The sequence below is a fragment of the Cetorhinus maximus genome, chromosome 13, assembly GCF_964194155.1.
Source record: "Cetorhinus maximus chromosome 13, sCetMax3.hap1.1, whole genome shotgun sequence".
NCBI classification, from domain to species: Eukaryota; Metazoa; Chordata; class Chondrichthyes; order Lamniformes; family Cetorhinidae; genus Cetorhinus; species Cetorhinus maximus.
This window is the reverse complement of record NC_135891.1, coordinates 10,242,408-10,386,586: the sequence shown is the minus strand read 5'-3', so window position 1 is coordinate 10,386,586 and position 144,179 is coordinate 10,242,408. Positions and strand designations below refer to the sequence as shown.

General features: G+C 42.9%; 2 protein-coding genes and 1 long non-coding RNA gene across 4 annotated transcripts; 1 reads left to right on the top strand and 2 right to left on the bottom strand.

Moving 5' to 3' along the window:
- Nucleotides 1–26,188: 26,188 nt before the first annotated feature.
- On the bottom strand, nt 26,189–35,641 carry LOC144688409 (dynein light chain roadblock-type 2-like). Of its 2 annotated transcripts, XM_078554901.1 has the most exons (5): nt 35,563–35,615; nt 34,851–34,997; nt 33,085–33,160; nt 30,747–30,914; nt 26,189–27,068 (listed from the first exon to the last, which is right to left on the bottom strand). In XM_078554901.1, exons 2-5 carry the CDS (start codon nt 34,899–34,901, stop codon nt 27,016–27,018), a joined length of 348 nt encoding a protein of 115 aa, XP_078411027.1. In that variant the 5' UTR covers nt 34,902–34,997; nt 35,563–35,615; the 3' UTR covers nt 26,189–27,015. The 2 variants fall into 2 exon arrangements, with proteins under 2 accessions (XP_078411027.1, XP_078411028.1); XM_078554902.1 differs by lacking the exon at nt 34,851–34,997 and having other exon boundaries at nt 35,563–35,641.
- Nucleotides 35,642–39,848: 4,207 nt separating this feature from the next.
- Nucleotides 39,849–129,566, bottom strand: LOC144688416 (E3 ubiquitin-protein ligase Itchy-like). Its single transcript, XM_078554916.1, has 25 exons — nt 129,362–129,566; nt 102,414–102,504; nt 100,544–100,634; nt 99,062–99,203; nt 97,447–97,571; nt 91,344–91,481; nt 88,747–88,807; nt 86,830–87,005; nt 83,628–83,826; nt 75,821–75,916; nt 73,550–73,724; nt 72,076–72,136; nt 71,812–71,896; nt 67,916–68,044; nt 65,932–66,004; nt 65,633–65,704; nt 64,924–65,012; nt 62,342–62,501; nt 59,650–59,783; nt 57,274–57,414; nt 56,138–56,258; nt 54,954–55,058; nt 53,541–53,637; nt 49,374–49,446; nt 39,849–47,180 (listed from the first exon to the last, which is right to left on the bottom strand). Exons 3-25 carry the CDS (start codon nt 100,611–100,613, stop codon nt 47,081–47,083), a joined length of 2,622 nt encoding a protein of 873 aa, XP_078411042.1. The 5' UTR covers nt 100,614–100,634; nt 102,414–102,504; nt 129,362–129,566; the 3' UTR covers nt 39,849–47,080.
- LOC144688417 (uncharacterized) lies at nt 122,714–125,799 on the top strand. Its single transcript, XR_013578408.1, has 3 exons — nt 122,714–122,826; nt 123,147–123,259; nt 125,694–125,799. It is a non-coding gene; the product is annotated as an uncharacterized LOC144688417 (long non-coding RNA).
- Nucleotides 129,567–144,179: the final 14,613 nt, after the last annotated feature.

Genomic DNA, 144,179 nt, shown 5'->3' with positions numbered 1-144,179 from the left:
CAGGGTCTGCATGGCCTCTGACTTGCTCAAGTGTGCGAGTTTAGACAGTCTGGGTAGGCGATGAGACTGGAGCGCACCATAGCTGATGACGGTTCTGCACTTGCCCAGGACGGTGTGCAGAAAGTCATCAGCAGCAGAACTGTAGCTTTTTTTTCATTCGTCCCTGGGATGGCGGAGTCGCTGGCTGGGCCAGCATTTGTTGTCCATCTCTAGTTGCCCTTGAGAAGGTGGTGGTGAGCCGCCTTCTTGAACCACTGCAGTCCATGTGGTGTAGGCCAAGCCACAGGTCTGGCTTTCCTGTCCCAGTTTGATACAACTGAGTGTCTTGCTGGGCCATTTTAGAGAGCAGTTAAGAGTCAGCCAAGTTGCTGTGGGTCTGGTGTCACATGTAGGCCAGACTGGATGAGGATGGCAGATTTCCTTCCCTAAAAGGCATTAGTGAACTAGATACCACAATCTATTACATTTCAAACCTACAGAGATGAGGTTTTTTTTTAATATTCCAACTTTATTCATTAATTGCCTTTAAATTCCATCACCTGTAATGACGGGATTATGAATTCTTGTCTTCAGGATGTTAGTCCAGGCCTCTGGATTACTGGTCCAGTCACATTATCACTACACTATCCCTCCCACATGGTGTTCTCCTCTACAGACCCACAGTAGTGCTGTATCAGTTATGTGGGCAAAGTCATCACAGATTGAGATTCAAACCTGAAACTTTCTGGCCTGCAGATCTCAGTTACATGTTGTTTTCAGCAAAAGACGTTAGGATCAGGGTGGGATTGAGAGACAGAGGGGGAGGAATGGAGAAAGCTCCAAAGATCCTAGTTTGAAGAAGAGAAACCATAAATGGACCAGTTTCTCTGGATCCAACACCTCCACCAGTCAATCAGCCTGGCCAGAGGATCATGGGGAGGTGGTGCTGTAGTGGTATTGTCACTGGACTAGTCATCTGGGGTAATGCTCTGGGGACCAGGGTTTGAATCCCACCACAGCTGGTGGTGAAATTTGAATTCAATAAAAATCTGGGAATTAAAAGTCTAATGATAACCATGAATCCATTGCTGTAAAAGCCCCTCTGGTTCACTAATGCCATTTAGGGAAGGAAATCTGCTGGTCTGGACTACATGGTTGACTCTTAACTGCCCTCTGAATGTGGGCAATAAATGTTGGCCTAGCCAGTGACAACCACATCCAATAAATGAATTTTTAAAAAAATACTCAAAACCCTGGTCTTCTTGACTTGGCTGCAGTGGTTAAAGGGAGGCTGTAATTCACCTCAGGAGCCAGGGCTAAGAAGGAGTGAAAGTAAACGAGGAAGGATTTTCTTTGCGCAAACCATCAGGCTAACTGATGTAAAACCTGTAGGTGAATTTGAAAACCTGGGAGAAGTGAAAGCAGCTATTTACCACAGGTTCATCCCCCTCCTCCCAAAATAAGGAGAGGGCAGAAACCCACAGTCCAAACTTGCTCCAACTGAATAACTCTTCCAGAAGGGGGACAAGTGTGAAGGGCAGATCAGGACATGATCCAGCTCCACTGTAACGCTGCCCCCACAACTGAACAGGGTTCAAGTTACTGGCTCGGAGCGTGAGGAGTGAGTACATTGCCTGTGCACCAGGTGCCTGGGGAACTGCAATTCAGTATTGAGTCAGCACGTGTGAGTGAGGACATAAGAAAACCTTTTTAAAGTTTTAAGGTGCCTTTTCAAGGTAGCTGGCAAGCAAAGGCTTCGGTAGCATAATGGTTAGGGCTAGCGATCCAAAGACCAGCACTAATGATGCAATGACAAGTTCAAATTCACGCACAGCAACTAGGGAATTTAAATTCAGCCTATTCATTAAATAAAATCTGGAATTAAAATGATCCTATCAGTAATGGTAACCATCAAACTACTGGATTGTCACAAAAACCCACTTGGTTCAATAAAAAGTGAAAGGAAATCTGTACTTGGTCTGTCCTGCATGTGACCCACAGCAATGTGGTTGATCCTTAGTAGAAGTAGCCTCACAAGCCACTCAGTTGTATCAAGACAACTGCAACCTACACCACACAATGGGTCAAGAGGGTGGTTTAGCACCACCTTCTCCAAGGCAATAGATGCTGGCTTTGCCAGTGATATCCACATCCACTGAATAAAAATGTTGGGAGGGGAGAAGATTTGTTTTTAAAAGCAGTGAGTTCTTATGACCTGGAATGTGCTACCTGAAAGGGTGTTGGAAGAAAATTTAATAATAATGTTCAAAGGGCAATTGGTTATATACTTCAAAAGGAAAACAAATTGCAGTGTTCTGGCTATAGAGCTGGGACTGGTGCTAATTGGATAGCTCTTTCAAAGAGCTGGCACAGGCATGAAGGGCTGAATGGCCTCCTTCCATCTATGATTCCGTGAACTGTAAGAAGGCACAAGAGATCAGAATGTCTGAAGCTACTGTTGGATGTTTGCCAGACTAACCTCATATTTCCAATCCAGCTCCCTTTGGGTTCATGACTTTCCCCTGGAACTCAAGAGAGTTTAGCCAGTGATTAGCTCAGTGAGGTTCAAGGTTCATTCTCAATCTGTGCTGCATTGGTTTGAGATCCCCTGCCCCAAAATACAGTAAGAATTGCGACGACAACAACTTTTACCACAATGTCATAGAATCATAGAGACTTAACGGCACAGAAAGAGGCCATTCAGCCCCTCGTGTCTGCGTCGGTCTAAAAAGAGCCATCCAGCCTAATTCCACTTTCCAGCTCTTGGTGCTTGTGGGTTACAGCACCTAAAGTGCCTAACCAAGCTTTTTTTTATAAATGTGAAGACAGTTTCTGCTTCTACCATCTTTTCAGGCAGTGAGTTCCGGATCGCAACCACCCTCTGTCTAAAACAAGTTCCTCCTCAATGCCCTTCTAATCCTTCCAGCAATTACTCAAAACCTGGTTATTGACCTCACTAAATAAGGGAAATAGGTCCTTCCTATCCACTGTATCTAGGTTCCTCATAATGTTATTCACCTCAATTAAATCTCCCCCTCTCCCAGAGAAAACAAACCCATTCTATTCAATCTTTCTTCATGACTAAAATTTTCCAGTCCTGGCAACATTCTCGCAAATTTTAATATAGTGCCTTTAATATATTAAAACATCCAAAGGTGCTTCACAGGGGAGCGAAAGTCAAGCAAGATTGGACACCAGTCTACTCAGTGAGATATCAACGCGAGTGACCAAATGCTTGGTCAGAAAGAAAGGTTGTAAGTTCTGTTGAAGAGTCACACGGACTCGAAACGTTAACTATTCCTCTCCGCAGATGCTGCCAGACCTGCTGAGTTTTTCCAGGTATTTTTTTATTTTTGTTTTGGATTTCCAGCATCCGCAGTTTTTTTTGCTTTTATCTTAAGGTTGTAAGGAGCCTCTTAAAGGAGGACAGAGGCAGAGAGCTTATGGCCTCGGCAGCTGAAGGCACGGCTGCCAACGCCTGGTGGTTTCTTCCATGAAGTAAAAGACAAATCTGCATTTCTAAAGCGTCTTTTCGTGACAAGAAGACGTCCCAAAGGGCTTTTCAGCCAATAAAGCACTTATGAAGTGTAATATTGTGTAAAGTATTGTAACATAGGCAAACGCAGCAGCTAATTTGCAAGTTGTTATTTTACATAACCCGTGATCAGTAAAGATCCGCAAAAACAGCCTCGTCATGTTTCACACCTTCTTGTGGAACCGGTGGCTGGAAATACAAGTCTGTCGGTGTGAGACGGACTGAGTTAGCATTTTGGAGAGAAACTCTTTGTTAGAATTGGGTGCAGTCCCAGTGAACGAGATCCACCCTAAACATTAACCTATTTATTCTGACGTCAGGCACTGATGGGAATGTTCAGATCCTAGCAGCCCTTCCTGTGCATTTTCTTCAAACACCAACCTCTGCAACTGATCCCTCAAGGAGGTGTGAAACGTGATGAGGCTACTCAGAGTAAAGGGGGTCACCCATTTAAGACAGAGATGAGGAGGAATTTCTTCTCTCAGAGGGTAGTGAATCTGTGGAATTCTTTACCGCAGAGGGCTGTGGACGTTGGGTCGTTAAGTATATTCAAAGCTGAGATAGACAGATTTTTAATCAGTAATGGAATCAAGAGCTATGGGGAAAAGGCAGGAAAGTGGAGCTGAGGATTATTAGATCAGCCATGATCTCATTGAATGGCGGAGCAGACTTGATGGGCCAAATGGCCTACTTCTGGCCCTACGTCTTATGGTCTTACACTTTTGCTGATTGAGCTCATTCCTTCCCCAGGTTGTGCACAACAACAACAACAATTTACATTCATATAGCCCCTTCAACGTGGTAAAACTGCTGCCAGGTGCTTTGCAGAAAAAATTTGACACTGGGCCACGTTAGGTATTAGGTAAAAGGCTTGGTAGAAGAGGTAGGCTTTAAGGAGCTTCTTAAAGAGGGAGAGAGAGGCAGAGAGGTTTAGTGGGGGAGCTTCAGAGTTTAGGGCCCAGACAGCTGAAGACATGGCCACCAATGGTGAAGGAATGAAAATCCAAGATGCGTAAGAGGCCAGAATTGGAGGATAGCAGAGGCCTCAGATGGCTGAATGAGCTCGGAAAGGGGTTGTATAGGAATGTAGATTGTAGGGAGAGACAGGCATTCCAGAGGTTTGTGTGATTTACCTTTGCAAGGAGAGGAGGGGAATGGGAGAAAGTGCTGGTTGTACTCCACACTATAGTTGTTATGATCTGGAATGTGCTGCCTGGAAGGATAATGGAAGCAGATTCAATGGCAGCTTCCCAAAGAGAATTGGACATACCCTTCAAAAAAAGGAAAAGTTTGCAGCTGGGGAAGAGCAGGCAGTGGGATTTGTTGGATAACTCTTTTTTTAAAGAGACAGCACAGACACAATTAGCTGAATGGCCTCCTTCAGTAACTGTATGATGTGCAGATTCTAAAAGAGATAAAAGACAAAAAAACCTTGAGTGCTATTCCCTGCGGAAGATACGCAAACACATTGCAAGTGTGCTGGAGGTTTTAAAATGTTCTCTTGCGTGAATCTTTTACCTGCTTCGTGTCTGGGGATTTAACACGATCTGCTTTTATCAGTGGCGCGTTTGGGAAGAAAACGTTGGGGATTCTATTGACACACACTATGGAAAACCTGTCAGAAAGCAGCGGCAGGAGACACTGGCAGATGGATGTTTTAACACTTCGACTTGCCAGAACAGAGGCCCCTTTTGGCGAAGATCGCACTTGTTCCCTCTGCATGAAACCCCGAGCTACAGTCTTTATTGAGAATTCCAATTCCTTGAGAAATACGTTCATGGATGAAAAGAATGCAGGAGGAGGCCATTCAGCCCATTGTGGCTGTGCTGTCTCTTTGAAAGAGCTATCTAATTAATGCTACTCCCCTGCTCTATTCCCATAGCCCTGTAATGACTTTTTTTTAACTTTTATCCAATTCCCTTCTTTAAGGTCACTAATGATCTGCTTGTGCCACCCATTCAGTCAGTCCAGGTCATTACAACTGGCTGCATAAAAAATTCTCCTCATTTCCCTTAACTTTTTGCTCACTCACTTTTCCAGAACTGCTTCATCCAATTGAGGACCATGGGGGATCCAGAGCCTATCCTGGCAGGTAATGGACTGGGCACACACAGGACAGGATGCCAGTCTGTCACAGAGAAAAATTTATCATGGCCAACCCATCTTTAGTCAGTGGGGAGAAACCAGAGCACTCAGCAGAAACCCACATAGACAATGTGCAAACTCCACACAGATAGACACCCAAGGTCAGGATTGAACCCAGGCCCCTGGAGCTGTGAGGCAGCAGTGCTGACCACTACACCACTACACCACCTTTCTCAAGTAATTGGAATTCTCAGTAAAGACTCCAGTTCAAGGTTTCATGCGGAGCAAATGAGTGTGATCTTCTCCACAAGGGGCCTCTGTTCTGGGCATGTTGAAATGTTAAAGCCTCCATCCAGCGTTTTTTGCTAATTATGGTAAATCTGTGTCCTCTGGCTGCCACCCAGCAAAACGAATTTCCCCCTATTTATTTTTATCAAAGTCCTTGATTATTTTGAACACCTCTATTAACTAACCCCTTGAATCTCCTCTGTCCCAAGCTTCCCTAGTCTCAGAACATAACTGAATTCCTTCACCTCGCCTACCATCAGAGGGCCATGCTTAGATGAAAGTACCAGAGTTGGGCAACTAAGAATGAAAGAAATTGTATTTATATAGCGCACTTAATGATGTCAGGATGTCCCAAAGCGTTTTACAGTCAGTGAAGCTCTTTTGAATTGTTGTCACTGTTGTAGGAAATGCAGCAGCCAATTTGCGCACAGCAAGCTCCCACAAACAACAAGGTGATAATGACATGATCATCTGTTTAGCTAATATTGCTCAAGGAATAAATATTCACCAAGAAACCAATTGGAACTCCCTCTGCATTCAAAATAGTGCACTGGGACCTTTCACATTCACCTGATGGAAGGAGCAGAGTCTTCAGTCTGCCATCTCACCCCAAAGGCGGTACCTTCAGCTATGCAGCACTACCTCAGTCATTTCTTTGCTCAAGTCTCTGAGCTGGGAATTGAACCCATGACCCTCTGACTCAGAGATGAGAATGCCAACTGCGCCACAGCTGATGTCTGATTGAATGCCATCTGTGTGCCATCTCAGGTTAGTATGCTGCTCAGAGGCACTTACGCCTCCATTCAGGACAATGCCTCAGCATTCTCCAGCCTCAATGTGTTTGAAGGACGATGGGCTGAATTTTATGTGCCTCCGGCGGAGGTGTGTTTCCTGCGGTGGGTGGTGGGCATGTAAAATAGTGGGGGGGGGGGGGGGGGGGGGGGCATGTAAACTGGGGTGGGTGCCCGTCTCACCACCTTCCCGCCCAACCCCGAGCTCTCCCCCATAATATTGGGGGTTTGGGAGGGGGTGGTTGGCGTTGAAATCAACAGCCTGTCCACCATATTTAAATGAATAATTAAAGGTCCCTTAGGCTTGTTGCCAAGACTGAAGCTGCTGCTCACGCCATAAAGTGTTTGGTGCCGGCAGCAGGGGGGTAGTGGGAAACTTGATTTTTTACCTTAAGTGGTTAAAGGGCGGGAAGGAAGTGGGGGTTTGCTCTTCTTGGGGTGCCCTTTGCCAATTATGGTGCGCCCCCCACCCCCTTAGGTTGAACCCCTCCCTTCCTTCCTACCCCCCACCCTCACTGCCCCTCTCCCTAACCTACCCAAACCCCGGACTTACCTGCTTCAGGGATCCAAGGCCTTGGGGTCCTTTCTTCTCCGGTGGTCCTGGCATTGCCTGGACTGATGGAGCCAACTGCTGGCAATCTGATTGGCCGGCAGCTCCAGAGGGTGGGACTTCCACCTCAGTGAGAGGCAGAGAGGTCCCATTTGGCCCTCATTAGTCCGCCTCGCAGCGCTTACTGGCCACGGGGTGGGTTGGTGTGGAGCGTATCGGATCCATGGCAACGTGGTTTCCTGGGGGGGTGGTGTGGTGGGGGTGAGGTGGGGGTGCTTGCCATCTGCCCGCCCTGGCCCCCACCGGCTATTATTATTCAGCCCAATGTGTGGAGTGTCTGATACGATAAGGCTCTCTCTAGTACAGAAGCAAGGGCTTCCAACATGGAGTAGAATGTCCTCCTCCTGTCCCTGTTGCTGATTTGCGCTGGGGGAGAGCAGGCTCAGTCTCTTCCGCACTCAGTCCCTAGGCTGGCGGATGAGCGTTTCTGGTGAGGTTGTCAAATCGGGATTATTGAATTGAATGTGCCAGGGAACAGGGGACCAGGGGGCAGGGGGTGATGGGTGAAATGGGTTTAATGTGGCACAGGATCTGTGTAGGATCAGATACTTGTTGCACAGGAGAGTGGGGGATGGGAGGACAGCAAGCAGACCTATCGAGCAGTCTCCCCTCGCGAGGATGAAGGGTTTCAGCAGTGACGTGGTTGTGGTAGAGTTGGTGGCGAAAGCGGGCAGAATGTGGGGTTTAAAGCTCACCTAAGGGTCACACAGGAGGACAAGATAATAGCCAGCCTAGTTCATCCGGAGGGAGTGATGTGAGAGGAATAAATGAGTCGTCCACAGGGCAGATAAACACTTTAATCTTCCTGGTGTTGAAGAAAGTTGTAGCTCGTCCAGTATGGAAGTCGTTGTAGTCTGTGAGATGTGGGAGAGAGGTACAGGTCAGATTCTTCAGTGCTCAGGTGGATCTGAGCCCCCTGCCTGCAGATGATCTCACCAAGGGGGTCGCATACAGTTCAAGAAGAGAAGGACAAAGCAGCCGCTTGCTTGGCACCCCATCCACCACCTTCAACATTCTCTCCCTCCACCATCAACATACAGTGGCAGCAGTGTGTGTACCATCCACAAGATGCGCTGCAGCAACTCACCAAGGCTCCTTTGACAGCGCCGCCCAAACTCTCAGCCTCTACCACCTAGAAGGACAAGGGCAGCAGGCACATGGGAACACCAACATGTGCAAGTTCCCCTCCAAGTCACTCACCATCCTGACTTGGAAATATATCGCCGTTCCTTCACTGTCGCTGGGTCAAAATCCTGGAGCTCCCTCCCTAACAGCACGGTGGGTGTACCTACACCACATGGACTGCAGCAGTGGCAGCTTCTTAAGGGCAATGAGGGATGGGCAATAAATTCTGGCCTAGGCAGAGACTCCCGCATCCCATGAATGAATATATTAAAAAAAGAGGCCCGAAGGCAGATCTTTGATGGACCTCAGAGGTGACAGTGCCAAGGAGGCAACAGACACAATTGCTGTAAATGTGCTTTGGGACAAAGGAGGAGACTTAAGCGTGGGCAGGAGTGAAGAATGTTAGAGGAGGGACATTGGAGGAACCTGGCGCGACCAGCTGTGTTGAATACGGCCGCTGTGTTGAGAAGGACACAGGAGATTGTGCAGCACAGTCGCAGTCATTGAGGATCCAAATGTCTTCAGCTAGGATTGTTTCAGTTTTGTGGGAAAATTGGCGGCTCAGCTGAACAGGGAGTACTGGGGCTGGAGCTGATGAGGCCTTAGAGAAGAAATGGAATTTGGTGGGTGGGGGTGCTCAGAAGGGAAGAGGCAAAAACTGGAGAGAATTAAGATAAAGCACCAACTGTAGTTTGAATAACAATATTATCTCTTTAACGATTGACAGCAAGAGAAAGGTTGACACACTAATTGGTGGTCAGATTCCTTTAGGTCTGGAAAAACCTGCCTTTTCAGTAAATGCTGCTAAAGGAGTGACGCCTTCTAATCAAGCGTGTCACAAAACATTTTATTGTCTTCGCAAACAGAGGAGCCAGATGGGCTGACAGTATGACAATGTTTGTTCTGTTCGAGCTAAAGAGGCAAGACAGACAAAACATTATTAAGAGAAAGGTCCAGTGACGCAACATGACTAGGGTTACCAACCCTTCGGGATTTTCCTGGAATCTTCTGGGCCAGAATTTTACACTCCGCCCACCCCCCCCTCCCCCTCCCCCTCCCCCTCTCCCCCCCCCCCCCCCCCCCACCCTGTGGGTTCTGGAGTGGGGTGTGTGGGGGTGACAGTGAAATTGCATGGATAGGTTTCTCTCCGGTCTCCCGCCCACCCCGACCTGGTTTGTGATTTATGCTGGGGCAGACAGGGCCTCAGACGGGGCCTCCCTGCCCCAGTTAAGGCCCTTAAATGGCCACCTAAGGGTCTTTTCCTGCCCAACCTCAATTTTTAGGCTAGTTGGCAGATAACAGCTCGGGGTGCGGGGCGGTGGGGATTGCAAAAATAAAGTAAGTTCGATCTCGGGTGGGAAGGGGGTGGGCGTCTCCATCAGAAGCCCCCTTCTGACCTGGGGCACTCTCCCTTTAAGGCCCGGTGACCTCTGGACCTCCCTCCAGCCTATTCCCCGAGACCACAATCACCTCTCTCGCGACCCCCCCAGGTTTTTGCTGCCCTCCCCGCCCTGGGACTCCTGCCCCTGCAACACTGTGCCCGGAGAGACCGGGAGCTGCCGGCCAATCTGATTGGCCAGCAGCTCTCCAAGGCGGGACTCCCCCCCCCACCCCCCCCTCCCACGAGTGAGGGGCAGAGGTCCTGCCTGATGCCAATCAATGCTTGTTAGAGCATCGGGGATGTGTTTGCCGTTGAATCTTCAGGTGTCGGGGGCCAAGACCCCACCATCCTGAAAATTCAGGCCCCGGAATCGAAGGTTAGGCTCCAGGACACTGCTGTGATCTTTTTCTCATTTTCATTCTGAGTATTTATGTTTATTATTTATAAATGTATTGGAGGTGGGAAAACAGGCCATTTGACCAACAGTCAGGAGTCATTCAATTGGATAATGAAGAGTGTGTGTTGTTTTCCAGTTGGTGTAGGTAGGAGAGGCACCGCAGCGAGGGACATGTCAGGTGACCAGTGATGGGAGCATGGGGGCCGGGCAATTGGAGGCCGGAGGTCATGTGATGAAACCTCCAGGGATATATTCAACCAGAGTTGTCAACCTGACAAGCCTTCCTTCAGGTTCAATGTCCCGGAATTGCATGTACCTGCTCTGGGAATGATAGATACTTCTGCAATAATGCACCGTCAGTGAGACAGCCATGTTACTCTTCCACCCTCTGTGCCGCTCGTAAATGCCACGTCACTAATTGTGCCCAACGTCGCACAAGAGAGCAGAGGAACAGGAGAAGTGGCCACTTCAAGGGAACCCGGAGGGATAGTAAAAGGTGGAGATCAGAATTTGGGACCACAGGTCTCATGTGGAGAGCACTGTAAAAAGTGCCCGTGGTCTACCTCAGTACTCCTTTAATTATTATTACTCCTGATCCACGATGGCTTAATTTAACCTCAGTTACAGGTCTATGGGGGGAGGTCTTGTGGTGCAGTGGGTAGAGTCCCTGCCTCTGAGCCAGAAGCTCTGGGTACGACTTGATGGCCAAGGAAAGTTTTTTTTTAATTCATTCATGGGATGTGGGCTTCGCTGGCTGGGCCAGCATTTATTGCCCATCCCTAGTTTCCCCTGAGAAGGTGGGCAGCTCGGGTGGGGGGGACTTGCAAAATTAAAGTAAGTTCGATCTCGGGTGGGGAGCTGCCTTCTTGAACTGCTGCAGCCCATATGGTGTAGGTACACCCGCAGTACTGTTAGGGAGGGAGTTCCAGGATTTTGACCCAGCGACAGTGAAGGAACAGTGATATATAACAGTGAGTGGCTTGAATGGGAAATTCCAGGTGGTGGTGTTCCCATCTATCTGCTGCCCTTGTCCTTCTAGATGGTAATGGTCATGGCTTTGGAAGGTGCTGTCTAAGGAGCCTTGGTAAATTCCTGCAGTGCATCTTGTAGATGGTACACACTGCTGCCACTGTGCATCAGTGGTGGAGGGAGTGAATGTTTGTAGTTGGGGTATCAATCATGCGGGCTTCTTTGTACTGGATAGTGTCAAGCTTCTTGAGTGTTGTGGGAGTTGCACTCATCCAGGCAAGTGGGGAGTATTCCATCACACTCCTGACTTGTGCCTTGTAGATGGTGGACAGGCTTTGGGGAGTCAGGAGGTGAGTTACTCGTCGCAAGATTCCTAGCCTCTGACCTGCTCTTGTAGCCATAGTATGTATATGGCTAGTCCAGTTCAGTTTCTGGTCAATGGTAACTTTCAAGATGTTGATTGTGGGGGATTCAGCGATGGTGATGCCATTGAATGTCAAGGGGCGATGGTTAGATTCTCTCTTGTTGGAGATGGTCATTGCCTGGCACTTGCGTGGCATAAATGTCACTTGCCGCTTATCAGCCCAAGCCTGGGTATTGTCCAGGTCTTGCTGCATTTGACTGCTTCAGTATCTGAGGAGTCACGAATGGTGCTGAACATTGTGCAATCACCAGCGAACATCCCTTCTGACCTTATGATGAAAGGAAGGTCATTGATGAAGCAGCTGAAGATGGTTGGGCCTAGGACACTACCCTGAGGAACTCTTGCAGTGATGTCCTGGAGCTGAGATGACTGACCTCCAACAACCACAATCATCTTCCTTTGTGTTAGGTATGACTCCAACCAGTGCAGATTTGTCCCCCTGATTCCCATTGACTCCAGTTTTGCTAGGGTTCCTTGATGCCACACTCGGTCAAATGTGGCCTTGATGTCAAGGGCAGTCACTCTTACCTCACCTCTGGAGTTCAGCTCTTTTGTCCATGTTTGAAACAAGGCTGTAATGAGGTCAGGAGCTGAGTGGCCCTGGCGATACCCAAACTGGGCGTCAGTGAGCAGGTTAGTGCCGCTTGATAGCACTGTTGATGATCCCTTCCATTACTTTACTGATGATTGAGAGTAGGCTGATGGGGTGGTAATTGGCCAGATTGGATTTGTCCTGCTTTATGTGTACAGGACATCCCTGGGCAATTTTCCACATAGCTTGGTAAATGCAAGAATTGTAGCTGTACCGGAACAGTTTGGCTAGCGGTGTGGCAAGTTCTGGAGCACAAGCCTTCAGTACTATTGTCTTTGCAGTATCCAGTGCCTTCAGCCGTTTCTTGGTATCACGTGGAGTGAATTGAATTGGCTGAAGACTGGTATCTGTGATGCTGGGGACCTCCGGAGGTGGCCGAGATGGATCATCCGCTCGGCACTTCTGGCTGCAGATTGTTGCAAATGATTCAACCTTATCTGTTGCACTGATGTGCTGGGCTCCTCCATCATTGAGGATGGGGATATTTGTGGAGCCCCCTCCTCCAGTGAGTTGTTTAATTGTCCACCACCATTCACGACTGGATGAGGCAGAACTGCAGGGCTTAGGTCTGATCTGTTGGTTATGGGATCGCTTAGGTCATAGTCTGTTCACAGGGCGGCCAGACAGGTTGAGTATCAACCTGCAAATCCTTCCAACACACGCTAATGGCAGGTAGTAAGAGTGGGAGAGATTCCTGGTCAGGCATGTTATGGAAAGAAATGGGACCCTCTACCATCACCATCTATAGCTCCAGACTACAACATGCATGGAAAAGTGGATGTTGTCACAGCAACTTGGACTCCCTGAGTGAATTGTAACACTCCACCAACACCACAGGCCCTGGGCTACCTCAGGGAGAGGCAACATGAAGAATTCTAGGTATTAATACAGATTTTATTTATTCCCATTGTAACCAGATTGAGCTCGGTGCTGGTCAAGTTCGAGGGGTGAGAGTGTCAACAAATTCAAGCTTTCGAAACTTCCCAATCTGGTACTGGTACTAGCACCAGGGGTAGCATTTCCCTTCCCATCATGCAGATCCTTGATAGGGAAATTCCACCCCCCACCACCCCCCACCCCTGTGGCTGGTGAAAAACTTGGTGGGAGTAACAGGATGGAGGTTGCAGAATTTACCCAGTAAGTGAATTTTATCTCCCTTTGTGTGAGGCTGACAAATTAGTGACAGTTTTGCTGATTTATTGTTTTAATGTTGATTTTGGTGCATGTCAAAACTGGGCACCCTACCAAATGCCGGTATTAACCATTCCCAGCTCAGTGACCAAGAAGCCATAAGGTCATTGCAGCACAGGAGGAGGCCATTCGGCCCATCATGTCCATGCTGGCCCTCTGTCGAGCAATCCAGGCACTCCTATTTCCCCAGCTCTGTATCCGAAACTCTGCTAGTTTATTTTCCCCAATTTCCCATTGAAATCATTCATCATCTCCATTTCCACCACCCTCTTAAGCAACAAATTCCTGGTCATTACCAGTCGCTATGTAAAAAAGTTCCTCCTCACATCCCCTCACATCTCTAGCCCGAAACCTCAAATCTGTGTCCCCTAGGCCTGGTACCACCAGCTAATGGGAACAACTTTCCTTTATCTATCTTATCTAGGCCTGCCTTATAGTCTTGTGCACCTCTATCAAATCTCTCCTCAATCTCCTTTGCTCCAAGGAGAACAACTCCAGCTTCTCCAACCTAACCTTGTAGCTAAAAGCCTCACCCTTGGAACCATTCTGGTAAATCTCCTCTATACACTCTCAAGGATCCTCACGTCCTTCCTAAAAGGTGGTGATCAGAACTGAATGCAACGCTCCATTATTGACAATGTACGCCTGACACAGAGGCATACATACAAAGCCACCTACCTGCTCTGCTCCAACAACACATCTAAACTCCAGTCTCACCAAAGCACTTGCAGCCTTGTCTGATCAAGACTACTGATTTAATGGCAGCATGTGGGCAGTTTATGCAAAGCACTAAGAACTAGTGATTGACAGTGAAGGCATTTATTTCAAGTGCTGTAGGACATTAACAGCCTGATGGAGAGACAAAGCGTTTGACCCTTATTATGGGTTAGGATTTGAAATCAGGCCTCTTAAGTGAAGGGTCAATTTGTTGGTCCAAATTTATTCAAGGACACTTCACTGTATAAATATAGGTGAGGAGGGCCTTAAGTGCATCAACGCCATCTGCTTCAAACACTTCACATTCTCACCACTCTCTGTGTAAAGAAACTCCTCCTAAACTCCTGATTCATTATGCTGGGAGTTATCTTTTACTCCTGTCCCCTTGTTCTGGTCTCGCCTACAAGTGGAAACAATTTTTCCAAGTCAACCCTATCTAACCCCTTTATCATTTAGCAGGAAGTCATAGAGTTATTATGGCTCAGAAGGAGGCCACTCAGCCCATCGATTCCATGCCAGCTCTCTGTGCAGCAATCCAGTCAGTCCCACTACCCTGCTCTATCCCCATAGCCCTGCAAGTTCATTTCCCTCAAGTTTCAATATGTCCTATTGAAATCCTTCATCGTCTCTGCTTCCACCACCCTCATAGGCAACAAATTCCAGGTCATTCCCATTAGCTGCGTAAAGATGTTCTTCTTCACATTCCCCTGTATCTCTAGCCCAAAACCTTCAATCTGTGTCCCCTAGTCTTTGCATCATTAGCTAATGGGAACAGCTTATGTTTATTTATGTTTGTTTATCTTATCTAAGCCTATCTTATAATCTTGTACACCTCTATCAAATATCCCCTCAATCTCTTATGCTCCAAGGAGAACAACCCCCACTTCTCCAAGCTAACTCTGTCACTAAGATCCCTCATCCCTTGAACCATTCTGGTAAATATCCTTTGCACCGTCTCAAGGACCCTCACATCCTCCCTAAAAGTGTGGTGACCGGAACTGAACACAATACACTATTGCAACTCATTCAGGAGGCTGTGGGTTCAAGTCCCACTTCAGCACCTAATCCAGTCTGAGACACCCAGTGCGGGACTCAGGAAGTGTTTGCATTCACTGTCTGAGGTGCTGTATTTCAGATGAGATGTGAAACGAAGACCCTCTCCGCTCTCACAGGTTTAAAACATTCCACTGTCCCTATTTCAAAGAAGAGCAGGGGAGCTTTCCTCAGTGTCCAAGCCAATAATTACTCCTCAACCAACGTCACTAAAATAAAAGATTATATGGTCATCCTGCTGTTTGTGGGATCTCATTGTGATTAAATTGGCTGCCGTGTTTCCTACATTTTTAGAGTGAGTGCCCTTCCAAAGTCTTTCATTGGCTGTAAAGCACTTTGAGATGACCTGATGTTACGAAAAGACCTATAGAAACGCAGGCCCATCCTTTCTCAAACCGATTATCACAGCAGTCGAAGAAGGCAGCCTTCTGTCCCGTAAGATGATGGCTTGTGCTGAGTTGGCCAACTCGGTTTAAGCAATGCCCAGTGTCACAACAGAAGCAGAAAGTGGTGCCAGGCTGCGTTTGTTCCTTGAGGGTAAACACACACCTTACCTGCTCTGTTAATGTATCCGTTCATCCAGAAAATGTCAGCCCTGGAAAAATGTTAGTGTTTTCAAGGCAGAAATGCTCAAATGACCCCATGCCCAACAAGTGCACAAACCTTCCAGGCTTCTATCAAGCAGTTTAAAAACTCGTGTTCAGAAACTGTAATGACTTGACGGAGCGGACAGGTTTCAACAAGAAACAAGTAAACTTTATTGCAGAGAGCTTTTCAGGCGCTACACACGCGATCAGAACATCATGTGACCCCCTGATAACCAGCAGGAGAGGCTATACCCAAAGTTACTACAGAAACATTTACCTTCAGCAGAGGATTACCAGAAGCTAATTTGAATTTTTGCTAGTTTAGTCCTCTAAAATGGCTTCACCTTGTTCACAATCCTTCTCCTCCTTCTTAGGCAGCCCCCTCAGGATCGAGGATGACTTGCTTCCACTCCAGTTTGACAGGTTCTGGAATGGCTGATGTCCAACGCCTGATCTGCAGACTCTGTCACATGCTGGGCAGGTGGTGTTTGAAGGGTTGGGTTTTTGGGAAGGTTCGTGCGCTCTCTCTCCGATGCCTTGACTTAGCCTCAGCGTGCTCTTGACTAAGTCTCTCATGGTGTTGGCGACTTTCGGAATGTACCTTTTCCATTTTGGTCAGTAACAAGCCAGGGTCTCCCATGAGGTGACAGGGATATTTGACCTCTTCATGGATGCTTTGAGGACATCCCTAAAGCTTTTCTGCTGTCCACCTGGGACTTCGGCTGAGGTACAAGTCGAGCAGTTGCTCCGGGAGTCAGACATATGAAAGACATTTCATGCCCAGTGGATCTGATTTTGAGTAATTAGCACCTCGATGCTAGATTTGTAATCCAATGTATTATTCTCCAACTGCTTTGCATGGTTTGCATATACAGCCATCTCTGTAGCCTCACAGCAGCAACGGACTTACTTGTCATCTTACGGGACAGAAGGCTGCCTTCTTCGGCTGCTGTGATAATCGGTTTGAGAAAGGATGGGCCTGCATTTCTACAGGTCTTTTCGTAACATCAGGTCATCTCAAAGTGCTTTACAGCCAATGGAAGACTTTGGAAGGGCACTCACTCCAAAAATGTAGGAAACACGGCAGCCAATTTAATCACAATGAGATCCCACAAACAGCAGAATGACCATATAATCTTTTATTTTAGTGACGTTGGTTGAGGAATAATTATTGGCTTGGACACTGAGGAAAGCTCCCCTGCTCTTCTTTGGAATAGGGACAGTGGAATGTTTTAAACCTGTGAGAGCGGAGAGGGTCTTCGTTTCACATCTCATCTGAAATACAGCACCTCAGACAGGGAATGCAAACACTTCCCGAGTCCCGCACTGGGTGTCTCAGACTGGATTAGGTGCTGAAGTGGGACTTGAACCCACAGCCTCCTGAATGAGTTGCAATAGTGTATTGTGTTCAGTTCCCGTCACTACACTTTTAGGGAGGATGTGAGGGTCCTTGTTTAGAGTCGACGTCTGCTACTAGAGTGGCTGCCAAGGGGGCAAAGTTAAAGCTGATATCATTCAAAATGTGAAGACTGTCATGTCTGTGTAATGCTCTGCACAAGTACCTAGAGATCACCTGCTCCCTCTGCTGGCAGTGCCCTGAATGCAGAATTAAGCAACCAAGGAACTAATACGGAGATTAAGTGGAAAAGTTAATTCAGATCCAACTGATTTTTAAATTGGAGAGAATTTCTTTTAATCTTCTTGATTTTTGCAAGATTGGCACAATTTTTCAGTGCGTGTTGAATTCTGGGCTGAATTCAATTCCAACAAGATTGAAAGAACTTGCATTTATATAGCACCTGTCGTGACTTCAGGATGTCCCAAAGTGCTTTACGGCCAACAAAGTACTTTTGAAGTATAGTGATTACTGTAATGGAGGGAAATACAGGAGCCAATTTGCACACAGCAAGCTCCCACAAACAGCAATGAGATAAATTACCAGTTCATCTGGTTTCTTCGGTGATGTTGGTTAAACGATAAACATTGGCCAGGCCAACAGGGGTAACTACCCTGCTGTTCTTTGAAACAGGCTAGAGGGGTCTTTTACATCCACCTGAGAGGGCAGACAAGGTCTCATTTTAATATCTCATCCAAAAGATAGTGCAGCACTCCCTCAGCATCAAGAGAAGACCCTTGCATATACATATGGGCCTGAATTTTTGGGTTGTTGGGCGCGTGCGATCACCGGGCCCCAGGAGTGGATGGGAAATGGGCCACTGGCCCTCGACCGCGATTTCGTGCTGACCGGCCAATCAACGGCCAGCCAGTGTGACACGCGCGCTGAAATGCTCAGCGCTGTCTGGGCGGGGGGCAGGAAGAGGGGTGGGCGTCAATGTAACCGAGGAAAGTGGGTGAGCGCTTCGAGTGAGCTCCCTGAAGGCAGACAGCTGCCCCTGGGGGAGCTGCAGACCCCCCACAGGATAAAGGACACGACAACAATGCTGCAAAATGTGTCCATGCAGCACAACCAAGCACCTGAAAGCATAACCTCATAAAAAACAGTCCCCAGGTAGATCTTTTTATTTTATTTCCCCCACGGGAGATTTCATCCCGCCCTGGATCGAGGTTTGAGCAAAAGTGGGAAGGCCGCCTGGGAGAATAGCCCGTCCGCCAACCGTCAATGTGGACGGGCCACGTCAAATCGCTGTTCGTTGCATCGTTAACGGGCGCGACTGCCCGCTTGATTGAGTTAAGTGCGCCCGCTGGGTGAAATATCGCACGAGTGCGCGGCAATGTCAGGACGCGCGCCCGGCGTCATCTCGCGCTATTTCACGTCCGGTTCGGGTCAGACACGCACCCGCCCACGGGATGTTAAATTCTGGCCGCGGTGTCTTTCACGACCACCAGACACCTCAAAGTGCTTCACAGCCAATGACGTGCTTCTGAAGTTTAGTCACTGTTGCAATGCAGGAAACACCAGTTTGCGCACAGCAAGCTCCCGCAAGCAGTAAGGTGACAACAACAAGATAATCTGCTTTTGTGACGTTGGTTGAGGGATAAATATGGGCTGGGACACCAGAGGTAACTCCCTTCCTTCGAAATTCTGCCATGGGCTCTTTTGCATCTACCTAAGAGGGCAGATGGCACCTTGGTTTTAACACCTCATCTGAAGACAGCAACTGCCAGCAATGCAGCACTCCCTCAGTACAGCACTAGAGTGCCTGCCTTGATTTTTGTGCCCAAGCCCTCGAGTGTGACTTGAACCCACAACCTTCAGACTCTGAGGAGTCTAACCAGTGAGTCATGGCTGACTTCCCCAGTCTCAGCCTGTTCTAACTCACTGATCCAAATAATCCTTTAAAAAAAAAATGAACCAGCCAGTACCAACTGTGGATTGAATCTAAGCCGATTCTCTCACTCTTAATGTGCAAGAGTGTATGGAATTAACGCTGGAGTCTGAGGCTGTACTTCTGTTCACTGTGAAAGTCACCCATTTAAGCATGTTTTTTGGAGCCAGCAGATCTAATGAAAATACTCCTCTCACCCAAATGTTCTTAGCTGCCAGTAGCCCAAATGCAGACGCTGGTTTAAGAAATCCTGAGTTTACGGAGATAGTAGAGGCATTGGTTATAATCTTCCAAAATTCAACATGGTTTTATGAAAGGGAAATCACATTTAACTAATTTATTAGAATCTTTTGAGGATGTAACAAGCAAGATGGATAAAGGGGAATCTGTGGATGTGGTGTAATTGGATTTACAGAAGGCATTTGATAAAGTGGTACATCAAAGGTTACAACACAAGCCAAGAGCTCATGGTGTAGGGGGCAAAATATTAGCATGGATAAAGGATTGGTTAGCTAACAGGAAACAGAGAGCGGGGATGAATGGATTGTTTCAGGATGACAAACTGTAACTAGTGCAGTGTCGCAGGGATCAGTGCTGGGGCCTCAACTATTTGCAACCTATATCTAGTTCATGGTTCATTGTAATATTTTAGAGGTAATTTTTAGTTCTGGGAAGATTAAGGTTTAACTGTAGAAAATGGGATAAATGCAACTGAAGCAGCTTGAAGACTATTACACTTAAAATGCCGGGGCCATGTTGAATTAAGCGGTTAACATAAAACAACAAGTGGGCTAATGTAGCGGGAGAATTGGAGACGAGGTGCCCACACTGTTTGCAAAGAGATGCAGCTCAGAGAGTTGCTTTGTTTTGGGAGTTAAGAGCTACAATTAGTTTAAAAGCATTCAGTGAGCCCAGGAAGGCTACGTTGTCATGGCGATGGGCGGAGCTTAAGAGAGTTCCAGGGTTTCAATTTATCTGTGTTTTTTCTGGGGTAGAGAGTGTTCTGAAGCTTGGGAAAAGACCACACTGAAAAGGTGCTGCTGTTAGCAAGCTCCAGGCCGCAAAAGTGTTGCTGTTAGCTGGCTCTGTGTAGTTGGGGCTCAGGAGAAGTCCCAGGAGCTGTTAGCTGGCTCTGTGTAGTTGGGGCCCAGGAGCTGTTTGATAGCTCTGTGGAGTTAAGGCTCAGGAGAAGACCTGAGACGCTGAGTAGGTGAAAGAAGGCCACAGGCTCCATGCTGGAAAGGGTTAGGGGCTCCGAAGAAGCCCTGGGAGCTATTTACAACTTGGTGTAGCTGGGGAGATGAGATTGAAAACCTGGGAGGTGACAGTCATTGAGGCAATCCACGTTGGTGTGGCTTTGAGGGAATTCAGAGGCTTGTTACGCGAAAGTGAAAAGTTTGGAGTCCCTCATGTGGGAGACAGAGTTTCAATGAGATTGGTTGACTCAGTGTTTACTGATGTCTGGGTGGGTATCTGAGAAATCCAGGGGATGTGTCTTGGTAGCATTTGCCATTATTGTGTTGCGTCCGACCACAGATTGCCTGTTAATTCACATGTACCTCATAGTAACCCTGAGTGTTGGAGCGTAAGATAGACATTGTAAATTGTTTAATCTTTCTGACTTTGTAAAGTTTATTTATGTTTGTTCAAAACCCGTGGAATCTGGTGGCCTTATTCTCTTAGCAAGTGTCTTGAATATTAAACTTTGTCTATTTTAAACAAAACGTTATTGGTCCCTAACCAGGTCTTACCAAACACCTGGGCATCTGGTCTAGGACCATAGTGCTTAGATGAAGGGTCGGAATGCATGGTAGCTAAATTTGCTGATGACACCAAGATAGGGTAGGAAAGTAATTTGTTAAGAGGTGGTGGAGAGACTGCAAAATGATAGAGATAGGCTAAATGAATGGGCAAAAACTTGGTGTGGGAAAATGTGAACTTGTCCACTTTGGCAGGAAGAATAGAAAGGCAGTATATTATTTACATGGAGAGAGACTGGAGAGAACTCAGAGGTACATAGGGATCTGGGTGTCCTGGTACATGAATGACAAAGTTAGTATGTAAGGTATAGCAAGTGATTTGGAGGGCAAATGGAGTGTTGGTGTTTGTTACAAAGGGAATGGAATATAAAAGTAGGGGAGTTTTACTGCAACTGTACAGAACTTTGGTGAGACCACATCTGGAGTACTGTGTATGGTTTTGGTCTCCTTATTTGAAAAAGTATATAACTATGTTGGAAGCAGTTCAGAGAAGGTTCACTTGACTCATTCCTGGGATGAATGTCTCATCTTACAAAGAAAGATTGAACAAGTTGGGCCTATACCCACTGGAGTTCAGATGAATGTGACCTTACTGAAACACACAAGGTCCTGAGGGGACTTGATAGGGTGGATATTGGGAGGATGTTTCCTCTTGTGGGGGAGACTGGAATTAGGGGGACACTGTATAAGAATAAACAGTCTTCCTTTTTAGACTGAGATGAGGAGAATTATTTTCTCTGATGGTTATTGGGCTGCGGAAGTCACTTCTCCAAAAAGCAGTGGAGGCTGGGGCTTTGAATTTATTCAAAGCAGAGTTAGACAGAATTTTGATAGACAAGGGGGTCAAGGGTTATGGGGGGCAGACAGGAAAGTGGAGTTGAGACCATAACCAGATCAGTCATGGTCTTATTGAATAGCGGAGCAAGCTAGAAGGGCCCCTAAGTCCTATGTTCCTATGCTCCTAGTTAGTCAGTGTTCCCATTCACAATCTCTGTCTAGCAGAATCGGACTTTGCTCTGATGCACCTTAGGGTAAGTTCACACATGGGAAAGGGTCTCTTAGCTGAGGCAGTGGAGGGCTGTGACTGCCTGTGAAGTGGTGGCAGGAGAAGCAAAAAAGGTGGGTATGAGGGAAAGAGAAGGAAGAAACTTTCAGTTAAAGTCCTGCTTGCTTGGTGGAACCTGCACCAAGTCCATTTGACCACTGGTTTTGAAGTGTTTGTGCGAACACATTGAGGTGATTCTTGCTGATTTGAAATCAGAACCGCCTCACCTTCCGCACTCTGGGACAGCAATGTGCATTGCTTTAATGTCCCTCACCTGCACAGAGGCCCCTCAAAGTGCGACTGATCATGAAGTGAGGAGAAATCGGAGAGAGAAAAGGCACAGAAAAGTTGCAGGGAGGCCAGCTCAGCGACGTGTATGTAAGACTGAGATAGATAGGTTCTTGATTGGTAAGGGGATCAAAGGTTACGGGGAGAAGGCGGGAGAATGGGGTTGAGAAACTTATCAGCCATGATTGAATGGCGGAGCAGACTCGATGGGCCGAATGGCCTAATTTCTGCTCCTATGTCTTATGGTCTTATGATGCCTCAAATTTAACATTCTTATGTGGCAAATCCTTCCGTGGCCTCGCACCACCGCACCCGCTCCCCATCTCCGTAACCCCCTCCAGCTCTACAACCCACCCCCAACCCCCCACCGAGATCTCTGTGCTTCTCTAACTTTGGCCTCTTAGAACCATAGAAAAGTTACAGCACAGAAAGAAGCCATTCGGCCCATCTTATCCATGCCAGCCCGAGGACACCCAGGTGCCCTTTCTAATCCCACCCTCCTGCACCCGGCCCATAGCCCTGCAGCTTACAGCACTTTAAGTGTAGATCCAGGTACTTTTTAAAAGAGTTTAGAGTTTCTGCCTAAACCACCAACTTGGGCAGCGAATTCCAGACACCCACTACCCTCTGCGTAAAAAAAGTTCTTCCTCATGTCCCCCCTACACCTTCTGCCACTTATCTTGAATCGATGTTCCCTGGTTCTAGAATTCTCCATCAAGGGAAACAATTTTATCCTGTCCACTCTATCTATTCCCCTCATAATTTTGTACACCTCAATCAAGTCACCTCTCAGCCTTCTTTCTTCTAAGGAAAATAATCCCAACCTATCCAATCTCTCTTCGTAGCTACACTTTTCTAACCCTGGCAACATTCTTGTAAACCTCCTCTGCACTCTCTCCAGAGCTATTACGTCCTTCCTGTAATGTGGTGACCAGAACTGCACACAATACTCCAGTTGTGGCCTCACCAGTGTTTTATACAATTCCAACATTATATCCTTACTTTTATATTCTACCCCAATTTCCTTTGCCCTTCTATTGACAGCTATGCCTTCAGCTGCTTAGACCTGCATCCTGGAATTCCCTCACCAAGTATCTCTACCTCTCTCTGCTCCTTGAAGACACTCCTTAAAATCTACCTCTTTGACCAAGCTTTTGGTCAGCTGTCCACATCTGACATGGCTTAATGTCAAACTTAGTCCAATTCTGCTCCTGTGAAGTGCTGTGGGTTGTTTTTCTATGTTAAAGGTGCTATATAAATGCAAGTTGCTATTGTTTTGAAAGCAGGGAGGGAGGGAGGTGACAAGTCAGAGATGCTGGAAGAACGTATCCCAGCAGGTAAATACAAGGCAGCTGAACGAGTGGCTCTGAAGGAAGTGGAAAGCAAAGAGTAACGGGGATATCAGCTGTAATAAGACCATAAGATGTAGGAGCAAAAGTAGGCCATTCGGCCCATCGAGTCTGCTCCACCAGAGGACATAGGTTGCAGTGTCTTGCACAGTTCCGATTAATGGAGGCAGGAGATTAACACAGAATTGTTACGGTGTAGAGAGGCGGCCATTCGGCCCATCGAGTCTGCACCGGCTCTCTTGAGCATTTTAACATAGTGCCAATCTCCTGCCTTTTCTCCATAACCCTGCACATTGTTTCTATTTAGATAATCAACCAATGCCCTCGATCTAAGCAGTAAAACTTTTCCAGCTGCAAAGGGAGAAATAGGGGCAGAGATAGACGATGTTTTGGAGGTAAGAGGGACAACTCTTGGTCATGATTGGGCTGTGGGGGGTGGGGGTGAAGGGAAGGAGGGGGTGGGAGAAACTGGAATTTTCAACCCCAGGGTACACCTAGGCTCTGCACCTTTAAATTTAGCTGAAGAGGTCGATGAGAGTGGAGGCCAGTGGTACGGAAGCATTTTACAGAAGGGCAGGTTCCAGTTTTGCCAACGCTTCAACTGAAGTTCTGCTTTCTCCAAGTCTTAAGACCTTGGGTTCAAGGGAGAAGCAGACAGGAGATTGTGCACAGTGTGGCCTGAGTGCTGTGAGCTGGGTATTGGCCAGCATGGATGGTCTTGAACATGGAGTGGTGAGGGAGGTTACAAATAAAAAAAAAAGGATTTGCATTTATATGGCACCTTTCATGAGCTCAGGATGCCCGAAAGTGCTTCAACAGCTAATGAAATACTTTTTGAAACGTAGTCACTGTTATGATGTGGGAAGCATGGCGGCCAACTGGTGCACAGCAAGATCCCACAAACAGCAGTGTGACAATGGCCAGATGATCCGTTTTAGTGGTGCTGGTTGAGGGACAAATATTGGTCGGGACGCCGGGGATAACTGCCCAGAACTTTTACATCAGTGCTTCCAAAACTGTTTCCTGCAGTGACCCTATTTTAATGCTACACGCTTGCTGTGACTCCAGCGAAAACTGGGAGGTGCTGGACGAGGGTGGTGCAAAAGAGTTGTTGAGTGCGGTAAACGGTCAAACAACAGCGATATAGGCACAAAAAAACAACGAAGACGCCTACCACTTTGCAGGCTCTGTTGGTGTCAGCGATCAGGCCTCCGAGCTCATTGGATTAGGCCACGTTTGGAAAGGAAATACAAGTGTTAAAAAATACTGGAATATATTGATTTAAGTTATGTTGTTCCTGTGGGATGACAATGTTCATGGAATAAAATAACTTCACAACCATGGCAACTTTAAGCTGCACACCCATTCCTTTCATCAGCGTTTCCACGGTTACGCAAAATCCTTGCAGGCTAAAAAAAAACCTCCTAAATTGTTTAAAAGGACCTTGCAGCCGACCCCAGGACTGGCACATCCGAGTCTCCGCTCCACAGCTGCCAACGGACTCGCAACCCCAAATGCTCCTCCGATGACCCCATTGGGGGTCATGACCCACAGTTTGAAGACCCTCGTTTTACATCCACTCAAGAAGGAAAGACGGGGATGAGGTTTACCGTCACGTTTGAAAAACAGCACTTCCAACAGTGCGGCACTCGCTCAGTGCTGCTCTGGAATGTCAATCTAGGTCTTTGGGAGTAACTGAGGCAACAATACACACAGGGCTCGAGAGAAAAGCCAAAGGGTGGAGATAGGGGTGGAAGTTAGTGACAATGGCGGGTGTGAATGTGGCAGATATTTTGAAGGACACACGGACTGTGCCAGAGGAAGGAGATAGGGTGATTATTTTAGCAAGTAGGAAATGGCGATTAGGGAATTAAACACCATCACTCCAATGCATGGCATGATAGCGTTACATCCCTACATATCCTCCATTTCAAAACCAACCTGGTAGGTGTTGCACTGTCAGTGCAATAAGGAAGCCATGCATTCTCACCTAAGAGCCATCCTCCAGTTAATACGCATTCCAAACTCCAGCCCTCCTCTTGCAAAAAAAAACGTACTTAACTTGTGCACTTTGCAACTTAAGAACACCAAAAGAAAAAGCAGGCCATTCAGCTCATCGAGCCCGCTCTGTCATTCAATACAATCATGGCTGATCTGATCGTGGCCTCAACCCCACTTCCCTGTCTGCCCCCGATAACCACTTACTCCCTTGTCGATCAAAAATCCATCTAAGTCAGCCTTGAACGTATTTAGCGACCCCAGCCTCCACTGCTGTCTGGGTAAGTGCATTCCAAAGATTCACGATTCTCAGAAGAAATTCCTCCTCGTATCCGTCTCAAATGGGAGGTGGCTTATTCTGAAACCGTGCCCCCAGTTCTAAATTCCTGAAGGGGAAACATCCTCTCAGCATCTGACCCTGTCAAGCTCCCTCGGAATCTCATATGTTTCAATAAGACCACCTCCTGTCCTTCGGAACTCCAATGAATATAGGCTCAACTTGCTCAGCCTTTCCTTATAAGACGATCCCTTTGTGTCAGGAATCGACCTAGTGGATCTTCTCTGAACGGCCTCCAATACAAGTGCATCCTTCCTTAAATAAGGAGCCCAAAACTGTATGCGGGACTCTACGCGTGGTCTCATCAACAGTTTGTTTTAAAGACATGCCTGTCAATATGGCGCTATAAGAAGACACACTGTTGAAATGGATGCTCTGTTAGGTAAGCAAAGAACAAGTGTTTATGGAAGCAAGTCACTTTACTTTCAATAAAACAATTTTTCACACTGTCTCCATTTCCTCCTCCACCCAACCCTCCATCCAAAACATATAGTAACCTGTCAAGCACAGTTCCAGCAGCCAATATATATTACAGCCTGTGTCATGCACCTTTTCAACAAATATTTATTTTTGGGGAAGATTTAAAAATTTGAAAGAGGAAGATTGAGCCTCAGAGTGCCAGGGAGTCGATCATTTCAATGATCATGTTTTGCCGATCTAAAGACATTTTACTTTGTTTTATGAGTTTAATGACATTTCTCCAACCTCTACTTTAGCCATTATTATAAACCGGGCCTCATATGAAAATAAAAGCGTCGGCTGTTCAAGACTCAAAGCACTACAATTTTTAAACGAGGGGACCATTAGGTATTAAAATGCTGTAAATTAGTTTGGGAATTAGTTCCAATTTTCCAGAAGAAAAGCTCTGCAAGTGTTTCAATATTGTTTAAAATTTAACTGGAGCAGCAGGCCAATAAAAGAGGAGACAGGTTCTGCTGAAGACTCGATTAATAAAAGGCATCAAATGCAAATGAGCAGGCACATGACAAGTTACTAGCAGCAAAGCACTGGGCAGTGAGCAGTGGACGCATTAAACTACTCGCGGAAGAGACAGGCTGCAGCCACTTGTTTCAAGAAAAGCATCACAGGAGCATGGGAGCTACGATACAGCGAGTTCAGTCGTGGTCTCAGGCAGGTCGCACTGAGAATTCAACGGCGTAAAGCACTGTCATGTAAACGAGTGTTTCTACAGCCTTGAAACTGTTCCAAAGTTTGTCAATGGTGACATCACAAAGATGACTCGTTTGTGTTCTGTATGACAATCAGTAAATATTCCTTATCTGTCAGGGGAGAAAAAAATATAAATAGCAAAATTAGTAAAATGTTCAGCTTCACAAGCAATCAAATGAAAACATGAGATCTCCTTTTCGAGTTAGGAAAAATTGAAGTTAGGTTACTTCCTCCCTTTTACTTAATGCTTTACGAGTGAGGGTTGCTATTAGCTTGCAATCTGAACAAAGGTTTGCACCAACAGCCTCTGATGGTTATCACATCCCAAATCTGTGCCCACCTTTCCTGCAACCACATGCCTAAATCTTTCCAATCTGATGCTCACCCCACGCAGTATAAGTGGCCCCAGCCAAAGTCACGAATGACACAATGACAGTGGTGAACTGTCCTTCCTCAGGCTCCTCAACTACTCCACAGCCTTTGACACAGTCGAACAGCCATTCTCCTCCAACACCTCTCCTCTGGTGGTGTCCAGCTAGGTGGGACTGCCTTCACTTCACTATCTGATTGCAGCCATTGTTAGATGGATCCTCTTAAAGCCTCATTTATCTACTGCTATTTGCTGACAACGTCCGTAGACTAGGGGTCAACTCTACATCTAAGCCACAGACAACCAGTTCTACCTCTCTTTGGTCCCCTTATCTAAGGAAAGATATACTGGCATTGGAGGCAGTCCAGAGAAAGTTCACTAGGATGATCCCGGGTATGGAGGGATTTTCTTATGAGGAGAGGTTGAGTAGGTTGGGCCTGTACTCACTGGAGTTTAGAAGAATGAGAGGTGACCTTATTGAAACATATAAGATTCTTAGGGGGCTTGACAGGGTAGATGCTGAGAGGTTGTTTCCCCTTGTGGGAGAGTCTAGGACCAGAGGGCGTAATCTCAGAGTAAGGGGGCACCCATTTAAAACCGAGATGAGGAGGAATTTCTTCTCTCAGAGGGTAGTCAATCTGTGGAATTCTTTACCGCAGAGGGCTGTAGAGGCTGGGTTGTTAAGTATATTCATGGCTGAGATAGACAGATTTTTAATCAGTAAGGGAATCAAGGGTTATGGGGACAAGGCAGGAAAGTGGAGTTGTGGATTAACAGATCAGCCATGATCTCATTGAATGGTGGTGCAGACTCAATGGGCTGAATGGCCTACTGCTGCTCCTACATCTTATAGTCTTATGGTCTCAACCCTTCCACAGCTCTTGCTTTCAGTCTGCAATTTATTCTAGTTAAAGATTGCTAAGAACCATGTATTCATTCCCCACAACTAAGTCCATCCTATTGCCCCCGATTCCATTCCTTGCCCTGACCATTGTTTCAGGCTGACTCTTTGTAATATGGTATCCTATTCAACTCCAAACTGATGCTATATAATTGCGCTATATCCTCTCTGTTACAAAGACTATTTTCACCTGCCTAACATAGACCATTCCATCTCTGCCTCAGCTTATTATGCTGCTGAAATCTCCAGCACTCTGTTGTCACCCACCGAGTCAATTATTCCAGCGCTGTCCTGACTGGCCTCACATCCTCAACCCTCCATAAACGATAGTGAACTCTACTTCCCTATTATCCCTGTTCTCACCAGTTGCCACCCACCCTCATCAGCCAACCTGCACAGCCCCAGAATTTTACTACCACAAATTTAAAATCCCCTTCCTCATACTTAAGTCCCTTCATCACTTTGCCCCTTCTTTATGTCTGCAGTCCCGAGACATCCCTTGAACTCAGCATTCCTCGTGACTCTGGCATTTTGTGTACCCCACCACCCACCACCACAACATCCCTCCACCCCCGATGGCCATAATTTCTACTGTTAGGCCCCACCTCATGAAGCTCTCTCCATAAGGCCCACCCCCACTTCTCTACCTCCCCCTTCCTCTGCTCCTTCAATATCTTCCTTAAAACCTTCCTTCTTTGACTGAGCTTAAGTCTTCTCTCCTAATCTCTTCTCCTTTGGCTCAGTATCCATTTTTTGATCATGCCTTGGTCAAAAGCTTTGGAATGTTTTTCTATATTAAATGCACTATATAAATGCATGTCTCTGTTGTTATATTCAGCACACGTTGCCACCATTACAATGCAATTTTTTTCCCCTCAATGTTTCCTTCTCTCCTTGGTCAAAGACGGTAGATTTTAATGGGAGATGTTAAGGATGATGTAGAGGCGAAGGGGTTCATGAAAAGTGCAGTCTCATCTTAGTAACCCTCGAGATGCCTCACTTCAAATTTTAGACTTAATGGGAGCCTGGGCAGTCAACATTAGCTTTCTAATTGCCCTAGATTGGCACCACACCCACAAACATTCACTCCCTCTATCACTGACACACAGCAGCAGCAGTGTGTACCATCTACAAGATGCACTGCAGGAACTCACCAAGGCTCCAACAACAGCACCTTTCAAACTCACAACCACTACCATCTAGAAGGACAAGGGCAGCAGACACATGGGAACACTACCTAGGGCAAGTTCCCCTCCAAGTCACTCACCATCCTGATTTAGATATATATCACCGTTCCTTCACTGTCGCTGGGTCAAAATCCTGGAACTTCCTTCCTAACAGCACTGTGGGTGTGCCTATACCACATGGACTGCAACAGTTCAAGAAGGCAGCTCACTGCCACCTTCTCAAGGGCAATTAGGGATGGGCAATAAATGCTGGCCCAGCCAGCGAAGCCCACATCCCATGAATGCATAAATAGAAAAATTACAGGTGACCCAATCCTGTTCACCCACGCATAAACATCTCAGTGAATGGAGAGTAGGCGTGAGGGACTCAGGATGATGTCTAAATCTCCAAATTGTTCTAGTGGTTGACTGTGGCTCTCCTACTGCTGTTCTGGTGGAGATCAGACAACATGTTCAATGGCATTACCATTGCTGAATCCCCACCGTCAACATCCTGGGGGTTATCATTAACAAGAAACTTAATTGGACCAACCATATACATACTGTGTCTAGAAGAGCAGGTCAGAGGCTGGAAATTGTGCAGTGAGTACCCACCTCCTGACTCTCCAAAGCCTGTCCACCATGTACAAGGCACAAGTCAGGAGTGTGATGGAATACACTCCACTTGCCTGGATGAGTGTAGCTCCAACAACACTCAAGAAGTTCGACACCGTCCAGGACAATGCAGCCTGCTTGATTTGCAACCCATCCATCACAATAAACATTCACTCCCTCCACCACCGATGCAGCGGCAGCACTGAGTACCATCTACAAGATGCACTGCAACAACTCGCCAAGCCTCCTTCAACAGCATCGCCCAAGCCTGTGATCTCTACTACCTGGAAAGCAAAGGGCAGCTGATGCTCCAAATCACACAGCATCGCGACTTAGAAATATATCGCCGCTCCTTCGCTGTCGCTGGGTTAAAAACCTGGAACTCCATCCCTAACAGCGCTGCGGGTGTACCTACACCACATGGACTTCAGCGGTTCAAGGCAGCGGCTCACCACCACCACCTTCTCAAGGGCAAGGGTAACCAATGCTGGCCTTGCCAGCGAACCCCATGTCCCATGAAAGAATCAAAAAAAAAAAAAATGGCACAGACCAGGAATCAAACCTGGGAGTTTCTGATCCACACTGGGTCAGCACCATGGCAGCGGGTGCTCTCACCTGCCAGGTCACTGGGGAGCTAATAACACGGCTTTTAAAGGGATAGACAACCGAGCTTTTATCCTGGAGGAGGGTAACACAAAATGTGCCTAATGCACAGGTTAAAATAAACCACATTTACCAGGAGCAACCATGATTTCATTTTTCTTGCAGCGGATTCTTAGGAACGTGAGGTCGTTCTGTGGATCAATATCCCGGATGGTGCTCCTGGCTTTCATGGACAGCTGGTGGATAAGCCCAGCATACTGGACTGTGGTCGCATTATCCATGGTCGTCCTGATGGGAATACCTTAGAGAGGAGAAGAATATCGTTCAACCATGTGACAATAACAGGCAGGAACAGACTAAATGACCAGTGTCCGCTGTGGTTCAAAGGACAGCACACTCTTGCCTCTAAGGTCAGGAGGTTCCAGGTTCGAATCACACTCCAGGACTCGAGCAGGAAAATCTAGACTGACACTCCTGCGCAGTACTTAGGCAGTGCTGCACTGTCGGAGGTGCCATCTTTCCAACGAGATGTTAGACCAAGGCCCTGCCTGCCCTCTCAGGTGGACGTAAAAGATCCTGTAGCACCATTTTGAAGGAGAGCAGAGGAGTCATTCTGAGTGTCCTGGCTAAAGTTTATCCCTCATTAAAATAATCTGGAAAATTCCTTTCCGACCCCTTCTGAGATCACACATGATGTCGACTTTGCCAGTGTCAGAAATGCTGCGTATTTGGAATAAAGTCGAGTTCCTGCTTGCGCAGTTCGAACCATCAATCTGATTGCTTTAAGATGGTTTTTGTTTTACCCAATCATATCCATGTACATCCTTTTGATCTCCTCCCCACCTGATTTCCATCCTTCTTATTCCCTTGTCTCATCCTGTGATATATGTCAAAACGCACCAACATTGACCAGTTGAGTGAGGCAACAATCTCCATATATGAGCCCAGTAGGCAATTTAAGTCAGGGTATGGAAGGGAGAATAGTGCAACCTCGTCTTCACCTGGCATCCATGCATTTGCCAGTAAAGGGATAGGGGGAGGTCACTGAAGCCAGCTTTAACCAAACTGCTCCAACGTATTGCTGCTTTAAAAAAGATCCCAACCAATCAACATTTTAATCCAGAGGGCATAAAGCAGAAACCACGCTTTGGAACATGAACCATCCAGTGTCTCTGTACCAGTTCAACACCATAATGAACATATGAAAGGGCTCTCAACTGATGATGAAAAAAATCCAGATTCATAGCACAAGAAAATAGGAGCAGGAGCGGGTCATACTGCTCCTTAAGCCTGCTTTGCCATTCAATAAGATCTTGGCTGGATCCTACATTAACTGCCTGTTTTTACCCAACCCTCTTGTATCTAGAGTGTCCAGAAACCTTCTGATCTCAGTCTTGAATATACTCAACACCCACATTCCCTCAGAAGGAGAGAATTCCAAAGATTCACAACCCTCTGAGTGAAGTGATTTCTCCTCACCCGAGTCTTAAATCATTGACCCCTTATCCTGGGACTATTCCCCCTCCAGCCCAGGGAAACAGCCTCTCAATCTATACCCTGTCAAATGTTCTAAGAATTTTATAGGTTTTAATGAGATCAATTCTCATTCCTATAACCTCCAGAGAACATAGGCCCTTTCTATCCAATATCTCCTCACAGGATGACCCTGTCATCCCACGGATCAATGTAGTCAACATCGATTACACCCCTAGAAGTATGTCCTTTCTTGCATGAGGAAACCAAATACCTGCCCAAATTACACTCTGTCTACATTTGTTTTATAAAACAAACAAGAGGAAAAATACATTTAACAATGCAAAGTCTGATCTTCCAATCTCAGTTATCACCTCCATGCTGTTCCTGAGTCCTATGATAGATGCAGATATGAAAGCAATCTGGTCCATCATTCATCCAGAAAAAGCTATAGATTTCAACTATAGTAAAGGATCCCAAGGTCTTTGGTTTTAACCTCTTCGACAAACCCTTGGGGTCAAATATGACTTGCTTCCGCTCTGGTTCGATGGGTTCTGAGATGGTTGATAAGTCCAATGTGCGGTCTGCAGACTCTGTCACATAAACACCAAAGCTCCACTCACTGATCACTGCCATCATTTCTAAATTTGCACTTCTAAATTTTCAGCCACTAAAGCATGGCTGTAGAGTTCAGCGCTAACTCCCATTATCAATACCTCAATTCTTCATTCAAATGGCTAACGTATGCTCCATCAGCTTGTTAACGTCTAACCTAAAACTCAATAAGATCACATGTTATTTCAGATCCCAAAGTCATCCGGTCCTGATGATGTCACATTACCACATTTTGACAAATTATCTTAAAATAACATCATTCCAAGGGGGGAAAAAAACAGCAAAGTTAAGTTCAGCCCGTTTGACTAAAAGAAACTGGTGCGACGATGAACCAGGAAGATTCAATCATTTGTTATAGACCGAAAAAAAAAGGTTTTAAATACCTTCTGCATTGACGACTATAATCCCTACAACACCCGTCTGGCTCTGAATTCTCTTCAACGTTTCTTCAACTTCAGCCTGAAAGAGAAGGAAAGTTAACATTGCCAGGTAGCGATGCCGAGAGACTCTTAATGTTCTCCCTCATCTTCCCATTGCTCAACGATGGCTCCAGATAAGAAATTGAAAGGCTTTGGGTCACCTACCCTCTCAGTTGGAGATGGAAGAGAGGACGGAGAGCGAGGGGGGAGAAAAGCCATGAAGAAACAATTAGAATTTTACATTTGAATTATTGGGGTCAGGGCATCACTGTGAGGACAGGGATTACAGGCGAGTGGGACGACTTCCAGGCAGCGGTGTTTACGAATGAGCTTAGGGTGGGGAGTGGGAAGCCAGCCAGGGGTTTGCGGGATAGCCAAATCTGGAGGTGACAATAACGTAAATGATAGTTTCAGCAGCAAGTGGGCTGAGGACAGGACAGAGGTGGCAACGTTACAGAGCTGGAATCTTATGATGGTAAGAATACACGGTTGTAACCTCAAGGAGGAGGCTGAGATTGCAAGCAGTCTGGTTCAGCCTGAGGCAGTTACTGGGGAAGAGGGGTGGAGTTCTGAGGTGGTGAGGTGTATGCTTTCAGGCTGTCTCTGCCAACATCTCCTACAGCAAGTTCCTTGGAGGTAACAAGCTCACCTGCCTCTCCTTGTGAACATTTGCTCTCCAACACACTGGAACACCACACACCCTGTTCTCGTTGCTGCGGCACATCCTCACTCCTGTCAGTAACTGGATCATGTGACCCATGTTTATTCCCTTCCCCCAACCCATCCAACAAAAGTCCTAAAGTACTGATGCATGATGGGCTATAGATCCAAGAGTGCTGGCATCATTCCAATATCTCACCCCAGTACCATTATACGTGACGCTAATCCTATCTCTCTCTCTAACCCGTACACTCTCTCTCTTAAACACATATACACACATAAACACTAACACTGCGATGAACCATCAGAGGAGCTGATTTTCCCTTTCCAAGTGTGCTCAGGGCAATTGCAAAACTGAGATAAACTGAACTGACACAGACAGAAAGATCAAATCCAGGTCTGGCTGGCCTGGGTTGATGTGTTTTGACATTAAGGAGGGCAGTAGAAAGCACAGCCACTGTTCTCCCCAGACTTCTAAGCAGAAACAATCCTATCTGTAGACTAGCATTATAGACTCAAGGAATCGAGAACCGATGAAAAGCTGCTGCATCGAGCGCTGTTCTTTGCACAGATTGTAGCCTACAATCAGACTGATGGAGAACAACTTCTCATAGAAATCATAGGAAGTTTACAGCACAGAGAGCGGCCACATAGCCCACTGTGTCTGCGCTGGCTGAAATCGAGCCACCCAGCCTAATCCCACTTTCCAGCATTTGTTCTGTGCCCTGCAGGTTATGGCACTTGAGCAGCCTATCCAGACACCTTTTAAATGAATCGATGGTTTCTGCCTCTATTACCCTTTCAGGCAGCGAGTTCCAGGCCCCTAACACCGTCTGGGTGAAAAGTCTGTTCCTCATCTCCCCTCTAATCTTTCCACCAATCACTTTAAATCTATGCCCTCTAGTCACTGACCTCTCTGCCAAGGTAAAAAGGCCCTTCCCATCCACTCTATCCAGGCCCCTCACAATTTTGTGCATCTCAACCACATCTCCCCCTCAGCCTCCTCTGTTCCAAGGAGAACAACCCCGAGCTGTGCAATCTCTCCTCACCGCGGTGCAGTTTTCCCACACCTGGCAACATCCTCGCCAACCTCCTCTGAACCCTCTCCGATGCAATTCCATCCTTTCTGTGACGAGGTGACCAGGATTGCACCCAGTCCCTCCGCTTCTGATGAAAACTTTAAATCAAAAAGTACCTTGCAATGGGAAGCACTTTCTCTGAAAACAGAGCAAAAAAATAAAATAAAATAAAATAAAGCAGCCAAAATCTAAAATGAACTACTCAGCATCACAAGTGACAGGCAGGTTTACCCAGCAAGTCATTGGCACAGTAGCTTGCTAACACTGCTTCACTTTCAGAGGTTAATAAGGAATATGTGTAGCTGATGCCACAACCCATTGTGGGTGTGTTCAGCATCACTGTTGATGTTAGGCAGGCTTTTAATATCCTGACATCCAAGATACGCAAATGGCTTCAGCCAGCTTTAATCGAGTCAGTAGCCAGAGGTGCTTTTAACCTAAAGCCTCGGATCAATATTAAAATACGAGCATCCCTGCTGATTCGATCCTATTAATAATAGGGCGTGTCTAATACCTTCTGACAGTCTCTGCGTGACATTTCATTGCAAAGCCACCGCCCAAGCCATAGCTGTGCTGCAATAAAAAGGAATAAGAGGGGGCTCGGCTCCTTGCAAAGCAAATGCATTCCTCCCTCCCTCCCTATCTCCCTATCCTTGCAGACGAGCTGCCCCCCGCCCCGCCACCAGGTGTGCACAGGACTCACCATTTCCCAGGTTACTCGCAGCTGTTTCAGCCAGAGCCGGCTGCCGTCCACCGCGCCTGCGCGCTACGCTTCAGCAGGCGATGACATCATCCCCGCCGTCCCCTACGCTAATTGGGTGCCATTGGAGTGCCAATCAACGGCGAGGCCCCACCCCCCGCACCGCTACAATTCTTTTCATCAATGGGCGGGCACCTGGTCCAGGACTCGCCCTGTCAATCACCTTTGATTGACATCCAGGGATGCTCCAGTTTCTGGGGATCAGTTTTAATGGATTGCATCCCAATCCTTCAATATGGCAGAACTCGATAAAAGGGAACAAAAAAACATTCTGGTGAGGAGTTAATCTCCACCTATCACTGGCCCTCTATCCAACTCTACCTGTCCCACCACCCCCCTTAAACCAGCTTATATTTCATATATTACATTTCACCTCTTTTCCATTTTTCCTTAGTTCTGATGAAGAGTCATTCGGACGCGAAACGTTAACCATGTTCCTCTCCGCAGGTGCTGTCAGACCTGCTGAGTTTTTCCAGGTATTCTTGTTTTTGTTTTGGATTTCCAGCATCCGCAGTTTTTTGCTTTTATTCTGGTGAGGAGTCATGCAGACTCGAAACGTTAACTGTCTTACTCTCGGCAGATGCGGTCGGCTCTGCTGAGTTTGTCCAGCATTTTCTGTTTTTATTTCAGATTTCCAGCATCCGCAGTGTTTTGCTTGTTCTATTTATAAAAAAGCATTAGTGCTATTTTTTAATAGTTTACTTGTTAAATACACATTACTGCTAATTTTACACGAGAGTTCACCTATAGGCCACTTCCAAAATAGCTGTGGCCCAAGTTGCTTGAAAGGGATAGCAGACACTAAGCAAGAATTAGGGCATACTGTACCTGGTTGAACAGCAACTTGTTCCGAAGAGTCACATCGGACTCGAAATGTTAACTCTGTTTCTCTCACCACAGATGCCACCAGACCTGCTGAGTTTTTCCAGCATTTTGTTTTTATAACTTATTATAAATGTATATTTACATAGCACCTTTAATGTAATAAAACATCAAGGCACTTTGCAGGAGCAATAAAAAACAAAAATATGACATCAAGCCACATAAGGAGGTTTGGATGACCTCAAGTTTGTGGGGGGTAGAGTGTGGGAGCCAGCCAGGAGTGAATCTAGAAGTAACAAAGGCGTGAATGAGTTTCAGCAGCCAATGAGCTGAGAAAATGGTGGAGCAATGTTACAGATGTGGAAATGGGTGCTCTTACTGATGGGATGAGCTTCCAACCTCATCTGTGCCAAGAGTCAAATGTGGCACCAAGACTGCGTTACAGACTGGCTTAACATCAGAGAGGAGTGTAGTCAATAGCTAGTGAGCAGAATTTGGAGCAGGTACCAAAAACAATGGCTTCTGTCTTCCCAATATTTACAAAATGAAAAGTTTTGAGGAGGCTTTTGAAGATGGAGGAACTACCAAAGCAAAGAGGTTTAGAACGAGAATTCAGTTTTAACACATTATGCCTGGTGGGAGAAGGCTTGTATAGCAGGATAGAGGTGGATCAAAACAGATCACTGAGATAGAGTGCAACAAAGCTATATAAAGATTTGTAAACAATGTTTTAAAAACTGCTCCTGGAGGTAGCCAGGTAAAGGTGGGGAGTAGGAAGAAGCTGGGACTTTCAAAAGGTTAAGACGCTAGTAAGAGAGTTTTGGATGAGTTAGAGTTTGTGCTGGCTGGAGAGTGCTGGAGAAGTCATACCTGAGCGTGACAAAGGCCTGGATGAGATTTTTTTTTAAGCAACGGCAAGGTTTAGATAGGAATGGAAGGAAAGTTATGTTGGAAGTCAAGCAGGTGGTCTCAAGTAACAAGAACAAAAATTGCTGGAAAAACTCAGCAGGTCTGACAGCATCTGTGGAGAGAAACACAGAGTTAACGTTTTGAGTCCGTATGACTTCTTCAGAACTGGTGGTCTCAAGTAACAGATTGGATGTGGGGTTTGAAGCTCGGGTCAAGGTCAAACAGCCCAGCAAAACTGTAGGCTTTTGGGTTCACTGAGTGAATGAAACAGGAGGCTAAAGTGTAGATTCCTTGACGACCGGGCAGGGTTACTTCAAGATTTTAGTTGCTGTTAAGCACCAATAGTGATGCATTAGTGTGGCGGAGTAATTATGCCCCATTATCAAGTAAACCAGTCACCTAGAAAGTATGAGGATGTTCAACCAGACTTTTTGGTTCACTGATTTGGAGAGCATTTTCCACACACTGTCCCTGTTTCTTTTTGTTCAGTGATAACTATCTGGTCATATTCAGTACACCAGATATAATCAGAGTATCCCCATATTGTTTAGTTATGATTCCCACAGAACAAACTCTTGAAAGGTATAAAAGATCATCTTCTCCACTTGCACTCTTTCTTGGAATTGACTGACTTGCCTCTTTCAGATTCCTTTTCAGGAAGTAACAATTCAAGAATCCCTCTGGTATAGATTAGATGAATCTAGTGCAAGATGACACCAAACTCGAGTCTAAATTTTGGCAAATAGTCACTGGAAAAAATCAGTGTCTGTTTAATGAGCAAATTAGCTGCCATGTTTCCTACAACAGTGACTACATATTAAAAGTACTTAATTGGCTGTAAAGTGGTTTGGCACCTCCTCTGGTCCTGAAATGTGCAGTGTAAATGTAAGTCTTAACTTTTTCACGAAGTCCATACCCTTGCTAATGATTCCATCACCACTCTGGCCACTGAAATAAGCTGCAAACCAATTTTGAGTTTTATTTGGCCCCATAGCCTCACCATCACAAAGATCATCTACTTCCACCTCCTTAATATTGCCCGCCTCCTCCCTGCCTCAGCCCTTCTGCTGTTGAAACATCCTGGCTTTTATCACCTCTAGGCTTGACCAATACTCTCCAGGTCAGCCTCCCATACACCACGTTCAGTAGCTTTGCCACCTGTATCGTAGCCACAGAGTCCTGCTCATCCATCACTCCTTCCCTTCCTGGTATCCCCCAACATGACTCCAATTTACAATTCTCACCCTCATGTTTAAACCCCTTTCGGACCTTGCCCCTTCCTATTTCTACCCTTTTCCAGTTCTACAACCCTTCCCGGAGAACTCCGTTCCTCTGTTTCCGGCCTTTTGCACATCTTCCTTCCCTTGACCATCAACTGGTGGATGTGCCTTTAGCTAACCAGGCACTTATGGTCTGGAGGTCCCTAAATCTCTCCACCTCTTTCAAGGCCTGCCTTAAAGGGCCAAGCTTTTGATTGTCGTTCGTAATATCTCCTCCTTCTGCTTGATTTTCAGTTTTTGTCTAAATACACCTCTGTGAAGGGCCTTAGGGCATTATTTCATATTGAAGGCGCTATATAAATGCAAGTAGTTAATTTGTCAATAAGAGCAGGTGGTCTTATGTTTTCTGATCTGATCTATGCTTGGTATGCATGGAAATAGGGCTAAATAATAGGGACTATGCAAAAATATTTAAAATGTTTTGATAGTTAAGTTCCTACTTAGTTGCATGTGAAGAGTCAGCCAGTTCTCAACAGGGAGCAAGGACAATTTTTTATTCATTCATGAGATGGAGGCTTTGCTGGCTGGGCCAGCGTTTATTGCCCTTGAGGAGGTGGTGGTGAGCTGCCTTCTTGAACCGCTGCAGTCCATGTGGTGTGGGTACACCCACAGTGCTGTTAAGAAGGGAGTTCCAGGATTTTGATCCACTGACAGTGAAAGAACGGTGATATATTTCCAAGTCAGGATGGTGAGTGGCTTAGAGGGGAACTTCCAGGTGGTGGTGTTCCCATGTATCTGCTGCCCTTGTCCTTCTAGGTGATAGTGGTCGTGGGTTTGGAAGGTGCTGTCTAAGGAGCCTTGGTGAATTCGTGCAGTGCATCTTGTAGACTGCAGCTACTGTGCGTCGGTGGTGGAGAGAGTGAATGTTTGTGGATGTGGTGCCCATCAAGCAGGTTGCTTTGTCATGGATGTTGAACAGCTTCTTCAGTGTTGTAGGAGCTGCACTCATCCAGGCAAGTGGGGAGTAGTCCATCACATTCCTGACTGACTGATGAACCAGGCAAATCTCTGTTCAAGTCTCACTTGTAAATTCACCCACCTCTCTGCTCAAAACAGGGGATGAAATAGTATCAATCATTCAATGAAGTTCAATTCTACTGCAGTTATGGAACTGGAATGAAGATCCGTGCCTCACCAGAATCAGGCATTACAGCATTTGACCTCAGAGAACCAATGAAAGAATACCCGGGCCTCAAAACTGTCACACAAAGCAGCATGTTGTCTGTTTTAAAGATAAGCTTTTATTTTTTTACAATGTTAACTATTTTTACATAGATAAACAGGATAAGAAGCTTATGCCAAGAGGCGAGAATTACCTTAGTAGCCTAGCCTAACCCATTTCTGGAACAATCAAATTCAGCTTTACAAAAGGATTAAACACAGAAATATTAACATGATTTACAATCTTTAGGTATCATACAGTGGAAATTCGACACGATAAAGAAAGCTCAAAAGTTCTGACGAGAAATTACCTGGATTTCTTTAAATTATGTTGCAGCTTCAGAAATTACATCCATCAAACTTCCTAAGGAATTTACTTGGAAATATTTCTAACGCTATTTACTTAAAATACCAAATTCATTTTATTTTAAATCAAATTAATATCAGTGCCTTTTATATAACATTGGGTAACTTGCTTTCAGGGCATATGAGTGAAAGAGTGCAACACAGCTATTATCCAATGGATCTCCAGATGCTGGACGTGACATTACAGCAGACTTTGTAGATATAATATCGCAATGGAATTCATTTGTCTGTAACAAGGTCGGACACACAGATTTCAACACTATGCTGGGGACAATCATAATGGCACTCAAACCAAGAGAGCTGGGTTGCTGATTTGTTTGGTCCTTGTTTGATTTTTTTTTTGGCTGATATGCCTCCTAACTTTAAGCTGCCTCTCCGAAAGATGCAGAGCAGTGGGTAAGTAATTGCTAGGGATGGTTGGCAAAGTGAAACGAGGTTATTTGCCTGCATTAGCAGGAGGCGATTTAAAGAGTGGGGCTTGGAGGAAGCTGTGAATATCCTCCAAACCATAAAAACCAAGGTAAATTCAAGACTGGAGTAAGGGATAATAGTTTTTATGGGGTTAGAAAAAAAAGCACAGATCTAAAAAGAAAGTTATCCTGTTATTTTGTATTGATACAAAATGTTTGGTTACAACATAACCATGGGTTAATGTCAATAACTTAAACATCAATGCATTCACTGATAAATTAACAGATGCTGAATTTTACTTACGACACCAACAAAAAGGATGGAAGGAGAAAAAAAAACAGAACAGTACCAGCAACTCATACATATGTGGATGGACTATGGGTGGCCCATCAACACATGATCAGAAACTTTCACTAATGCTTGATGACTAGAACAAGGACTATACAAATTGATGCATGATGTGTGCTAGAGAGAAACAGATTTCCAAATTCTTTTGGATGAGGCTTTGCCTAACTTCTGGTTTTAGTGCAGTAGTAATTATACTGAAGGAGCTGAGGAAGAGACGAGGAATCACATCAGCTGCCTCCTTCCTATTCACCCATTTTCTGGAAAAGGGAAAAATTAGCAAGCCTCAAAAGTGAAAATCAATATTTTTAAAAAATGCAAGTTATTACCATTGGATAATAAGCTAGGTTCCATCTTTCTCTTGCCCACAAATCACTTCAAATCATCATCAGATGTCAAAGTATCATGCAAATAAGATGAGAATACAGTTTCCTCTTAATATCACAGTGGATAAGTTAATTATACATAACTCTAAACAAAGTGCAGCACCCATGGCTTCAGATTCCAGTTATTTCCTGAACAAAGTAGTGGACATTCAGTAGTTTCCCTTCATCTCTCCCCTCATGAATTGATACAAACACTTACTGTAAACTCCAGATCTAATACATTGCTGTGGTTTCACCCTTACTCCTCATGAGGATTTTGAGGCCCAACAAGGTGCAGTTCCATAGCTCTCCAATACACCACCCAATAGGGCATTCTTAGGCACCCAATCCCCATCAATTTCTACACAAATGCATTTTCAGCAGGGCTCACTGGATACACATCCAAGTTCTAGCATCTTGGGGCAATTTTCCTTTTCCCTCGGCCAGGATACAGGGGCCAATTGTAGCAGCACCTACTGCCACCCAGTTAAGGTCAGCAAACTCGGCACATACCAGGAGTCAGACAGACAACACTCTGGTGTCTAATGATTTAGTTACGTGCAACCTTTACCAGCTGAGTAATTGAGAGCTGTATCATCTATCTCTTTACAGACTGCCAGCAAGTTTATAGGGGAAAAAACTGCAATCACATGCATTGACAAGTCATTACCCGATTAGTGAGAAGGTGGTCAAATGCATGAGCATACACCTTAAACACAATATTATATGCCCATATAGACCAACTCATTAAAATGGGAAAATATATTATGCTTCAGGTCTGCCAGTTGAAAACTGAATTACAATTTAATTAATTCTGATGGAATGCTCAAAGTTTTTGCTGTGTTTGACTCTAAGTCTATAAAGCTGACAGAAACTTGCTTCCCCTCGCTAACAAAACTGAAGAATGGCTCCACTTATAACCCCCATATTCTAAATGCATCAGATACAGGTTATACAAATTAACCAACATGGAGTGGTAATATTGTAGGAAAACAATTTTACAGGATAAATGCAGTCATAGGCAATTTGTTTCTTGCATTATATCAGTCTTAGTTCTATTCATTAAACAACATTTGTGGGGACTGGTTAGAAGAATTAAAATGATGCAAATGGGTCTGAACCCCCTAGTGACAATCAAGATCAATAAAACTACTGCCTCCCACTAATCCGGCATAAAGTTTAAACCAATACATAGCCTTTTTCATGATCAGCATTTCAGAAGCAACATCAGCACACCCTACTCCACAATTCAAAGTATGCAGACAAGCATCAACATTTTCAAGTAAATTGGTTGTTGAGTCCAACAGGGTTAACACACATCAATAAACTATCCTATAAAATGAAAGCCTTTTTTTTGCAGTTTACTGGTTAGGCTAAAAGTGGGAACACTTAGTTCTGATAACTGAAACATAAGCATTAAATCTCTTACTTCTGAATGAAAAGTTAGGGGTTCAAGTACCCCAGGGCATGAGCCATTTGATTGTACCTACCTGTGTACTACATCATTGAGAGTTCACATTCAGTTTGTGGCTGAATAATAGAAAGAAAGCATCATAGAAAAGCATGGATGTTACATCATTTTTTTCAAAAGGAAGCAGAGAAAAATAGGAGGGAGGGTGGGAAACAGGGACTGGAACAAAAGCCCTTTACCATCTTGCTTTTGTTTGCTGGTCAGAAGGGGGCCAAAGAAACCTGCTGCCTACTTTTAAGTGAAGGAAAATGTATTTTTAACAAGCAGGTGGCAAGGGACAGAAGAAAAATAAAGCGAGAAGTGTTGTGTAGTACAGCCCTTGCATTCCAAAAACTTCCTGCGATTGTTCACATTTAATGGGAGTTGTTTTTTTTTTGGTATTAAAATTGCACATGTTCAATTGTGTTACCAGTACCCTGGCCATTGTGATGCATATTACACAAAATTACAGAGATTATTATATGTTAGTTAGGTCTAAACTGCAAGAAAACTGGCCTTAAAAAGGATGCAACACTTCTGGTTAAACCAAAGAATTCCATTTCCTAACCTTAAAAATATTCTCTTTGCTAAAGGACTCACATTGAAGCAAGCTGACTAGCATCTCATAAAAACAGTTCACTAAAGGTGGAGTGCAAAACAGAACACTCAAGAAACACTGCCACTAGAAACTGGCTTCTTTCTGGTCAGTCAGGTGGCAGTCATGCACTGAAATCCATGCTCAACAGTCATCAAACTGAGCCTGAGAAATTAATGAGGAACGACCCTGTTTGCTTGATACGAGAGTTCCCCGGAGTGAGACACAACCAAACCAAGATAACTTAGATGCAGGTTAGCAAGAGCCAAGGCTTGGAGACTCTTGTTGCAAGCCAGTCGGTCTATTCTGGCCAGCTACAGAACAGTGATAAGCAATTTAATTTTTAGTTTGTTTAGGCAGGCTCACACAATTTGTACAGCTTTAAAAATAAAAAAGCAAAACCTAGGGGCTAACTCATGCTGGGGTATAGTTTCACAGGCCTCTTTACAAAATGGCCATCTTTCTATATAGGTGAAAACTGTAAATATTTGCAGGTGGAGGAGATTCAGATCTTGCTCCTATCCGAAGGCCAACTGTGCACTATCAAGTACAGGATTTTAATGGATTAACAATCCGGGACCCGGGTTAATTTTCCCTCCTCAGCACAGAGTTGAGGCCAACTACTTGACTCCAACATGGGTTAACTAAGTTGGGACTTTCCAATTCCAGTAGTTCCAACAGGAACTGGGATGATCTAACACGAAACTTAAAACTGGAAACTCAGTGATTACTTACAATGCAAACTGAAGTCAAAACTTAATACAATTGGCAGGTTTTAACTGAAAAAAAAAACCTATCTACCCTTGATCCCTATATACATAATTTATAACTATTGATAAATCGTGAAAATATATTACAAATATATCCTAGCTTAAGAACAGGTTTTGTTAAAAATAAGACAACTGATTTTCCTGACTGCCCTCACCCTGTCCTGAAAGTACTGACTCTTGCTGGAGTAGTTCCACTAGCTTCAGTCCTTACCTAAGCAGTTGCATTTCATATGAGCTTAGACAGCGGGTGTTCAGGGACAATTCAAGTATGGAGTGCATCACAACAGGACTGTGTTTGGTCCTCAACAGATCTCAACACACACACACCACCCCCAACCCCCCCTACACACACCCTCCCACACACAACACACACTTTCCAGCATAATTCACAGGATACTGATGAAGAGCAGGATCCTGACTGAATTGCCCCTTCCTACCCAGGAGCACTTAAATAATTGCTAAATGTAACCAATTCCCCTCGCTGAGATTAACAAAGTCAGTAGAAACCAATTATTGCAGCCAGCAACTTCCAGTTTGTCTGATTCAGTACTATTACTTTTATATACAGCCTTTTGGAAGGTAGGGAAGAGAGGGTTGAACCCACTGAATTGTCGAAAGGGTATACACTATTTTATAGAGTAGATGCTGATGGAGTAATTTAAACCCTGCACTGAAAGCAGGTGCTGGTCCTAAATCTCAGGCCAGAGAGATTATAAATAGCTGGGAAATAAACTGCGCCCAGAGCTTTCTTATTTTTGTTTTCAACTGGAAAAGGCCAGATCTTCCCAACTATAAGAGTAGACAAACTTAAAAAAATCATTGGAAGTTGCAAACAACTTTTCAAACTAATTTGTACCAAAGCCCTCTCAATAATCTGAGAGGTCCATTCAGTTAACACTGCAGAAACTGATCATCGCTTGCTGTAATCCTTGACACCACTGCCACATGCAATTCTTTTTTCCTCCTTTCCTCAAACCATCAATTTATTCTGGGGTATAGTCCCATGGGTGTCAACTGTCCTAAGTGGCAATGCATCCGTGAGCCTACACAAGTGTTTGTAGAAATTTCGCCAAGCTCAATTTTGTCCTCACCAAAATGCACATACACACACTTTTCAGCAGGATCACTCTAGACGGTAATCCGAACAAAATAACCTTGGCCGAGGCTTTTTCTCACACTCTTGCAGATCCAAGCTGAAATTATCTAATGTAGGTTAGATTATAAACAGAACCTTGGAACACAAATATAATCTGGAGGTGATTTTGGAGACATGCTTTACCAGCTAAAAAAGTTATAAACTTGCCCTCTTATACAAAAACCCCTCTCAATGAAATTCAATTAAATCTTTTGTTTGGGTGGATTGTAATGGATACACTAGGCGTTCTAAATTAGGAATTGGGATGAGACTGAAAGCGACTCTCCCCAATTATATAGTGCCATCTTAAAGCTCATCATCCAGGGATTGTTAGGAAGGTTCTTAGAAAGTAGAAACTTTTTCACAAATGGATATATAAAGTGAACGTTTATGGGCAAAAGAGAATTATATAAAGATGCTGTACAGTTAGTCCTGGTCATACAGAGTGCTTAGTCACTGAAAGGTTACTTCTGTATGTTACTATTGTTTTAAACAATGTTCTTTCCCCGCCCTCTCCTCATTCCAGAAACTTATAACTATCTCACTTGCAAAGTGTTCTACACTGCTGATAATTTTCAGATGCATAAACTAACAGTAAATGAAGTAGAAACAGAGGAAATGCTAATGTGGCCTGGAGTGCTACTTGCCCAAATTGAATGTGGGGGTTGGATATAGGGGGAGTGTCACTTGTGTCCTCAGAGGTTATTTGAAAAGTTGTACTGGCAAAAATGATAGAAAATGGGAAAAGCTCAACCTCTAGCTAAAGGTGACATTATTATACAGCAGCCCTTCCTGAATCAGAGGTGACAGCACACACACCATAAAAATATTTCCCAATCAAGCTCTATAAAACTAGAGCTATGATTGATCTACATATCTCATTCCTTTAAAAATATAGGGCAAAAGCCTCTGTTTTCTAGGTACTCTTTATACAGAGGAGGAAGAATATATCTGGGATTATGAGCGCTACTGGTACAGGGTGTTTTAAGAGGCTGTTTTTAAAAAAAAATCAATAAAAGGTGCAATGGTAGAGTAGACATCTGTTCACCAAACAGTAGCCTGCACCTATCTTTCAAGTATCAACAGTGCTGGAAAAAACATTTCAATAAGAATTTGTCACATGGTAAGGGCTCCCTGAATTTCACTCCACTTGCTTAAATTAAAATGGAAAACATTGACGTGAACTTAAATTAATCTCAAAATGAAGTATGAATACATCTTTTGGCAAAGACTGAACTGGGGGTGGAGAGAGAGGAGACTGCTGTAATGGGCCATGAGGACACAAAGAATGTGGTACAAGCAGAAAGCAAAAAGGAGGAAAAAAAGGATAGGAGGAGGAATATACACAATCTAGTTTGTTACTTAGCTCATCAATGGAACATGCGTCTGGTTAGTTGACAAATTTTCCAGCTCTGCTTCAGGGCCAATTATAAGATGCTATTAATTCCAGGAAGCCCTCTCCCGATCATCTCTAAATTATCAACAGCAGCCAACTGTATCCCTATGTGTAAGTGAGGAATCAGCTTGGCTGCTCCTTCACATACAACACAAATGAACACACTACGTTTTTAAACTATTTATCACAGCACATTAATTCTATTTAAGCATGTACAATTTCCTCATTATATTAGGTTCTTCAGCTTGTAAATACAGAGTGACAAAGCCAAGACAAAAGCTTTTCAGCCATGCCCCACAGGGTTTCCAACACAAATAGACAGTCTTGACATGTCTGGATAAACAGATGTCTACTGGAAAGTAAAGCACAAGAAATGAAATGCATTCCTCCTTTACAGAATCCCTTAAATGACAGCACAGTTCTCTTTCCTGACAAGATTATTATACATATTAGTAGTTACTCTTGTCCGAAACCTTCTGTTTCTTCGATTGCAAATAACAGCTTTTCCTTCAGTTGCTCAAAGCTCTTGTATGGCGGTAGATCCAGACGATTAAAACTATAGGGAAGATGTTTAAACAAACAAAATCAGAACCATGATAGTATTACCTGAAATTAAGTTCAATTACTCATTATGATACTTACCCGCCAGACTCCAGCCACAACTCATAGGTCATGGTATAAAACAGCTAGCTTTGTTTTCTGTGTAAGAATCCTCTTCCTTTTTCCCCCAGAAGTTATTTTATTCTTGGATCCAACTGCTCTCTGCCATAAGTGCCAGTCCCTGACTTGTATTCAGGTTTTTCTCCCAGGGAGAGAAGTACCTTACTGCTGTCCCACTCAGTCTGACTTACAGAAGAGAGCACACGCGAGAGATCACGAGTTTGTGCGCACAAGTAGGGTTCTCAAGCTCACTATAGGTGCTCTCAAGCAGCATTGCATCATTGATTGTGTTCTGGGGTAGCAAGTGACAGACACAGCTCTTGGTATCAAATATTGCTCTTCATGGGCATGTTGAACTCTGCTGTACAATACAAACCCACATTCCAAATGATTTACTTAAGCTGCTGGCATTAACCAATTCATAGACTGACATTTCTCAGGTGGTTTACAATATGGGTTGCAGGAAATGTAGGAAGAACTGTGCGCCTACCATCAACTACTCTCCTATAGTCTAAAAGCACCTGATCATTGAAGGGCACTTGATAGTCCTGGTATTTGCTTCACTGGAAAAAAACTATAAAAAGCTAGTGGAGGCAAAATGGAGGGAAAAAACAAAGTAGGTATTATAATAAATTTCTTCATCCAAGGCATGAACCACACACCCTCACTAAAGAGGGATAATCTAGTTAAGTTTGACATAAATAGAGATGGAAGACTAGGAGACAAATTGCTCCATCTTCACTGGACAAAATATTGTAAAAAGTTACGTATCTGAATTTGGGAGAAGTCCTTTATGTCCGGGTGTTAACAAAGAAAATATGTTCCATGGGTTTTACCTCAGGACTTAGGAGCAGGAGAAAGCCATTTGGCTCTTCGAGCCTGTTCTTCCATTCAATAAGATCATGGCTGAACTGGTTGAAGTCTCAACTGTACTTTCCTGTCTGCCCCCATAACCCTTGGCTCCCTTGTCTATCAAAAATCTGTTTAACTCTGTCTTGAATAAATTCAATGACTCAGCCTCCGCTGCTTCCTGGGGAAGAGAATTCCACAGGCTAACAACCATCTGAGAGAAAAGAAATTCTCCACATTTCCATCTTAAATGGTAGACTTCTTATTCTTAAACTGTGTCCCCTAGTTCTAATCTCTTCCACAAGTGGAAACATCCTCCCGATATCCACCCTATCAAATCTCCTCGGGATCTTATATGTTTCAGTAAGATCATCCCTCATTCTTCTAAACTCCAATGTGTATAGGCCTGACTTGTTCAACCTTTCTTCAAAAGATAAGCCTCTCACCCCAGGGATGAGCCGAGTGAATTTTCTCTAAACTGCTTCTAACGCAATTATATCTTTTTTCAAATAAGGAGGCCAAAACTATGCACAGTATTCCAGATGTGGTCACACCAAAGACCTGCACAGCTGCAATAAAATTTCTTTACTTTTATATTCCATTTCCCTTGCAATAAACAGCAACATTCCATTTATCTTCCTAAGACTGAGAAGCGGCCACATAGAGCTTCACAGTAAAGTTAAACAGTATAGAAGGAGTAAATTCAGACAAGTGCTTCCAAATAAACTGTGAAAGTAATATTTAGACTAGCAAGTGACAAATTTAGGACAAATGGCAAGAAGTTCTTCTCATACAGAGTGGTGAGCACATGGAATGGAGCTCCAGGAAGAGGAATAGAGGCAAAACCCCCTGGAATCACGTAAGAAACAATTGGGTGCAGTGATCAAGCAGTATCTTTAGGAATGAGGTCTCTAAACAATTAATCAATCTGTGAAGCTGTTTTGGGCTGGAATCATTTGGTATTATCACTCAGAGGCTGTAAAGCCACTGGTGTAGGAAGTGAAACCTTCACTGCCTCCGAGTGAAACAGTGATTTTAAGTGGGTCAGAGTAAAGAAAGTTATATTTCACATTCACGAATGCTTTACCTTACCTGGGAAACAAATATGGAAAAAAGCGTTTCATTTGCCAATACTGAGCATAAATATTTAAAGTTCAGTGATTGAGGAATGTAAAGAACAGAAATTGTATTTGCACCATCAAAACAACTGAAAGGTATTTTCTCAAAATGCTCAACTCACCAGGTATGGCTTCTTGGCAGCCAGTTTTCCTTCCCTACTTTTTCAACACAGAATTTCTGAGGACCATTGCTCCCTGTATCGAAATACAATAAGGAATTACCAGTTAGCACTTTTCATTTCGGTGATTAACAAGAACAACATTCATTTACATAGCACCTTTAACACAACAAAACGTCCCAAGATGCTTTACAAGTATTATAAAACAAAAGGCTGACACCGAATTGCATAAGGAGACATTAGCCAGGTGACCAAAAGCTTCGTCGGGGTAGGCTTCAAGAAGTATCTTAACAGAAGAAAGGGGCAAAGAAATTTAGGGACAGAATTCCAGAGTTTATGGTCGTGGCAGTTGAAGGGTGCCAATGGCGGAGCAATTAAAATTGGGAATGCTTAAGAGGCTAGAATTGGCAGAGGACAGACATCTGGTGGGGCTGCAAGGCTGGAGGAGATAGGGAGGCACGAGGCTATTATAGGATACGAAAACAAATCAAAGAGTTTTAAAATTGCTCAGCCTGATGCCAATGTAGGTCAGTTGGCAGAAGAGAGATGGGTGAGTTGGATGTTATCACTAAGGACACGGGTAGCAAAGTTTTGAATGACCTTAAATTTGCACAGGGTAAAACTAGGGAAGCCAGCCAGGAGTGCATTAGAACCGTCAAGCCTAGAGGTAACAAAGGCATGGATTAAAGCAGTGATTGGAGAGAATATTTATAGATAGCAGAATGCTAGATTATAAAGAGAAAAGAAAGCATAAAAACAATTTGTGCTCCCAAAACTGGCAGAAAGACCATCCTCACTTGAGAGAGGAATGTCAGTCTCTCCTAGTGACCCAGCTGGTTAAGACAGTACCAAAGCCAATTCTCAGGTTTGATCTCAATCTATGCAACGGCAACCAGTTTAAACTGGAGCAGAAATTCGATGCTCCAACTGCTTTCAGCTTACATACAGTGTGAGCATACATTAAAAAAAAGCGTTTTTGATTACTATCCAACAACCTCTAGTTAAAATGGGTATCGGGTAAGGTACTTGGGTTAACTGTGATGATCCTGTTGAGACTCAGATGAGAAAAAACCACTCAGGTGACTGACTGGAGGATACTTGCCACCCAAGGAACTGCCCAATGGCAACTGAAATCAATGCCTCGAGGGTTTCAGCAGGGAAAGGTGATAACATGAGTTAGAAAAGGATGAAAAAAGGAAAACCGTAGGTGGCCTACTTTGCCACCAGCTAAAAATCCACATGCTCCATTTGTCTGAAACCGTTAATGTAAGCGAAACTGCCAAAGCTTCTCATCCTCCATTTTCCCCAGTGAAAGGAATTGATAGACAAGCTTGTGGAAATTAATCCAGAAGCAGTTACAATGTAATAAACAGGCATGCAAATGAGGAAGGGCATGAAGCCAAAAGTTTAATGTTTGTGACTGCTTTGGCACAACTTAAGAATAATTCATGCTATTGAAGAACTAGCACACTGTGAATGCACATTTTACACCACTGCTAGGGCACGCACTTGACTGCTTTTCACATTTGACAAATTTAATAGTTGTTTTTGAATAAGGGGTTCAACACTGATAGTCACTCCTGAAGGAAACGCTAATCTTAAAAACAAAATCTCTTCACACAGCGGTTACAATCTGAATAAGTCCTGGAAATTAGTTTTACAAGTCAGTACTTATGTGCACAAGCACTTTTTAAAACAATCATATATGGGACATGGCTGTCGTTGGCAAGGTCAGCATTTATTACCCATCCCTAATTGCCCTCAAGAAAGTGGTGGTGAGTCACATTCATGAACTGCTGCAGTATGTGTGGTAAAAGTTGTCCCACGGTGCTGTTACGTAGAGATAGCCAGGATTTTGACCCATCTTTCAGACCATCTTTCCCAATTTGATTGGTCCAGTCTATATGAAGATTGAAGTCCCCCACAACTATTACATCACCTTTGTTACAAGCTCCAATAATTTCTTACTTAATGCTCTATCCATTAAAAAAAAAATTATTGGAGCTTGTAACAAAGGCAATTAAATATTGGGAAGGCTGAAAGCTTTGTTTTTGGGCCCTGCTCCAAACTCCGTTCCCTAGCTACAGACTCCATCCCTCCCCCTGGCAACAGCCTGAGATTAAACTGGTCTGTTCGCAACACTGATGTCACATTTGATCCAGAGGTGAATTTCTCGTTTGACCACATATTTGTGCCATCTCTAAGACCACCTATTCTCATCTTCATAACATTTTTAAAAAATTTATTCATGGGATGTGGGCAATGCTGACTAGGCCAGCATTTATTGCCCATCCCTAATTGCCCTTGAGAAGGTGGTGGTGAGCTGCCTTCTTGAACCGCTGCAGTCCATGTGGTGTAGGTACACTCACAGTGTTGATAGGGAGGGAGTTCCAGGATTTTGATCCAGTGACAGTGAAGGGACAGCGATATTTCTGAGTCAGGATGGTGAGTGGCTCGGAGGGGAACTTCCAGGCGGTGGTGTTCCCATGTGTCTGCTGCCCTTGTCCTTTTAGATGATAGTGGTTGTGGATTTAGAACGTGCTGTCTAAGGAGCCTTGGTGAGTTCCTGCAATGCATCTTGCTGCTACTGTGCATTGGTGGTGAAGGAAGTGAACGCTTGTGGATGGGGTGCCCGACTTCGTCGTTGACTTAGCTCATCTGCTGCTGAAACCCTCATTCATACCTTGGTTACCTCTAAACTCGACTGTGCACTCCTGGCCAGTCTTCTACATTCTACCCTGAGTATACATGAGGTCATCCAAAGCTCTGGTGCCAATGTCTTAACTCGCATTTTGGGAAGAAAGTTTTCCCTGAGCACTAGAAGCCGTTGAAAAGGATTTCTGCACATGTGGGAGCATCCCGGCAGGGCTTCTTAAGGGTTGGCAATTGGGCAGCATCCTGACTCTCAGGATGCAGTAGAAAGCGTTTTTTTTGGGGTCTGCCGACAGTAAATGGACCGTGAAGTAAAGTGGAGGGAGAGGAAGTGAAGAGATGCTAATGCTGTGTGAAAAGAAATCTCTGATATGGTTCATGTAAAGAGGGAAAAGCTGCAAAATGGGACAGTTGAGCTACTTTGAACAAATTGTTGGGTCACTGAGACGTTTAATGAGAAACCAGGACTGCCCCGCCAAAACCAGGATGTCTGGTCGCCATATTCCTTATCCTGTGTGAGCGCATTGAAATAAACAGGCTGCGTACAAAGAAAATTTAAAGGAAACACTGAACACCGCCACCTCCAAATCATACACCAACCTGATTTGGAAATATATCATCGTTCCTGGGTCAAAATACTTCCCACCAAACAGAACTTTGGGAATACCTTCACCACACAGAGTGCAGTGGTTCAAAAAGGTGGCTCACCAGCACTCACAGCGCAGCTAACAAATGGAAATAGAATTAAGTCCTGCAGGTCACAAGCTTGCCTAGCTTTCATGTTCCATCTGAACTGACCTCTAATTCATAGCTTTATTGAAAGTGCATTGTTTGAGCTAAGAACAGAAACAGAAAAGGCATATGCAGTGAGACGTGAGTTACACCTCTACATAATGCCTTGCATATTAAACTTAGGTTTTATTCTCTCCAGTTATGCAGATGGTACTTTCGAACTTGATGCTGCCCAATGTTTCAGAGTTAAAGACATTAAAAATGACTGGTTATCAAAAATAAAAAGGTCTGGGGTCACTTATAGGTTAGTCCAGGTAAGGATGGTAGATTTATTCTCTAAAAAGACATGAAGGAACCAGCCTGACAGTTGCACGATTATTTTTATTTTTCACAGAAGGCACCATGGCATAGCTGATATTGAATTCACTTGACAACCACTCAGATGTACTTTTCAGCAAGGATCACTGAACAGCAATCACAAGCAGGGAATCTTGGCAGATTGTCCAACCCTCCAATCTGGGTATTGAAGTTAATTGTAGGGTCCAGCTGCTGCTCCGTCTGAAGTCAGCTAAACCATCATCAAACACAGGTACATCAATGTGGTGTATTCTACTCACTAAACTGTTGGGAGGAACTCTCATCTTCCATTGCACAATAACATTTTAAAACCAGATACTAGGATAATGCCCTAAAATGGACAATGAATGGTTGCAGGCCAAACAAGCAATTTAAACGAACAAATTCCTCATTATTACCTACACCCATTTGGTTTTGAACACGACTTACCCATGAGATCAGCAAAACCACCAACTGGTAAACGGCATGTTCCTGTGACAAACTGCAGCAGACGCATTCGCTTCTCATTGTCCATTTCTTTCACAACCTAAGGGAGCAGTGTCATTAAGTTCAGACAGATAATCACAAGACATCACTTGTACAGCGCATGTGCTTCTTTACCAGTTCACTTGCTGTTGCTGTAAAACTATAAGGCCATTGGATATTTATAAAATTTGCTTTACCCAGTAGAACTATACATATATCAAAATCCAACTCTGCAACAGGGAACATTAATTCTTTAATATCTCCATATTTATTCTTGGGGTTTGGGCTAATCTTATTTGTTAATGGCAAATTGTGTCTGACTAACCTGCTTGAGTTTTTTGATGACGTAACCAAAATAATTCAGCGGGTACTATTTTGAAGGGGTTGCAAGAGTAGTGGAACCTGGGGCTGCACATTTACAAATCCTTGATGGTGGTAGGGCAAACTGATAAAGCAGTTAAGAAAGCACATGGGATATCTGGTTTTCTAAAGTGCATTGAACATAATAACAAGGAAGCCACTATAAATCTTTACAAATCGCTGGTTAGGCCTCAGATGGAGTATTGTGTACAATTCTGGCACCATACTTTATGTCAAGGCTCTGAAGAGAGTACTTGGGAGCTTTACTGGTATGATACCAGGAGAAAGAGGAATTTGATTTTATGTGGAGACATTGGAGAAGCTGGAATTGTTCTCCTTACAGCAGGGGAGATCTAATGAAAGAAATTCAAAATTGATGGGATTCGATAGAGCAAATAGGGTGAGACTGCTTCCTCTGGTAAATGGATTGGTAACCAGAGTTCCTGGATTTCAAATAATTGGCAAAAGAACTAGAAGGGGAGGAACAATTACTTCACACAGTGGGCTGCAATGATCTGGAATGCAGTAGCTGAAGGGGTGGTGGGATCAGATTCCATGTAAACTACCAAAAGGCAACTGGACATGCACATGAAGAGGACTATTTGCAGGGCTTTGGGGAAAAATGCTGGGATGTGGCACCAGATTGAACAGCTTCTTCAAAAGTCAGCAAAGGCACGTAAGACTGAATGGTCCCTTTACATTCTGTAAGATTGTATAAACTGAGTATTTATTTCCTATGCTTAGTCTCCCAAAGGATAGTAAGTCACGTAATGTGGGGCTAGAGTCACATGTAGGATGCACCAAGCAGAGGATGACAAGGTCCCTTTCTTGAAGCACACAACTAGTCAAGGGATCTTATGGGAGAAGCATGCTGATATGCTGCCTGACACTACAGCAGTGACAGCATTTAATAAGTTATAACTAAACAGCTCTATTTAAAATAAAGAACTAGTGAGATATGTCTGTTGTAAGAACAATTGAACACAGCATGCGAAGAATGCAGAGCCCTTTACATACCTGCCAAAACCAGACCACTTGTTTGCTGTTACGGGTATAGTTACGATAGATTGCATTTCTCTGCCAATCATTCAAGTCTATCTCTTGCATTCCACAAAGAAGTACCTGTAAAAATTTGAGTAGAATTAAGAATGCCTTAACCCAAGGTCAAGGAGTAGAGGAATACTGGCAACATAAGAAAAAATTGGCATTTTAGTAGCTACCGGCAATGCAGTCAGTATTCAAGTGCTCACAGATCTGACCGCTGTTTTTCAAAGTGAATAAATATTTGAAAAATAAATATCTGAGAAAGGTATGGAGAAAGCGCATGGAAACTGAACTATTTAATTCTTTCAGGGAACTGGCACAGTAATGATGAGTTGAATGGCTTACTGCCGTGCTGTAAAATTCTTTGATCCCAACAGGGAAATTCTGTATGATATCACAATTTGTAAAAAGCATTCTTTAGAGCTGCTTCACTCCACTTTCCACCTGGGGGCAAAGGACTCCTCCCCAAGAACTGATACAAAACACCCCCAGCCACTTCTCCCAGGAATCTTCTTGGGGCACTGACAGAAATGATATTGGGGTGACTTGAAAGGCAAATTCTAATATCAACCTGAATTCTCGACGATCCTAAAAAAGGCCATGTCTAAAGCTGATCACATGGTGAAGAAATTCAAATGCTGGCATCAGGCTAAAGGTCCAGAAATGAACTTCAGGTCAAGCTGGTTCAGGTGTTGGAGTAAACATAAACATGAATTTTTTTTTAAGAGTTAGATTTGAAGAGGAAATTATATTAACATTCTGAAAAGCAACACAAATAACATGGCACTGTTCTAAAATGCACCAAACATTTGAGAAATAAATACAACACAGATCAACAAATAAATCACACTTCCCGAAGAATTCAACTGACCAGAGTTCAATATAGACCGTTACACAAAATGGATATTCTAGATCAGGTGATTGCCTATACAGTCAACATTGAACCAAAGATGCAAAATGACAGCACAGGTTAAATACAGTGGATGCTGGCTCTACATGGCCCATTTGCAGTCCAATGGCTTCACTTGTTCCGTGTTTCAACAGGACACTCCTCTCCAAACCAGGATAGAAAAAAGGTGGATATCATGGATCACTGTATCACCACCATCTAGTTAAACATACAAATGGAAGTAAAAGCACTCAACGAATTACAATACCTCCAATTCTTTGGCATCAAATGATTGAAGATAGTGGAGAGGAAGCACTTCATTAAATCCCTCCAAGAAGGCCTGTGTCTGTTCTTCAACGCCTCGTGATAGTCTCCACTCAGCTACAAGCCTAGTCAGGTTAAACCACTTTAATTAATGACTTATTGAATTATCTACTTCCAGCAAGTTTACAATACAGTAAGTCCTCACTTTAAGTCGCTCTGCTTTAAGTTGTTTCGATTTAACGTCAGTCAGCCAACGAGGCAGGCATTTGCATTTAACGCTGGGAGTTTTGTTTTAACATTGGTTCATGCCGGGTGTGACTTAGGCACGCGTGACCTGATCAGCACTATTTTGGACTGGCCTCTCCCACTTGCCTACCTTCATTCCTGGCTGACTCTCCTGGCCCTTGGCCGACCCTCCCATCACCGCTTCTTCAGCTTGCAGCCTACCTCCATGACCATGCAACTCAAAGCTGCTCTCGCTCCAAAGCTGCTCTTCAGGCCTCTTGCTGCTCATCTCCCGAGGCCTCACTCACAGCGAGGGAGATAAGAAGGAAAGAGGGAACTAGCGGCTGGGAGGATCAGGGAGCATGATGTGCAGCAAGTGGGAGGCTCAATGAGTATGATCGGAGGTGGCTGGGAGGGTCAGGGAGGTTATAGAGTGGGAGAGGCAGAGTGTGGGAGAATTGACAAATGAGAGGGGCAATAAGTAGGAAGAGCAAATTTCCTTTATATTTTTAATTTTATTCATTTACAAATGTAGGAATTTTGCAATGTACAATATTTCAACCCACAAGGTATAAAGTTCTGATTTATTTTTCTGAAAAAGGTCCTACAGAACCTAACTACAGTTTTTACATTGGTTGTAATGGGAAAATCTGATTTGCTTAACACTGCTTTACTTAAAAGTTACACTTTTCAGGGACAATTACGTTGTTAAACGAGGAATTACTGTACAGTAAATACAAGAAATCATTATCTTATTTTTACAATCTACACTTAATCTGTAGAATTAGCAAATATCATTTAGATGTTTAGTAACTATAGCACAGCATACTGGAGTCACTTGAAACGTGATAAAATGAATTTAAGTATGAAATGCTCAACTATAGCTAGCACTTGAAGATATTCACTTCACCTTACCCAATATATTCATCTTTGTTTTCCTCAGTCACCAGGATATTGTTGCCATCAGGCTTCAGCTCATGGGTTTGTATTTCACCTAAAATTTCCTTGTCAACTGAGAAATACATTTCCAGGCCACATTCTTCTAGGCTGTTCTCCCTAGAAAGGCATTTTTTAATATAAATAACAATTTACAAAAACAAAACAAATTCAAATGCGAGTCTAGTCCATTTTCAATGCAAACTGCTTAAAATGAACCAGTCAACCCCAAGAAGCTATGAGAACATTCACTTTGAAGGTGGTGGGGAATATTGGTTGTGGAAAGTTTCTGATCTTGGCTAGAAGAGGGGTACATTACTGTAGGATAATGGTTAATATGATAATGTCACAAAATTAGAAGATAGATTTATAAAGTAAACTCTTCCTTTATTTGTCTTGGGCAGGTCACGCCCAACGAAATAAGCCTGTAGCTAAGTCAACAATCAATATAGCACTGTGATCAACAGATGGCTGATATATGCTTGCAGTGTAAGGACAGATAGAAGAGAAAACAAAGCCAGTACTGTATTCAGTTTCTGCTTCTTCCCTACCACAACTACTGAACATTCAACAACCATAAACAGCCTTTAACAACTAGCTGAACACATTGAGCTGGGCAGTGAAGCTCAAAGAACCATCCAGGCTAATATCCTAAATTCTGAAGGTACCATATAAATCCATGTATTTCCAAAATGAGGAATGCAAGGGCCGAAAAGAATATTCTTGCACTTTTAGCAGCCAGAGTCAGCATCTGGTACAACCATGTTACAACACAGTTAAGATGCAAAGGTCCTGCTGCTCTGCTGGTTAACAAACTTAACCCCAAACTTAGAAAAGCACCACTTTCTCAGCTGCAATATCTTTGTTTTGCCTGCCAATTGTGTAATGGGTCAAGTACAGTACTGTACCAACAATTGCACCTCAACATTTCCCTATTCCAACACCATAAAATGGCCCAGTTCTACTTGTGGCTTACTCCTCCTCCGGAGAACCAGGATTCCAGGGAACTAGAATTACATTTCTCAACAAGAAAGGATAATCCTCGTCTGTTTTGTCTTCAACATCCATTAGAATGCATAAGACAATTTATTAAAGGTAACCTTTTGTGCCTAAGTAAATGCTCCAACTGACATGATACTCAGCTCATGATATATGTCCAAATGGCATTCGACATATTGAAGCATTTTAAGAACTCCCAATGTTTATTTATAAGGTTTGTGATCAACATACAGGCCAACCTAGAAAGCCAACCAAAGTTAACCAACAGCTTCAATAATCAGACACTTTTGAGTGTGGCCCGGAATTTTCAACATGATCCGTGTAACTTAAACTGTGGGTATTCCCAACATTCCTTCACTTGAGTTGGAGAAAAAATTGATAGAAGCACATCAAGACTGAGGAAGGAAATCCAAATTTTGCAGACAATGCTGGTGGTGCAGCTCCAGGGGATTTGAGGCAATGTTCCCCAAAAGTTGCGTGCAACCACACAGCGATTTGGAAGGTACCACTCAAGTTTTCCCTTTGTGTGTGCGGCCATACAAGAACTTAAAAGTACCGTGCATTCAAACCAACAGGCTGCGCACAGCAAAAGGAACTGAGGGGGCACTGTGGCTTGGGGTTATAAGTCCCTGGAAAATTTTGAATTTTTACATTCAAATTATGCATTCCTGCTTATTTTAAGAATTTTATACTTCACAGTTTAGAAGGCTTTTAATCTAAAATAGAGAAAGTGATATTTGGATTTTCAACAGGCCAATCAAACTATCATTTCCCCACAAGCTACCTGAACAATTACTCTCCCACATCCTACCCCACCCCAGTTTAGAGATACTCTATCTGCCATTGCCTACCCCACATTCCTAAATTCAGTTTAAAGAAATGCAATACTTCAAGGAAAGGCCAGAATAATTTGTTAACAGCATTAGAAATGCATTAGAGGGAGGTAACCAGAGGTCAATTCTGTCACCAGCAAAATTTGCACAGGAACAAGACTGAGGAGCGGGGTCCAAAATACATTGAACATAAGCCACACCCCAAAAAATTGATTGTTCAATATATTTAAAAACATGGCAACGGCATGCCAGTTCAGGTAGTTGGATTGGAAACTTTTATAGGAAGTGATTTCGAAAAGGAAACATACAGTTTCTTCACATCTGTAGGAGTTATGCTTTATAAAGGATATAATAGCAGCAAACTAAAAGGGTAAGGGATATTTTATTGGACAGATTAAATGGACCAATTGCTGTCTCCTGCTGGAAACATGTTACTATTCTACATTACTGCTTTATTTTAATTTATTTGCATAGTCATTAATAGTTAAAGCTCGCAAACAATACAAAATATTAAAATACAAACCTTATCCAAATGAGGGAGTTGTAAAATTCCGGATCAATAGATTCCAAATCTTTGGTTACTATGGGTTTGTTCAGCATACGTTTGTAAAATGGGAGAGAAAATCCAGTGTCAATGAATTTCCCATGAAACAGAGCCTGTCATGGAAAGGAAATGCAAAGTGAAATCTATAACCGTTTTCTAGAAATTATCACATACAGAAACCATGTTCACTGCTGATACAGAGTACATGAGTATATTAAGTAGAATTGAACCCCTTGGGCAGTTCACATTACACTGAAAGGTACAGACCACCATTCAAGCATGTTGAAATTTGCAATAAATTTCTAGTCAGTGCTCACTGGAGTGAGGTGACAATAATACAGATACATAAAACAAGAGCTTGCAAGTTGCTCTGCACCTGCAGTGGTGAGTATTTTAGTTATCACTGAAAATACCAGGAAAGTCCTGATGCTTATGTCAAGAGTCAGATCTTAGCTGTGACTTTGTGAATTTATCTATATCATTGAAAATTTACAAAATGGACCACAATATAGTACACAATTTAATTTTTTTTAGGTAAAGCTATCCAATCTCATACTTTTATACGCTTAGGGGTGTAGGGTTATAGCCAAGATGCTAGAAGGCACCTGACCGCTAAAGACATTTGGGATAGTAGAAAAGACAAGGGGCATTAGACTTGATGCTGTTGTGCAGCGAAAATGAAAGGGAGAACGTATCAGGTAATTACTTTTCAAAATGCCAGTCTACATCACTTAGGGAAAATCAATGCTCAATATATGAAATTTTAATCAATGTAATTTACAAATCTGAGAAACTTGAGACAAACAGCAGGTATCTGGTTAAAGAAGATGGCTAACCATATCTACATAGAATATACAGCACAGAAATAGGCTACTTGGCCCAGCCAGTCCATAAGCGGCACTTATGCACCCCTCAAGCCTCTTCCCATCTTTCCTTATCCAACTTAATCAGTGTAACCCTCTATTCCTTCTCCCCCATCTGCTTCCTTAAATGCATAAATATTATTCACCTCAACCACTCCCTGCAAATGCAAATTGCACAATTTTTCAGTTCTCCAGATAAAGTCGTTCTTCCATGAATTCACATTTGATTGCTTGGTGATGATCTTATATTTATGGCCTCTAATTTTGCCCTCCCCCACAAGAGGAAACATTCTCTATGTACTGTATTAAAACCTTTATTACTTTTAAAGACCTCTATCAGGTCCCATTCCACACTGCACCCACCCCCACCCCACCACACGGCAGCGTTCTCTTCAGAAAAGAGACCCAAACGTATTCAACTAGTAGGTATAACCTGACATTTCTGGTACCAGCCATGTAAATCTTTTCTCCACTCCCTCCTATGTCTTTATATCCTTCTTATAACATGGCAACCAGAATTGTAAACAGTATTCCAAAAGCAGTCTACCAAGCTTCGATACAGATTTAGCATACTTCTCCACTTTTCAATTGCATCCTTTGCTTTCTTTTTGTAAAATGGTGTTATTAACCTACATCGCTACTTTAATGAGTTATGCATTTCTACTCCGAGATTACTTTGCTCCTCTACTACATTTAGTAATGTGAAGTCTTTAATTTTCTTATCAAAATGTAAAGCCTCATGCTAAAGATTGAAATTCATTTGCCAATTATATGTTCATCCTACAAGCCTGTTAATGCCTTCTTGTAATTTGTTTCAGTCCTTCTCTGTATTGACTATCCCCAGATTTAGAAATTGTGTTGATTCTAAATCGTTAATATCAATTGTGAACGGTGGTCCTGGTATTGATCCTTGTGGGGTCCACCTTCTGCCGCTCTGAATTTCCACCTTATACACTGTGTTCTGCCTTGAAACCAGCTAGCTATCCTTTCTGCTACTTGTCCTCTGACGCCCCAGGCTCTGACCTCATTCACTTATCAAAGGCCTTTTGGAAATCTTGATGTTACATTTACCGTATGACCCTCGTCTACTCCCTCTGGTACCTCTTCAAAAATTCAATAAGGTAGTCAAATAAGACATTCGCCTGTGAAATCCTTGCAGGTTATTTATGTTTCAGGTTTCTATATGCTTTCTATTTTCGCCTTCAGCAGGGATTTCATTATTTTTCCTACCACAAATGTTAACCTGACTAGTTTACAGTTCCCTGGATGTTCCAGCGCCCGTCCTAAAGTTAGGTATTACAATAGCTACCTACCAGAGCTCTGGCACTATGCTGTTCTTATCAAATTATTAAATGCGTAATCATGCCTCTGCTTTCCCTTCCCTAGATTATTTTAAAATGCGCAGATGTAATTCATCTGGACCAGGGGTTTTATTCTCTGAATTCGATTAATTTAATATTTCTCTCTTTTTATTTTGAATGCAGTTGTATCATTTCTAATCTCAACTTCTGATATGTTTCCCTAGTAAATACTGAAGTAAGTGATTATTTAATATTTCTGCAGTTTCACCATCGCTGCCTACAGCAATCTACATACTTGCTGTAAAACCTGTTGCCTAGGCTAAGTTTCTGGTTACCATTTCAGTATAATTCTCAAGTGCCACACACTATACTACATAAAACTAAATCAATGATAGGATCTAGTTAATTGTAAGGTCTGCTTATCATCTAACCAGTTTTTTTTTTAAACTGTATACAGGGCTTAAAAAGAGCAGTAATGTTAAGGCTCAAGTAACTCCTGGAACGTACCATGGCTATGAACCGACCTATGAACCGGAAGTACTTCAGATGGTCTGGGTTGATGTAAGATGCTGGGTTTATTTGCAAGCAATAATTTTCCTTCCCAGCATACTCAAAGAGGCAATACATGGGGTTCAAAACTTCATGGGAAAGTAGAAAGAACCATTCTCTATTAAAAAAATATGGATATTAGATACACTGGTAGCAAGACTTCAGTCATTCTCAACATACAATCTGACTCATTTTTAAAGCCACACCACTTCCAAGTCATCTGTGCTGGACCAAGATAGGTAGCAGTCCAGCTTCAATAAATAACCCACAACAGATGTGAAGCATTCACTGCGAGGTTTCCAAATGTTATTCTGTGGGTGAGCCCACACTTTTGTTCCCTTAATTTTAAATATGGCAGAATGTTTCTACTTGAATAGGGATCAGTTGTTTGCGTAGTCAGAACATTTCCTAATCATGGTTCACTGTTTTCAAGAACTTACAGCTTAGCCAGGGTTGGTCTCTTCCTCCCCTCACCAATTTTCTATTCCGTTTTACCTGAAAGTTTACTGAGGTGGAGTTCCACGGACACACTATGGTAACATGCCCAAGTAGCTATTATTCCTGTGTGAAACTGCACAGTGAAGGCTGACAGGCAATTTGGGCACTGTAGGTATCACAGCAGGACCAATTTATGTCCTACAGAAGGCAGATACATGCACTTTCAGCAGGGCCCCTGAACAACAACAGTGAGAGATCTTGGTTGATTTTAACTTTCTGAACTTAGGATCAGCTAATTCAGCACAGACCGCGGATTGAACCTTTGTAGTCTATATGGCTCACCACTTCACTGATTATATAGATTGCAGAACAGGGAGAATTTCATTTTTATTCTTATTTATGTGTCACAGCTAGTGCTCTCCCACCAGTATGCCAGCTACTAGGCGATCTCTGGGAGCAAGAAAGGAAACAACCTCATCTATAAGAGCCTAGCTGAGATTGGGAACATGACTCCATAGGGTTGGGTCGATTAGGGACCAAAAAAGAATCCTAGTGGAGACAGAGGGCATGGCTGAGGTACTTTGCATCTTTCTTCACTAAAGACTAGGATGCTGCCAACGTCACAGTAAAGGAGGAGGTAGAAGAGAAATTGTATAGGGTTAAAATAGATAATGGATGGCAGCACACAAAATAGGAAAGTCATCTGGTCTAGATGAGGTGCACCCTTGGATGCTGTGCGATGCAAAGTTGAAAATTGTGTAATTCTGGTCATAATCTCGTTAGATATGGAAGTGGTGCCAGAGAATTATAGAGTTATGCATTACACTCGGGTACAAAAAATGGGAGAGGGATAAACCCGGTAGCGAGAGGCTAGTTAACCTAATGTTTGTGGTGGGAAATTGTAAGCAAAGACAAAATTAATTGTCAGTTTGAGGACATTGTTCTTTCTGATACATATTAATGGCCTGGACTTAAGTATAGAGGGTATGTTTTCAAAGCTTGCGGGTGATGTGAAACTTGAAAACGTGGTAAACAATGAGGAGAACAGTAATAGGCCAGGGAGGCATAGACAAAATGGGAAAACACATAGCAGATGAGATTTAAAGTGGCAAAATGAACTAAATTACAATTTTAAAGGGGGTGCAAGAACAGAGATACCTGGGGGCGTGCAAATGTTTGAAGGTGGCAGGATCAGTTGATATCACTGTTAAATAAGCATATAGGATCCTTGGCTTTAGCAATAGAGTAATCAAGTACACAAGTAAGTTCTGAAGAAGAGTCATACGGACTCGAAACGTTAACTCTGTCTTTCTCTCCACAGATGCTGTCGGACCTGCTGAGCTTTTCCAGCATTTTTTGTTTTCGTTTCAAACTTCCAGCATCCGCAGTATTTTACTTTTACGCAAGTAAGTTACTTTGCAGCAAGAAAGGCAAGTTATGGTAAACCTTTTTAAAACACAGATTTGGCCTCAGCTGGAGTATTATGTTCAATTCTGGGCACCGCACTTTTAGAAAATACGTTAAGGCCTTAGAGACAGTGCAGAGGAGATTTACTACAGTGCTATCAGGGATGAAAGACTTCAGTTTGTGTAGAGACGAGAGAATGTCTGTTGTTGTTCTGCTTCAAACAGAGGAGGTTAAGGGGAGATTAGATAGTTATTCTCAAAATTATGAAGGGTTTTGAAAGAGTAAATAAGGAGAAACACTTGTCAGTGGCGGAATGGCCGATAACCAAAGTTACACAAATTTAAAATGACTGCAAAAAAATTAGAGATGGGAAGCATGAAGAACAAAAATTTTACTCAGCAAATTACAGTGATCCGGGATTCACTACATGAGGATGGTGGAAGCACTGTCAATAAAAAACTTCCAAAAAGGAACTGGATAAACACTTGAAGGGCACACATCTGCAGGGATATGGAGAGAGGCGAGTGGGGCTAATTGTATAAACTCTTTTAATGATCTGGCACAGGCACCATGGGCCAAATGGCCTCCTTCTGTGCTGCATCATTCTATGGTTCTGCATCGGGTAAATGCTTTCTGCCACTGAGCACCACGATTGATACTTTGAATCAGCTTGTTTGTATAATGGAGATACTTGCCTTGCCACACCACCATAATCTAAACCTTCCTCTCCTGGAAAAATAATCCACAATCGTCTTCGCAAATCCTGAGGGTTGAAGCTCATAATCTGAAACACAAAGTGGAAACCAATGTGTGAATATTTTTAGTTAGCCTGAGTTGGAATCACTTGTGTCCTAGGTAAAGGACCCCAATTTATAAATGTTATTTTAACCACACTTAGTAACAAACAGGACAGAATTCTTGCCTCCTTGCCTTATTAACAGGTCAATAAATCACTAAAATGAACCTTTGCAATCTCTTGGCAATAAATTATTCGCAAGCTCAAGACATGTTTTCTGAATTTAAATTCCAGCAAAATGCATTTATAAATTGGGGTACATCTTTATGAGTTTTGATCTCCATTCCTTTTGTTTCATTTAACTCATTTCCCTCACTCCTATATAAAAGACAAAGATCTCCATTTTTTAGGTCTCTCCCATATCACTCTCCTATTGAAAGGGGAAATTCCCAAAGACATGCGTCAACAATTTAAAGGTTCAGCTGTCCTACAGAAGGAGATAAAAATAAATGAAGATGAGCGAGCTTGTGGTACTCATATATATCTTTTGGCTGGATGAAGGGAGGGGGCATTGGCAGGTGTCTGGGATTAGACTCTCTGCTTATCTTTCCAATCACTAAGATTAAATTATTTAGTTACATGTCTCCTTCCACCCCCAACAAAATTACCTGCTGAAATGAGTCCTCAAATAAGGTTTTCCTGGTCACAGTTATTTTTATGTGCTGAGGTGCAGCCAGTTGCTAGAAAACAAAACAATTCCATTACATTGATCAGTCAAATACTCATTCTTCCCAAAATACTCTCCTGGAATGCCCACAGGGGTTCTCCAGATCTAGCTCCTGGACAAACAAAGACCCACTTCTACTGTTCATCCACATTTTCCGACATCCTTTTGCTGAACATATTGCAGAAGATCACGAGAACCTCCCCCCGCCCCCACCGCTGTAATGAATTAAATGCTGCTTACCTGACACCAGAACCTGAAATAAGAAACTTTGGATCTGAAATCACGCACATATGCTATGTTTGGACCATTCAATCTGAAAAACACGAGGTTGAGGAGGGTGGGGGCGGGTATGGTGGAGAGAAATAAATCATCAGTTGTAGGTTCACAGTATAAGAAAGTAGTCGTTTGGTTGTACAGCAAACATTTTCAGCAATATTCAAGTATAAGAAAGGATAATTTGGATTGCACAAGAACATTCAAAACTTATTAATGCTTATCCTCCGTCTGCCAGTCACCTCTAGTTATCATACAGCAGATTTACAAGCTACGGAACACCTCCAACCCCTCCCTTGCCTCCGTTCCAGGAGAAGCATATCTTTCTCACTCAAACGATTGATCATGTCCTCAGTCGGGGACAGGTTAAGCAAGTTAAACCAAAGCTCCTACATAGAAGTTTTAGACAACGAAAATGATGGTTAAAATTTGCTCTGCACAAGAGAAGTCCAGTGTCGGTTCTGCTCAGTATCTAGGTAAACACATGTTTCAACTCAGAAGCAACAGGTTGAGGGTCAGAAGTATGATGTCCCATTATGAGTAATTGGACATGAATTACAATACATAAAAACTGGGATCTATTGCCAAATTAGTACCACTGCAATGCAGCACAAAAATACATGGCTTACAACTCCAAATTCTAGTAGGAAGATAAGAAGTTGCTGGTATAGTCCCTGAAAAAGACATGCACAGTTTCCAACATTCAAGTATAATCACTCTGGGGAGGCGGTGGCACAGTGGTATTGTCACTGGACTGGTATTTCAGAGACCCAGGGTAATGCTCTGGGGACCTAGATTCAAATCCCACCACAGCAGATGGTGAAATTTGAATTCATTAAAGATTATTGTAAAAACCCACCTGGTTCACTAATGTCCTTTAGGGAAGGAAATCTGCTGTCCTTATCTGGTCTGGCTTACATGTGACTCCAGACCCACAGCAATGTGAAATCTCAATGTGGTTGACTCTTAAATGCTCTCTGAGCAATTAGGAAAGGGCAATAAATGCTGGCCTAGCCAGTGATGCCCACATCCCATGAACGAATAAAAGGGGGTTGGGTAACTTTTTGCAAAGGTGCAGAAACAGCAAAAAATTGAACGCCTATCACCTTTCCTATTAGCCCAACCGTGTGTCTGGTAAGCTTAGAGCAGCTCATGTCAAGGCAAGGTTCACATTGAAATCTCAAAGTGTAGCTGACAACTGCAGGGAAACTAAAGGATTTAGTCAACTCAAGGAAGCAACTTTTAAAATGATATAAGCATGTTCTTTACACTTCCTGTTCATTACAGAAATGACAATCATAATTTGTCAGTATTGACAACTCCCAGATGAGATATAGAAAGGGTTCAATGCAGGATAAAATTCCCTAATCTTTTCCCCCTGCATCTGCTGTATCAGGGTCATAGTTTCACATGTCATTTTATATTTGCTTTCAGTCCCAAAGAGCCCAATTATGAGCATTTTGCATTGTGATCTTCCACAAACTAGGAACTCTTGCATTTATACACCCCTTATCCCATCAAATGATCTTGCTTCAAACAAATTCCTTTATCTTGCAGTGTAGTGACCTACGTAAGCCAACATGGCAGCAATTGTACACTAACAATGTCTCATAAACAACAGTCAAATTAATGATCAACTAATATGACTTTTCTTTGGGATCATTTATTGTGGGAGAAGTGTTACCCAGAACACCAAGAGATTGCTTTGTATTAATTTTCATATACAAACACAAAGTCTTTAAGCAGATGAGAATTGGCAGAAGAGACCATTATTTAAGGTCTCACCTGGAGACAACTCTCATTCAGTAACAATGTGTGCTGGATTTGATAGCATTGTTATCCTATCCAGTCCACCATCAATTATTGCTGATAATTTGTGTTCAACAGTCAACATTTCTTTCCATTAAAAAAATGAAACGTGGGGTCAAATTTTGCAACGTTAAAGGCTTACAGTGCTGACTTTCCGGTGCGTGGGTCAATGTAAGTTGTTGTTCTTCTGTTATGATCCACAAAGTATGGAACGCCATCAACCGTAAAGCGCATCTCCCATCCATCTGGTAAGGGCTTCTCATTGAGAGTGCTACAGGAATGAGCAAACAAGCATGATCTGCAGAAGGCTGCATGGTGAACAATGACACAAGGCAACACCGCAGACGAGGCTCTTTATCTCTCTCGTGCTACTGCGTCAACATTCACATTTTCACCACAATATGTCACAAATGGTAAGCCTCTATCTCATCAGACAATATAACCATTGCAGAGGATTCCATAGATGGAAACAAATCAAAAGGTTTTTGCTTGAAACCACAAATGTTGGAATCAAAATTTAATTTTTGAGAAATGTCACAGATCACTTAAAACAGACTGATATTAATGAACCCTTTTAGCTTTCATTTATTATTTATGGCATTTGTACACTATCATTACAGGCTCCAGTTAGTTCTTAACTGATCCTTACTCCTCTGGCTAATGGAATAACTGGTCTATTTAGTTAAACTTCAATGTAAATGGTACAGGTCCAATTTAGGTTTTGTTTTTCATTTTTAATAATTGAACTTTAAACATTAATTCAGCATTGGTTTAAGTGAATCATGTAAATAAGTAAAGCATTATTTTCATAGTCCTCCCCAACTCAAGTTATTGCCTCAGGTTTATGATATTTCAATGGTTTCAGTCCACAAATTTGATCAATGCTGCTTCTTTCTTCACCTATCAGTAGGAAAGTGAACAGTCCATTAAGGAGTCATTTCATAACCTTGAAATGTAATGAAGGCAAAGATTCAACCACAGATTTGCCATTTAAACCCTAACATTCTCAGATAGTATGCCTCTGAAAAGTACCTGGCTAATCAGAAACTGTTGTAACTATGGATTTCATTTACTGTAGTACCAGCATAGCATCTCAAGACACATCCAACGAATTAAAGGCAACTTTTCATCTAACTAATTTTATTTATGGGTTATTTCTCACACAGCACAGATGATAATGGAAGATGAAGAAAGCTACAGCATAAAATGGGAGCCGATTATAAATACTTGTAAATCTATAGACCTCAATAAATACTGGAGATTTCAGCTCACATCTTTCCAATACTATTTCTCGTCCATTACCTCCCAACTTTCTCCCTTCCCTCCCAAATGCATCACCCCCTTGCTAGGATATGGCACCGGAGAGGAGCCAATAGCTTTTAACGTCATAAATCTTCATTTATTTAAGTTTTGCTTTTGGTTTCAGACCTGTATTTACTTTGCAAATGTGTAAAAAAAAAAATCAAAAATGGTACTAATGTCCTTATGTTAATAACACCACAACTGTCCATTCCATCGTCAATGTTGTATCAAGGATATAGAACAGTTAGTTAACATTCCATGTAGAGCCATCAACAACCCATAAACCCAATAGGGACAAGTGAATTAAAAATTAAAATAGGCAAAGGTCCATCAGCCATCCCACTAATTGTTGCTTTGACTTTTGCCCTTAGCAAGATGCCCAGAATCAGGGTTTATTCCCAATTCCAGCCCATCACCCCACCCATCGTCCAGCAGGGATTTGGATTGAGGAATTCATTTGCAGGATCAAACCTTTCAGATACGGCACCAGCCACCTTTCCTTTTCAAAAAGCTCTGGATGTAAGAGGCCTGTTCCAAACTGCTCCGTTTCAATGTAAACTTGAGGTCTTCTGGTGGTTTTGAGGAGCTCTTATGTTTTAGCTTTATTATTACTTTGCACATTTCCTGTAATTTCCTTTTGGATCTGCTTAAAATGTCAAAGCACACATATCCAGGATTTCTGGAAGCTTGTGTATAGAGTTCTGTAGCATTTCTCAGACTTGAGAAATGACTCTGACCGCTTGTCTGGTTTCTTCACTCCCTTCACTTTCACTTCAAAGCAGGTTAAACACAGCCCAAAATTGATCTCTTTAGAGGTTGGGCAAGTCATTGCTTCTCAGCAAGGTGGCTAGACTGCTGATCCTAACGGGTATACCAATGGTTTCTTTCAAAGGAAGTGTCTGCTAGAATTGCAAAAATACACAGGTCAGTCAGCATCTGTGGTTAAGCCACGCTGTAGAGCTGAAAGGCCTGGTCCACATTGTTGACTTGTTTTGTTTTGGATAGATGCTGGCTGACCTTCTGTGTTTTCTATGTTTTTGTTGCCACTATGTGAGGAGATCAAGTACACCACACATTTATCGTCCAATTTTTAGCATGGCTTCCTATCAGATATTAAGTGCTAAGCATTCATTGCTTACTGGCATTGAGATGCCAAAGTACTATATAATGCTGTTTTGAACTTATATACTCTGTGCCCTAACTACAGAACGAAAACCACTCTTATCAAAATCACAAATGGCATCCTATGTGACTGTGACAAAGGCAACTTTTCCCTCATTCGTCCCAACCTGTCTACAACCCTCGACATAGTTGACCACACCATCCTCCTCCAGCACCTCTCTACAGTCGTCCAACTGGATGAGGCTGCTCTCACCTTGCTCCATTCTTATCTATCTAATTGGAGCCAGAGAATCACTTGCAAAGGATTCGCTTCCTGCTCCCAGACCATTACTTCTGGTGCGCCCAAGGATCCATCCTTGGCCCCCTCCTGTTTCTCATTTATACACTGTCCTTTGGCAAGACCATTTGAAATCACAGCGCTAGCTTTCACTTATACATTTCGCTTATACATACCCAACACTAGTTCACCACCTCTCTTGGCTCCTCCACTGTTGCTAAATTATCAGACTGCTTACCTGGCATTCATTACTGGATGAATGAAATTTCCTCCAATTAAATATTGGGAAGTCTGAAGCCATCGGTCCCTATTCCAAGCTCTGTTTCCTGGCTACTGCCTCCACTCCTCTCCCTTGCAGCAATCTGAGATTAAACCAGTCTGTTCTCCATCTTGGTGTCACATTTGGCCCCAAGATGAGCTTCTGAACTCATATTTGTTTCTCATTAAGGCTGGTCATATCCACTTCCATAACACCGCCTGGCTTCACCCGTCTCAGCTGATCTGCTACTGAAATCCTCACTCATGTCTTTGTTACAACTGGACCATTCTAAAGCACTGCTGGCTCATCTATCACGTTCTATCCTCTGTATACTTGAAGTCATCCAAAACAGTGCTGCCCCTCTCTTAACTCACATCAAGTCCTGTTCACCCATCACCCTCGTGCTCGTCAACCTACATTTGATCCCAGTCAAGCGACATCTTGCTTTTGAAATTCTGATCCTCATTTTCAAATCCCTTCATGACTTCACCCCTCCCCAGCTCTGTAATCTTCTCCAGCCCTACAACATTCAAAGATATCTGTGTTCCTCCAATTCTGGCCTCTCGTGCATCCCCGATTTTAATTGCTCCATCACTGGCAGCCACACTTTTAGTTGCCTAGGCTCTAAGCTCTGGAATACCCTCACTACACCTCTCAGTCTTTCTACCTTGCATTCCTCCTTCGAGACATCCAAAATCTACCGTTTTGACAAAGCTTTTGATAACCTAATGTTTTATGTGCTCAGGTGTCATATTTTGTTTTAAAATGCTCCTGTGAAGTCCCTCGGGGTGTTTTAATATGTTAAAGGTGGTGCTATATAAATAGAAGCTGTTGTCACTGTCTGTTATCCTTTCGCCCTGAAACTTGAACAGGCCATTTTTTTTGACGCCAGGGCGTCAAGACAAAATCTAATTTCAGAAATCAGGTGATTGCAAATCAACAGCATTCCACTCTTGTAAATTGTGAACCCCATGGTTAGGCTACCATGTACTCACACGTTGATACCCACCATTCTATATTTATTTCATCGCACACTTTAGTTAGTGTACATTATATATAATTTAAATGTATCACTCACCCTTCTGTCCTAGGATCCTCCCACTGAGTGGTACGTGTTAAGTGGTTTACAAAGTACATTCTACCATTGCTGTCTGTTCTCTTTTCTACAAGAACAACATGAAGTTTTTTAATTAGTAAAAACTGCTAACATTCTGTGCTCCTTATGAACAGAAATAATCTCCAACAAGCTTTAAGCCTAGCTGAGTCACATGCATCATAATAAATTAATGATTTAAAAAGCAATGTGTATAATTTTGTTTAGGTATGCTTCAACTTCACTTACCCCATCCAGTTGGCAAGGGGCCAAGTGGGTCAAATTCAGCTGGCACCACCTGCTCAGGATACTGAAAATGAAAACATTATCAATCAGGATTCTTTTTCTTGTTGAATGCGGTTTATGCCAAGAAAGTAGCCACATGCACCACTGAATAAAAATGACAATTATTTACAATATATATTAATGACTTGGATGTGGGCCAAGTTTGTGGATGACACAAAAATAGGTAGGAAGGCAAGCGGCGAGGGTGACACAAAGAGTCTACAGAGGGATAGAGGCAGGTTAAGTGAGTGGGCAAAAACTTGGCAGATGGAATATAATGTGGGAAAATGTGAGGTTATGCACTTTGGCAGGAAGAATAGAGGAGCTGAGTATTACTTAAATGGAGAAAGACTGCAGAAAGCGGCAGCACAGAGGGATTTGGGAGTCCTCATGCATGAATCAGAAAAAGCTAGCGTGCAAGTTCAGCAGGTAGGGAATGCAAATGGAATGTTGGTCTTTATTTCAAAGGGAATGGAGTATAAAAATAAGGAAGTCTTGTTAAAACTATACAAGGCACTAGTTAGATCACACCTAGAATACCATGAACAGTTTTGGTCCCTTATCTAGGGAAAGACATTCTGGCATTGGAGGCAGTCCAGAGAAGATGCACTGGGTTGACCCCAGGTATGGAGGGATTTTCTTATGAGGAGAGGTAGAGTAGGTTGGGCTTGTACTCAGTTGGGGTTTAGAAGAATGAGAGGCTTCTTAAAGCATATAAGATTCTTAGGGGGTTGACAGGGTAGGTGCTGAGAGGTTATTTCCCCTTGTGGGAGAGTCAAGGACCAGAGGGCATAATCTCAGAGTAAGGGGTCGCCCATTTAAGACAGAGATGAGGAGGAATTTTTTCTCTCAGAGGGGAGTGAATCTGTGGAATTCTTTACCCCAGAGGGCTGTAGAGGGTGGGTCATTAAGTATATTCAAGGCTGAGATAGACAGGTATTTAATCTGTACGGGAATCAACGGTTATGGGGAAAAGGTAGAAAAATGGGATTGAGGATTATTTGATCAGGCATAATCTCACTGAATGGTGGAGCAGACTCGATGGGCTGAATGGCCTACTTCTGCTCCTACGTCTTATGGTCAAATGGAAGCTATATCAAGTGTATCTTAACAGATCATCTAAAACTAAACAACACTGCCTTAGGGGTCAAGGTGAGGCAAAGAAGAAGAAAGGGGCAGATAGACACAAGTCACATGCAGGGGACAACTCTGAGCAAGTCTCTTTTTCCTTGCAAAATGGTAAACCAGTCTGGCTAGGTTTAAATGAAATTAACAGTGAAAATATATTAGATGTGCTAGAAGGAAAAACAAGTGATATTGTATCGAAGTGGATACATTTCTTCAATAGGTGCTAAGATTTCAATGCCGATTTTCTACACACTAGATTTTCAGTTATCACCTTTGAAGGTCCTAAAAGTAGCTCAGTAAGTTAAATTACCGAATAAATAAATCTCTGGTTGAACTGCTGCATGGCTCCCTGAAGCTGATTTCTCTGCGACTGCCACTGCTCAAAATTCCTGACTGACTCCACCGTAGGCCGCTGCCATGTGGTCGTCCTGGTTATGTGGTCAACATAGTAAATCCTGTGCCTCTCGTCAACTCTCCGCTCCCAGCTATCAGGAAAAAATTGGGAAGAAAGTGGTTAATGATAGTAGTTCTGCTGGAATGAGTTTCTAAAAAAATGAAGAGCAAACCCCATATTTCGAATTGCGAAGTAGGTTTTAGTGGCAATAACATCATAGCGACTAATTTAATGCTTGACATAGGCACTATGTACTATGGGAAGTGAAATTAGAACTAGCATATCCTGAGAGCAGTGCATAATTGCAGTTGGTTGCTGGCTCTGTAGAGATAAGAGACATGCCTTCGAGTACATCAGCTAGAGAAGGAGATATAAGATCAAGAGTTGTTATCTGGGCAACTGACATCATCTATAGCTAAGGGTTAAAATCACTCACATCACACTGCTTTGGAAGGACAAGCTTTCTCAGTGGGCTAATGGAAGGATAATAAGCAGAAAGACCACAAAGACATAAGGAAATGATGCTTAATGTCTGTACTGCTTTTGTTTTGAGGTTTAATGGAACAAACTTCACAAAAGAGCTTATGGGTTCACATTGAATGGTTTGGACTTTAAGGATAGACTGGAGACTGTAGTTGATGGTGCTACCATGGTTACTTCAATTCTCCCCAGCAGTTCAACTTTAAAATACATTCCACAAAGCATATCACAAGTAGTTAGCGTATGGTATAAACTAGTGCAACACAGGCACAATGGTCTGAATGTCCTCCTTCTGTATTAAATCATTATGTGAAGGAGATGTATAAAGAAACCAAAATCTATCTAATAAAGCTACAAGAGAGACATCTCTTCCATGACCAACAATTATGAAAAGTAGCCACTTAAACGATTATGACTCAACATTGAGTTCAACAATTTCAGACCATGAACTCTGTCTCCCATTTTGTTTTTTTTTGCATTGTGCCTGTTTGAATCTTGTTTCTCATTTTATTGTTTTTGGACAGAGCTGTTCATTGTTCTGGCACTTACACTCACTCTAGACAAATGCTTTGTCTCTGCTACAACCATTACCACTCCCTTTGTTTTTTGTTCCTTGACATCTTTGTCATTTAATCTCTCCCATCCTCTACTCTATACCAGACCTTCTCTTTTGTTCTTCATCCCCTTCTCCCTTTCAACAGCATAAAACCCATCACATTTCCGCCCTCCTTCAGTTCTGAAGAGTCATACTCGACTTTAAATGTTAATGCGGTTTCTCTCTCCACAGACCTGCTGATTATTTCCAGCACACTTTTGTTTTTAGTACATGATTATGTGGCCTCAAATTAGTGAAGGGAATGAGGATTGTTGAGACTGGTTAGACCAAATGTGCATTAATCATGCAAAATTAAATATCATTAATAGAAATGATAGATCTGGCTGTCCTAAGGCTCAGAAGTAAAGTAGTTTGCCTCTGCACCATATAGCTGAGCATGGATCCAGATTCAATCCTGGAACTATGTTGAGTTATCAAGTATCAGCTGGGCTGAGGTAAAAATACTGGTTGAGGCCACAGTGCTTAGGGCAGGGCTTCCCAAACTGTGGGTGATGACCCCCAGTGGGGTCGTAATGTGAGATTTTGGGGTAATGAGCTCCAAGGCAGCGAGGGTTGCCACAGAGTCTGGGCTGATTTTTGACAGCTGCGAGGTCCCTTTAAATTCTGTATTTTTTCTACTGGTGGGTGTGGCCTAGTGGGCTACTCAGAGGCCTGATTGCAGCTGCAAATAAAGCCTGTGAAAAGTTAGGTGTTAATTTGTTTTTTGTTGAAACTCTGCCTTTTCATCAATTCCCTGAACAATCAACTCCTGTTCCCCGAAAACCTCCCATACCGGGCTCAGCAAATGAAGCTTCTCCTCGGCCCCTGCTCAACAACTGAAGCCTCTCCCAGACTGCACCCCCACAACCCCTCAATAGCTCTTGTACCCCTCAAATTTTCACTCTGGGGTCACACCAAGTCTGAGGCATTAAAATGGGGTCACATCGGGAAAAGGTTTGGGAAGCACTGGCCTAGGGTTTAAGAAAGGGATAACCGGTGTATACATTCTTATTCACTATCCAGCGATCTTCCTTTTGGGGGGGGCGGCGGCATTTACATTGTAGAAGGCACTTACTGATGGACATTCCAGGTCCACATATTATCCAACTTACCCTGGAGGCAATGGCTGTGGTCTTTCCCACGTTGTTCGTTTTTCAATGTGATCTACAAAATACAATCTGCCGTGTTGATCCACCCTCTGCTCCCAGCTGTGGAAAGAAAATAAGTAAAATATTCTGTTATACAAACAGAGAGAAGCAGCACATGAACAAGATAAAATTCTCTCCCCACCTACCCATGCCCCAGTATCATGAAAGGGGACTGCTGCCTGCATAATTAAGACGCCATTTAAGACAGAGTGAAGCAGTGGAAATTAATGGCCACGGAGGAGGGAAGAGAACAGGACTTTATTTTATTTATTTTACAGAAAATGCATTCCCTGCACCTTTTTAGAAGCAATTCTGAAGTGCAAAGTCCAGGAATAAGGCAGGTATTAATAACTCGCTTTCCGCTTTGGTCACATTCATAGTTGTGTGTAAATTCAGGACACAAAAGGTTTTCCTCTTTATTAAAGTCCACCCCTAAAGGAAAAGCGAATGCCTCAGACCTATAAATTTGCATGAATTACTAACCTGCATCCACATCCCTGAAGCAGGAAGAAACATTTTAATCAGTTGATTCTGATCTGAAAAAAAACTAATCATCCTCTCTGCTGTCAATTTACAAGGTGATCAATTGTTTCTCTGACTTTTCTATATTGCTTATCCTTGTATTCAAGTTCTCAGAAGAGTGTGAAGTGATACATTTTGGCAGAAAGGCTGAGGAAGGGGAGAGAACATGAACTAAATGGTACAATTTGAAAAGGGTTGCAAGATCAGAGATACCTGTGGCTGCGTGTTCACAAATCCTTCAAGATCACAGGACAAGTTTGAGAAGACCGATTGTAAAGCATATGGGATCCTTGGCTTTATTAATAGAGGCATGGAATACAAAGGCAAGGAGTTAAGCTAAATCTTTACAGAACATTGGTTGGGCCCCAACTGGAGTATTGTGTCCAAGGCTAGAAAACACACTTTAGGGAAAGGATGTCAAGGCCTTAGAGAGGGCGCAGTAGAGATTTACTAGAATGCCAATAGGGATGGGGAACTTTGAATATGTGGGAAGACCAGAGAAGCTAGGATTACTCTTCTGAGAGCAGAAAAGGCTAAGGGAGATTTGATAGATCTGTTTAAAATCGTGAACGGTTTTGCTGAATAAGAAGAAACCATTTCTAGTGGCAGAAAGGTTGGTAACAAGAGGACACAAATTTTAAGGTGACTGGCAAAAGAACCAGGGGTGACATGAGGAAAACCTATTTTGAAAAAAAATCACAACAAATTGTTATGATCTGGGATGCATTGCCTGAAAGGACTGGAGAAGCAGCAGATTTGATAATAACATTGAAGAGAGAATTGATAAAAACTTGGAGGGAAAATGAAGTGCAGGGCTATGGGCAAAGGAAAGGGAAGTTTCTTCTTTAATCATTCATGGGATGTGTGTGTCGCTGCCTAGGCCAGCATTTATTGCCCATCACTAATAGCCAATATTCACAGCAGGGGGCAATTAAGAGTCAACCACTTTGCTGTGGATCTGGAGTCACATGTAGGCCAAACTAGGTAAGGACGACAGATTTCCTTCCCTAAAGGACAGATGGGTTTTTGCGACAATCGGCAATGTGGTCATCATTAAATTTTTAATTTCAGAGTTTAATTAATTCAAATTTCACCGTCTGCCATGGTGGGATTCAAACCAGGTCCCCAGAGCATTATGCTGGGTCTCTGGAATACTACTCCAGTGACAATACCACTATGCCACTGCCTCCCCCTAAAGCGGAACTAATTGGACAGTCCCACAGACATGATTGGTCAAATGGCATTTTAAAATGGCAAAATGACAGGATGCAGGCGTCGCTGGCTAGGCCAGCATTTCGTGCCCTTGAGAAGGTGGTGGTGAGCTGCCATCTTGAAACGCTGTATTCCACGTGGTGTAGATACCCCTACAGCGCTGTTAGGGAGAGAGTTCCAGGATTTTGACCCAGCGACAGTGAAGAAATGGCAATATATTTCCAACTCAGGATGGTGAGTGGGTTGGAGGGGAACTTCCAGGCGGTGGTGTTCCCATGTGTCTGTTGCCCTTGTCCTTTTAGATGGTAGTGGTCATGAATTTGGAAGGTGCTGCCTAAGGAGCCTTGGTGAGTTCCCATAGTGCATCTTGTTGATGCTACACACTACTGCTACTGTGTGTCAGTGGTAGAGGGAGTGAATGTTTGTGGATGGGGTGCCAGTCAAGCGGGCTGCTGTGTCCTGGATGGTGTCAAGCTTCTTGGGTGTTGTGGGAGCTGCACACATCCAGGCAAGTGGGGAGTATTCCATCACACTCCTGACTTGTGCCTTGTAGATGGTGGACAGGCTTTGGGGAGTTAGGAGGTGAGTTACTCGCTGCAGGATTCCTAGCCTCTGAGCTGCTCTTGTCGCCACAGCATTTATATGGCGAGTCCAGTCTGGTTTCTGGTCAATGGTAACTCTCAGGATGTTGATAGTGGGGAATTATGCGATGGTAATGCCAATTGTATGGTAATGTCAAGGGGTAAAGGCTAGATTCTCTCTTGTTGGAGATGGTCATTGCCTGGCCATTGTGTGGCGTGAATGTTACTTGCCATTTGTCAGCTCAAGCCTGGATATTCTCCAGGTCTTGCTGCATTTGGACACGGACTGCTTCAGTATCTGAGAAGTCGCGAATGGTGCTGAACATTGTGCAATCATCAGCGAACATTCCCACTTCTGACCTTATGATGGAAAGAAGGTCATTGATGAAGCAGCTGAAGATGGTCGGGCCGAGGACACTATACTGAGGAACTCCTCAAGTGATGCCCTGGAGCTGAGATGATTGACCTCCAACAACCACAACCATCTTTCTTTGTGCTAGGTACAACTCCAAGCAGTGGAGAGTTTCCCTCTCCCCACCCCCGATTCCCATTGACTCCAGTTTTGCTGGGGCACCTGATGCCACACCTAGTCAAATGCTGCCTTGATGTCAATGGCAGTCACTCTCACCTCACTTCTGGAGTTCAGCTCTTTTGTCCATGTTTGAACCAAGACTGTAATGAGGTCAGGAGCTAAGTAGCCCTGGCGGAACACAAAGTAAGCGTCAGTGAGCAGGTTATTGCAAAGCAAGTGCCACTTGATAGCACTGTTGATAACCCCTTCCAGTAAACTGATGGGGCAGTAATTGGCCAGGTTGGATTTGTCCTGCTTTTTGTGCAGGACGTATCTGCGCAATTTTCCACATTGCCTGGTAGATGCCAGTGTTGTAGCTGTACTGGAACAGCTTGGCTAGGGGTGTGGCAAGTTCTGGAGCACAAGTCTTCAGTACTACTGCCAGAATATTTTCTAAATGGGGAGAGAATTCAGAAATCTGGAGTGCAAAAGGACTTGGGAGTCCTAGTCCAGGATTCTCTTAAGGTTAACTTGTAGGTTGAGTCGGTAGTTAGGAAGGCAAATGCAATGTTGGCATTTATTTCGAGAGGACTAGAATATAAAAGCAGGGATGTGCTGCTGAGGCTTTATAAGGCTCTGGTCAGACCACATTTAGAATATTGAGAGCAATTTTGGGCCCCGTATCTCAGAAAGGATGTTCTGGCCCTGGAGGAGGTTCACGAGAACGATCTCAGGAATGAAGGGCTTAACATATGAGGAATGTTTGAGGACTCTGGGTCTATACTCGACGGAGTTTAGAAGGATGAGGGGGGATCTGATTGAAACTTACAGAATACTGAAAGGCCTGGATAGAGTGGACGTGGGGAAGATGCTTCCATTAGTAGGAGAGACTAGGACCCGAGGGCACAGCCTCAGAGTAAAGGGAAGACGTTTTAGAACAGAGATGAGGAGATACTTCTTTAGCCAGAGAGTGGTGAATCTATGGAATTCATTGCCACAGAAGGCTGTGGAGGCCAGGTCATTGAGTGTATTTAAGACCGAGATAGATAGGTTCTTGACTGGTAAGGGGATCAAAGGTTACGGGGAGAAGGCAGGAGAATGGGGTTGAGAAACTTATCAGCCATGATTGAATGGCGGAACAGACTTGATGGGCCGAATGGCCTAATTTCTGCTCCTATGTCTTATGGTCTAATATTGTCAGGGGCCATTGCCTTTGCAGCATCTAGTGTCTTCAGCAATTTCTTGATATCACGTGGAGTGAATCAAATTGGCTGAAGACTGGCACCATGATGCTGGGGACCTTCAGAGGAGGCCAAGATGGATCATCCACTCGGCACTTCAGGCTCAATGCGAATGCTTAAGCTTTATCTTTTACACTGATGTGCTGGGCTCCCTCATCATTTAGGATGGGGATATTTGTGGAGCCTCCCCCTTCAGTGAGTTGTTTAACTGCCCACCTCCATTCACGACTGGATGTGGCAGGACTGCAGAGCTTAGATCTGATCTGTTGGTTATGGGATCGCTTTGCTCTATCGTATGCTGCTTCTGCTGTATGGAACGCAAGTAGTGTGCGTTGTAGCTTCACCAGGTTGACACCTCGTTTTTAGGTATGTTTTGTGCTGCTCCTGGCATGCCCTCCTGCACTCTTCATTGAATCAAGGTTGATCCCCTGGCTTGATGGTAATGGTAGAGTGGGGGATATGCTGGGCCATGAGGTTACAGATTGTGCTCGAGTACAATTCTGCTGCTGATGGCCCACAGTGCCTCATGGTTGCCCAGTCTTGAGTTGCTAGATCTGTTCGAAATCTATCCCATTTAGTACACTGGTAGTGTCACACATCCCAAGGAGGGTGTCCTCAATGTGAAGACGGGACTTTGTCTCCATGAGCACCATGCCGTGGTCACTCCTGCCGATACTGTCATGGACAAATGCATCCGTGGCAGGCAGGTTGGTGAGGATGAGGTCAAGTATGTTTTTCCCTCTTGTTGGTTACCTCACCACCTGCTGCAGACCCAGTCGAGCAGCTATGCCCTTTAGGACTCAGCCAGCCCAGTCAGTAGTGCTGCTACCGAGTCACTCTTGTGATGGCGTTGAAATCACCCACCCAGAGTTTATTCTGTGCACTTGCCACCTCAGTACTTCCTTCAAGTGATGTTCAACATGGAGGAGTAATGATTCATCAGCTGAGGGAAGGCGGTACATGGTAATCAGCAGGAAGTTTCCTTGGCCATGTTTGACCTGATGCCATGAGACTTCATGGGGTCCGGAGTCGATGTTGAGGACTCCCAGGGCAGCTCCCTCCTGACTGTATACCACTGTGCCTATATCTCTGCTGGGTCTGTCCAGTGGGACAGGGCATACCAAGGGATGAGGATGGTGATGTCTGGGATATTGTAAGGTATGAATCTAAGAGTATGACTATGTCAGGCTGTTGCTTGACTAGTCTGTGAGACAGCTCTCCCAATTTTGGCACAAGCCCCCATATGTTTGTAAGGACGACTTTTCAGGGCCAATAGGGCTGAGCTTTCCTTTGGCATTTCTGGCGCCTAGGCGATGACAGGTGGTCCTTCTGGATTCATCCCTTAATTACTTTTTTTTTAGCAGTTTGATATAACTTGAGTGGCTTGCTAGGCCATTTCAGAGGCCATTTAAGAGTCAAGCACATTGCTGTGGGTCTGGAGTCACACATAGGCCAGATATTCAGCACCATTCACGAATCCTCAGGTACGGAAGCAGTCCATGTCCAAATGCAGCAAGACCTGGAGAATATCCAGGCTTGGACTGACAAGTGGCAAGTAACATTTGCGCCACACAAGTGCCAGGCAATGACCATCTCCAACAAGAGAGATTCTAACCATTGCCCCATGACATTCAATGGCATTACCATCACTGAATCCTCCACTAACAACATCCTGGCGGTTACCATTGACCAGAAACTGAACTGGACTAGCCATATAAATACTGTGGCTACAAGAGCAGGTCAGAGCGTAGGAATCCTGTGGCGAGTAACTCACCTCCTGACTCCCCAAAGTCTGTTCACTAGCTACAAGGCACAAGTCAGGAGTGTGATGGAATACTCCCCACTTGCCTGGATGAGTGCAGCTCCAACAACACTTAAGAGGCTTGACACTGTCCAGGACAAAGCAGCCTGCTTGATTGGCACCACATCCACAAATATTCACACCCTCCACCACCAACGCAAAGTAGCAGCAGTGTGTACCATCTACAAGATGCACTGCAGGAATTCACCAAGGCTCCTTACATAGCACCTTCCAAACCCACAACCACTACCATCCAGAAAGACAAGGGCAGCAGTTAGATGGGAACACCATTACCTGGAAGTTCCCCTCCAAGACATTCACCATCCTGACTTGGAAATATATCGCCGTTCCTTCACTGTCACTGGGCCAAAATCCTGGAACTCCCTCCCTAACCGCACTGTGGGTGTACCTACACCACATGGACTGCAGCAGTTCAAGGTGGCAGCTCACCATCACCTTCTCAAGGGCAACTAGGGATGGGCAATAAATGTTGGTCTAGTCAGCGAAGTCCACATCCCATGAATTAATTAAAAAATGACCAAGTATGGACGCCAGATTTCCTTCCCTAAAGGACAAATGAACCACATGGGTTTTTACAACAATCAATCATGTTTTCCTGGTCATTAGGCTTTTAATTCCAGCTATTTCAATGAATTCAAATTCCACCATCTGCCATGGTGGGATTCAAACCCCGGTCCCCAGAGCACTGCCCTGGGACTCTGGATTACTAGTCCAGTGACAATACCACTACACCACTGCCTCCACCCAATCATTGTTACATGGGCAGAATCATAAAGTCACTGCACTTCAAAATGATTTGCTATACATGAAATGTTTTAAAATGAGACACGTGATAAGATATATTATAAATGCAAGTCTTTCTTTCTCATGTCACAATTATTTAGGATATCACTGAGGCGGGGGGAGACAATAGCCAAGCATAAGTAGATTTGGTATACTGTAATTTAAGTTCACGAAATTTAACTTAAGTTTACAAAAATCATAATTAAAAACAGAATCAACACAGTTATGATAGGCCAAATAGCTTCCTATTGTGCTATACAATTCATCATAAATACAATAAACGTACATGGATAGAATCAAAACGTTCCTTGGTGCATTCTTAATTGTGTTCAGTAATTAGATCTAGCCAGAATATCCATTTTGTTATATCTTACAATATTGCCTTCCTGCTACTATCCTCACAAAGTTTATAAATGGATCAGGCTCAACTATGCAATTTTGGCCAAATGCAAATCTCCACAATCCCTATCCTTTGCAGAACCTTCAACATGAAGTTCAACATTAACATTTGCATAGAACTCTTGTGGCATGCAAGAGATTGCTGCTTAGATTCTCACCCAATAATATTTCAGTTCGCTGGAGTTGTACCTAAATAGAAACTACCCTTCAGGATCAGGAAACACTTCCAGATTAAATTTCTCTGGTGGTAGCAGGGAGTGGAGGGATGAATCACTTAAGTCGTAAATTAAAATAATCAATACAGGTACCAATCTGCCTGGAAGAGTGGAGCTAGCCCTATTAAATATCTGTACACACAGACTTATTGATCATTAAATTTAGTTTGTATTAAATATATTTGTATAAAATCATATCGCTAATCAAAAGATCAAGAACTCATTTAAATTATCACCTTGGTTTGTGGCATATTCAGGCATATTCAGTACACTTTGCTGCATGGAAATCTTAAGAAACATATGCAACAAGAAATTTATTTGGAGCTCAGATGTTTGAAATACATTAGCTTGGTTACTATGAAACTGACCTGGGCGGCCCTGACAAAAGGGAAAATGCTTCAAACTATAATCTTTCCCATAATTGTATTGAGGGATTGCCTATTATTTAAATAGAACATTCAACACATCCTTAAGAAAAGTCTTACCCAGGTGGAAGTGGACCTTTGTTCACTGTATTTAACGCCCGGTCACCAGGAGATATAGATGTAGCAGGTGGTGCTGCACAGTTACTGGGTGTTGCATCCAGTTCGCTTGTTGCTACAGCTGCAGGCACAGTGTTGGTCATAGATGGGACAGTAGAAGAAGGGCCATTCTCCAAGGGAACAGGATATCCATTTTCACAGGCTGATGGCAAGAGAGTAAAGAATTCAGAAGATTTGTGTGACAAATGTATGTCAAAACCAGTGCTAAACTTCACAGATAGTCATTTCCTAACGAGTAAATCATTTTACAATTACGAACATCTTTTCATGGTTGAAATTCCTAACAGAATGAATGCTTCTGCAATCTCTTCCAGTTCAACATTGCAGCTCACACCATAGGTCCTTCAATTCTTGCGTTCTGTGCATCCACTCTCTCCCTCTTGCTCCAACACTTGCGATGCAGCTTTCAGCTGCCCCTAACCCTATACAGCTTCCTTCCTAATCACCTCTGCCATTACTGCTCTCTCTGGTTTCAAAAGATTTCCTCAAATCCTATATTTTCAACCTAATCAACTCTTTGACTATTTATTTCTCCTTTGTGAAGAACTCTTATGACTGGATATAAAAGCAAACTTGAGGACAAAACGTTTTTAAAAACTGGATTGAATTTTAATCTGTAAAAGGTCAACTACAAATTCTGGAATTCAGAGATGAAAATAGATGTTGAAATACATCGAAGGGTCTGTCTGCATGTGAGGTAGCAAATTATCAGGTTTTTGAAGACAGTTCCAACATATAGATGATTCTTGCACAACAATTTTTGAAAGCAATGTAAAGGACAAGAAAAAAATATTGCCAAGATTAATTTATTAAGAAATTCTAAAGAACTTCAGTGTGTGTTTTGCTCGAGAGTTCTATCTTCTGGTTAGTGAAGACAGTACATCTGGTGGTAGTTTCACCAATGGGATGGCAACTACTAATTGCTCATTTTCATCCTGGCCTCCCTTATAGTTTTCATTTAACCTAACTTTCACAGCATTTCTCTTAGCATGGTCCAAAAAAAGGAGGGGCCTTTAACTGCTCATTTGAATAATGCCAAAGCAGTAAGTTTTGATCACAATGAAGGGCTTGAAGGGTAGCTGGGACAGAGGGATGGATGATGGAGCCATGTTAATTTAGCATTAAAAATTAGAATTACTGGTATGAACCTCCACAAAAGAAATCTGAAATACATGAACTACATCATAAAGATTGATTTTGTTTATCCCACGTGTCCTACATTAGGTATGTTTGTAATGACAATCAGGAACTGAATCACTAATCCTCAGCATTATAAACTATGTGCGCGTTAGCACTGATGAATATAGAAATGGACCCCTTGGCCTTGTTATTTCCCGCTTCTCCTTTAAGTCCCTTCTTAATGTTCACCTCTTTGATGAAGCTTTTGGTCACTTTTCCTAATATTCCACCCCCACCTCCCAATACCAGAGAAATGCTTAGACAAGTGTTTTGGGTTATTTCTCGGTTTCAAAAGCGCTATATAAATGCGCGTTGCTGTCGCAGATAATTTTCAGTGTACCTATTTAATAAAGTGGTCCACTGCTTGAGAACAAGACAGCTTAACAAAAGCTTTGGGTGAAAATTAAAATAGAATTCAGTAATGTTTATAATTTTGTAAACAATGATAAATGCACAACGGAATAGACTGATTAGAATCCTATATCTAAACTAGAATTAGTAGCAATGCCAGGAAGATATCAAGTTTGAATTATGCTGTAATATACTTTTCCCCTCTTTTGGCAACCAAAATAAAGTATGATTTAAAATTAAAATTACGTTTCGCATTTTTTAAAAATTAGAAGAAAATAAAGTGTCAAAATGTATTAAGTAAAAATAAAATTTCGGAATTTTCATATAAAAGAGAGAAACTAAAGCTGATGCCTCATTTTTGCATACAAGAGGTTAACACTAAAAGTTGGCAATGATATTTGCCTTCTGTTTCAGAATATATTTACATTCCTTTAGCTGACAGAAAAACAAAGGTTGCACCTCGGGACAGTGCCATTAACTTTAGAAACAGATCACCTGATCAGCTGGAACGCCTCAAACTGAACTCTGATGCTTACTTACTGTTTTGCAGACTGATATAATGTAAGCAGTTCAGCTCGACACTACTGTAGTAATATATAAAACATAATCAAACATTGATCAGAGAATGTGTGTGCACCATCTACAAGAATGCACTGCAGGAATTCACCAAGGCTCCTTGGGCAGCACCTTCCAAACCCACGACCACTACCATCTAGAAGGACAAAGGCAGCAGATAGATGGGAACACCACCACCTAAGAGTTCCCCTCCAAGTCACTCACCATCCTGGCTTGGAAATATATCATCGTTCCTTCACTGTCACTGGGTCAAAATCCTGGAACTCCCTCCCTAACAGCACTGTGGGTGTACCCATACCGCATGGACTGCAGCGATTCAAGAGGGCAGCTCACCACCACCTTCTCAAGGGCAACTAGGGATGGGCAATAAATGCTGGCCCAGCCAGCGAAGCCCACATCCCATGAATGATTAAAAAAAAAAGTGACAGGAATTGAAATTGGGAAAATTCAAGTAATAATTGGTTGAAGAATAAAGTATTAAACAGATTGGGTTCAGGATAGTTTCTTCCTTGCTTCTGCTTGATGGCCAAAATCAGAATTTAAGAGTACAAATATTTTAAAGGCTTCCCATAGAAGCCAGAGGGCCAAAAATGAAATCTTATCACATATATTACAATAGATCACCCAACACAGCAGAGGCCAGGTGGAAGGGCTGTGAGGATGTCAGAGTGTGACAGCCAAGGTCCATAAACAAAATTTAAACTAAATTTTTTTTTAAATATACCTATGGCCAGAGGGTCTATAATACAACATTTGCATTTGAATTGCACTTTTAAACGTTGTAAAATGCCCAAAACCCTATACAACAGCAGAAGCAAACAAAAATTGAGACAGTCAAAGGGGACAGGTGAACAAAAGCTTGGTTAAAGAGGTAGGTTTTAAGCAGCATCTTAAATGGAGGAACGGTGGAGAGACAAAGAGGTCTGAGTGACTTGAATTCTGCTTTGGGGCATCCCAAACTCATTACATCTTATAAAATACGTTTTATCACAGGAATGGCCCTGTGTCTGCAAAGAGGTAGTTCACTTCTGTGATTTACCTGCTGTGCTCAGAGGTCTGGATGGGGTGGCTGGTGGAGGTCGCAAAGGTCTTGGAGGTCTCGTTGGCTTTGATGATTTTGGAGAAGGCGATGGTGTGCTTCTGCCATTCATACTACACTCGTCAGCAGACCTCGTTTCTGATAACCCTTCTTGAGAGATGGCATCTCCATTTGTACTAGAAGAGATTTTACAGCTCTGATCAATATTTCTGGCACATCAGTGAAATGAAATTGAACTCAACCGACATTTCCAATGCCAAACCTTCAAGAGCAATCAGATGTAGCAATTAAAGAGAAACAAAGGAGACTCTCCAAACTACCTGCATACTTAAAAGACATATCATCTGAGAGGTCTCATGAGAGATTCTTCAAAAATGACCAGGGGGTGAGACAAGAATGCTCATTTTCTTTTCAATATATTACTTCGTACACCCTTTGTGGTTCTTGCAAGATCTGATTCCTGTCGGAGATCACTCACATTCATAATAACTGTAATGCTGATATCGCTCAGTAATTAAAATGGTAGGTGCTTTTTCCAGTTTGCAAACAGCTTTTACATTAGGGTAAAAATTTCAAGGAAATATAGCTTAAAGAAAAGAAATTGACAATATAATGCTCAATATGAAGAGAAACTATTCTAATGACAGATCCATTATGATGTCAGAGTTAAAGTCCAATGTTTATGACCAACCCCTTTTTACTTTATTAGTTTCATCTAATTTTTGTAAATCAAAATGTGCTGAAATAATTAATTTGTGCAAAACCATAATTTAACAGTGAAAGAAGAGAAAATAGGGCTGGTTGTATATAGTATAACCTCCTACCAACAATGTAATGTCTAATTAAAGAATGTCTTAAGAAATTGTTTATAACTTGTGTTCATAGTTCAACCAGCCCGTTTATACCACTGGGTGGTTTCATCAGTAATGCCCATGATGGAAAAAAATAATGGACGGCTCTAGTAACATACTACCACCTGCTGTTACCAGGTAAAGGAGGCATTAAAGTACATGAAAAATTTGTGTATGCACCAAGCATTATTTTTGTGCTTGGCCTACTTTATGCTTAAAAGCAGAGCAGCCTGTGAACTTAACATATTTTAATTGACTGAATGGGGGGCAGCGGGGAGATAAGCGATTTTTTTTTGAATTATGAAATTCAAATGAGGAACCAAACTCCACCGTGCAGGACATTAATGTTAAAAATAGTAGGGAAGAAAACATGACAAGAGAAAAAGTTAGGTGACACCTAACTACGGTCTAAATAGTCTGTCAGTGTTGAAGAGACAAAAGACAGGCAATGGGGACAGATGCCCTATGCAGAAGGAAGACAAAGTCATGGTTTTTGGCCACCAGGTAGGTCAGAAGGACATTAGAACTAGCTGGGTTTCTAACAATTAAAAAATCCAGTAATTATATAGTCACCATTACTCACACTAGTTTTTAGTTCCAGATAATTAACTTAAATTCCCCAGCTGCCACAGTGGGATTTGAACTCGTGGCTTCCACTCTTATGTTTTAGCATAATGAAAATGAAAGCCGCTGCTGACTTTTGGAAACATAGAATAATTTAAGGTGGGCCTTGTAAAACTGTACTGTTTACCATATCCATATGCAGCCAATTCTAACATTGGTTTGGTTATTGACCATTCTAAAACCGGGCATGACTGCACACGAGCAGCAGGTCTTACTGCTTCATTGGGATAGATTTCTTACCTACATACTGAACTATGATGAGGTTCCATAGTAAAGAGTGATTCATGTACATAGGTCTCTGCAACTTAACTTTAGTGCTCTACTACACACATAACAGCCATCATCATGGTCTCTAAATCTGAATGTGATCTTTTAAATTATTGAGAAAAGGATGTATAATTTTGAAGAGAATGAAGGAAGAACTCTGATAGCCAGGTTTTACCTTGATGGGTTTAAAACATACGCCTCACTGCCACATCTGGAAGTCTTATTTGGTGAGTTACCTGAAAGAAGTCAAAGCATACACTGAAGTTATGAAAACTTAGTTTGGCAGTGATTTAATACAAGGGGCGGGCATGGGTTCATTCCCACTGTCCATACCAGCAATCACACAGACACAAATTATCTATCCATTAGAACAGCATCACCATAAAGGTAATCCTTCTAAACTTCAAACTTCAGTTGTTTCAAATGGGGTCCACATTATCTGGCCTTCTTAATAGTCACAGTGCATATTCTGAGTTGATGAGAAAAGGGAAGGCCGAGAACTTAATTTCAAAAAAATACACAGGTACATAAAAAGGGAAAGCATTTTCAGTTAGCCAGGAGTTTTATTTTCTTCATTTGGGAATATAGTGATGGATGAGACAACTGTGGTGCATCTGGTCATCTGTGTCTATCTCTTAGTCTCCCATTTTATTTGGCCAGATATTTGTCCAACTTGCAACAAAATGCCTACCTCGGCAGTCCATTCCATATTCACCACACTCTGTATAAAGTGGCTAAATTTGAAATGTCTTTTCATCTTTCCACCTATTCATCTTTGCAGAAATAAATCTAGGCAGAAGTGCTCACATAGACATCCACAACATGGTACTAAACACTCCTGACATGGGAAACGTCAAAAGAAAAAGATGCATTAACTCCTATACCTATGTTTTATTTTCAAACTGAAAACTTGAGTAAGGGACACACAATGTGGGCAATATTTCCTCCAAGATGCCCGTGGCTGTGGTCAGGGAGTAAAGTGGAATGCATCGAGCATTGAAATAAAAAGGCCACACAGTCAGTTTGTTGGGAGAAATCTTCAGGAATGTAAGTCATGATTTTTAAAATGTAAAATGCTCATGGACAAAAAAGTAGCCACCCAGTACCAAGAAAATTTAGGGGAAAACATTGATTCTGGGTCTGTGTCAATGACTCTACATATTATTCCAGATTTTTAAAAAATTTGTGCATGAGATGTCATCATCACAGGAAAGGCCCAACATCTATTGCCCATTTCTAACTATCCATTTCTAATTGCCCTTGAGGAGGAGGTGGTGAGTCACTTTCTTGAACACAACTGAGGGGCTTGCTAGGCCATTTCAGAGGCTGTTAAAAGTCAACCACATTACTGTGGATCAGGAGTCACAAAGGCCAGAGCAGGTAGGTCGGAAGGGCATTAGAGCTAGCTGGGTTTTTAACAATAAAATATCCAGTAGTTATATGGTCACCAATTTTTGTACCAGCTTTTTATTCCAGGTTTAGTTTAATTAACTGAATTTAAATTCCTCAGCTGCCGTGGTGGGATTTAAACTCATGTCTTCAGATCATTAGTCCAGGTCTTTGGATTATTAGCCCAGTAACATAACCATCTTGAATATTGTTGAAGAGAGAGACATGTTGCCAAATGTTCTCTTCTTGCATTCATCAGGACAAAAGAACGCCAAAATACAAACGATCATAACAATTTATACCGGAGACAAGAGGTGCTGACTGGTTGGAAAGTTGACTCTGATTGACCGAAGTGTTGTCATGAAGAAAGGAACAGAAAACTCTTGGCTCCCCATGCTTGCGGGTAATACAAAAAAAGGTGCAAGGCTTGAACATATTCCTTTTGTTTGCAGAGAATGTATGAATTGTGTATGAATGTATGTCACTCCGAGCAAGCATAATTGAGTCATGTTACAAGCTTGATAGATTATCTTAAATTCACTGTTAGTGCAGCTATTAGCATACTCGGCGGAATCACTTGTAACAGTAGACATTTTGTTACGAGTTGTGCAAGCACAGGCTGGTTGAGTACGGCCTGTATTCTGTCTGTTATGGACAGCCGGAGGAACATGTCGTTTGACTCAATCAGCCAAATGTTGGGACGGCCCACATACCTGGCATCATAATGGTGCTGAAATTCATACACGACGTTGCTCAGTTGTGTGGTATTGAGTGGTAATTTGCTACTGTTTCTCTCCTTACCTGAGTAACTGCCACAGACGTGTGTATTTAAGGATATTTTAAACTATACCTACGGCCTATGCTGCATTCACATCCCAAATAAAGGAATGCACCTTTTCCCAGCTCTGACAGCTGTCAATGATACCAAACACTTTGCATTTGAATTATTTTTCAAATTCAGGAACAGTCTTTGTTCCGTTAGTGCACCTCATAATTACTAGCAACATTTACAAGAAATTAATGGAAGTAACAATTAGGTTGGCCCCAGAGACAAATATTTTAAATGTACTGATCTTAATTATTAACTTATAGCTGATCTTTTCAGACAGGCTATTTAGAAGCTGTCTTTTTACCATTCCACTGCAACAGGGGCTAAATATTCCAATCCTAGAATGGTTTTAACAGACCAATTGCAATCAACAGAGAATGATTTAGCAGTTGCATTTATATAGGACCTTATCAAAGCTCTCAAGAGAGACAATAGTATAGGCAACAAGGTAATTTGATAGGTTCAACCTTTAACTCATAATCAATAATTTCATTGGAACATATTATCCACAGAACATTATGTTGGTGAAACAGGGTTCCAATTTTCTTACATACTTGTTGCAGCTGCAGTGTCACCATTAGTTAAGACTTCTGGGTCAACAGTTAACCCATCCAAGGACACAATAAGTTCACTTGCCCCGTCCACAATATCTCGCTCGTTTGAGAGTGGTAACTTTATAACCACATCATCAACTGGGAAAAAAAGATGTAAATGCAAAATTAGTCAGGGGTGCCGGACAATGATTCATTATTTGTTCTCTGCACAAGGCTGACTGCATCAATGCAAGCTATACACTTCTGCAGTACCAGTAAAACAGAAATGCATCAAAATGCTTTGTTGAATTAATTGCTCGGCTGGAATGTTATCCTGCATAAATACCATTGCTGATCACGAGATGCTGATAAAAAAGATACCATACAAAATAAAAGTGACAACAAAAACCAAATACATTAGTGAATTTAAGGCTGTAGTTAGATACTATTTCAGTTAGCTGCTAAACAAAAAGCTCAAGCGTTACATTTAGAAACATTAGAACATAGAGCTGGAGTAATATACTTAGGTCTTTAAGCCTGCTCCATCATTCAACATGGCTGATCTTCTACCTCAATTCCACCTTCCCACACTAGGTGCATAAAATTATGAGGGGCTCAGATAGGGTAGACAGGAAGGAACTCTTCCCCTTAGTGGAGGGATCAATAACCAGGGGGCATAGATTTAAGGTAAGGGGCACAAGGTTTAGAGGGGATGTGAGGAAGAATTTTTTCACCCAGAGGGTGGTGGGAATCTGGAACTCACTGCCTGAAAGGGTGGTAGAGGCAGAAACCCTCATAACATTTAAGAAGTATTTGTATGTGCACTTGCCGTGCCAAGGCATACAAGGCTATGGGCCTAGTGCTGGAAAATGGGATTAGAATAGTTAGGTACTTGTTTGACCGATGGAGACTCAATGGGCCGAAGGGCCTTTTCTGTGCTGTAGACCTCTATGACTATGACACTGCCCCTTTATCCCTTAATTCCCTTAGTACCCAAAAATCTATCCATCTCTATCTTGAATATAGTCAACGACTGTGCATCCACACCCACTGGGGTAGAGAAGTCTAAAGGTTCATAAATCTTTGAGTGAAGAAATTTCCCCTCATCTCAGTCCTAAATTCCCCTTCAACAAAACCAGAAAATCCTGGAAAAACTCAGCAGGTCTGGCAGCATCTGTGGAAAGAGATACAGAGTTAACCTTGAGAGTCCGTATGATTCTTCTTCAGAGCTAAAGAGAGATAGAAATGTGATGGATTTTATACTGTTTAAGAGGGGGTGGAGCAAAATAGAAGGTCAGGGATAGGTGGGAGTTACGGAGAAATTTGACAAAGGTGCCATGGACACAGAACAAAGGGAGTGTTAATAGTACTGTTAAAGACAAAGGAAGGTGCTGATCGTGGCATCAAAGTAAGATAGCAGAATGTGTTAATAGCAGAACAAGGGTCAGAGCTCTGTAAAAGCAAAGTATAAGAACAAGCAACAGGTGGCCCTGTTGGGTGGCGGGGGGTGGTTAGAGGAAAAATAAAAAACAACTAAATAATAAATGGATTTAAAAAGGGGTAAAGATGGAGGAGAGAGTTCATGGTCTGAAGTCGAACTCAACGTTAAGTCCGGAAGGCTGTAAAATGCCTAACTGGAAGATGAGGTACTGTTCCTCCAGTTTGCGTTGGGCTTCACCAGAACATTCCAGTTGGCCAAGTTTTAAAAACCGACAAAAGATGACCAAAAGATAAATAAAGAGGGAGAAAACAAACTTTGAGAGTAAACTAGCAAGTAATATAAAAACAGACAGTAAAAGTTTCTTTAGATATATAACAAGGAAGAGAGAGGCCAAAGTGAACAGAGAATGAGGCTGGGGAAAAAATAATGCGGAATCAGGAAATGGCAAAGGAATTGAAAAAATACTTTGCATCAGTCTTCACAGTAGAAGACACTAATAGCATTCCAAAAATACTAAATAATAAAGAGGCAAAAGGCAGGGAGGAAATAAACGCAATAACTGTCGCTAGAGAAAAAGTAATAAGGAAACTAATGGGGCTAAAGGCCGTTAAGTCCCCTCAATCTTATGGGTTGCATCTTAGGATATTAAAGGAAGTAGCTGCAGAGATAGGGGATGCACTGGTAGTAATAATAGGATTGGAAAACTGCCAATGTAACACCCTTATTCAAAAAGGGAGACAAAAACCAGCTAACTATAGGTTAGTTAGCTTAACCTCTGTCATTGAGAAGATGTTAGAGTCTATTATAAAAGATGTAATAGCAGAGCATTTAGAAATGCATAATATAATCGAGCAGAGTCAGCATGGCTTCATGAAGGGGAAATCACGCCTGACAAATTTATTAGAATTCTTTGAGGAGGTAACAAGCAGGATAGATAAAGGGGAACCAATAGATGTAATATATTTGGGTTTCCAAAAGGTGTTTGATAAGGTACCGCACATAAGGCTACTTAATAAGGTAAAAGCCCATGGTGTTAGGGGTAGTATATTAGCATGGATTGAGGATTGGCTAACTAATAGGAGACAGAGAGTTGGGATAAGTGGGGCATTTTCAGGAAGACAACCTGTAACTACTGGAGTGCCACAGGGATCAGTGCTGGGGCCTCAATTATTTATAATATATATTAATGACTTGGATGAGGGAAGTGAAAGTACTATTGTCAAGATGGTGGATGACACAAAACGTGGGAAAGCAAGTGGTGAGGATGACACAAAATCTACAGAGGGATATAGGCAGGTTAAGTGAGTGGGCAGAAACTTGGCAAATGGAAAAAATGTGGGAAAATGTGAGTTTTTGCACGTTGGCAGGAACAGTAAAGGAGCTGAATATTATTTAAATGCAGAAAGAAAGCTGCAGCACAGAGGGGTTTGAGGGCCCTCATGCATGAATCACAAAAAGCTAGTATACAAGTTCAGCAGGTAATAGGGAAGGCAAATGGAATGTTGACCTTTATTTCAAAGGGAATGGAGTATAAAAATAAGGAAGTCTTGCTAAAACTACACAAAGCACTCGTTAGACCACACCTAGAATACTGTGAACAGTTTTGGTCCCCTTGTCTACGGAAAGATATACTGGCATTAGGGGCAGTCCAGAGATGGTTCACTAGGTTGATCCCAGGTATGGAGGGATTTTCTTATGAGGAGAGGTTGAGTATGTTGGGCCTGTACTCAATGGAGTTTAGAAGAATGAGGGGCCAATATAATGAAACATATAAAATTCTTAGGGGGCTTGACAGGGTAGATAACAAGAGGTTATTTCCCTTTGTGGAAGAGTCAAGGACCAGAGGGCATAATCTCAGAGTAAGGGGTCACCCATTTGAGACAGAGATGAGGAGGAATTTCTTCTCTCAGAGGGTAGTGAATCTGTGGAATTCTTTACCACAGAGGGCTGTAGAGGTTGGGTCGATAAGTATATTCAAGGCTGAGATAGACAGATTTTTAATCAGTAATGGAATCAAGGGTTATGGGGGAAAGGCAGGAAAGTGGAATGAGGATTATCAGATCAACCATGAGCTTATCGAATGGCGGAGCAGACTCAATGGGCTGAATGGCCATCTTATGGACTGATATGTGGGCATGAGAGCAAGATGATGAGTTGAAATGGCAAGTGACAGGAAGGTCTGGGTCATGCTTGTGGACTGAGCGAAGGTGTTCTGCAAAGCTGTCATCCAGTCTGCATTTAGTCTCCCCAAAGTAGAGGACCGTTTTGGGAACAGTGAATATAGTAGACCAAATTGAAGGAGGTGGAAGTGAAGCACTGCTTCACCTGAAAGGTGTATTTGGGGCGTTGGACGGTGAGGAGGGAGGAAGTAAAGGGGCAGGTGTTACACCTTTTGTGATTGCATGGGAAGGTGCCATGGGAAGGGGATGAGGAGTTGGGGGCGATGGAGGAGTGGACCGGGTGCAACGGAGGGAATGGTCCCTACGGAATGCTGATAGGGGTCAGGGGAAAATGTGTTTTGGTGTTGGCATCATGCTGAAGTTGATGGAAATGGCGGAGGATGACCTTTTCAATAGGAACAGATGCGACGGGGGTAGAGGAACTGGAAGAATGGGATGAAGTTCTTACAGAAAGTAGGGTGTGAAGAGCTGTAGTCGAGGTAGCTGTGGGAGTCGGTAAGCTTGTAATGAATATTGGTAGATAGTGTATCATCAGAAACGGAGAGGTCAAGAAAGGGAAGGAAAGTGTCAGAGGTGGACCATGCGAAGATGAGAGAGGGGTGGAAATTGGAAGCAAAATCGATAAATTTTTCCAAGTCCAGGTGAGAGCATGAAGTGACATCGATACAGTCATCAATGTACTGGAAAAAAGAGTTGTGGGAGGGGGCCTGAGTAGGACTGGAACAGGGCATGTTCCACGTACTCCACAAAAAGACAGACATAACTGGGGCCCATGTGGTCACACCTTTTATTTGGAGCAAGTGAGACAAGTTGAAGAAGAAATTGTTCAGTGAGAGAACAAGTTCAGCCAGGTGGAGGAGAGTGGTGGTGGATGGGGATTGTTCAGCCCTCTTGTTCAAGGGAGAATTGGAAAGCCCTCAGATCATCCTGGTGGGGATGGAGGTGTAGAGGGATTGGACGTCCATGGTGAAGAGGCGGCGGTTAGGGCCAGGAAACTGGAAATTGTTGATATGACGTAGGATGTCAGAGGAATTGCGAATGTAGGTGGGAAGAGACTGCACAAGGAAAGAGAATGGAGTCAAGATAAGAAGAAATTAGTTCCGTGGGGCAAGAGCTAAGCTGACACGATGCATCTACCAGGGTAGTGCTCTTTTGTGGGTTTTGGGAAGAAGGTAGAAGTGGGCTCTACGGGGTTGGGAGACCGAGGTTGGAAGCTGTGGAGGGAAGATCTCCAGAGGAGTTGAAGTTAGTGACAGCCTTGGGAAAAATGGCTTGATGTTTGGTGGCGGGGACATGGTCCGGGGGATGTAGGAAGAAGTGTCTTGAGAGTTGGCGCTCAGCCTCTGCAAGGTAGAGAGGTTAGTACGCCAGACAACAAAAGCACCACCCTTGTCGACAGGTTTGATAACAAAGTCAGGGCTGGGCCTGAGAGAACGGAGTGCAGCAAATTCAGAAGGAAACAGGTTGGAGTGGGTGAAATTAAGACAGCCGATGTCACATCGACAGTTCTCAATTAAAAGATCGAGAGCAGGAAAGAGGCCAGAGGGAGGGGTCCAGGTAGAGGGAGAATATTGGAGGCGGGTGAAAGAATCCATTGAATGGACAGGGGGGCAGGTGGGACACTCCTGCCCAAAGAAGTGAGCACGGAGACAAAGATGACAGAAGAAGAGTTTAGCATTGTGCCGAGTCTGACATTCATTGAGGTGAGGGCGTGAGGAGATGAAGCTGGATCCACGGCTGAGTACAGAACGTTCAGCATCGGGGCGGGGGGGGGGGGGGGGGAGATGGTCAGGAGATAGAGGGTATAATGAATTCATGGCAAGGGGTGGGATTAGAAGAAGGGATGGGGGCAGAGGGACGGGATGGGATGGGTTGGAGGGTGCCGGATGGGTGTTAGTATCAATGAGTTGTTAGAGCTTGCGTTCCTTAACAACTGAAGGGAAGGGAAAAAGTTCCTTGTTAAGGCGTTGGATGAAACGAAGCATGAAATGGAACCTCTCCCTCTACCTGGACCCCTGCCTCTCTTCAGCTCTGAAGACGACCGACATATGGACTTGAAACGTTAACTATGTTTCTCTCTCCACAGATCTAACCAGACCTGTTGAGTTTTTGCAGCATTATCTGTTTTTTTTTAGATTTCTAGCATTCTCAGTATTTTTTTATCGAATCGGCCCTTTATTCTGAGACTGCAACCAGTGTGTTCCAGATTCTTCAACCAGGAGAAACATTTTGACTGTTTTCCCAGACAGCGATTATTACTTTATTTCAGTGTTATCATTGCAATTTTAGAAGAGGAAGGAGAGGCTAGGAGTCTCTTTATTTTCCAAACATCTCTCCATTGTATGAAGAACATTTAAGTAGGGGCCCCAACATACCACTTGCTTGGCTAGGAATGCACATTGCAAAGTTAGTAGCATGGTTCCTTGAGCAGCAATTAAGTCATTGTGCATCTGGTGATAGCAGCTTCATATATGGAACAGCGTGAAGAGCACAATGAACTCACATTTCATGTTATTAGACTTTAATGTCTCGCAGACATCCAGAGTGGCACAGCCGAGGAGGACATCCGATTTCAGGGTCTGATGGCTCCACACTCTGAAAGTGATCATGCTGAATGGTGTTACAATCCTGTGTGAATAAAAAAAGGTAGTGAACAAAATAAGATATTTGAAAAACAAAATTAAGTCTCTGTTTTCAACAATTCTTTTGGGTAGTTCAATTGAAAGTGGGAATTAACTCATTTGCAGGTTTCTTCGTGCTGCAGTGCTCAAGGGCTGGGGGGGTGCGAGGATCACATATTACATCTTTCCCTGAGGTTCCACTGGGAAATGTCACAGCCTTCACTTAGTCCTTCCAGGATTGGTAACCAAACTAAGAACTAAGCAAAGCTGGAATCTCTCTCCACTTTATGGCACTCAGCCATTTTCCATTGTTTCTAATCTGGCCAACTGTACACCGAGGTTTACATAAAGTTCTAGAGTGACAGGTGGTGATAGTTCAATATCAGGGCCACACAATAAGAATGGTCATAAGGGCAATGTAAGATAGCCATGAAACTATAGCCTAACAAGAAACCAATACCTTCAGAAGAGATGTGATGGAAGCAAAGGAAAACAAATTGGGGGGGGATAAAGAACTTAATTTGTGATTTTTAAGAAATCTTTCCTTGCAGTCCATCAGCAGTTTATCTTGTGGCACTAAGCCGCACTGACTAGAAAGATGCTCGATTTGAAACCAGGGCCAGATCCCAGGAAGGGGAAATTTTCAATAACAAATTGCCACTCATCATCTTGGGTACAGTTGTGTAGTAATAGTGACCGCACTGGAAGTAGCCAAGAGACATGGTTAAAATCCCATCATGACAAGTTGTGAAAGTTATCATTAAATCTGGCAATTTGTAGACTAGGACTAGGGGGAAAAAATGCAAAATTGCTGTGTTGTTTTAGAAATTAAAATGATTCATCAATGTCCACCAGGGAAGAAAACCACCATTCTTACCTTGTCTGGCCTACACACAACTGCAGTCCATACAATGTGGTTGGGCTCTATACCCTTTTAAGTGGGTACCAAAACCATTTTTATTCAGGGTAACCAAAGAAAGCCATTAAATACCAGCACTGCCCATATCCCAAGAAAAAGATTCTAAAAGTTTCAGTATCCTTGCTAAAAAGTGATTAAATATCATTGATTGAGGAGGTGGTGGTGGTGCTGGCCATTTCTCCATGTTCGACATTTCTCACATTTAAACACCCACCTAAATGCTCACAAAGACTAGCCAGTAGCAAGAGAAGTCCCAATTAATCACTGTTTTCAGGTGAGGAAAAGCACTAGAGAATAATAGAAATAGATAGGCTATAAATAAAATGTATCTAGCAGCGCCATGAGATTGAGAAGTTACAGGTAAACAAAAGCCACAGTAGCTCATTTTGCGATCATCTTATTGATAAGGTCAACATCTTTTATACGTTCGAAAAAATAAAATAATGATTAAAAGTGACCACATTTTTATTTTTGCTCTGCAGTTATCAAGGCATATAGAGGCATCAGCTGAATTAAGCAGATTTCTTCCAGTTAAATTCACAATGATAGCATAACAAGTGCTGGACTTCACAACATACACTGTGACATGCTGTTTCCACTTGGGATTGTGTGTGTTGGTAACCTTCTCAGTTTTCTTCGACTGACCATCGACTGCCACTTCCACATAGGGACTGGGCCCAAACCAGTTCTTCTTATTTTCTTTCAGCTTTGCACAAATGACTAGCAACAAATATAGAAATACAACAAATCTTTAAAAAGGAGTGCTCTTACTGAATTAAGATGCAATAACAATTTTACAATTATATTTTTAAACATGATTTGACAATTGTGAATCATCACTCCATAATCCCACATCAAATCATCCAAGTAGAAAAGATTAATAATTATAATGGAATCATGCATCAATTGGATGAATTGCCCTGGCCAGCGTATGTTACGACAGCTGGTGCCAGCAAAACAACCATATTAGACAACAAGCCCATAGAAAGGGTTACAGGGCAGTATTGCCAGAGTGCAAGAGATTGTAAATAACAACAGTATTTCCCATAGATGGTTGAAATGCCACATTCAATAAGAATGCTGCCCTATTGCATGGCTAGGCATGTTTTCTTTTTCCTTAAATTTCTAATGTAGGCAGGAGTTTTATTTTCCACGTGGATAGAATGAACAGAAGGAAGTTTGGAATTCCTTCCTCCGAAGCCCCAATCCAGTTTCCCAGATATGGATGGGATAGCAACAATTATAAAATCCTCAGTACTCAGGATATTCTTCCCATTGACCTGGAGGGACTGCTGCTTGTAGCTACTCCTGCCATGAGATCTGCTGTCATGATATGCCATGCATACATTTTAAGAAATATGCCAATATAACAATTTAAGTGTATTTATTTAAAAAATACTATGACCTGCTTGAATAGATGATAGCAGACAAGACAATAAGCAGGATCTTAAGAAATAAAGTGAGCGAGTCCCATGATCATTCATTTAGTAGCTCAGTGGAGTTCATGGATAGACTGGATGTCCATAATTAAAAAGAGCAATAAGTCAGAACCAAGGCATTTACAGGCTCTGTTGGTTGACTACAGTCAAGAGCAAATTGCGAGAACAGATTATTATACAGACTTTATAATAATCCAATATCTGTCAACATTGTCATGAAGTCTCACATTGGCTTCTGGAATATAAAACAGCATAGCAAGCCAAAGACATTATGAGTAAAGGGAACATTTCGGCTCCTGTATAAATAAAACACCTCATCTGCTTGCAATTAGTGTCTGTTCTGAGTAGTATTCATTCAAATAAGAGTGTAGGGCACAGGCTCTTATTCACAAATAACTGACTTTGAGGGAGGGTAACAATGTATTGGAAGATCAATGAATGGGCAACACAAAGCCTGGAATAAGTGTTCAAACCTTGCAGATTGCGATCTCAATTGTGGTCACATCTCTGCAGAGAAATAGTAAGTGGCAGTCAGAAACTTCAATCTAGCACAGGTGGGTGTATACCTTCACAATAGTACATCCCTTCACAATGAATAAACAAATGCTCTTCAAAACCCACCTTTTATTCCAAGTTGCGATTTTGTTGTGTGGTTGCTTGTTGAACCAGTATTTGTACCATTTGCGGCCATGGTTCAGGCTGCATGAGAAACCTAAAGAAGAAAACTAGCTAGGTGAAAAGCACATTTCAAAAATACGTACGCTTGTAACAGCCTAGAACAAGTCTGCTCTGTATAATTAGAATCACTGTATACTGAGGTCACTGAGAAAATCAGCTGAAGTGTCATGCCTGTGTCATTTTCACTCACCTTAGCAATCAGATCAAAGTAGAGCCATCGAGGCCAGAAATAAACTGCCTTGTCCAGCTTCTCAACCACAATTGATGCATACCCCATAATGAAAGCAAAGGAAATTATACCTCATAAATTACAGCTTTTTCTTGGGGGTGTGGATGTAGTGGTGCTGCTTGAAATTTAAATGTCCTTATGTTAGGCAGGAGAAATATCAGTAAATTCCCACTATCCAACAACCCTGGTCACAAACCAGGTAACTGGTAATATCATGCGGTTCACATGGACTAATTCAGGTCAACAATGATCAGACAAATGCAGCCACAATTGATCCCATATCAGCTTCCCTGCTTCCACCCAATTTCCTTTCCATTTCCAGCCCAATTCGCCATATGGATCAACTGTTGACCATTTGTATCCTACACCACACAGGCCAATCTCCACTTCTGTTCACAAACAATGCTGCAGGAGGTCCGTTCATATAGCCTTAAAATATTAACAAAATTTCATCAGCTAAAGCTAGCTAAGTCTGCAAGCCTACCCCACCGGCCAGGCCAGTTTAGGCATTCAAACATCTACGTTGAGGAAAACACCACCTCAGGATGAAGACATTGGCCTAAACTAGATGATCCATATGAATTGCAACACTTCAACAAGCTACTGCTGAACCCCAAACCATCGATAGAAAGGAACTCTAATCTCTTCTTTTCCCATGATCAGTTAATCCCTTCCTTAAGGTTAGTGTGTTCAGTTACAGAGCAGTACACAGAGTCAGAGAGCCCAGGTCAGTATCACTGGTACAAAAACTGAAACCTGACTGTAACCACTGAAAGAATGTATTTTCTCAAAGTAGATTGTGCTGGGAAGAAAACTGGCATAATAAACAACTTCTTGTAAAAAAAAACTCAAGAACAACAGTGGGTTATCGTGGCTTTAAAGCAATAACAGTTTTGAGCAAATGTATAGACAGATCTCAGTGTTGTTATTGCTTTTGGTACAATTTACTTTGCATTATTCAGTAATCTCCTTAGTTGGTCATTCTGTGTTACCAAGGGACTGATGTTAAAAGTGCCATTTTAACCAAGGCCAACAGCTTCTACTGTTCTACTGTGAAGTTTAACTTTCCAGATCTTACAATTATCTAAAATATTAACCCAACTTTCTAATGTTTCAGTTGAACATCAGCAATTTTTAACAAGAGTAGGTCTCTTATATATCAGATACCGTGATAGAGATGGACGCAAGCTACTTATCAGTAAATTACATGAGAACCCCATCACCTCCGAGTTCCCTTCAAGTCAAACACCAACTGATGCAGATCGTTTTTTCTTCACTGCTGCTGGGTTTAAGTCCATACCTTCACCATGCAGATGGCAGTAGTTCAAGATAACAACCTTTTCAATGACAACTGGGGATGGGCAACACCAGCCTTGCCAGTGCTAAATGTTTATAAGAATTAATGGACAGGAAGTTTTTTGTGCCATAACTTCATGCATCTCTGCCATGTAGACAGGGTGCCTTATAAAGGATTTACAAACAAAAAAGGCGACCTTAAAATATGGTGCACCAGAAAGCAAGAGATTTTTGTTTACAGAAATATTATTCACAGATATTTGATCCAAATAGTTCTATCATACCTACCAATCTACCAAAGGATGCCAAATGACTTAGTCTTTCCTGGACATTTCTTTCTTGGGACAGACCTTCCGAGGTGCTGGTTTCTTTGCTCGCCCTATAAAAGTTCAACAATGCAGAGGTTCAGTTTATCACAAGAGCCTACTCAGCACTGAACTGCACTATTTAAAAGTTACATGTAGCTAAGTTATACTCAATTGGAAAAATTTGAACAAGAATGGCTAATCAGAGTTGAGTTAGGGCTGAAGCATCTTTCTACTCAACACTCAGGAATCTGATGTCCTAACCATGTATCATCAATTGGCTCATTTAAGCAATTAAACCAACTAGCACTTAATCCTAAATCAAAAAATTCCTTCAGGTAGTTTTGGGAGCATTATATTTCTGGGTAATTTATAAAGTTGCAAGGGGACATGATATGATAATCACTTCATCATCATATGCTTTATTGAAATCTCAATGTAAATACTGTTACTCAAGGAGGAATGAGGTTGATGAGTCATACCTAAATTGATAGGTGGTTAATTATTCCGTATGTTAACTTAACTGAAGGTTCCCCAAATAACTGCAACAAAAACGTGACTTCTTAATTCATTTCAGACTTCAAAGCACCCAGTTTTCCTTACTGATGGAAATATGGAACTGATGCTGCCAAACAAACACAGCAGGCCAGCTCATTTACTACACGACTGCAGGGATGAAAATATGATAGAACCATAGAAAAGAATCAAAGAACAGCGCAACACAAGAGGCCTTGATTTTGGTCCATCGACTCTGCTCTGACTCTTTAGAAGAGTGATCAGTTTGTCCCCCCCACCGCCCCCTTCCCTTTCAACATACATCTGAAATTTTCTTTCCTTGAAGTATTAACCAATTTCCATTTGAGGGCTATCATTGAACCTTTATCCATCATCCCATCAGGCAATACAATCCAAATTCTGCTGGTCAGATTTCCTTCCCTAAAGGGGCAGCAGTGAACCAGATGGGTTTTTAAGACAATTGATGATAGTTTCATGGTCACCATCACTGAGACTAGCTTTAAATTCCAGAATTAAGAAAAAAACTGAAATAAATTCCACCAGGTACAGTGGTGGGATTTGAACCTATGTCCCAAGGTATTAGCTTAGGCCTCTGGGTTACTTTTTAAAAATTCATTCATGGGATGTGGGCTTCACTGGCTAGGCCAGCATTAATTGCCCATCCCTCGTTGCCCTTGAGAAGGTGGTGGTGAGCTGCCTTCTTGAACCGCTGCAGTCCATGTGGTGTAGGTGCACCCACAGAGCTGTTAGGAAGGCAGATCCAGGGTTTTGACCCAGCGACAGTGAAGGAACGACGATATATTTCCAAGTAAGGATGGTGAGTGGCTTGGAGGGTAGCTTCCAGATGGTGGTGTTCCCAACTATCTGCTGCCCTTGTCCTTCCAGGTGGTTGTGGGTTTGGAAGGTGCTGTCAACGGAACCTTGGTGAATTCCTGCAGTGCATCTTATAGATGGTACACACCGCTCTACTGTGCGTCGGTAGTGGAGGGAGTGAATGTTTGTGGATGTGGTACCAATCAAGCGGGCTGCTTTGTCCTGGATGGTGTCAAGCTTCTTGAATGTTGTAGGAGCTGCACTCATCCAGGCAAGTGGGGAGGATTCCATCACATTCGACTTGTGCCTTGTAGATGGTGGACAGGCTTTGGGGAGTCAGGAGGTGAGTTACTCGTCTCCCTTTTCCTAGCCTCTGACCTGCTCTTGTAGCCACAGTATTTATATGGCTAGTCCAGTTCAGTTCCTGGTCAATGGTAACCTCCAGGATGTTGATAGGGGGGGGATTCAGTGATGGTTAAAATCATTGAACATTGACAGGTGATGGTTGGATTCTCTCTTGTTGGAGATGGTCATTGCCTGACACTTGTGTGGTGCGAATGTTACTTGCCACTTGTCAGCCCAAGCCTGGATATTCTCCAGGTCTTGCTGCATTTGGACATGGACTACTTCACTATCAGCATCATCGCAAATGGTGCTGAGCATTGTGCAATCATCAGCGAACATACGCACTTCTCACCGGATGATGGAAGGTCATTGATGAATCAGCTGAAGATGGTTAGGCTGAGGACACTACCCTGAGGGACTCCTGCAGTGATGTCCTGGAGCTGAGATGACTGACCTCCAACAACCACAACCATCTTCCTTTGTGCTAGGTATGACTCCAAAAGTGGAGAGTTTTCCCCTTGAATCCCATTGACTCCAGTGTGCTAGGGCTTCTTGATGCCACACTGAGTCAAATGCTGTCTTGATGTCAAGGGCAGTCACTCTCACCTCAACTTGGGAGTTCAGCTCTTTTGTCCATGTTTGAACCAAGGCTGTAACGGGGTCAGGAACTGAGTGATCCTGGCTGAACCCAAACTGGGCGTCAGCGAGCAGGTTATTGCTAAGCAAGTGCTGCTTCATAACACTGTTGATGACCCCTTCCATTACTTTACTGATGATGGAGAGTAGACTGGCGGGGTAGTAGGTGGCTAAGTTGGATTTGTCCTGCTTTTTGTGTACAGGACATACCTGGGCAATTTTCCACATAGCCGGGTAGATGCCAGTGTTGTAAACTGTACTGGAACAGCTTGGCTAGGGGCATGGCAAGTTCTGGAGCACAAGTCTCCAGTACTATTGCTGGAATATTGTCAGGGCCCATAGCCTTTGCAGTATCCAGTGCCTTCAGCCATTTCTTGATATCACATGGCGTGAATTGAATTGGATTAAGACTGACATCTGTGATGCTGGGGGCCTCCAGAAGGTACCAAAATGGATCATCCACTTGGCACTTCTGGCCTTATCTTTTGCACTGATGTGCTGGGCTCCTCCATCATTGAGGATGGGGATATTTGTGAGTTGTTTAATTGTCCACCACCATTCACAACTGGATGTGGCAACACTGCAGAGCTTAGGTCTGATCCGTTAGCAGTGGGGTCGCTTAGCCCCGTCTATCACTGGCTGCTTATGCTGTTTGGCACACAAGTGGTCCTGTGCTATAGCTTCACCAGGTTGACACCTCATTTTTAGGTATGCCTGGTGCTGCTCCTGGCATGCCCTCCTGCACTCTTCATAGAACCAGGGTTGATTCCCCTGGCTTGGTGGCAATGGGATATGCCGGGCCATGAGGTTACAGATTGTGTTAAAGTACAATTCTGCTGCTGCTGATGGCCCACAGCGCCTCATGGATGCCCAGTCTTGAGCTGCTAGGTCTGTTCGAAATCTATCCCATTTAGCATGGTGGTAGTGCCACACAACACGATGGAGGGTATCCTCAATGTGAAGCCGGGACTTCGTCTCTACAACGACTGTGCGGTGGTCACTCCTGTTGATACTGTCATGGACAGATGCATCTGCAGCAAGTAGGTTGGTGAGGATGAGGTCAAGTATGTTTTTTTCCTCTTGTTGGTTCCCTCACCACCTGCCGCAGACCTAGTCTAGCAGCTATGTCCTTTAGAACTCAGCCAGCTCGATCGGTTATGGTGCTACCGAGCTACTCTTGATGGTGGACATTTAAGTCCCCCACCCAGGGTGCATTCTGCGCCCTTGCCACCCTCAGTGCTTCCTCCAAGTGGTGTTCAACATGGAGGAGCACAGAGTCATCAGCTGAGGGAGGATGGTACATGGTAATCAGGAGGTTTCCTTGCCCATCTTTGACCTGATGCCATGCGGCTTCATGGAGTTCGGAATCGATGTTGAAAACTCCCAAGGCAACTCCCTCCCGGTTGTGTACCACTGTGCCGCCACCTCTGCTGGGTATGTCCTGCTGGAGGGACAGGACATACCCAGGGATGGTGATGGTGGTGTCTGGGACATTATCTGTAAGGTATGATTCCATGAGGATGACTATGTCAGGCTGTTGCTTGACCAGTCTGTGAGACAGCTCTCCCAATTTTGGCCCTAGCCCCCAGATGTTAGTAAGGAGGACTTTGCAGGGTCGGCAGGACTGAGATTACCGTTGTCGTTTCCAGCGCCTAGGTCGTTGCCGGGTGGTCCATCTGGTTTCATTCCTTTTTTGTGACTTTGTAGTGGTTCGTTACAACTGAGTTGCTTGCTAGGGCATTTAAGAGTCAACCGCGTTGCTGTGGGTCGGGAGTCACGTGTAGGCCAAACCAGGCAAGGGCGACAGTTTTCCTTCCATAAAGGACCTTAGTGAACCAGGTGGGTTTTTACAACAATTGACAATGATTTCATGGTCTTCATTAGGCTTTTACTTCCAGATTTTTATTGAATTCAATTAAATAAGTTCCACCATCTGCCATGGCAGGATTCGAACCTGGGTCCCCAGAGCATTACCCTGGGTCTCTGGATCACTGGTCCAGCGACATTGTTCAGTGACAATACCACTTTGCCATCATCTCCCCACTTACACATATGTACACCCAGGCCCCTGTACCCACTTTAGCATTGTACTCTTTATTATATATTCTCTCCATGTTCTTCCTACCAAAATGTACCACTTCACATTTCTCAGCATTGAACTTCTGTCACCTATCCAAACCAACTTATTTATGTCCTTTTGAAGTTCTACCCTATCCTCTTCATAGTTCACAATGTTTCCAAGTTTTATATCAAGCACAAATTTTGAGATTGTGCCCTTCATACCAGTCTAGATCATGAATAAATATCAGGAAATTCAAGGGTCCCAAAACTGGCCCCAAGGAACTCCACTACCAACCTTCCTTCAGTAATTCAACGCTTTTCATATCCACAGGATGTGCCATAACACTTCACTATCCATGAATTACTTAGGTAGCTACTGCTGTCCTGTAGGCAAACATGGCAGCAAATTTGCTCACAGCTTGGCTCTACAACCAACGAGATAATTATTAATAATTTGATTAATAATTTGAATTGATTTATTTGAAAAGGAACAATGAGCAGGGTTATAGGAGAATGGCAGTGAAATGTTCAGTCGGAGAGCTGGTATAGACATGATGGGCCAAATGGCCTTCTTCTGTGCTGTAACAATTCTGTGATTCTGTGACATTCAGTTTGGATTCTGCCAAGATAACTTGGTTCTAGATATCTTTACAGCCTTGGTTCAAACATGGACGAAAGAGCTGAATTTCAGAGGTGAGCTGAGAGTGACTGCCCTTGACATAAAGGCAACAACTGATTGAGTTTGGTATCAAGGAATCCTATTAAAAATGAAGTCAATGAGTATCAGCCTCAGCAGTGAAATTCACATCCCATGAATTAATTTTTAAAAATTACAGTCCCTAATCTGTTTTACAATTTCTCCTTTACTGAAAAGGTACAGCTGTCAAAAGATATAACAAATCCAGCTTAATAGTTTGATTTTTTATAAATAACCTTTTTGATTCCATTTTCCTCTCTCCCTTCCAACTCTCACCAGCCAGCAATAACAGTTGTTGAGATGGTCACTGGTGCTTTCCAGTAACTTGCCTTAGTGACTTTAGATGAAGGTGAGGAAAGATGTAGCTCTTTTCACAGAGTCACACTATCTGCTGTATATTTTGCCAACTACAACCTAATCACCTCTCAATCTGCCTCCAAAATAGAAGAACAGGTTCATGAATGTGCCCTGGGGTGATCAGGCATTGGTGGTGAGAGGACTCAAGGGACGGCTCTTTTGCAGCAGAACCGCAACTAGCAATCTAACAAGAGAGTGGTGGAGAAACCAGGTTACATTTAAACTTCCTGAAGTGAACTGTGAAAATCACTCTAGAGTATGCTTGTGGTTTGGAGAGGCAACTAACAATAATGCTTTCATACCGGATGTCAATACTTGCTTTCATATCAGTTTGAAACCTTCTAACGTAAATAGAACTTTTGACATTTTATGGATGCCCTAGAAATATTGTGCACTTCTGAAGCTAAACTGAAGATGACAGCCCAGCATTTGCAGTTTAGATTTGAAATCCAGTTGCTGGGGTTTTGCATCACATTAGAGTGCAATCTGTATTTGGATCAAGCATCCCTGTTTACGTATCAACTTTATCAGTGGCTCTCCTTCAGTAAACACTGAAGCTAGTGCATTAATATGTCTTTAGAAGACAAGTTATCATCTTAAGATTGTCCTTGCTTTAATGCATTGATCTCTCTGCTATGGTATACGCTGGTTCTTCTCATCATAATTTTGAACCCTGTAGATCACAATTTTCAACAATTTTGTGTAAAAAAGAACCTCAATAGGTTAAAAGAAGTGCTAGCTCCATCTGTTAACTGGTCCTGTAAATCACCCCCCCCCCCCCAATCGATTTTCTGTGCTCCGCTATAGACGAGAAGTTTTTGAGGTTTCTGGGCACAATAAAGTTGCCTGAATGTGAAAGCACTTTCACAGTATGCATTTATTTGATGCAATCACTGTCGTTTCCATCATTCACATATTCCACTGGCCCATTGCTGAATATATTAATCTCAGTCTTTCAGATGAGTTTTTTGAATTTGCAAACTTAGAAGAGGCTCTCAAGGAACAGAAAGGTCTTAGGACCAAGTGAGATCATCTCACAAAGGCACGAGGGAAGGGGTTGACAGCAGAGAACTACAAAGGAAAACAGCTTCAGTGAATTTGGGCTCCCAATGTTGATCAAAGCCAGCAGCCCCTGTCAGAAGGGCGTGGGTAAGTCAAATTAGAGCAGGTTTCAATCTCACATCCTCTAGACAAGTCTGTTGATACTTACTCAAACACATGAAATAGATAATTGGGCAAAGTACTGGAGGACAACTGCTACTTGTGTAAAATTAAGCTCGAAATCAGACAAAGCCTTCTTGCAACTATCAGGTGTGTGCAATCAGAACTCCAATGTACCCCTTTCACAATTAACCTTACAATCATAGAGTTATATCAATCGAGTTATGAAAAAAAAACATTTGCTAAGTGCACATGGGTGGGCATCTGAATAGATATCCCAAGTGCACTTACACAGTAGCAAGGTCCTGAACTTCAGTTCCTTGCCCCATGGCATTTTATTATTGTGATGACGCAGCAGACGATGCGTGCCAGGCAGATCAAATCCACAAGGGAAACTTGATCACGCTATCACAACGGTTTTGCAATTTGTATTTATTACAAGATGCGTGCCCCGAATTCAGAAGTAATAAGTCCACCAAGACTTGAGATTTAAAAAAAAACTAAATTAAAATATTTATTAACAAAAGAGATTTCAAGTACATACATAGAACTACAATTTACTACTATAACTCCTAAAATCTCCAATTAACCTGGCTCCCAGTTACACCTCCTTTAAGGCAATGGTCCAAAAATAGATTTTAAACAGATTTAGCAAATTATCTCAATACCCAGACAGTGGAATTCAAATGGCTCCCTCCAGCTTCAGTTTCCGTAGACTGCAGGCTTATGCACAAATACTGGAGGCTTCACACACTTCTGTTAGATCTTACAACACCTTCCCCTGACAGACTCATTCTCCTTTATATGTTTCTCCCTTTTTAATCTGTAAATTCCATTGTTTCCATGTGTCTTTGGAACTTTATCTTTCTCATAATATAAATCTTTTCATGTTGCCACTATATATTGTCAGTAATCCTTGAGAAAAATAAACATTCCTTAACTAGTTCGTCTGGCTATCTGTAAACAGACTGAGGTCCCTTTGAAAACCAATTCCCCTTTCTATCTAAAAATGCAAATTCCCTTTTATATCTTACGTGCTAAGGCCCCAACCATGTTTACTCATTAGCATATTAAAGACACTTCTACACCTTACTTCTGGGGCCAAGGTAGAAGCGTTCACATCGCGGCCCTGTTTCAACCAATTCTACCACCACCACGCACAGCAAGTAGTGTATACAACATTTTCGTACCGCTGATTTGATCAAGTACCAACATCATGCCTGAAGACGGAAGTTGTCGATGTCAGAAACACGGGTCTTTTTCAAGACCGGCATTGACTGTTATATCTGCTAACATTGAAGGATTCTCTGTAGCTAAAAACATCCTCGCTACATTTTGCAACGAGTTGCAGTGTGATGTCCTCTGCCTGCAGGAGACACACAGAGGAAGTGAGAACAACGGCCCAAAAATACTAGGTATGTCCCTGGTTATTGAAAGACCTCATCGACAATATGGCAGTGCTGTATTTGTTAGAGCTGGTTCAGCTGTAGAAGCCACTTCTAAAAGAGGACAACATCGAAATTCTAACTGTAGAGCTAAGCAAAGTAGTAGTGACCTCAGTGTACAAGCCACCTGGCACAGATTTCAGCTTCTCTAACCCTGTACAGTAAACCACAGATCATCATTGGAGACTTTAATAGCCACAGTACCCAATGGGGGCACAAGGAGTATAACAACGATGGAGAAGCAGTCGAAGAATGGATGGACGCTAACCAGCTTAGTCTCATCCATGATCCTAAATTGCCAGCCACCTTCCACAGTGCTCGCTGGAAGTGTAGTTATAACCCAGATCTTGCCATTGTCAGCAATGACATCCTGGCCTCTGCAAGAAGCTTGTCACAGATCCAATACCACAGACACAACACTGTCCTATTGGTATCCAGGTAAATGCAGCAGTGTTACCAACCGTCGTACCATTCAAAAGGCGCTTCAACTTCAAGAAGGCCGATTGGAACGGGTTCATTCGAGCACGTGACCATAAGGTTAAACGCATTAAACCACTACCTGAACACTACAACCTGTTTGCAAAAGCTGTCCAGAAAACAGCCAGAAGGAAAATCTCCCGAGGTTGTAGAGCACACTACATCTCTGGTCTCACCAAGGAGAATGCTGAACTCTACTGGGAGTATGTCTCAATGTTTGAATCTGACCCCTTCTCAGGGGAAACAGTATCTACCGGTGAGAGGGTGATGTTAAGTATCTCTCAAGAGTGTCAAAACACCTGGGACACCTTGATAGAGACAACAGATCTTACAAAAAACAGCAAGAAGGCATGGTCTCTCATATGCAAACTTGGAGGCGATCCCAAGAAAGCTGCCCAACATCCAAATGTGTCTGCTAACCAAGTTGCACACCAGTTGCTCCTAAATGGAAAAATCAACAAGAAACAACCAAGAGCATAACTAGATAGAAAGAAGTACAGCGATGACCCTGGCTTCACTGGATCATGCACCATGGAAGAACTGGAAACTGGTATATCTAATCTAAAACACTGGAAAGCAATTGGTCTTGACAACATAGCAACAGAGCAGATAAAGCATTTTGGACAGCAAGCAAACAAATGGCTCCTACAATTGTTCAACGACTGTCTGGCAACACACAAGCTACCTAATATTTGGCAGAAGGCACATGTAATAGCACTATTAAAGCCCGGAAAAGATCCCTCAGATCCTAAGAGTTTTCAGCCAATTTCACTGCTTTGCCACACCAATAAGCTATTAGAACACCTGATACTCAATAGGATAGCACCAACTGTAGATTCCAGAGCAAGCAGGTTTCCGCCCCAGCAAATCAACAACAAGCCAACTGCTCAACCTCACACAACATATCGAAGATGGTTTTGAACAAGGGATGATAACAGGTGCTGTTTTTGTAGACCTGTCAGCAGCATACGATACAGTGAACCATAGATGTCTCCTCTGCAAGATCTTAAAGATGACAAAAGATATTCACTTAATAGAGCTGTTAGAAAGCATGCTTCAGAATCGCCGGTTCTATGTTGAACTAGGTGGGAAGCGCAGCAGGTGGCGTATTCAGAAGAATGGTCTTCGTCAGGGAAGCGTGCTTGCACCGCTGCTGTACAACATCTACACGAATGACCAACCTATAGGCCGTGTCACACGCCGTTTTATATATGCTGATGACTTATGTGTCACTGCCCAAAGCACTGATTTTAACACCTTGGAGAAAACGCTTTCTGAGGCCTTGGAGGGACAAACATCCTACTATAAAGAAAACCACCTTCGCGCAAACCCATCAAAGACGCAAGTTTGTGTATTCCACCTCAGAAACCGTGAAGCCAAACGCCAGCTTGAAGTAACCTGGTGTGGAGCAACACTGATGCATTGCAAGCACCCTATCTACTTAGGAGTCACCCTTGACAGTTGCCTCACCTTCAAGAACCACATCGAAAAGACAAAGGCAGAAGTGAGCGCACGAAACAACATCCTGAATAAGCTCACTAACACAAAATGGGGAGCAAGCTCGAAAACATTGTGAACCAGTGCACTTGCTCTTTGCTATTCGACTGCCGAATATGCCTGCCCTGCATGGGAAAGATCTACTCATGCTAAGAAGGTGGATGCCGTTCTGAATGCAAGCTGCCGACTTATCACAGGTTGTTTAAAACCAACAAACACCAACAGCCTATATATCCTGGCGGGTATCGCTCCCCCCAGCAAGAAAGAGCGACTCTGTCAAACATTAGATGAGAGGCACCGTCTACATGGTCATACACCTACACCCAGCGCCTAAAGTCAAGGAAGAGCTTCATGAACAGTGTTGTTCCATTACAGTCAACCCCATCTGAAGCCCGCATCTCCTTGTGGAAAGACCGGCTCGCCAGTCTCGAACAACCCCGAGCGATGGAAATTCTACCGGATGAAAGCCTTCCCCCAGGAGCTAATTGCAACTGGGCAACCTGGAAGTGCCTTAACAGACTTAGGACTGGTGTAGGTCGTTCAAAGGTGTCACTAAGCAAATGGGGATTATACAACCTGTCCGACAACTTGTGAATGTGGAACTGAGCCACAGACTATGCAACATCTCCTGCTAGAGGAACCCTGCGCTGTTGCAGATATTGCCGAATTCAACAACAAGGCGCAAAAATGTGTCCAGTTCTGGCTGGGCCATGTATAGACTGTCCGTGGACACGATAAGACGACCTTACTTCGTTTGATAACTTCAACTTGCAGTCTGCTTGGCTACAAAATCTGATTAAATCACACAAACAGACAGATCCAACTATTTACCCCCATAAACCTATTTTACAATAAACCAGAAAAATGTTATGAACATTATAATACCTTCATGATTATTATATAATTACTATTATATAGAGGCTGCAAAGAGGCTACTCAGGCTTAATACTGTAGAGCGCGTACTTACTTGCTGAAACCTTGAAAAATCCTTTCAAAAGCAGGGGTCGACTTACACACAGAGTATAAAACATGAGCCTCAGGTGCTGGACTGGGTGGTCGTCAATTTGAAATGTGAAAACACATAACACCAGTAATTCAAATTAAATCAATGTGACAGATTTTATTGAATGAATTAATTCTACAAAGATATCTTTAACCACAATTGAAATGCATTAAAACCCATCAAATTCATCGTCTTCGGCATCTAACACATACTGAATTCATTCTAAGTCACTTTGGCTATGGCATCATCGTAAGGATCTCAATCTGGATTAGATTTGGCGATTTCGGTTTCAGAATCATCCCTCCACAACAAATCATCTCTCTCTCTCTCCATCCATTAAATTGGACAGTCTGCATTTTTTGGATGATCTAATGACAGTTTGAGTATTAACAGCATCCCATAAGTTGATAACGAAATCGGGGGCAGCGTGCATATTTCCACTCTATGCAAAGGTTTTTTCCCTCCATCCGCCATCCACCTACTCCATTCGCGCAAACACGATCCTTGAATGACTTGATGAGGCACGCATCCAAAGGTTGAACAATGAATGTTAGACTCCCTGGTATAACTGCAATTTGGGTGTTATTTCTTTGCAGGCATCTCTTGATCTCGCCAGCTATATGGGATCTAAAAATAACCCACATTAAAAAGCTGTGTTCTTTTGAGTAGGCCACCGGGAGACCACGTCCACACATCATTGATCCACAACTTCACTCCATCCTCATCCATCCAACTGTGATCATGGATACACAAAAAAAAAACTCCTGCAAGGCACTTGATTTTTGGCATGGTTTTACATTTGAAAATTACCACAGGCTTTAATTTTGTTCCATCAGCTAGGCAGGTTTGTACCACCGTGAATCTTGTCGGTTTTCAGACCTTTTTATGACTCAGTTTGGTTGCTGGGCATATCGAAACTCACGGGCATTTCATCCATGTTGTCAGTGTGATTTGTGGGCGCTGCGTTGTCGTCGCTGTCTGATGATGAATTGCTGGAAATTGATAATTTTGGCATCGAGATCTTTTAGCAGTCTCGGTCTTCTGCCACACTAGACATTTTAATTCCATAAAGTCACTACATCAACTCTGAAATTGCTCTGAAATCTTTGCTGTACTCTGGGTTTGATGTGGCCCAATTAAGTGCGTATCTATGCATTTTCTGGTGATGACGTAACCATTCTGACGATTTTGAGGACCCATTCCAATACACGCTTCTCAAGATCAGGCCAGTGGCTGGTCCCTGTTCTCATTGCACATTTGACCTTGGGCATCTTCTTCAAAACGGATTCCTCCTCCCCCCATTCTCGCACCAGTTTCTTGCTAACACCGAATTCTCTAGTTCTAGCACAGTTATTTGACGAGTTAGCAAATGTTGTGGCTTTTAGCTTGAAAAGAGATTTGTACTTCATTCTTTTTGCTGGGGCACCCATTTCTATTCATCATTCACCAGTGCAGTCTGCTGCGTGGGCCTGTCTTAAACTCTTTGCAACATGGCCTGTATCATCTGCTTGATCCCATGCCCCAACTTATATGGCGAGTAAAACATGCATTTGAGGAGGAAAATTGAGGCCGACTCCTAATGTGAGTATAGCATTTCTGAGCAGAAAAGGGCAGGCAGTGGGTCAACATATATGCCAAGTAAACCTGATTTTTGGCACCTAAAAAAATGTCTTATACGCCAGGATCTATGATAGATATCCACCAGAGAAAGTGAGCCTGGATAACTAACAGAAAATGCAAATAAACTACATTCCACTTTAGTTGATAACTTCCAAGGCTCTGACTCACCACTGTAATGTACTGCCTGATACTGTACCATTTTCCTTCCCTTCTTTATTAGATTAACCCTATATGCAGCATTGAAGATTTTCCGTATTGAGAATATATTTTGCTTTAGGTGTAAATAGCAGAATACTGTGGATTCCATAAATTAATGGCTAAAATTAATGACCTGTATTAAGCGGATCATTTCAGTACAGCTTCAGTAAATACCAGCTTGGTGTTTGCCCTCAGGGTCCAGAATAAAAATAGAGTTTTCATTTCAAAGTTACTGGAATGGATACTGGAAAAATACCATGTAGAATTTTTGAGACTTGTAAAAGCATTCTTGCATATTGATATGCATGCTCTTAATGGATGTCCGTAATAAAGGGCCTAATATTCTTCTAAAGGGTCTAAAGTATAATGAATTTACATGTTCTTTAAATTGTCGGTTCTTCATTCAGTATGGCATAGTACAGTCTTATATTAAAGCTGGATATTCACAACTACAACATATTTATAGTCTAGACAAGGATGGCCATTTGTCCCATCTAGTTCATTCATTTAGAAAGACCAATGCTGCACCATGATGATTCCAGGGCTTAGTGCTCTATTATGAAGTCTATGCCACATGTTAACTTTTACATTCCAGTTTGTTTTAAATTTACCTATTACCTGACCCCTTGTCCTACCCTTGCAATTTAATTTAAAGTAATGTTTCTCATTTACCTTTTCCACATCCTTAAAATACACCTTTCCAAGCTAAAAATACCAAGTTCCTCCAGTTTTTTTTTTACACAATTCCAGATTTCAGAAAAGAGGGATCTTCACAGCTCGTCTCTGCACTGCCTCCCCAGTTTCTCAGATGAGCATTGTAACATTTAATCACAACCTCCTCCGGCTTATAGTTTACTGTTTTACCTAATTAGTTGAACAGTCTATTGGTTTAATGTACTTGATTTTGAATCGGATTTACCACTCCAAAACATTTTCAGTTATAGCTACAGCAGGTTTGAAAGCTTATATAAGAAATGTAATGATTACACCATATCCTAAGTAAGTTTGAGTAGAATTTTCCTCAATTTAAAAAGAGGTTCTACCCCAGCAAATACTGATGCAGGTCTTGTGAACATTTAACAAAAAAAAAATGTTGGGCCAAATTCAATACTTGCATAAAACAGGCAAATTATCCTGAATGGAGGCCTACTTTCTAGAAGATTGCTTGAAGAAGTCTCAGTTTCCACCATACATAGCAAATAGTTATTCTGTTTATTTATTGCGAAAAAAGGCTTCAAACATGTAAAGTAAAATGTACTTAGTCGCTTTGGAGGCAGACTGCTCTGTCAACCCAATTTAAATCAATACTCCGAAGTAAAACCCATGTACGTGAACTATACTCAAGTATTATAATGTTCCAGCCCTGGAGAAAATATGGGAATCTTATCCATAGAATGACAGTCAATATATAAGAAAGGTGGAGTAATTGTCATATCGTACTTCTATCCTGGAGTTTTGCTCCATTACTAACCTCAACACTCTGACCATTTAACAAAGTTCAATTGTATGATTCAGTAGAATCAATGGCACCCCGAAACACACCTGCTATTGGGTCTTATTGCTGTTCCTCGTACAAGAAACCAAGCATGTTAATCAATAAGTACCAAGGCTATGGCTCCTCCATTGCCTGTTCATTTCTGCGGGTGTGTGAGAACCAAGTGTATTCACTATTTTCCAATGTATATGTTCCAGTACTATGTGCACAGCTGTGCCAACAAATAAGCACACTAGTTTTACCAAGGAAGGAAAATTGACCATTTAGGAACTAATATCAGATGTGGCTTTGCACTATAACCTGGTAACCCTCCTTGTTCGCCCTGCTCCAATCATCCCTCCCAAAGACAGGGTCTTCTGCAATTTATAACAAAGCTTAACTACAGCCATTCATTTGTAATTCAAAATTAAAACTGGAGTTTTGGTGGCTCAACGGGTAAATCCAATGCGTGGTGTGGTTCTAGAATTTAGAGCCATGCAGACCAGCAGGGTCATCATTTTAATCAAACGTCTGAGTTAGCTAACTTCAGTTTCCATGGTGAAAGAATTGGTACAAAGGGATTCCATGCACCTAAGCCAAGAAAAAAATAACTAGCAGGTTCTAACTTTCAACCGTCTTTGGTAGGGTTCAGGTCGGAACATTGGGCAGTCAGATAGCCTACCAATAGTCACTATGTAGATAGACACATTAGATTAAGGGCAGCTATTTGGGCAATGTACCAGATGCCTGTTTTTCCTGGTAAAAAGCAGTCAAATGCCTTCAGGATAATGAAACAAGCGAGAGTGTCACAGTAACCCAAGGTTATTCTATGTTGTAGACATCATAGCCTTTCCAACGGAGCAACAAAACAGTGTATTTACCCATTATTGCTCATCAGGAATTCTGATTACCCTATCTGACAACTCAAGTTACAAAGAGAATTACGGCACAGACATTAAACTAAAGTGCTGGGTAACCTCTACAGAGATCTGGAGGAAACAATGAAATAAGCAACACATTTTCAGCTGTGTTCTCTGTACTGCATCTTTCCATCTGCGTTAAAATGGGAATCTCAAAATGACTGGAACATTTTTCCTGAAGCGATTGAGAATGAATCAGCTCAGGAAGTGAAACTGGTGGGGCAGTTATTTATGGTAGCTGCAATGGTTTTCTAAAGTTATTGAGCAGAATTACTCCATAACAGGAACAAGATCTGAGCGAACCCTTAGCCCTGAGGCACAGCACAACTGCAGCACTTGGCCGCTCCCATGTGCCAGATCAGAGCAGCAAGGTACAGGGTTCAAACTCTCACCTCTACCGAGTTCCCAATCTTGATCATGTCATTGGGGCAAATTAAACAGAGATCAGGAATTATCCTTTAGCAACAAAGAGAAACATTACACAGCAAGTTATTCCATGCAGCTCTCTTCAGCCTTTCAGCATTAGGTAAAGTAATATTGAAACTGGACTGACTACATGCTTTTCCGAGTGTGTGGTGGAGGCAGGCTCAATCGAGGCATTCAAGAGGAAATTGGGCTATCTGTAAACGAAGAATATACAAGACTATTGGGAGAAGGCAGGGGAATGACATTAAGCGAATAGCTCTTCCAAAGAACCAGAATGGACTCGATGGGCTGAATGAACTTCTGTGCTGTAACCATTCTATGATCCAGTTACAGAATGTCCAAGAGTGAATTTACAATAACCACACTTGCCAAGCAACACAAGGCATCAGTTGCACGAGAGGAATTAAACACTAGTGTCACAACATAAAACCAAGTTATACGTAAACATTTGTTTGTCAGACTAAACTATTTCTAAGAGTACAATGCAACGGCACATTTGAACTCATAAGCATTCACAAGGCTACTGAAACAGTCTCAATCGTCACTTGACCACCTCCAAAAAGCACTGGTCTCGCTCACAAACTAACTTCAAATCCTATGTTCCAAGTCTCCAGGAATTTGTTTATCATTTAAATCTGCCTATCTCACTGCACCAAGGCTTTTGAGAGGAGACAACAATGATGCCAGGATTTTGCAGCGCATCTCTGACCAAACATTAACAGAGCAGTGTGGTCTCCATGATTTCCATTGTCCCTATTTATCCCAAACACCTGCCTATAGCAGGGAAACAGTGCTAACCATGCAATTACCGTGGGTATCAACTATGCAGGTTAACAATTTCAGCCAGGTTAAGTAGCTGATCCCTCTCCATAGTCACATTCTTCTGCATCATTCTGAAAGGTAAAGGCAGTCCTAATTTCCTCCACTCTGCAACTACCTCCCTCCTTAGGACTTCTTCTCCCAACCTCCATCCTCACCATAGTTATTGTCACAAACAAGCTCAAGATCTTCACTTTCAACACTGCTGCACAAATTTGCTGTTACAATCTTTCTCAAACCCAAATTCTCCCCTCCTGCTCAAAGCCTAAGTCTGCTACTACTTTGTCTACTCTCTTCCTAAATCAAGTCCCCACTTCACCTTTAATCGTTAACCTTTCCAGCTTCACCAAAAGCATTTCATTCATGAAATGCACCATCTGACCCTTTAACTCTGTCCCCCTATTCCTGGTCCGATGCTAGCTTACATCATCAATTTATCCCTTTTCGCTTGCACCATCCACACCCATTTCAGATATCACTCTCCAACCTCCTACAAGCCCATGTGAGCTCTGTGCTCAGTCAAGCTGCTACCTTGCTCTCAGCAAATGAATCATAAAATTCACGGTTGCCTCTCCCAACACACTTTTTGGTCTCCTCAATCCAGTTTACAACCCTATGGTACTGAGATTGTTCTGGTCAAAATAAGCTGCAATGGTTTGTGACTCTGCTTGCAGCATGTTGCCCCATCTTGACCTGAGAACTATCAATCACTCCATCCTCCTGCACTGACTCCACACCATGGTCTGTCTTCACAACAGTAATTCTTATTTGTCCCAACGTATTGTTTATATTTTATTCTATGCCAGCACAGGCATCTGTGGAAACTGATGTCCTCATCTTTCAGCCCCTCATCATCTACATACCACCTCCCAGCAGCACCATCTAGAGCATAAGGGCAGCAACGATAACCGATCTTACCTCATCACCAATCAATTCTACAGCTGTTATCTCCTTCTATGATTCTGTCTCACATTAAGTCACGAAATTGCCAAATGTTCTTTTGACACAACAGAACAATTCTTTGATTCAGAGTAACAGCTACAAACCTCTGTCACAACTCATCAGCCTCCCAGACTGCCTGCTCAGGTTGAAACAGGCATTCCTACCTTTCTCTTGCTGCCAAAAATCTTGCGCCAGACATCCACTACTAAGAAGTGACTTCTCAAATATTCTGATCAACCTCTTCTCCAATCTTCACAAAGACCAGTTAATCCGGAACCTTTCTTTCCAGGTTCTCGCTCATGCCGATTGTCATGCACTGGCACCTCGCTGCATTCCAAAGCCCTCCAAGTGATCAATTTCAAGCTCTTCACCTTCAACTCCATTCGTAGTCTTACTCCAACTTGGGCCAGCAATCTTTCCCAGACCCACATCCTCTTTTCTACTTATTCCATCTTACAGCTTGCCCCAGCGGCTCATTTTTTTTTTTTATAAAGCAAATGTACCTTCACCCTTGTAACTCTTCCAAAACATTTCTGAAGGGAGCAAAGAAGTTAACACTTCTTTTCAATTAGCCCCCTTCTCCCATTAATCTCTACATGTCTCCTTCTGGGGTTCTCTGCTCCTCTTCATAATGTGCTACCATTCTTTTGCATAAAGGATATTACATAAATGCAAACTATTGTTAAAAAAGTTCCAGGATCTATATTCATTTAAAGTTTCGGCAACAAGTTGAAAGTCTTCAGCATAAAGAGAACAAACAAATGATATGATAACAATAATGGTCACCTTGTAGCATGATCTTTTTGGCATATGTGAAGAACTGCATGTGAATTCTAACAATAAACCATCAGTCTGGGTTGGAGTCAAAGCAAAACTATCAAGCAGTTTCGATTTCCTACAATTGCCGCACTATAAGCAACTAAGCTCCATGCTGCCTGCCAAGTGGAAGGTTATAATGTTCTGACGTCAGCAATTTTCCTTGTAACCCAGATTCTTAATAAGTGAGTCATAAACTAAGAACTATTACAAAAATGCTACCATTATATCGGCAACAACTTGTATTTATATAGCACCTTTCATGTATTAAAACATCACAAGACACTTCATTGGAGCATTATAAAGCAAATTTGACACTAAGCCACACAAGATGATATTTTAGCTTGGTCAAAGAGGTAGGTTTTAAGGAGCTTTCATGAAAGGAGTTAAGAGAAGTAGACAGGTGGAGGCATTTAGGGAGACAATTCCAGAGCTAAGGGCCTTGGCAGTTAAATAGAACAATAGCATTTTTCTCTTTTTTAAACACTTCCTTAACATCACACATAAAAGTAAGGAATAAGGAGTCATGCCCCAAGGTGAATCACTACCTTTGGGAAAAAGGAAAACCGAGGGAGAAAACAAGTTCTTGAAATAAGAAAACAACATCTGGTTTTATAATTCAGAAGATAATTTTAAAATGAATTACATTTAAGTGTGCTTTTTACAACCTCAAGACACCCCAAAGTGCTTTAGAGCCAACAAAATACTTTTTCTTTGTCGTGTAATCACTGTTGTAATGTATGAAACATGGCAGCCAATTTGCACACAGCAAAATCCTACAAACAGCGATCTGTTATAGTAATGTTAGTTGAGGAATAAATATTGACCAGGGCATTTCATGAAGTATTTACTTTGAAGCTTTTTTTTAGATCTTGCTTTCCAAAACGACTGACCTTAAAACAAGTTTTACAGCCATGTTTTATCTGGTAATCATTCCAAGACAGTTTTCCGATGTCACTCATTCAAATCGGTGACCTGTCCGTAGATAGCCCAACAGTTGTTTATATACTTCAGCAGCAGTCATGTGATAAAATATTCTGGGTAAAACTCCTTCTCCATATATGGACATGAAATCCACAATGTAAACAAACTTTCTGCAGATATTTTCAATAGCTCAACCTTAGAGAAATCTTGTGTATTCCAAAAACATTGCCATAACAACCCCATAACTTACAACATAGAGGCAGCATTCCTACCTGTGCTAAGTTTGTGCAAAAGTCAAAAGTCACTTTGTGCATCAGTATCACCTTTGAAATAAAAATACAAGGAGCAATTTTATCAAGATAACTGTTTCCTCAAATATTTTACAGCGGTTTCACGTTTGCATTACACATGAGTGATAGCAACATATTTTTAAATAGAATTTTTGTTCTGTAATATTGAAAAAGCTGAAACAGATCAAGGGCCCACATTTATCAAAAGGTGTAATATTTAAGGGTACAGTGCAGTGGAACGAGCTACAGCAATTCCTTGCAGGGAGAATGAAAATTCAGGGAGGAATGGAGTCACAATCAGCAGCGTGAGGCCTTCCTGAAGCTAGCTAATCTGCCACAATCTGCCCACACACTCAGCAACAGAGGTCAAGATCATGTAGGTTGCAGATGGGAGATAATGTACTTGGAAAAATACACAAATATTTAATATTAAGTTTACAGACTCAACATTTTAAATACACACAGGTGAATTGACAAGCAACTTGGAATAACAATTCCAGAAAAGATGAAGAACAGCAGCACAACACCCCAATAGTAAACAAAAACAGCTGACTCTGAAAGTAAAATGAATTTGGAGCACAGCTATTTATGCAATTCAACACCCAAAGTCCACAATCAACTCTTCTTAATAACAACATTAAATAAAAGGAGGATACAAAACAACCTACTGAGCAAAAACAGAAAATGCTGGAAAAACTCAGCAGGTCTCACAGCATCTGTGGAGAGAAAGACAGAGTTAACGTTTCAAGTCCGTATGACTCTCCTTCAGAGCTCTGAAGTCACACAGACGAGAAACATTAACTCTGTCTCTCTGTCCACTGAGGCTATCAGACCCGCTGAGTTTTTCTAGCATCTGCAGTATTTTGCTTTTAACCTACTGAACAACTTCAGTTTCAATCTCATTCCAGTTACACCCAATGTTGTTACATGCTGCATTTGTGGTGTCGCAGGGTCACAAGGTGAATAATGTGCACCTGAAGCAAGTATTTATTTTCATCCCATATGTATTAAATGTTGGAAGTGTGCTAGCCCTTACAAGCCTGTTTCTCTGCTCCTTCCTTTTAGCTAAACTTAACTGGGACCTGTTTCTGTCTCCTGCCTTTGCCCCTTACCTGGGACTCTTCTTCTTGGGACCTCTCTCTGCCCCTCTTCCTTAACTGGGACCTATCCTTGTCCTCTCTCCCTTATCCTTCTCTTTGGGAGACTTGCTGGTTAGGGCGCGCCACACCTGGTCACCTGACCTGAGTTTTCATGCGTTTCGTCTTTTCTCTATACGCAGGCGCACAGGGCCTGAAGAATGCAAGGATGCCGAACTGCACATGTACAGCCCACTCCTGGCCTGCGCAAGAGGTCCATTGGGAACCGAAGTTCTCAACCTCTGAGCTCAACAAGGTAAGTATGAGTTTCATAACAAAAGTGAAGGAGTGACTTGAATGAAGTTTTCAAGATATTAACAGAACAGATAAATTAAATGGAGACAAAGCATTTCCCCTTGTTCAGGAGTCTAGGGCTAGGGGTGCAGTCTTAAAATTAGAGCCAGAGCTTTCAGGAGTGAAATTCGAAAGCAGTTCTACAGAGGGTGGTAGAAATTTGGAGCCCTCTTCTGCAAACAGCCATTGATAACAGGTCAATTGTTAATTTTAAATCTGAGATTGCAGATTTTTGTTAAGCAATGGTGTTAAGGGGTATGAGACAAAGCTGGGTATATGGATTTAGGTCATGATCTCACTGAATGGCGGAACAGGCTCAAAGGGCTCAATGGCCTCCTCTTGTTCTTATGACAAATATTTCTTAATTTTTAATTGCTAAATTTAGGGTATTTCACTCTAAAGAAAACTCCCATACCTTAAGGCCAATTTTTCTTAACTCCAGTGAGAAGTGAAGTTTCCAACAGAAAAAGGGATAAGGCTGGGAACAAGTGGTGTGGTTTGGCTCTGATTCCATAGTTGTAAAGTTTCAACAATGCTAGCTGTCAGCCGATGGCAACCTGCATTCAATACATTAACTACATTTAAATATAATTTTGATGCAATCCACAAATCAGCTATGTTCATAACTCCTTCGCATACATATGCAAAAAGTTCTTTAAGCTAGTTGTTCAAAAATGTTTGTCTGTGAAACACTTAAGACAGGTCTAAAACCTTGCAGACCACCTACTGGTCCTACCCCATATGTTACGGCATGTCACTGCTAAAAAAAACAATCAATGGGAAGAATGGCACTGCTTTTGATTAGACATCAATGAGGTGATGTCTGGTTCCAAGCTGGAGAGCTTCAATCTCATGGCAGGCTCCACGTTTAGCCAGTTCCACCTTTTTGCTTTCAGCCCCACAAGTGTTGAAAATTTGATCTTGCAATCGTATGTTGCAACAATAACATAAATCTTGCTTGTAAAGCTACACTCTTGTTCCTTATTCTTACAACTCATGCCACATACACAGGAGTCAGCCTAGTTGTGTGATGTCACGTGTGTGTGGTGGGGTGAGGGTTCTGACCTGGTTCTCTCATATGGCTGCAGCCCTGGAGTTGAGCATCAGTGCTTTGCATTTTGGATCAGCTTGTGGACCACTTGGCGGACCCTTTTGTTACATTGATCTTAAGGCAGTGATTTCCAATCAGTTATGTAAAATGTTTTCATTACTTTCTCTCATCAGCCCTTCCTCTAAAAAGAGTTCACTCTTAGCTTGCATATGGTCCCACAGCTGCATGTCCTATAGTACCTACAATATTCATGTGTGGGCCTCTACAATCAGTGGGGAGCATCACAACAGGGTTGTCCTTCTCAAATATCACACAAGGTCTTGCGGCAGAAAACCCTGAACACCAACCCAGCTAATGTTTGAGGTACTGGAGAGTGTAACATTTACCTAAATCCTGTACAGACTGGCCACCATCAATGACCTTTCTTTTCTGCATGACACAGCTACTCACAGGATAACTACACAGTCATCGGAGAGCCAGAACAAAATTTAGCAACCATCTCAAACTGTCCTGAGAAGTGAAGGCTGCAAAAAAAGATTGAACTCCAAAGGAACGCGAGGCATTAAAGGTCATCAACAAAGACCTTGGAGTTCAAATACATAATTCTCTAAAAGTGCAAATTAACATCGACAGAGCCATAAATATGACCCACAGAATTGGAGTTCTACAAATGCTGAACAATAGTAAAGAAGTCTTGATCAATTTATGTACAGCATTGGTTACTTCACAATATGCAGTTTTGGGAACCCCACAATAGAAAGCAAATTAAAGCCACTGAGAGCATCATGTAGATTCATCAGAACAATGACAGGGTTATATTTTAAAAATAATACAGCAAAATGCCATCAAATAAAAGCTGCATAATGGCATTCCGGTCACACACACATCCACAACAGAACTGCAGTTCATATCATATGGTTTCACCAAGAGGCTGACTCTCCTCGTTGGCCACCAAAGCAGCTACACAACAGAACAGAAATGCCCCAAAGAATAGCATCTACAGATAATACAAGTATAATATATAGTAAACTTTGTTCTAAGGACTTAATCCATTTTGGAATTAGAAAACATTCATAACCCTCTCAAGTTTCACAGTTGCATTTTGTGGTACTATTGAAACTCTGACTTGTTATTCCACACATGCTGTAGTTATTAACATCACTCTCAAGGTAGCTACATATCTCAACGTTCAGATAATGTAGAATTGTTTGAGCTTTGCTCAGAGTGTGTAGCAATCTGAATGTCTCAATAAGTCAATTTGTTGTTAAAGTTAAGCTAATATATTTTAAAGTCCAATATGCTTGTGAAGAACTGGACTAATTATCTTACATTGCTCGCAATGTAGGCCAAACAAAACCAAAGCTTGGATGAGAAAAATCTATAATTCCTTTCCTTGGGACTGACCTTTAAGATGGTGGGAAGGCTTGTGTGCTATGATCTGACAGCTTTGTTGGCAGGAGCAGAACACAGGGTCAGTCCACCAAAGCCAGGCAGGCTGATTAGTGGAAGCCAGTCTTAAGGCAGTCCCTGATGCTCTTGGCAGGCTACTGAGTCAAGTCAACAACCTATCAACGTAAAAGTGCTTTCTCATGACGAATAAAATCCAGATACAAAATAAGTCTGTTCCAGTGCTGCAAATATAAACATCAACTGGGGAGAACCACAATCTGCTAGATACAAGTAAGGTGAATACAAACATACAAACTAGGAGCAGGAATCGGCTACTCGGCCCCTCAAACCTGCTCCACCATTCAATAAGGTCATGGCTGATCTGACTGTAACATTCCGCCCTCCCCCAATAACGTTTCACTCCCTTGTTAATCAAGAATCTGATCAGGTCTGCCTTAAAAATATTCAAGAGAGGTGTCAGCTGTGGCTCAGTTCATAGCACCCTCGCCTTTGAATCAGAGGGTTGTGGGTTCATGTCCCACTCCTGGAAACCAAGAACTGTGAATGTACTCGAAAAGAGTTACATGCGATCTGTTGATAACTCGAAAGAATTTTTAAAAATATTCAAAGACCCTGCTTCAACTGCCTTTTGAGGAAGTGAGTTCCAAAGACTAGAGTTCTTCGGAGAAAAAAAATTTCCTCATCTCTGTCTCAAAGGAACGACCCCTTACTTTTAAATTGTGACCCCTAGTTCTAGATTTTCTTACAATAGGAAACATCCTCTCCACATCGATTCTGCCTGCCAACACCTCCAATACCTTGCTGCTCCCTATATCAATTTGCTCAAGAACCTCGCAGTCAAGACTCCTCAGGATCTTAAAGGTTTCAATCAAGTCACCTCTTACTCTTCTAAAGTGATCAGAATCAAATATCTTCTTCTACTGTTATCTGTCCAGAACAAATATGTCACAAAAGAGATTATCAAACTAAAGTTTTATGCAATTTAAATTTTTTTTACAGCTCTGAGGTTGTAAATTTACAAGAACATTTTGTACTTTTTTTTTACATTCACACACTTTTCCTGATTTTCTCTTAGGATATGCTGATTTTAATATAGTTATTACATTCTGTTCACAAACAAAAACATTATAGCCAACCTTAAACAATGGACATCAGCAGAGTTGCATGTATTTGTTGCAGCATTAAAAGAATACAATTTGTCTCGCTACACATTAATGCAAAGAATATTTTCTAAATATAACACCATTATGTCTACTTGGATGCACTATTAACAAATAAATCCCACGGCAATCCAATGCAAGTTGAGGAATCATGGTTTCTACCCAGAGATGATGGGTTAAACATCACATGATCTAACAACCAACAGCTGAATTAGAAAATACATCAGCCAGTAACTACATATTCAAGAATCAAATGAAACCAGAATAAAAAGGATAAATTAATCAAGTCAGTTTGGGAAAACAGTATCAATAAAATTAAGCATTCTGTCTTTTGGATGAGATGCTAAATTAGTAGCCCTATTTACGTGATCAGATGGATATAAAAGATCCCAAGGCACGATTTGAAAACAGTTTGCGAATTTTTCCAATGTCTAGGCTAACAGTGATCCCTCAAAATAACACCACCAAAACAAACCACCTTATTTATCTCATTTGCTATTCATGGACCTTTCACATTGATTGCCACATTTGTCTACAAACCAGTGATTACATTTCAAAAGGCAACTCATTGGCTATGAAGCATTTTGGGATATCCTGAGGACATGAGAGGTGCTATAAGGATGCATGTTTTCTCTTTCCTACTGTAAAGCAGGATTAAATTACAAAAGTAAGGCTAACACATAAACACATGTTGACCTCAAGCTGCTAGCCTAAAGCAGAAATAGTAACCTTGTACAATGTGGATTCATGCTGTGCAAGGTCAGCATATTACTATGGCAATATAAAAGCAAAATACTGTGGATGCTGGAAATCTGAAATTAAAACAGAAATGCTGGAAAAACTCAGCAGTTCTGACAGCATCTGTGGGGAGAGAAACAGAGTTAACGTTTCGAGTCTGAAGAAGGGTCATACAGACTCGAAACGTTAACTCTGCTTCTCTCTTCATAGACGCTGTCAGACCTGCTGAATTTTTCCAGCATTTTCTGTTTTCATTACTATGGCAATTCTGCATCATCCAGTAAAGTGTAAATATGCATTAAAAAGATAACCAAACCTGTATGATACCATCAGTTTGCCACCTCAACATGCATTTATTTAGTTACTTTAAAATGATAAAACTTCCCACAGCATCTCAGAGAAACATAATCAGATAAAACAGACATGAATTACATACGGCTTCATTACGAGGGGACTGGAGTATAAAAGTAGGGAAATCTTGCTACAGGGTGAGACCGCACCCAGAGAACTACGTGCAGTTTTGATCTCCTTACTTGAGAGATATACTTGCACTGCAAGTGGTACGGATAACGGATAAGGCTCACTAGGTTGATTCCTGGGTTGCCTTATGAAAGGTTGAGCAGAAGTTTAGAAGAACGAGGGGCAATCTTGTTGAACTATATAAGATTTTGAGGGGGCTTAATAGGATGGATCCTGGATGTTTCCTCTTGTAGGGGAATCTACAACCAGGGGGTACAGTTTAAAAATAGAGGGTCTTCCATTTAAGACTGAGGTGAGGGGGAATATTTTTCTCTCTGAGGCCCGTTAATCTCTTATCCAGAGAGCAGTGGAGGGTGGGTCATTGAATATATTCAAGGTGAAGATGGACAATTTTTTGATCAACGAGGGGGTTAAGGTTTATAAGAGGGCAGGAAGGAAAGTGGAGTTAAGGCCACAACCAGATTGGCCACGATCTTACCGAATGGCAGAACAGGCTCAACGGGCCAAATGGCCAACTCTTGTCCCTATTTCTGACGATAAGGCACCTGGACCAGTATCACCATCCAAGATCAGCGTTCCCACAAATTTCAACAAAAGTACAGGTGATGGATGGGACTGTCCAGGGCTCCTGGAACATCGAGCTTTGGACGCTAACCTCGCCAGTAAGAACGGGGTGGGGAGGAACCTGAAGCCACTATCTGAGTAAAACTGTCATAATAAAATGTCCCGGGGGCGGGGTTTGGTCTGGGGGGGGGGGGGGGGGGGGAACGCGAGGTGGATCAAGTCCTCTTCAAGCCTGGCACTGACACTAGGTTAAAGGGCTGGGAGTGAAGAGTCCACAAAGAGGAGGAGGAGGAAGAAGGGGGAGGGGGAAGTCCAAAAGTTTTCCTGGCGTCAAACTTTTACTTCTGGGCCATCCACAAATGTAATTATAATTCTTTTTTAAAAAAATTAATTAAAAAAAAAAGATTCGTCACACAAGTTGCGTGGAGATTTAAAAGCTTTAAATAGAAAGTGAGTCGCCTCAGCAGACAGGGACAACCAGGGGGGTAACCAGAGCAGCCCCACAGGCCCGGAGAGGGAGTGGGACTGCTCGCCCCGCCATTAGGCGATAAACCTGCCGCCCCCTCCCTCTCCCTCTCTCTCTCCCCCTCTCCCTCGACACGCACATAAATAAATATTTAATTGATCACCTCACAAGGAGAGAAATAAAAGACTTTCTTACAGGTGGAGTAAAAGCTCAGGCCAACCCTTGCGCACATACGCGCGTACACACACATATACACACGCGCGCGCGAGCGGGCGGGCGCAAGCCCCACGGAGTTGAAGCGCAGGCCCGCCTCACAAGCCCAGCCGCGAACTCTCCTCGGACGACGACGACGACGCTGCCGCTGCTGCTGCCGCCGCCATCTTGCAGCGCCTGCTCACGTGACCGGCTCCCGCCTCCCCGCCCCTCGCCCTCGCACCCGCCCGATTGGCCGCCCGACGTCATGGAAACCGACTGTTCCCCCGCGGCGCTCCGATTGGCTGGCGCGCAGGTCAATCAAAGCGGGGGCGGTGTTGCCAAGCGTGTGGCAGTTTCTTCAAGCGTGTGGGCTAACAACTCTCTTCCAACTTTCTGTCGCTTAAATCAGTTAACTTGATTTAACTTGAGAATCATAACGGCTACATTTTTAAAAACTGCATAATTAATGAATATAATATATACACTTAATTAATATATTAATAGTTGTTTGGTGGCACAGAGCTTGAGTATTGCTGCTGGAAGGAGAGATATGCTGTCTAAGCTTTTTGTTTTGCACTCATCACGACAGATCACAAGATTCCAACAGTAAGGGAAGCAACAATTTAAACTTCCTGAGAAGAAAGTGCTGATTGGTTGGCAGGTGGACTCCGATTGGTCAAGGCATTGCCATGAGAATGAACCATGGAATGGCTGTTCGCCCAAGCTTTTGTTCAGTTGGAAAAAGGCGCAACGTGTGGACATGCTCCTTCTGTCTGCAAAGGACAGGGCCCTGTGCGCGAATATATGTGACTTCCAGCATGCACAGAGTGAACCGCGCTGTGAACCCGACGGATAATCTTAAAATAGTTTTCAGTGTAATTCGTGGCACAATCAGGATTGTTTAGCAAGTGTTGAACAATTGCGGAGTCACACCTAATTTTGGACACTTATGTTTTGAGTTTTGCAAACGTGGGCTGGTTGGGTACTGTCAGTACTTTGCCTCTACAAATCAGAGTCCACTTGCCATCAATCAGCACTCTCTTCTCATGCAGTATAAGTCTTGTGATCTGTTGATGAGTGCAAGATAAGAGACAAGATAAAAAGAGACAGCATGTCTCTTTTTCCAGCAATTAATATATAAATTAATATATATTAATACATATACCATAATATATTCTATTATAATAAAATAATATAGTAAATAAAGTCATTTCAAAGTATTTACAGCACAGAAACAGACCATTCAGCCCAACTGGTCTATGCTGGTGTTTATGCCCCACACAAGCCTCCTCCCACCCTCATTTGCTAACACCGTCAGCTTCTATTCCTTAGTAAATATAAAAGCAAAATACTGCGGATACTGGAAACCTGAAATAAAAACAGAGTGCTGGAGATACTCAACAGGTCTGGCAGCATCTTTGGAGAGAGAAACTGAGTTAACGTTTCAACTCGAATGTGACTGTTCCTCAGAACTGGCTTCCAAATAGCTTCTATTCCTTTCTCCCTCTTGTGCTTATCTATATGCTCAAATGTATTTTATGCTATGTGGAACTATTCCTTGTCGTAGCGAGTTCCACATTTCTTACCTCGCGCTGGATAAAGAGGCTTCTCCTGGACTCCCTTTTGGATTTATTAGTGTCTAACTTATATTTATGGCCACAAGTTCTAGTCTCCCCTGCATCTTCTCATTTTGTTCAACAGGTACATACCCATGTTTATGCTCCACCGAATCTCGCCAGGTTTGCCAACCCTCCAGAATTGCCCTGGAGCCTCCAGGAATTAAAGAAAAATCCCCAGGACACTGGGGAGAAAAATCATAGCAGAATTACAAAATTTAAAAAAAAGAATTTCTTTGAACACTTTTTTCTATTTATTAGTTAGAAAGATCTGAGATGGAGAAGAAAGGCCGTTTGACGAGCAATCTAAAATCATCCAATTTTGTAATGAAGGGTCTGTTTGAGTTCGGATTGACTGCGGTGCACTGTGAGTAAGGATGAGTCAAGTGACCAATGTTGGAGCAATGGGCAGGGTGGGTTGTTGGAATGGGGAAGTCATGTAATGACGCCTCCAGGAACATGTCCAACGGAGTTGGCAACCCTGTCCCTCTTCGTCAAAAACCACCTATATATCCTTTTATCCTCCCTCACCTGTCTCTCGTTGAATGCATTGAAGCTATTCGCCTCAATTACTTCCACTGGTAGAAAGTTCCACATTCCAACCACTCTATTCGGTGACTAGTTTGGTCTCGTCTGCAAGGGGAATCTCTACCTCTACCAAATCCTTTCATAATATTAACCTCTATCAAGTCATCCCTCAGTCTAATCTTTTCCAGGGAAAAGAACCCCATTCTGTTCAATCTTTCTTGATTAGTATAACATCTCAATTCTGTTCTGATTCTAGTAAATCTATTTTTATAATTATAATATTGTCCTTTTTATTTTCTATGCACTCCAGTCTCTCTGGTATACACTAGTCACAGAAGGCCTCATGTGTACTGATGGACATCACCAGTCCCCTCTCCAGGATGCCTGGGTGTGGACATGGCTGAAGAGAGGCAGCCCATTGGTGCAAAAACCTCCACTGACTGTACTCGGACTGGACCTGTTAATGGCCACTATGGCCAGTCCTTACAGGATTTAGAAGTTTCAGAATCACATCCTTCCCCACTGCTTCATGTACGAATCTTCAAACATTTTACATAAACATCTACAGCACAGGAACAGGCAATTTGCTCCATCGGCCCAAGCTTATACTCAACAGACATCTACCCATATTTAACTCTTGCTAAAACAAAAACAGAAAATGCTGGAAAAACTCAGCAGGTCTAGCAGCATCTGTGGAGAGAAAACGGGGTTAACGTTTCGAGTCCGTATGATCCTTCTTCAGAGCTTCCTACCTAACTCTTCTTACCCTGACACATTTTCTTTCAGTGAGCCTTTCATGATTGTACAACCTACAGCCAATGAGAACACTTTCTGAAATAAAAACAGAAAACGCTCGAAATATTCAGCAGGCTGGGTATCGTGGGGAGATGATGGCGTAGTGGTATTGTCGCTGGGCTAATAATCCAGACACCCAGGGTAATGCTCTGGGGACCTGGGTTTGAATCCCACCATGGCAGATGGTGGCATTTGAATCCAATAAAAATATGAAATTAAAAGTCTAATGATAACTATGAAACCATTGTTGATTGATGTGTAAACCCATCTGGTTCATTATGCCCTTTAGGGAAGGAAATCTGCCATCCATGTGACTCCAGACCCACAGCATGTTGGTTGACTCTTAAACGTCCCTCTGGAGATGGACAATAAATGCTGGCCTAGCCAGTGACGCCCACATCCAATGAATAAAAAAACAATCTCTGGAGAGAGAAACAAAGTTAACATTTCAGGCTGTTGTCCCACTGCCTGCTGAGTATTTCCAATATTATTTGTTTTTATTTCACATTTCCAGCATGTACATTACTTTGCCCTAATTTAAGTACTTTCTAAAGTTAGCTACTCTTATAGGAAATACAACAGTCAATTTACACACATTAAGGATGCACAAATAGCAATGCGACAATGACCAGACGTTTTATTAGTTCAGAAGCAAAATGCTGCTGGAAATCCGACATATAAACAGAAAATGGTAGGCAGACTCAGCAGGTCTGGCAGCATCTGTGGAGAGGGAGAGAGAGAGAGAGAGTTAAAGTTTCAGGTCAGACTTGGGCACGATCTGAATTATTAACACTCTCCCTCTCTCCACAGATGCTGCTAGACCTGCTGAGTATTTCCAGTATTTTCTGTTTCAATTGTTTTTTACTTCTTGGTTGAAAGATAAATGTTGGCCAAGGCATCTGGAGTCCCTGCTTCAAATCAGTGCCAGAGAATCTTTTACTTCAATCTGAGAGGGCAGATGTCTCATCCAAACATTGGCACCACCAATGGTGCAGCACTCTCTCACTACTGCACTAAAGAACTCAAACTCACCCTTCGGGCTCAGAGTATGACTCCGAATGCCATCGTCTGAGTCAGAACTGACATTTAATTATTTCATGTTGCATTCTGTCTACATCAACACTGCGATTCATACAAGCAAAAACGGATATAGGCCTGGATTTTCACCCCGAGGTGGGTAGGGGGAAATCGGGGAAATTGCCGACTCAGCCCACCCATCTCGGGAGAAAGTGCACACAATGCCTTCATTGTTGGAGGCTGGAGTTGGGCGAGCCGACCCAGGGAGCAATGTGGAGGCAGCTGGACTAGTAATCCAGAGACCCAGGGTTCAAATCCTGCCACAGTGGAATTTGAATTCAATGAAAATCTGGAATTAAAAGTCTGATGATTACCATGAAACCATCGTGGAACCATTCTGGCACTAGCCCCAAGATGTTAGTAAGGAGGACTTTACAGTGAACCCATCTGGTTCCCTAATGTCCTTTAGGGAAGGAAATCTGCCATCATTACCTGGTCTGGCCTATATGTGACTCCAGACCCACAGCAGTGTGGTTGACTCTCAAATGCCCTCTGAAATGGCCTAGCAAGCAACTCAGTTGTAGCAAACCACCTCAAAAAAAGGAATGAAACCGGTTGGACCGCCCGGCATCGACCTAGGCACCGGAAACGACAATGGCAAACTCAGCCCTGTCAACACTGCAAAGTCCTCCTTACTAACATCTGGGGGTGTGGTGGCCTAGGCAACTGCAGGGAACCCATTTGGTGCTGGGAGGGTTAATGGAGAAGTTGAATTGTATGCCTAGGTCTAAGAGAAAAATACTCCAACCTTGAGAAACAATACCATCTTGTCTGACCACAGTTGTAGGATGAGCCCTGAGACATTCCATTCTGTTCTTTCTCAGGCTGAATGTAATCAGGGTTGCGATAAGAAACTGCGGAACCAAAACATCTGTTGTGAGGGAAATGGAAATTTACTGGAACATGGATTGGTCAGTTAACATATGCAAATAAATGGATAGGTTTGTACAAAATTTACTGATTGGCTGTAAAAATGCTTTTAACAAGTCTGCGTATATTCTGCTACGAGACTGTACAGTAGCTCTCATTGTACTGTCTCCCTTGTGCACAAGTAATAAATGGGGTTTCTACGTACGGAATGATGCCTCGGTGTGATTAATCTCCAACAGGGGCTAGTGCCAAAATTGGGGGAGCTGTCTCACAGACTAGTCAAGCAACAGCCTGACATAGTCATCCTCATGGAATCATATCTTACAGATAATGTCCCAGACACCACCATCCCTGTGTATATCCTGTCCCACCGGCAGGACAGACCCAGCAGAGGTGGTGGGGCGGCACAGTGGTATACAGTCGGGAGGGAGTTGCCCTGGGAGTCCACAACATTGACTCTGGACCCCATGAAGACCCTTGTCATCAGATCAAACTGAGCAAGGAACTATCCTGCTGAATACCACGTACTGCCCTCCCTCAGCTGATGAATCAGTGCTCCTCCATGTTGAACAACACCCTTAGATGAAGCTCTGAGGGTGACAAGGACGCAGAGGGTGGGGATTTCAATACCATCACCAAGAGTGGCTCAGTAGCACCACTACTGACCAAGCTGGCCGAGTCCCAAAGGACACCACGGCTAGACTGCGTCTGGAGCAGATGGTGAGGGAATCCACAAGAGGGAAAAACATACTTGACCTCATCCTCACCAACCTGCCTGCCGCAGATGCATCTGTCCACAACAGTATTGGTAGAAGTGGTCACCGCACAGTCGTTGAGGAGACGAAGTCCTGCCTTCACATTGAGGAAACCCTCCATCGTGTTGTGTGGCACTACCGCCATGCTAAATGGGATAGATTTCAAACAGATCTAGCAACTCAAGACTGAGCATCCATGAGGTGCTGTGGGCCATCAGCAGCAGCAGAATTGTACTCGAGCACAATCTGTAACCTCATGGCCCACTCTATCCCACTCTACCATTACCATCAAGCCAGGGGATCAACCCTGGTTCAATGTAGAGTGCAGGAGGGCATGCCAGGAGAAGCACCAGGCATACCTAAAAATGAGTCAACCTGGTGAAGCTATAACACAGGACTACTTGTGTGCCAAACAGCATAAGCAGCAAGTGATAGACAGAGCTAAGTGATCCCACAAGCAACGGATCAGATCTAAGCTCTGGAGTCCTGCCATATCTAGTCATGAATGCAGGTGCACAATTAAACAACTCACAAGAGGTGGAGGCTCCACAAATATCCCCATCCTCAATTATGGGGGAGCCCAGCACATCACTGCAAAAGATAAGGCTGAAGCATTTGCTACAATCTTCAGCCAGAAGTGCCGAGAGAATGGTTCATTTCAGCCTCCTCCAGAGGTCCCCAGCATCACAGCTGCTCCTCTCCAGCCAATTCAATTCACTCCATGTGATATCAAGAAATGGCTGAAGGCACTGGATACTGCAAAGGCTATGGGCCCTGACAATATTCCAGCAATTGTACTGGAGACTTGTGCTCCAGAGCTTGCTACACCCCTAGCCAAGCTGTTCCAGTACACTGGCGTCTAACCAGCTATGTGGAAAATTGCCCAGCTTTGTCCTGTACACAAAAAGGAGGACAAATCCAACCTGGCCAATTACTGCCCCCATCAGTCTATTCTCCATCACCAGTAAAGTAATGGAAGGGGTCATCAACAGTGCTATCAAGCAGCACTTGGTCAGCAATAACCTGATCACAGATGCCCAGTTTGTGTTCCACCAGCTCCTGACCTTGGTTCAAAATAGACAAAAGGGCTGAACTCCAGAGGTGAGGTGAGTGTGACTGCCCTTGACATCAAGGCTGCATTTGACTGTGTGGCATCAAGGAGCCCCAGCAAAACTGGAGTCAATGGGAATCAGGGAGGAAACTCTCCACTGTTTGGAGTCATACCTAGCACAAAGGAAGATGGTTGTGGTTGTTGGAGGTCAATCAACTCAGCTCCAGGACATCACTGCTGGAGTTCTTCAGGGTAGTATCCTCGGCTGAACCATTTTCAGATGCTTCATTAATGACCTTCCTTCCATCATAAGGTCAGAAATGGGGATGTTCGCTGATGATTGCACAATGTTCAGCACCATTCAGGACTCCACAAATGCTGAAGCAATCCATGTCCAAATGCAGTAAGACCTGGACAATATCCAGGCTCGGGCTGACAAGCAGCAAGTAACATTCGCTCCACACAAGTGTCAGGCAATGACCATATCCATAATGAGAGAATCTAACCAGCACCCCTTGACAATCAATGGCACTACCATCGCTGAATTCCCCACTATTGACATCCTGGGGGTTACCATTGACCAGAAGCTGAACTGGACTAGACATATAAATACTGTGGCTACAAGAGCAGGTCAGAGGCTGGGAATCCTGCGACGAGTAACTCACCTCCTGACTCCCCAAAGCCTGTCCACCATCTACAAGGGACAAGTCAGGAGTGTGATGGAATAATCTCCACTTGCCTGGATGAGTGCAGTTCCTACAACACTCAAGAAGCTTGACACCGTCCAGGATAAAGCAATCCACTTGATTGGCACCACATCCACAAACATTCACCCCCTGCACCACTGATGCACAGTAGCAGCAGTGTGTACCATCTACAAGATGCATTGCAGGAATTCACCAAGGCTCCTTCAGCAGAACCTTCCAAACCCACGACCACTACCATCTAGAAGGACAAGGACAGCAGATAGATGGGAACACCACCACCTGGAAGTTCCCCTCCAAGTCACTCACCATCCTGACTTGGAAATATATTGCCGTTCCTTCACTGTCACTGGGTCAAAATCCTGGAACTCCCTCCCTAACAGCACTGTGGGTGTACCTACACCACATGGACTGCATCCACTCAAGAAGGCAGCTCATCACCACCTTCTGAAGGGCAACTGGGGATGGGCAATAAATGCTGGCCCAGCCAGTGAAGCCCACATCCCGTGAATTAATTTTTAAAAAGCCCCAGGAGCTGTTGGGTGTAGTGACGGGTTGTTTTAATCACCCACCTCTGTGCCATGGGACATTGTCCCAATGGAAGAAAAACAAAAAGGCTCTCCTACCCTCACCTCTCACACCCCCTTCACCCTCCACATACTCCCCATGCCCTATTCATACCACCTTGTATCCCCCACCCACCCGCTTTGTCCATTCATGTCTCCATGCCAAGCTCTGCCATTCCACCCACCCACTATGTCCCCTCATACCCCCATGCCAAGCTCTGCCCTTCCACTCACCCCTATGTCCCCTCATACCCCCATGCCAAGCTCTGCCCTTCCACTCACCCCTATGTACCCTCATACCCCCATGCCAAGCTCTGCCCTTCCACTCACCCCTATGTACCTCATACCCCCATGCCAAGCTCTGCCCTTCCACTCACCCCTATGTACCTCATACCCCCATGCCAAGTTCTGCCCTTCCACTCACCCCTATGTACCCTCATACCCCCATGCCAAGCTCTGCCCTTCCACTCACCCCTATGTACCCTCATTCCACTATGTCAAGCTCTGACACTACTTTGCCCATTGACCCACTGTACACTTTCTAGAACCACTGAATACCATTGGGTATAGTAGGATCTGTGAAAAAAAGCTTTGAAGAAAATGTAATTCATTGATAAATTTCTGCTATGAAAATAAGTCTGGAAAACTAATTATAATGTCAATCATTCAGGCCCTTTGAAGTTTCAAGAGCCACAAACTATAAACCCTTGAAACCGCTGAGAGCTCAGAGAACTATTTAAATACCAGAACACCTGCTTTTCAGAGGAAAGATTCTTTCATTGGCAGCTTCACAGAATCACAGAACCTCAGAATCTCACAGTGCAGAAGAGGCCCTTCGGCCCGTCAAGTCTGCACCAACACATGAGAAACACCTGACCTCCCTACCTAATCCCATTTACCAGCACTTGGCCCATAGCCTTGAATGTTATGACGTGTCAAGCGGTCATCCAGGTACTTTTTAAAGGATATGAGGCAACCTGCCTCCACCGTCCTTCCAGGCAGTGCATCCCAGACTGTCACCATCCTCTGGGTAAAAAAGCTTTTCCTCACATCCCCCCTAAACCTCCTGCCCCTCACCTTGAACTTATGTCCCCTCGTGACTGACCCTTTAACTAAGGGGAACAGCTGTTCCCTATCCACCCTGTCCATGCCCCTCATAATCTTGTACACCTCAATCAGGTCACCCCTCAGTCTTCTCTGCTCCAACGAAAACAACCCAAGTCTATCCAACCTCTCTTCATAATTTAAATGTTTCATCCCAGGCAACATCCTGGTGAATCTCCTCTGCACCCCCTCCAGTGCAATCACATCTTTCCTATAATGTGGCGACCAGAACTGCACACAGTACTCCAGCTGTGACCTCACCAAGGTTCTATACAATTCCAACATGATCTCCCTACTTTTGTAATCTATGCCTTGATTGATAAAGGCAAGTGTCCCATATGCCTTTTTCACCACCCCACTAACATGCCCCTCCACCTTCAGAGATCTATGGACACACACGCCAAGTTACCTTTGTTCCTCAAAACTTCCTAGTGTCATGCTGTTCATTGAATACTTCCTTGTCAAATTACTCCTTCCAAAGTGTATCACCTCACACTTTTCAGGATTAAATTTCATCTGCCACTTATCTGCCCATTTGACCATCCCACCTGTATCATCCAGTAGCCCAAAACACTCAACCTCACTGTTAACCACCCAGCCAATCTTTGTGTCATCCATAAACTTACTAATCCTATCCCCCACATAGTCATCTATGTCGTTTATATAAATGACAAATAATAGGGGACCCAGCACAGATCCCTGTGGTACTCCACTGGACACTGGCTTCCAGTCTCTAAAGCACCCTTCTGTCATCACCCTCTGCCTCCTACAACGAAGCCAATTTTGAATCCACCTTATCAAATTACCCTGTATCCCAAAAATAAAAATGCCTGGAAAAACTCAGCAGGTCTGACAGCATCTGTGGAGAGGAACACAGTTAGCGTTTCTAGTCCTTATGACTCTTCAACAGAACTAAGGCAAAATAGAAGAGAGGTGAAATATAAGCTGGTTTAAGGGGGGGTAGGACAAGTATAACTGGATAGAAGGCCAGTGATAGGTGGAGATTGCCAAAAGATGTCATAGAGAAAAGGACAAAGAGGTGTTGACAGTGGTGATATTAGCTAAGAAATGTGCTAAATATGGCTGTGAAAGCGAGTTTTAGTAAACACCTTGTCAAACACCAGGAGAGAAATGGAAAGCAATGAAGGTGAACAAGGCAAAAGAGAGAGGCGGAAATCCTGTCGGAGAGAAGAGCAATACTTCTTCAAGGTAGGCATTCCTTGAAGAGAAGTGGCAGTCAATTAAACACTAAGATCAAAGCAAAAAACTGCGGATATAGGATTTCCGCCTCTCTTTTTTGCCTTGTTCACCTTCATTGCTTTCCATTTCTCTCCTGGTGTTTGACAAGGTGTTTACTAAAACTCGCTTTCACAACCATATTTAGCACATTTCTTAGCTAATATCACCACCGTCAACACCTCTTTGTTCTTTTGTCTATGACATCTTTTGGCAACCTCTATCTATCACTGGCCCTCTATCCAGATCTACTTGTCCCACCCCCCCTTAAACCAGTTTATATTTCACCTCTCTTCTATTTTTCCTTAGTTCTGTTGAACAGTCATACAGACTCGAAACGTTAACTGTGTTCCTCTCCGCAGATGCTGTCAGACCTGCTGAGTTTTTCCAGGTATTTTTATTTTTTATTTTTATTTTTGTTTTTGCTTTGGACTTCCAGCATCCGCAGTTTTTTGCTTTTACCCTGTATCCCATATGCATTTGCCTTCTTTATAAGTCTCCCATGTGGGACCTTGTCAAAGGCTTTGCTGAAATCCATATAAACTACATCAACTGCACTACCCTCATCTACACACCCGGTCACCTTCTCAAAAAATTCAATCAAATTTGTTAGGCATGACCTCCCTCTGACAAAGCCATGCTGACTATCCCTGAACAAACCTTGCCTCTCCAAGTGGAGATAGATACTCTTCTTCAGAATTTTCTCCAGTAGTTTCCCTACCACTGATGTGAGACTCACTGGCCTGTAGTTCCCTGGCTTACCTCTACAACCCTTCTTAAATAGCGGAACCACATTAGCTGTTCTCCAGTCCTCTGGCACCTCCCCCGTGGCCAGAGAGGAATTAAAAATTTGGGTCAGAGCCCCTGCGATATCCTCCCTTGCCTCCCTCAGCAGCCTGGGACACAAATCATCCGGACCTGGAGATTTGTCCACTTTTAAGCCTGCCAACACCTCCAATACCTTGTCACTCCCAATATCAATTTGCTTAAGAACCTCGCCGTCTCTCTCCCCGAGTTCGATACCTTCATCCTTAGGCTCTCTGATCTCTGTAATCAATTTCATAATGTTTATTGATATAAGTTAAGTGGCTAGGTGGAAGGGGAAGAGCTTGGCACTGGGGGCACAAGAGGCCTGAGGGGGTGGGTGGAAGGGCAGAGCTTGGCAGAGGGGGCATGAGGGGCCTGAGAGGGTGGGTGGGGGAGGCATAACTTGGCATGTGGGCATGAGTGGGACCTTTTGAACTTACATACAAACATATAATTTAGGAGCAGGAGTAGGCCACTCAGTGTTTCGAGTCTGCTCTGCCATTCAATAAGATCATAGCTGATCTGACTGTAACCTCAACTCCACATTCTCGTCTACCTCCAATAACCTTCACCACTTGCTTATCAATAATCTATCTACTTCTGCCTTAAAAATATGTAAAGACTCTGCTTTTGCCTTTTGAGGAAGAGAGTTCCAAAGACTCACAACCCTCTGAGAGAAAAGATTTCTCCTTATCCCTGTCTTAAATGGGTGATCCCTTATTTTTAAACAGTGGCCCCTAGTACTAGATTTCCCCACAAGAGGAAACATCCTCTTCACATCGACCCTGTCAAGACCTCTCAGGATCTTATATGTTTCAATCAAATCACCTCTTACTCTTCTAACCTCCACTGGATACAAGCTTAGCCTGTTCAACATTTCCTCATAAGACAACCAACCCATTCCTGGTATTAGTCTAGTGAACCTTCTCTGAACTTCTTCCAATGCATTTACATCCTTCCTTAAACAAGGAGACCAATGCTGTACACAGTACTCCAGATGTGGTCTCACTAATGCCCTGTATAACTGAAGCATAACCTCCCTACTTTTGTACTCAGTTTCCTTGGCAATAAATTATAACATTCTATTTGCTTTCCTAATTACTTGCTGTACCTACATACTATCCTTTTGTGATTCATGTGCTAGGACACCCAGATCCCTCTGCATCTCAGAGCTCTGCAACCTCTCACTATTTAGATAATATGCTTCTTTTTTATTCTTACTGCCAAAATGGACAATTTCACATTTGCCCACATTATACTCCTTTTGCCAGGTCTTTACCCACTCTCTAAACCTGTCTATATCCCTTTGTAGCCTTTTTGTGTTGTCTTCACATCTTACTATCCCACTTATCTTGGTGTCATCAGGAAATTTAGCAGCCATACCTTTGGTTTCTTCATCCAAGTCATTTATATAAACTGTAAAAAGTTGAGGCCCCTGCACTGACCCCTGTGGCACACCAGTCATCACATCTTGCCAACCAGAAAAAGACATATTAATGCCTACCCTCTGTTTCCTTTTAGCTAGCCAATCTTCTATCCATGCCAATATGTTACCCCCTACACCATGAACTTTTATTTTTTGCAATAACCTTTGATGTGGCACCTTTTCAGATGTTTTCTGGAAATCTAAATACGGTACATCCATCGGTTCCTGTTTATTCACAGTATATGTTACTTCTTCAAGGAACTCCAATGAATTGGTTAAACATGATTTTCCTTTCACAAAACCATGTTGACTTTGCCTGATTACCCTGAATTTTTCCAAGTGCCCTGTTTTAACATCTTTAATAACAGCTTCTAACATTTTCCCTAGGACAGATATTAAGCTATCTGGCCTGTAGTTTCCCACTTTCTTGTCTCCCTCCCTTTTTGAATAAAGGAGTTACATTGGCAATTTTTGAATCTAATGGAAACTTCCCTGAATCTAAGGAATTTTGGAAAATTAAGACTAACTATTTCACTAGACACTTCTTTTGAGACCCTAGGATGAAGTGCGTCAGGACCTGGGGACTTGTTAGCCCACAGCTCCAACAATTTACACAGTACCACTTCCCTGGTGATTGTCATTTTCTTGAGTTCCTCCCTCCCTTCCATTTCCTGATTTATACATATTTCTGGGATGTTACTTGTATCCTCTATAGTGAAGATCGATGCAAAAGACCTGTTCAATTCTTCTGCCATGTTCTTATTTTCCATAAATTCCCCAGACTCACTTTCTATAGGACCAACACTTACTTTAACTCTTTTCTTTATAAAACATATGTAGAAACTCTTACTATCTGTCTTTTATTTTTCTAGTCAGCTTTCTCTCATAATCTCTTTTTACCTTTTTTTTTTAGCAATCTTTTGGTCATTCTTTGCCGTTTTTTACATTCTAACCTATCTTCTGACCTGCCACCCAACTTTGCACAATTATGTGCTTTTTCTTTAAGTTTGATATTATCTTTAATTTTTTTAGTTAACCACGGATGGTGGGTCTTCCCCTTGGAATTTTTCTTTCTCATTGGAATGTATCAATTCTGCGCGTTCTGTAATATCCCCTTAAATGATTGCCACTGCATTTCTATTGACCTACCCCTTAACCTAATTTGTAGTTCACTTTAGCTAGCTGTGCTTTCATGCCCTCATAATTGCCCTAATTTAAGTTTAAAACACTAGCCTTTGACTCACTCTTCTCCCCCTCAAAGTGAATATAAAATACAATCATATTATGATTGCTGCTACCTAGGGGTGTCTTCACTATGTGGTTATTAATTAATCCTATTTCATTGCACCATACCTGGTCTAGTATAGCCTGGTATCTGGTTGTCTCCATAACATGCTGTTCTAAGAAACTATCCTGAAAACATTCAATGAATTCCTCATCTAGGTTACCTTTGTCCATCTGATTTTCCTAGATATATGTATATTAAAATCCCCCATGATTATCACCATACCTTTCTGACAAGCTTCCACTATTTCTTCCTTTATACCCCGTCCTACCATATGGTAACTATTAGGGGGCCTGTACACCACTCCCACAAGTGACTTCTTTCCTTTAACATTTCTCATTTCTACCCAAACTATTTCTACATCCAGGTTTCCTGAACTTACGTCATCCCTCTTTAAAATGCGAATAACATCATTAATTGACAGAGCCACCCCTCCACCTTTTCCTGGCTTACTGTCTTTCCTAAATGTCACACACCCTTCAATATTCATGTCCCAATCTATGTCATCCTGCAGACATGTCTCTGTAATGGCTCTTAGATTGTACTTATTTATTTGCGCTCTCAGGTCATCTGTTTTGTTTTGAATGCTACAGGCATTCAGATTGTTTTTTTTTTATTATTTAATGTAACCTCCAGCCTTATCTGCTGATTTACTCTTAGATTTGTACTATCGATCCCTTCCTGTCACAGTCTGTTTAGCATTTCCCACATTAATAACTTTCTCTCTTGCCTTGTCCCTACTCTTGAATTACTACATCTACCCAAATTTGATCACTTGCCTCCACTATTTTGTTTAAAACCTTCTCTACTTCCCTAGTTATGTGGCTCACTAGAACACTGGACCCAGCAGGTTCAGGTGTAGACTCTTCCCTACTTTCCCCAGTACTGGTGCCAGTGCCCCAAGAACCGGACCCCATTTCTCCCACACCAGTCTTTGAGCCAAGTGTTCACAGAATCACAGAATCACACAGTGCAGAAGAGGCCCTTCGGCCCATCGA

Bases quoted from the DNA above. Each gene is read 5' to 3' on its own strand.
- LOC144688409 (XM_078554901.1), bottom strand. From the start codon at position 34,901: ATGGAATTGCATCGGAGAGGGTTCAGAGGAGGTTGGCGAGGATGTTGC. The intron at 30,915-33,084 runs GTATTTAAAACC...CTCCTCTCTAAG, and splicing joins TATAGTCGTCAATGCAGAAG to GTATTCCCATCAGGACGACC. The intron at 27,069-30,746 runs GTAAATGTGGTT...CTCCCCTGACAG, and splicing joins TGAAATCATGGTTGCTCCTG to ATAAGGAATATTTACTGATT.
- LOC144688416 (XM_078554916.1), bottom strand. From the start codon at position 100,613: ATGGCCGCAAATGGTACAAATACTGGTTCAACAAGCAACCACACAACA. The intron at 59,784-62,341 runs GTACGTTCCAGG...TTTCCATGACAG, and splicing joins TAGGTCGGTTCATAGCCATG to GCTCTGTTTCATGGGAAATT. The intron at 57,415-59,649 runs GTTTGTATTTTA...ATGCCTTTCTAG, and splicing joins AACTCCCTCATTTGGATAAG to GGAGAACAGCCTAGAAGAAT.